Source organism: Vicugna pacos, chromosome X (assembly GCF_048564905.1).
Source record: "Vicugna pacos chromosome X, VicPac4, whole genome shotgun sequence".
NCBI classification, from domain to species: Eukaryota; Metazoa; Chordata; class Mammalia; order Artiodactyla; family Camelidae; genus Vicugna; species Vicugna pacos.
Window position 1 is genome coordinate 75,527,686 of NC_133023.1, and position 144,179 is coordinate 75,671,864.

Here is a 144,179-nt window from a genome sequence, read left to right on the forward strand (position 1 = left end):
GAAAGTCCCTGGGGTGTATACTCTTCCTCTGCTCTGCATCAGAAAGTAATATAGTGTGCTTTGGTATACTTTTCTACATCTTCTATATGCTTAATTGTTGTACACATTCGCTAGCACTACTCCAGACTCTTCCGCAGTGATTACAGCTACTTGGGCTAGGTGTGGACCCCTGATCCAAAGAGAGCTAATCAAAATGATAATGCAGTAACCATACCTGAGAAACCCTGCCTGCCCAGGGATAAACTGAGACAATTTGACTCTTCATTTTCACATATGAAAATTGGGAATTAAGGAAGGAAGCAGGCATAAACTCACAAGCACATAGAGATAGAGCATGAGGTTGAGTAAGAATCATGAGGAGTCATTAGCAAAGAAAAGGTATGAAATATAAACTACAAGCAACAGCTGTGCATTAGAGGAAAAGATGTAGAGAGGTAAGAAGCTATGTGGTTAGAAGAAAAGTAAGGAGATCTATGTTTCTCACAATCAGAAGAGTCAGACAAATCAGATGTCCTTCAGAATAATCAGTAACTACTTCTGGCCATGAGATGCTGATAAATTTCTACCCAGGGAAGATCCACATTTGAAGTAGCAGCTGTAAGTGGATTGTTGACTCCACATCATTAAACGATCTCCTGTCGTTTCAAAAATAATCCTGGCTCTGAGAAAATTAGGGGGTAAGGGTGGGGACATTAATGAGACTGTCTCATTTCTGTGCTTGGAAAGATATACACTCTGGCCTAGGATGAAGAACTAGATTCCTTAAGTTCCTTTATAAGGAACATCAATATTCTCTGTAAAGCTAGTTTACTTGGAGGCTTATGATTGTATTTCTGTTGTCATTTTGGGCATCAGGCTGCCCAACTCTAAGCAGTATGTTTTCACACTATGAATCTGATTGTCCGGCTTGCAGGTCAAATATGGTACTGCACAAATCTCCATAATTCCTCAAATGATGTACATGGTGATCACACACAGGAAGAGGAATTAGGGATTAGTGTTAGAGATGTAAGGAGTGGAATGGAAGGTAGGAAGGGGATAGAATTGCTGATATATACAAGCTGATAGTGCCAAGTTTCTTCATGTTTCCAGGGTCATCTCAGACCACTTTTCCCTTGCTTTCCATGTTCCAATCACACTGGCATTTTTCCATTTTCTGGACTATGCCATGCCCCTTCCTGCCACAGTACGCAAAGCAGTCTTTACTCTTGCCCTTTATTGCGATCCCCCTCTTTCACTCAGTTAAGAGCTATTCATTCTTCAACTCATAATTAAAATTTTACCTGGGGTGAAACCTTCCCTGACAGCCCTTACCACCCTTTTCTAGGTCAGAAACCTTGTTCTGTTCCTCCAGAACATTTACCTCCATTTATAATTATACATTCTATTAACGTGATTAAAAACATTAAATGTCAGTATTTCTATTAGAGCTTAAGCCAGATGAAAGAAGTGTCATCTATGTTTTGCTTCCTCATTTTTTCCCAGCCTTCAAAACATATTTGTGGAACAAAGGTAAGAAAGGAGGGAGGAAAGAAGAAAAGGAAAAGAGGGAGGGAGCTGGAGGAGGAACAGAAAGCTGCAGACACATCATAGACTGTAGCAGCTATAACCACGTCATTATTAAGAAAGGACTGGGAAGCAATCAGAGAAAGGGGGTTCTCCTTCCCCATTTACTTGGGTTATGGAAGCATACTCTGTGTTACCAGAATGCAATAATTAAGGAGCTTCTTGCTTCTGCCCTAACACCTTCAGAAAACAAAAATTCTCATTTATGCAAACTTTCCCTTTATCAGTTAATTTATGATCTTTGATACTGTTTTTGTGGAAGTCACCATTTGCTAGCCATTATACTCTGTTGAGGTGCATTGATAGCAATATGTTCTGTCATGACAGCTGAGTCATTGATATGTGCAGCTGGTACATTTCTACTGCATTGGCCCTAAACCTATACCATTGACTCTTCTTTCAATGCTATTATTGGCTATCAGGTATATGTACACAATATTTGGCGAAACACTAGTTCTAGAAAAACACAGTATGTTTCTTTTAAAGTCATCTTTTTTCTCTTAATATAAACCTATTTAGGGACATTTTATAAAATAATTTTTTTGATAAAAGAGGCTCTCATGGCTTGTTTAGAATCATCATGGACTATTGAGTCTCAATGTTTCCTGCATAATAAAACCACTCTTTTCTCAATTACCTGATCTCCTACGGTCCCATGCTAGAGAGGATGGCTGCAAAACAGTGAAAAGGGTTTTTTCTTTTTTTGTATTATTGAACCAACATATATTACAGAGTGATATTTGGAGTGTAATGAGGCTAATAACACTACTGCTTATATCCATCTAGAGTAACAATATTGACAGTAGTGGCTGAATGGATATTTGGAGTCCAAAGTACGTAAGCCCAAATCTTGGTGCTGTCATTATTAGTTTGATTACCTTGAGGAAGTTTCTTAACTTCTCCGTGCCTTACTTTGCACATCTATAAAATAAGCATCCTAGTAGTGTTAATCTACCAGGTTGATATAGTTAATATCCAATAAGTTAATACATTTGAAAAGCTTAGGACAGTGCATGATGTTGTCGACTGAAATAAATGCTCAGCCTAAAAGTTGAGAGTTATGTTTTATTTGGCGGACATTTCTTAGGACTTGAGCCCCTTTGAGCCCGGGATGACAGCCTCTCAGATCGCGCTGAGGGACTGCTCCAAAGAAGTAGGGCAGGAGCTAGGATATACAGAAGCTTTGCAACAAAGACCAGGTAGTTGGAACATTCAAAGATTACTTGTTAACTAAAGAAAACCAGGCATCTCAAGGAGGGAGCAAACATTTGGGCTCACTGAATTCATTCCTTTGACAAGCACCTAGCCATCTAGGGCCAGTATCCTGTCCTTTCTTATTCTGAGTCCCCTCAGGGTGCACCACTGTGAGTGGCTGCAGAGGCCGGGCTGCAGGCTTGTCTTCACTGCTGGGTGGCAGCAGCCGCTGATGACTCGATGGTTTCAGCATTCTATGTTTGCTGATATGGCTTGCAGTATTTTTCGTTCACAAGGTAAAGCAAGGGACTCAGTAAATAATAGCTATCACCATCATTATTAATTGTACATAGGATGGTGACTAGATCTTAGAAAAACTTGCTTAAAAGTGACTAACATTATGGTGGTTGGTTGAAACATAAAATTTGATCATATTCTTGATGGACTTCTTGATTATCTAGTACAAGTACAAGAGTATTGAGCTTTGATTCAGGAGAACACAGAGGTTGAATGGTAATTAACTGAGCATAATTCACATATCCTCTCTGAATTTAAGTTCTTCCTCTCTCAAATGAAAAACATGGTCTGTCTATCTTCCTTCAAGACTTACTGGGAGAACCAAGTGAAATAATCTTTGAAAACACACTGTGTACTGTAAAGCTCTGTACAAATCTGAGGTGTTATTATCAAAATGACCTTAAATTCAATTGCTCAAAGAAATATTAAGCCATGTCAGGAAATACAACATTTGGATGCCTTTATTGCACCTTCAGTTTGGAGTGTCTTCCTTTCCCCGAAGAGAGTAGAAAAATCACTGAACTGACAGTCAGCTGATCAAGATTCTCTTGGACTACCATCAGTTAGCTTTGTGACTTTGAAAAAGTCACTTCTCATTTCTGTGCTTCAGTTTCCTCATGTAAAATGAACACCTGGAGTTAGTTGATTTCTAAGTTGTCTTCCATTCTGACATCCAAGAACATATATTAATCCTTGGAATTAACTCTGATAGGTTTCTAAAGAAAGAGGAAGGGCACATATCACCTGGGGTGCTTCTAAAGCCGTCAGTGAAAGTATATTTTTACTTAAGTTCTAAAATTCTATCAATATCAATAGCCACAAGGGTCCACCCAGAATCAATTCAGGCAACGTCTTTTGACAGCTGTTGCAGGCTCGGATTATAATCCAAGATTTGACCAGTGCCTAGGTAACAGGGCTGGTCTAATAAGTCTCCAATAAGTTTCACATATTGGAAGGAGACTCATAAACCCATTCTTAGACTTTATTCATGGACTGCTAAAGATGTGTGGTCCCTTTGGTGCTTCCCTCGTGGAATTAAAACCAGGTCTTGTTTAGAACTGCTCAAGCTATATTCATGGGAACTCATTATGTGCTGTTCCCCCCAGAACAGTATTTCTGTCTGAGCCTTCAGGTGGTAAGCAACTTGAATGAGGAAGTAAAATATCACCGGCTGCCCTGCCGAAGCTTTGCTGAACCTTCTACAGTGTATGGGATAAGTCATTTGGGAACTTTAGACTCTCAGTCGTCCTCTTAGAATAGTTGGAGCAATTACTTTAGAGGCAAACATGGACTAATCATTTTGAAATTTCAGTTTAAGTCCAGAGCCTTTTTGAGTTACACAAGCACTAAAATGACCACAAGAGATTCATGTCTCAGGGCTTGGTGACAGCCCACAGCCTAGCACTGCTGGCAAATCTCTCAGCACCACAAACGTGTAAAAGTGTTTTCCTTTACTTCCCCAATTAAAAGCACATCGCCAGAGATCCCAGTAGCTTCTAGAGTGTACATTATACAATCCCCGACACTAAAGAGTGACTCCAAACTTGAAGAGAATATCCTCATTCCTGAATAGTTATTAATAGTAAAGTGACAACCAGACATATTATTTAGCTCTGATAAGGCTCATCACTCATGGTTCTGAGCTTACACGAGATGTATCATTTGATTTATGAACTTATCAGTGAGTCATACATCTAGAAGAGTAACTTCAGTACTCGCTGCTACAGTACTCAATATTGAACCGTTGATGTTAAGGTTAATTACAAGCAATTCAATAATGGAATCCCTTTCTCACTTAGAAAATGTCGTGGTAGGTGCCATTCACATGAGAGATGCGTGCAGGATAAACATGCTGGTAGATTAAGTGTGCATTTCTATTTGTTGTCTGGAAGAGAATCCTTCCTGTCTTAGACACTGGAATGGGAACTGGGGAGTAATCTTAAAATGCTCCCAGTCTTTAAAATGGGTATCTTGAGGCTAGGCTGACCAAGTGAAAAGCAGTGTGGGACCCCCAGATGGGGACGGCCACAAATTCACTTTCAGGTTTTGCAATATTTTCCTAGTTAAACCCAAATAGAGTGGAAACCCACAGGACCTTGCTGTATGAGGGGATCTCTCCAGACTTCTTTCATAAAACCTCCCCTGACAATTCAGGTACACAAGAAAATATGATTTCTATAACTCTGGTTAAAAGTCTCATCTCTGTTACCCAAGAGTTATTTAACTACATTTTATTTTGTTATGTATTTCATGAACTACTTTTTTTTTTCTCCCATTGGAGCCTAAGTGCCTTTTGAGCAGGAGACATACCATATTTTCCTTGCAACTTTGCCCCAGTCGTGCTGAGCACATTTGTTGGCACATTGTAGGTGCTCAATAAATCTCTTCTGGGTGACTACTTTTCTTCATACATATAAACTAGCAGCTATATCTAATTGGATAACCTAGGGAGTTTATCTAATTTTGAAATGCTAATTTCTAGCTAATTCTTATTCAGATTTGGCTTTTCTGGTAGTGTCTACTCAGAAGAGAAAAGAGAAACTGCTCCTTCCTGAGGTCATTCGATTTCACAATTTGCTTCTTATTGAAACAATAAAGTTGAAGCTTTTTTATCTGCCAGGCTTTCTAAATGCTAAAAACTTGCATACAATTCTGTTTAATATGAAACACCCACTCTTCTGGAGAGGAGGTTGTCAATCAAAGATCAAGTTACCAGATCAGTTAGTGCACGGTAAGGCATTCTGTTACTGGCTAGATCTATGTGCCTGAGAGTTAATGGCAAACTGAATGTCATCCAGTTCACAAGCTTCTAATCATGACCGGCTGGTGTTTATAGGTCTTATGCCAATAAAGGCATCCAAAAAAGACAAATGTAACTGGATCAGAGAGCATTTGGCTCCAAATCACTGTCAATTAGAAATAAAATGATGGATTCCAGATCTTTTTTCCTGAATTGGTGTGTATATCAAATTTCCACCCCCCAAATAACCTCTGCGATGCAGCAAAAAGGAGTATCATTTGAAAAACTCATTCAGAATGAGGAGAGGCAACTTTATTTTCTCACTGTTTGCATTTCTAAAAGGTTCCAGATTTTGTATTCTTCCTTTCCAAACCGGAATATTGCCTTCCTAATGGAAACAGATTTGAGTGGAGAAGAGGAAATGTTCCATTTTAACTTGACTTCTAAAGACACAAAAACAGCATGAAGAAAAATGGATGCAGGAGATACGCTGTCTATGAACAACTATGCCAAAGCTAAGTCTCGTGGAATCTCACACGTCCTTCCCTTTATAGCACTGACTGGTTAAAATTTAGTGCTATCTTTAAACCAGATACTCATTGATAAACAGCCCTAGGTGCTGTGGAGAAGCACCAAAGGAATAAAAGACATGGTCTTTATCCTGGCAGAACAAATGATGAGATTTGAGAGAGCCAGGGGAGACATTTAAGGACTACCTAATCAATAAGTGCATATTTACATTGGGCACTTGGAAATGAGTGTAAATGGAGTTCTTAGTGAACAGAAGGGCAATCAATCACAGAAGGCTTCTGAAATATCAGTTGAATTCAGTAACTTCCATCTAAACCTATCACCAGGACCCTGGTCCAGTTGGCCATTGTCTCTCACATGGACTATGAAAGAGATTCCTCACTAGTTTCAATTCCTCTTGTCTTGACTCTTTACTGTCAGCATCACACATGGTAGTCAGACAGGCTTTCCTAAAAGGCTAAGTTTATAAATTTTTCATTTCCTTCCTCCAACCTTTATATAGCTTCTCATGCCTCCCAGGATAAAGTCCAAGCTCCTTATCATTTGTTCAGGACCCTGTGGACCATTATAAAGATTCAGCATTTATTCCTAGAGTACTGGAGAGTCATTGCATGTTTTGAGCAGAGAAACGATATGGTCTGACTTGCTTTTCAAAATATTCAGATTCCTTGATTTCTTGTTATTTTCCTTTTTAAAACTGAGACATGATCATATACATCAAAATTCACACTTTTTAATGCACAGCCCCGAGTTTCACAAATGCATACTTTGTAACTACAATGATAATCAAGATATGGAAGAATTTCATCACTTCCCAAAATTCTCTCCAGCCCCTTTGTAGTAAATACCTACTCCTATGCATAGCAACTGGTAATCACTGATCAGTTTTCTGCCTTGTAGTTTTGCCTTTTCCATGTGTTTTATATATATATATATATGGAATCGTAGCACGTATAGCCTTTTGAACATACTTTCTTTTACTTAGCAAATGCATTCAAGATTCATTCGTGTCATTGCTTGTGTATCAGTAATGCATTCCTGTTTTTTTGCTGAGTAGAATTCCATTGTAGAGATGGACCAATTTATCAGTTCATCTTTTGAAAGACTTTTGGGTTGTTTCCACTTTTTGGCTATTGTGAACAATGAATAATCCTATGAACATTCACATAAAGGTCTTTCTGTGGACATGTTTCCATTATCCTGGATAAATACCTAGAAGTGGGATTGTTGGGTCTTATGGTAAGTGTTTTCCAATGTGGCAAATGTTTTCCTAAGTGACTGTTACAATTTACATTACCTCCAGCAAGGTATTAGAGTTGTTGCTTATCATCTTTGACAAAATTTGTCAGCTTCCTTTTTTCTATTTTCATATGCATATAGTGGCATCTCTTTGTGGATTTGTTTTGCTTTTCCCTAATGAATAATGATACTGAGTACCTTTTCATATGCTTATTTGCCAAATATGTAGCTTTTTTATTCTATTCAGATCTTCAGCCCAATTTGTTTTATTTGGTTATTTTCTTAGTATTGAGTTTTGAGACTCCTTTATATATTCTAGATACAAATCCTTTAACAGTCATGAATTTTGAAGCTATTTTCTTCCACTCTGTATTTTGCCCTTTCATTTCTTAATAGTATCTTTCCATCGTACAGTATATTGGCATATAATCTGCATCCAATAAACTGCACATATTTGAAACATACAGCTTGATAAGTTATATACATGTATGCATAAAACTATTACCACATTTAAGATAGTGAATATATCCATCACCCCAAAGGTTTCTTCATGCCCTTTGTACTGCATCCCCACCATCCCTCCTTGCTCCTTATTCCCAAGCAACCACTGATCTACTTTCTCTCACTCTTGATTCGTTTGTGAGTTTTAGAATGTTATAAAGTGGAATCATACAATATTGATTTTTTTTATTGTGTGTCTACTCTGACTCAGAAAATTATTTTGAGCTTTATCCATTTGATTATGTGTATCAGTAGTTCATTCCTTTTTACTAGCTTTATTTTATTATATGTATATACCACAATTTGTCAAGTCATCTGTCAAGATGTCAGTTCATTCCAATTTAATCTATAGATAATACAATCTCAATCAAAATCACAAGTTATTTTGCACATATCAAAATGATTCTAAAGTTTATAAGGACAGGTTAAAAAAAAAACCCTTAATAGTCAACATGATATTAAAGAACAAAGTTGGAGGACTGACACTACCAGATGTCAAGATTTAATCTAGAGCCATAATAATCAAGACAGTTTGGTATTGACAAAAGAAGAAACAAATAGATAAATGGAACAGAATAGGAAGCCCCAAAATATACCCCCATAAATATAATCAACTGATCTTTAACAAAGTAGAGGAAATACAATAGATCAAAGATAGTCCTTTTAATAAATAGTGCTGTAACCACTGGATAGCCACATGCAAAAAAATAAATCTAGGCACAGATCTTACACTTTTCACAAAAAATGAACTAAAAATGGATCACAAACCTAAGTGCAAAACACAAAAATATAAAACTCGTATAAGTTAACATAGAAAAGAACCTAGATGCTCTTGGGTGTGGCCTTTTTAGATACAACACCAAAGACAGAATCCATGGAAAAGATCATTGACAAGCTAAACTTCATTACGATTAAAAATGTCTCCTCTGTGAAAGACAATGTCAAAAGAATGAGAAGACAAGTCACACACAGGGGGAGATTGTTTGCAAAAGATATATCTAATAAAGGATTGTTATTCAAATATACAAAGAGCTCTTAAAATTCAACAATAAGGGAACAATTTTTAAAATGGGCCAGAACCCTTAACAGACACCTAATCAAAGAAGATACACAGATGGCAAATAAGCATATGAAAAGATGTTCAATATCATATGTCATGAGAAAAATGTTCACATTATCACTAGGCACCTGTTAGAACAGCTAAAATCCAAAACAATAATAACACTAGCTGCTAGTGAGGATTTGGAGCAATAAAAACTCTCCTGCATTGCTGGTGGGAATGAAAAATGATACAGCCATTTTGAAAGGCAGCTTTGTGGTTTCTTACAAAACTAAACATACTCTTACCATACTATCTGGCAATCATGCTCCTTGATACTTACCCAAAGGAGTTAAAGACTTATGTCCACACAAAATCCTGCACAACATGCTTATAGTAGCTTTATTCATAATTGTCAAAACTCAGAGAAACCAAGATATTCTTCAGTATGTGAATGGATAAATGAATGTGCTATATTCAATTACAACAATGGAATATTATTCAACACTATAAAGAAATGAACTATCAAGCCATGAAAAGACATGGAGAAAACTTAAATACATATTACTAAGTGAAAGAAGCCAATCTGAAAAGAGTACATACTGTATGATTCCAAATATGATATTCTGGAAGAAGCAAAACTATGGAGATGGTAAAAATATCAGTGGTTGCCTGGTATGAGGAGTGAGGAGAGAGAATAATGAGCACAGAGGAATTTAGGGCAGCAAAAATACTCTGTATGATAACACTTGATGGGTGCATGTCTTTATACAGTTGTCTGAACCCATAGAATGTACAACATCAAAGGTGAATTATTGAATAAATTATGGACTTCAGGAGCTTCTGATGTGTCTTTGTAGATTCATCAACTGTAAGAAATGTACCGCTCTGGTGGGGAATGTTGATAATGGGGAAGGTTATGCATGTGTGGGGACAGGGAATATATGAGAAATTCCTTGATTTTGCTGTAAATCTAAAACTGCTCTAAAGAAATAAAGTTTAGTAATTAAAAAAGGCATGGACCCAGAGGCTTTTTCGGTTGAAACAAAAATTTGTGTACAATTTCTTTAATTGATAAAAAAATTCAGATTATCCATTTCTTCTTGAGTCAGTGTTGGTAGTTTGTTTATTTTAAGGAATTGGTTTGTTTGTTCTAAGTTATAGAATTAGTGCAATACAATTGTTAATATTCTGTTTATATTTTGCTGTATATCAGTAGGGTCTACAGTGATTTTTCTTCTTCTGTTTATGATACTGGTAATTTGTATCTTTTCCCTTTTTTTTCCTTTGTTAGTATGGTTAGAAGTTTATGAATTGTATTAATCTTTTCAAAGTCATTTAATTGAGTTATTGTTTTTCTGTACTCAATTTTATTGATATCTGTTATTATCTTTATTGTTTCCTTCTTTCTTCTTGCTTTGAATTTATTTTGCTCTTTTCTAGTTTCTTAAAGTGGAAGCTAAATAATTGATTTTAGACCTTTCTTCTTTTCTAATATCAGCATTCAATGTTATAAATTGCTCTCTAAGCGCTTGTTTAGTTTGCATCCCAGAGATTTTGATTTATTGTGTTTTCATTTACATTGAATTAAAAATATTTTCTATTTCCCTTGTGACTCCCTCTTTTACTCAAGAGTTATTTAGAAGTATTTTTTTTAACTTCTAAATACTTGGGTGTATTCCAGAAATTTGCTGTGATTTATATCTAGTTTAATTCTCTTATGGTTAGAGAATATACTATGAATGATTTTACTTCATTTTTATATGTTTTATTTTTATTGAGGTATAATCAACATATAATATTGTGTAAGTTTAAGGTGTACAGTGTGTTGATTTGATAAATTTATATATTGCAGTGATTATCATCATAGTGTTAATTAATTCACTAACATGTCACATAATTATAATTTCTAAATAATACATTTAAATTTTTGTTTTATGAACCAAAATATGGTCTGCCATGACTTATGTTTTATAATTACATGTAAAAATTGTATAATTTGCTATTGTTAGATGAAGTGTTCTATAAATGTCAATTAGGTCAAGTCAACTGATAGTGTTGTTAATGTCATATATCCTCACTGATTTTCTGTCTTCTTGTTTTCATTACTCAGAAATTAGTTTTATTAAAACCTTCAAATACAATTTTTGATCTATTTCATGTTTCAGTGCTAGCACTTTTTTCTTTCATGTACTTTTAAGCTCTGATTTTGCATATATAAGTAATTTGGATTGTTGTATCTTCTTGATGAATTGACTGCTTTTAACTGTGTGTGTGTGTGTGTGTGTGTGTGTAACATCTTTTTTTTAAACCCTGGTAATACTCTTTCCAAAATCTATGTTTTCTGATATCAATATAGGCAATGTAAGTGGGGTTTTTTTGGATTAGAGTTTGCATGGCATATCTTTTTCCATCTATTCACTTTTTACCCTAATTATGACTAGACAGTATATGGTTGAATGTTATTTGTTCAGTCTGATAATTTTTGTATTTACCTGATGTACCTAACTATTAACATTCAATGTAACTGTGGATATGGTTGGTTTAAAATATATCATTTTGCCAGTCATTTCCTTTATATATAAATATATATATACTTGGTTTACCATGTTGTGTTAATTTCTGGTGTACAACATAGTGATTCAGTTTATTTATATATATATATATATATATACACACACACACACACATACACACGCGCGCACACACACACACACATATATATATATATACACTTCTTTTCATATTATTTCTCATTATAGCCTATTACAAGGTATTGAATATAGTTCCCTGTGCTGTACAGTAGGACCTTGTGTATCTATTTTATGTATAGTAGTTAGTGTCTGTAATTCCCGAACACCCACTCTATGTCTCCACCCCTGCTTCCCCCTACCCGCCCGGGTAACTATAAGTTTGTTTTCTATGTCTGTGAGTCTGTTTCTTTTTTTGTACATAAGTTCATTTGTGTCATTTTTTTTTGATCTCATATATAAATGTATATATCACATCTTTTTTATCCGATCATTTATCAGTGGACGTTTAGGTTGCTTTCATGTCTTGGCTATTGTAAATAGTGCTGCTATGAACATTGGAATGCATGTATCTTTTTGAATTAGAGTTTCCTCTGGATATATGCCTAGGAGTGGGATTGCTGGATCATATGGTAAGTCTATTTTCAGTTTTTTAAAGAATCTTCATACTGTTTTCAACAATGGCTGCACCAAACTGCATTCTCACCAAGAGTGGGAGGGTTGCTTTTCCTCCACATCCTCTCCAGCATTTATTGTTTGTGGGCTTTTTAATGATTTTGCCAGTCATTTTCTATTTGTTCTATCTTTTCTGTCTTCCTTCTTTAGATCATAAATTATTATATAATTCTATTTTATCTGTACTTTGATTTATTATTTTTAATTTTGATTAAATGGAAAAATTCAATTATTGTTTATAAATAAAATGTTTATGGCACAAATCTTGATTTAATTGCAGTTTACCTTCAAACAATATTATACCAGTTCATTTATAGTGTCTGAGGTTTGAAATAGTATGTTCTCAATTCCACCTTCCTATCTTTTGTGATATTTTTCTCATACATTTTTCTTTTACATATGCTATAAATATACATTACATTATCCCTATTTTTGTTTAAGGTAATCAATTATTTTTAGTGGGATTAAAAATATCCCTAAAATTTTGTATTTATTCTGATTTTTATCATTTCCAGCAGTCTTGATTTCTTTGGGAGGATCTAAGTTTCTTTCTGATACCATATGCTTTTTGTCTTAAAATAATTTTTTAACACTCCAGGTTGGTTTACAATGAATGATTTTGGCTTTAGATTGCTTATTCATTTTTGAAAAATATTTTACAGGGTACAGAATTATTGATTAATAGTTATTATTTTTTTCCTTTAATACTCTAGTGATTCTAGTTCTTTGACTTTTGTCTTATGTAGTGTATGAAAAGAAGTCTACTATTATTCTTATCTTTGTTCTTCTGTATGTAATGTGATCTCTCTCACTCTTTTGCCCCACAATACCTTCAAGATTTTCTCTTTTTCATTTTTAGCAGCTTAAATACGATGTAACTGGGTGTATAAGTATGAGTGCGTATGTGTGAGAGAGAGAAAGAGAGTGAGAGAGACAGAGACAGAGACAGAGAGAGAGAGAAGTATTTATTATGTTTGCTGTTCTCTGACATTCTTGGATTTGTCATTTAATGTCTTTTCTTATTTTTAGGAAGTTCTCAGCTCTTACCTTTTCAAATATTTCTTCTGTCAAATTCTCTCTCACCTCTTTCTTGAAATTCAACTACACATAATTTAAACTGATGTCCCAATGTTTAAAATCTTAGATAACCTATTTTGTACATTGCAGTTTGAATAATTTCTATTAACCTATTTTTTTATTGAAGTATAGTCAGTTACAATCTGTCAGTTTCTGGTGTACAGCATAATGTCTCAGTCATGTATATATATACATCTATCTTAAAGTTCAGTTTTCTTTCTGCTCTATGAAATCCAGTAATGAGCCCATTAAAAATGTTCATCTCTATAACTGTTTTTCTCAGCACTTTCATTTGAGTGTTTCTTATAGTTTCCATCTCTTTTCTGAAATTATCCATGTATTCATCCATGTATAGCTTTTAACATTAATTATAGTTATTTTAAAATTTCTCTCTGTTAGTACCAACTTCTGAATACCTGTCTCATTGTACTGATTGTTTATTTCTCAACAATTTTTTTTCTTTTACCGTTTGACTCATTTTTGTTGTTGTTGTTAAAGCTAGACATTGTACGTAGAACAGTAGAGACTGAGGTAAATAGTGTTTATGCCTGAGCACACTTCTCTTAAGTCCTTATTGTGGGTAATTGAATCAATCTAGTCAGGAGTTGAGTTGAGTTTCTCTTTTGTTATTTACCTACAGTGCATCACCAGCTTTAAATTCCTCCAGTTTTACTTTGTGCTTAGTATGTGAATTGGGTTGCTGGAAGTTTTTTGTTTTTTGTTTTTTTTTCCTTTACACTTCTATTTCCACCATCGGTTTTAAGTTTTACCTGTGAGCCAGAGCCTTAGAGTGGATCTCTCTCTCTCTCGCTCTCTCTCTCTATTTCTCTCAACTCTTTCCTTTCCCTTCCCTCCTACCTATGACAGCCAAACTCTGCCTTGGATCTTGTATCTTTATACAAGAGGATTTCTGGTTTTTTCCTTGGCAGATATGGATTTCTAATGGTCTAAGCCCAAGATGGTTTCCTGAGACTTTTTGTAAGGGTAGAGGGCTTTGTTTTGTTTTGTTTTCTTTTCTTTTTTTGGTTTTTGGGTTTTTTTTTTCTTTCTTTCTTTCCTTCATCTAGGAATGAAACTTCAGGTGTGCCCTGGGGGATTTTTCTGCTCATCCCTTCAGTGACTTAGTATGTCCTGTAGAAACCTAGAGGAATAGGATCTAGGCAGGGCTTCTTACCTTTCCCAAAGCTGACATTGATCCTTTCACCCAGGCTTTTACCAATAAGGCGAGTTTTCTTTAACATCTCACCCTGGCTTCCATGTTTCTCATGAGAACACAGTAAGGCCCATGGAGACAGCAGGTGAGTACAAAGTCCCTTGTATCTCCAGCTCTCATAGTATCTATTCTGTCACATTAACCAAAACTAAGCCTTTAGCAATTAATTTAAAAATTTACCCCAAATCTTCTTCCTTGTTTTTATGGCAGCTCCACCTTCCTCCCATGTGTTGCTCCTGGTAAACAGATGTGTGAATCCCATATCTCCTTGGAGACATCTTTCTTTCCTTAGGTTTACTTCAGCTCTCTGAGGAATTTTTTTTAAAGTTATGATTTTGTAGGTTTTCCATTTTATTATGTGATTGTTCATTTGGGAATTATTCTATTTTCAGTTTTCTAAAAATATCCAAAACCAGAAGTCTTGACTTCCATTTCTAAAGGATTGTTGTGGTCATTGTGTTAAGACCACACTATAGGACAGCAAAGTGGAAGCAAGGAGTGTAGTTGGAAATTTATTGCAGAAATATAAGCAAAAATTTATGCTGATTTAGATAAAAATTGTTGTGATAGAGGTGATAAAAATAGGTTCTGGATATATTTTGAAGGCAGAGTCAATAGGATTTTCTCATTGATTAGATAAGGGGTGTGAGAAAAAGAGTAGTGGAGAATTTTTTTTAATTTGGTTTTGAGCAAGTAAAAGGATGAAATTGGCATTTATCGAAATAGGTACATCTATGAAAAGAGTTGGTTTGGGGAGAAATCTAGGAAGGCTTTTTTTTAGCAGGCATCTTATATTTGAGGTTCTATTAGGTATTCAAGTGAGGTATATGTGTCTAGGATATTAAAAACTTTGTTCAAAAAAAGCCTGAACTAGATGTATAAATTTGATGGTTATCAGAGTATGGATAGTGTTTAGATTCCTAAGACTGAATGAGATCCTCAAGGGAATATGTGGGCATCAAGAAGATAAGAGGTTCAAGGAGAGTGAGCAGGGCAGGCCAGAAATGTAGAAAGAAAATCATAACAGTGAAAGATTTTGAATTAAAAAAAACATTTCAAAGAAGAGAATGAATTAGCTATATCAAATTCTGCTTATAGGCTGAGTAAGATGAAGACTGAGGATAGACCAAATGTCCTTGATTATTCCAGAGCGGGGGGTGGTATCTTGTTCATAAGTGGAGTATTTCTATTTCGATAAGAATAGAGACACATCATATATTGTGAAAGGAAGTAAAACAGCAAATATGTAATACAGTTGTTGGGAGTAGACAGTGGCAGTGGAACTCATATCGGGTATGTATATGTGTGTGTGTGTGTTATGAACTAGGAAACACAATCATTAGCAGAGCATAAAGATGAGAAATAGGGATTTAAAGGTTTGAGATGAAAGAAGTAAGTGTGAAACAATTATCTAGATGAGTGAGTAGATTAGGAAACCGTGGTCACAGATTCATAAGCATATGAAGCATTTATATGTGTTGTGATGTAGTTAAATGTCCTTGGAGAAAACTTTGACAAGTGCAAATGTGATTTATGGATAAATTACTTTTCCTTTCTCCATGAAATTGCTTACAGATAGCCAATACTGTAGCTCTTTCCATCAATATGGAAGTCTATTTTCTACACTTTGAATCTGTTCTGGCCTTGTGACTTGCTTTCACCAATTCAGTGCAACAGAATTGAGCTTGTGTAGGTTCTCAAGAAGCTTACAGCTTTCACTCTTACTCTCTTGGAATACTGTTGCCATGTGAAAATCACCATCAGCCTCTTTGAGGTTGGTGACCATGTGAAGACAGAGGCACAATCATCCAATAATGTCAGCTGACCAGCCTTTCAAACCATCCCACATGAAGAGTCTGTCTGTTCTATGTGTAAAACAAGTGGAACCCACATGGAGCAGTAATAAGCTTATTCATTTTGATACAGTTCAAATTATCAACCTAGAGAATCATGAACAAATACATTCTTATTGTTTTAGCCACAGATACAACAGAAGTAAAAAGAAACACCCTCACCCAGGCAAACTGTCCTTAGACATTGTAGATCAAGTAGTACCATCCAAGACAGTCTTACAGGATTGAGGAATTTCTTGTACTTGATACCAAGCAATAACTAACTCCTCAGTAAGCTTCCAATAACCTCACTAATCTGGTTTAGGTGCCTCTGATACATGCTCTTGAAACAATCTGTACTCCTACTTTCACATCACTTAATTATAGTAAATGTTTACATCTTTTTGTCCCAAAAGACTGGAAACCTGATGAGGAAACAGTGTGAGCCTACCTTGTTCTTTGATATGTCTGCTACATGAATAGTACCTGGTACACATCATATATATAGTACTTGTTGAAACAATGAAAGTTACTAGACATTTTATCTCTTTATCCTTTTATTGTCTTTTTTCTGGATTATTTCAAAGAAAGATTTTAGAATTTAGGAATTCGTGGCCAACTTATGGTTTTCCTGAGAGTTTTCCAGTTTTATGACTGAAAGTCCCATGTCTCCAGAGCCCATTCAGTCCTGAGCAAACCTAGATGTTTGGTCACACTATTACTAATGGACATTACAAGTATAAGACTACATAAAAAGAATTATTTAAAATATCAATAACCTGTGTTGTGAGAGGAGTTCTCTATCACTAGAAGACTATGAGTGGGGGTTGGTGACTACAGTCCAGTTCAGAGGCTACAGATACTATGATTAGGCATTTGTATATCTATGAATTTACCAGTTTCTCAAAGTGCAGTTCATGGTCCTGGATACTTATCTATAATGCTTAAGTCTGTATCAACCCCAAATGTATTCAATTAATACCTTTAGAGATAGGTCTGTGTTTCTACTTTTTAAAAAGCTTCAAATTTGAAAATCAGAGTTCAACATCAGAATTATGATGTGAGAAAACAACAAACAACACAATTACAACAATGTAATCATATCGTTACTGAATGTTGACTGATTTTCTTGGAGGAGTAAGGGAAGAAAAAAATTGTGTTTTGGCCTACTGATAACAATAAATAGCTTTTTGAATATTTATTAATACTATGTCCCGAGAAAAGTGTTACATTTATAGTCTCACTGAGGATCAGATTTGATTGCATTAAATAATTTTTTTTAAAAAACATTTATAATCTGAGAGTCACCATAAATAGAATGGAGAAAAAGTTGCTATAAGATATATTTGAGAGGTGCTAAAACAATATAAATTCCATACATTTTAAACAGAAAATATAAAAATAAGAAATTAGAAAACAAACAGGGACTACTGTCAAAAAATGTTGGCACAGCTCACTTGGCAGCAAACTACACTAGGTCAGGGCGAGCTGGGATTCAGGAACAAGAATAGTACTACCAGATGTAGGAAATAAATAGCCATGGGAAAAACAAAAAACATAGCATCAAATGGCAGTCTTTTCAATATTTGGGACCATTATTATGTCCTCCCTGTATCTTCTCTTTTCCAGACCCTGGTTGCCCTCTGCAACTTCACGCCTTTCCATTTCTTGTTATGTAAGTGATAAACTGGACTTTTTGACTCACTTTTTACAAAATGAAGGAAGTAATGCTACAAGCACACTTGGTTGATAATTTGGCTTCTGTAATAAAAGCATTTTCCCTTAGAAATTTGAAGATATTACTCCATAGCCTTCTAGAATCTAGCATTCCTGAGGAGAAATATGCAGCCAATCCAATTCATATTACTTTAGAGGTTACATTTTATTTGTTTATTTTAAACTATGGAACCTTTTAGAATTTTATTTTTATTATTAGTGTTAAAAAAACTTCATTAGGAAATTTTTAGTTTAGTTTTTTTTTTTTTCACTTATTCGGAATGACAGGCTGCAGGCTCTTTCAATTCAACAATTTTAGTCCCACTTCAGCTCTAGGATATATTCTTCTATTATTTGTTCTACTATTATCTGTTGATCTTCTAAGACTTTTATCTTCTTATAGTGTATATCTCTGTGTCGTTTGATTTACTTTCTGAGATAATTCCTCATTTTTTTTCCTAGCCCATAGAAGACTGGCACAATGATGCCTAGAGGAGTGAATAGTTCTCAAGTCTGGGTGGTGACATTAGAAATGAAATAGAACTGGTAAATCTGACAGTGACTTTGAGATTTGACTCATACTATAAATCAATATTTTAAAAATTGCAGATGAATGAAAGACTTAAGGCACTTTGACTTAAATGTAAAAATTGGACCGACAAGTAGATAAAATTTAAAAAAAAAGGGAAGTGTTAATGGGTAAATCACCCCCTAACCTATATAAATATATTCTTATATTTTCCACAAAGCATAAAAACAAAGGAAGAAGACCAATATACTTGATTAAATATATATTAAAATAATGTCTAATTATGCAACAACAAAAAATGTGCTTTAATATAAAGCAAACTATAAAGTAAGAGACATACTTGCAAATTTTATGGCACATGATGGGTTTATATCTTTAATACAAACAGAGCTCATAGAAATCAGTAATAAAAATACAAATAAGGCCCCAAAGGCTAAAGAATGGGAACAGACAATTTTTTAAAGGAAATACAGCAGCTGATAAAGCATGGAACAAGGATATTGTCATGTTCATTTCTATGTCCCCAGAAACAAGAGCAAGGCTGCTGTGTAGAAGGCACTCAATTAACATTTGTTGAACAAATAGATAGAAAAAGTAACCTCACTCTTAATCATATAAATGCAAATGAAAATAAGTTTTTTTCTTTGCCTTTCAAATCAGCAAAGTGTTTTTAAATGGTATTATCTAGTGTTGGCAAGGTTACAGAAAAATAACTACTCACATACCCTGCTAATGGTAATGTAAAAATTACCAGCAATTTTCTGGAAAGGAATGAGGAAAGCCTTAAATGATCTTTTAACCCAGAAATTCAATTAAGCAAATAATCAGAGATTTTCCAAAAGATTTATGTAAAGTATGTTCAGTGCAACATATTTTATAATAAAACAATGTATAAATTACTTAAAAGACCTAGTATAAGGATTTGATTAAATGAATTATGTCAATCCAAAGGCTGGAATATATTTAGGAACTAAGGCTTATGCTATTTTATATATATATATATAAGACTCTGTAGGACTGCTAAGGTTATAAGTGAAGAAGTGGTGTGAAAAGTAACAAACACTTTTCTAAACTTTATTGCCTTTAAGAAAATGGTGTGTCCTGTTTACTGGAGGACTTTTGTTTTGCTGAACACCTTGATGGGAATGATCACGAACATGAGGGTAGTAGGTGAGACAGAACTGAATTATCCTTCAAAGCACATAGATGCAGCAGGTGAAATTATATTGAGAAAACCCTGAAGTGGCTAGTAAGGAACTACAGAAAAAAATATGTATACTTTTTTTGTGCTTGAACAAGAAAGGACTTTAAGAACAGAAATGTCTAAAATAAACTTTAAATTATTTGCTCTATGAGTATGTTCATCGGTGGAGGGGTGTGGGAAGGCAACTGGATATAGGAATGTGATATAAACTCCCTATTCTGGCTCCTCTATAAAATCTTCAATAAAGTCGACATTTCTTAATTAGACTTTTATGCAAAGGAATTCAAATGGTGAAAAGTAAGACTGACTGGGATTTCAAAATTGTAGAATAGATAAACAAGATTACACTGTATAGCACAGGGAAATATACACAAAATGTTATGATAAATCACAGAGAAAAAAAATGTAACAATGAGTGTGTATATGTCCATGAATGACTGAAAAATTGTGCTGAACACTGGAATTTGACACAACATTGTAAAATGATTATAAATCAATAAAAAATGTTAAAAAAGAAAAGAAAAGTAAGACTGTACCTTATGTAAATGATAAAAGGACACCTGTCTATTGAGAATAAGAAATTATTTAAAAAACACAATACAATCCTCATGTTTTAAGAATAACATGTGTGAATTTTATATGTGTGTTAATGTGAGGTGTGTATGTGAAGAGAAAGAGAGATTTAGATTATAAATACATACACAAAAAATGCTTGAAGTGATTATCATTGATTGGTAGGTTCTTTTGATATTAATTTTTTCTTTATTCATAGTCTGACATTTTCACAATAAAATATTTTGCTTTTTAAATCAGAAAAATGGCTGGAGGCATTATGTTAATGTTATCATAAAATGCTTTGCTGATCTCCTTTTCCTTTACATAAATCCGTCCAAAATGCATATTTAGAACAGTTTAAAGAGCCATGGAATTAAAGGTTCATGAACTTCATCATGACTTATATTTTGAACATTCTTCTCCTTTTAAGGTATGACAGTGCTTAAATCATCCAAACTAAAAAAAAAAAGTGTTCTTTTTAAAGAATTATTGACAAGAAATGCATCTTAATTTCCCTGGCATAGTGGCTATGGTTAGATTCCAAATGAATGAGTGCACTAAAACAGATAATTGCCTTCATCTGGGGCAAATGAACTGCTTCCGGTCTCTTAAGCCTGACCAAACGAAAATAAACATTAAGATAGCAGAACCTCTAAAGTAATGCTTCTCAAACTGTTTGTGATTAAGAACAGGATTGTTTTGTTTTGTTTTGTTTGCAATCTCTTGTGCATAAATACATTTGTAAAATATAACAAAATGAATTATTAAAATATTGACTTCTTGATCCTTTGACATAACCCTAGAAATATAAAGGAAAAAATTGAAAAAAAATTCAGAATTTAGGCCCAAATATCTTATTATTAGGTTGAACAGATACAAAACAATTCTGTCAAATGGCTATAATTTCTAAATACTCTCAGCTTCTATAGTTTTCTCTTCATGGACTGGTAGTGGTTTGTGGATTAGCACGTGTTGAGAAGCACACTTTGAATAGCTCTAAAATACAGAGAACAAAGAATACTTAAGGGTAGGTGGAGAATCTCTTCTCCTGTTACATTCACCTTACCTGGCCTATAATTTTAACACATAGAATTGTGGTCTTTAATTTTAAATGGATATGAAAGAATCCGGGAACTGTGAGAAGTATGAGAAAAACTAATGGGTGGAAAAACAGTTTTCATAAATGTATGTTATAACAATAGGATTGTTAAACATGAGGGAAAAAAGAACATACTTTCTTCAGAAATATAACGATTCATTTGCGTTAGTTCCTTTTTTCCTTTTTTTGGGGGGGGGTAAAAATAAAACACAGATGTAAGAAACTACACAAAATAAATTAATAGCTTACTTTATTGTGAGGCAAACCCCCTCATAACCATCAACCAGGTCAAGAAATAAAACTCTGTCGGCTACCCCAGAAGCCTCTCTTATATAGCCTATCCAAATAATAGCCTCCTCCCTCTTTCCAAAAGTTACCACTGTCTTGACTTTGTAGAAATATCTGGCTCACATTTCTTCATGATTATACCACTCAATTCCCCCTCCATCTTTTTCTTTTCCTGACAGTTTATCTGCTGAAAGACTCAGGCCATTTAACGTGGATTTTGTTAACTTTAGACTCATGAAACAGTTCAAATTGTTCCTCTGATCTTTGTGTTTTCCGCAAATTGACAGCTAGATCCAGAGGCTTCATCAGATTCAGTTTTGATCCCTTTGTCAAAATTATAAGTGATAAAGTGAGATTTTTAATCATGAAGTATATAATGTCTGATTTCATTCTTTAATTGGGATTGTAAAATTGTGATAATATATCAGATTGCTTTATTTAGTAACTGGAATAGTTTTACGCAGAGATATTTTCCCTCATATAATATTGGTTATCCAATAGTATAGATCATATATAAATGGAAGTAAAAGTGATTAATTTTTTTATTTAGCCAGTTTTCAAGATAATTACCTATCCTCATCAGGTAAGAATTTAGCTTTTTTTTCCCCCTTGAGTTTGTAATTCATACTTTGAATTTCTTAAGTTCCAATTCAGAATTTTTTACTTAATTATTTCATATTAAATCTCTAGCTCCTTTTATCCAAACCAAGAATCTTGGTTCTCAAAGGCACAAGGAGTGATATAAATGTAAGAAGACATAATTGCTCATTTGTTTATCCCACAACACTCATGAAACAGTCTCAGAATAACAATACCATTGCTACTACTACCAATTATGATTACTGAAAAGTAACGGGAAAATGGCTTGCATATGCTCTCTGTAATCTCTTTTTTAAGACTGTACTATTTCTACATTGTCACATCATATAACCATGCTGTATTATAATTCCTCTTTTTAATTCTCATTTCATCTAAATTTTGCATAGAGCTATATATTTAGTTCTCACTACCAGTCTTTCTGCTACTCTTTGATCATTTTGTGTGTCTGAAACTATTCCTCTCATAGATCATTTAAGAAGGACCCTTGGGAAAAAATATTTGCTAAGTTCTCCCTTATTGATAATTTAGGAGTTTGTGGGATTCAGGAAGATCCAAACACTATGTTACCATCAGTGCCACCATTTTCCCAGAATCTGTCTTGTCTTTTTTTTTTTTTTTTTAAGAACATTGAACACTTTTTATTCTCCACAAAGGGCTGAGTGGAAATTTTCTTAAATTAAGGATGAAGTCATTTCATGCTGACTGTCTTGAAAACTGTGAAGAGATAATAGAATAAATATTCTTCTGCCTTGGCATGTCATCTATATGAAGGCTACAGGAATGTACTGGATGATCTGTCCAGATTTTCTAACTCTAGAATTTTAGGACATGGAATTAAGCTTTCCATAAAAGAGTAATTTTAATTTATATTGGAGCATCTCTTAGGTTGTTTGGCGTGTTGGTTAGAATCAAGCCAGAAGTTGTGATTTTTGCTCTGTCCCCCAGGGATTACTAACTCGTCAAATTTTTGCATCCTGCAAAGACTTCCACTATTTCTTCTAAAACAAGCCACCAAGCCAATCTTTTCTCAGTATTATAGCATGGACTCAGGTGAGCTACCACTACAGCCCAGGCCCCAGCCCAAACCGAGTGCCCACATCAGTACTTCTTGTACCAGCACTGGCCCCTCTGGATGGGGAGACCACATACTTAAAGGGAGCAGAACCAGCTTAGATTTGAACTTCAGGGCTTCTGCTCTAGCAACTTGAGAGCTGCCCCTGCTCCCAATAGGGCAATGATAGCCACAGAGCAGAGGGGAAGTCCTGGCTCACACCTGGCCCCTGTCCTACCCCTCCACTCCTAGCCCCACTTTCTACCAAGGTGATAGCTGCCAGCACACGTTGAGGAAAGATGTGATGTGCATCCACATCAAATCCAGCTCTCCAACTAAACCAAATAGGTGCACACGGATTGTAGAGGGATATTTCCACATGAGGATACAACTTCAAGACCTCAATAGGTAACTTTTTCGTCTAATTTAAGAGTGACATAGAAAGTTAAGCAAAATGAAAAGACAGAGGAATTTATCTCAATTGAAAGAGCATGTAAAAACCCCTAAAAAATGATTAGTGAAACAGAAATAAATAATTTACCACATAAAGAGTTCAAAGTAATGCTAATAAGAATGCTAACTAAATTAGGGAAAAGAATAGATGAACATAGTAATAATTTTAACAAGGAGCTAGAAAACATAAAAAAAGAACCAGTCACAATAGAAAAATGTAATAAATAAAGTAAAAAACACACTAGAAGGTATGAAGAGAAGACTAGGTGACAAAGAAGAATGTAAAGCTGACCTGAATATATAGATATATATATTCTGATATATAGAATAATGGAAATTACCCAATCAGAAAAGGAAAAAGAAAATATATATATATATATAAAAGTTTAATTGACTTTTTGAGACAACAGTAAAGCTACCAACGCCCACATGTCCCAGAAGGAGAAAGAGAGAAAAGAAAGTCAAAAATGTATTTGCTGAAATTACTCACAATCTGTGTGCACCCATTTGGTTTAGTTGGAGAGCTGGATTTGATGTGGAAACCTGAAGACGGAAAGCAAAGTTCAGCTACAGGAAGCACAGAGGGCCTCAAACAAGATGAACCCAAACATCCATTCCAAGACATACCATAATTAAAATGGCAAAATTTAAAGATAAAGCGGGTATGCTAAAGACGGCAAAAGAAAAACTGTCATATACGAGGGAACCCCCATAAGGTTATCAGCTGATTTTTCGGCAGAAACTTTGTAGGCCAGAACAGAGTGGTATGATATATTCAAAGTGTTGAAAGGGAAAATCCTCTAATCTAGGATACCCTAACCAGCAAGATTATCACTTAGAACTGAAGGAGAGAGAAATAACTTCTCATACAAGAGAAAACTAAAAGAGTACATCAATATTAAAACTACCGTAAAAGCAATGTTAGATGGTCTTCTCTAAGTGGAAAATAAAAGGACATAAAAAGAAGTAAGAATTTATAGGAAAGGAAAAATCCCACTAGTAGAGGCAAATATATAGTAAAAGCTGAAGATCAACCACTTAAATAAACTAGTATGAAGATTAAAAGACAAAAAACTATAACTAAATAATCAATAAGGGGAAAATCATAAATATGTAAAATACGACATCAAAAATACAAAATGTGGGGGAGGGGAGTAAAAACTATACATATTTTAGAATGTGTTTGATGTATATTATGGAATAAAAGCCATAAAAAAATGAAATTCTGCCATTTGCAACATGGTATGTGGACCTAGAGAATATTATGCTTAGTGAAATATGTCAGACTGTACACATACAAATGCTGTATGTTATCACTTATATGTGGAATAAATATAATAAAACAGAAACAGACTCTCAGACATAAAGAACAAACTCGGTTACCAGTGGCACAGGGTCGGCGGGGGCATAGGGCAATATAGGGTTTTGGAATTAAGAGATATAAACTACTATGTATAAAATAGATAAGCAACAAAGATACATTGTACAGTACAGGGAAATCTATCCATTATTTTGCAATAACTTTAAATGGAGTATAATCTCTAAAATATTAAATCACTCTGCTGTACTCCTGAAACTAATATAATCTTGTAAATCAACTACACTTCAATTAAAAAATAAATCCAATGATGAATATAACACCTCTGCAAGAATTCAGCTCTTCTTTTGTAAAGAGACATTTCCCTGGTTATAACTATTTCTTTCTATGCTACTTACGACACTTTTTCTGTTACAATGTAGTCTGAAAATTAGAGTTTTATTTATTTATATTTGTATATTTTTAAAGATACTTCAAGGCTTAATGGTGCCATGTTGTATATTTTATTTGACACATTCTGCATAAATTAGGCTAAATCTAGAATATTGTGCTTTATTGCAGATGCCACTATTTAAAAGGTTCATTAACAAACTGGCACTTTTCCAAAGAAATCTAACTAAAACGGCTAAGGGTCTGATAGCCAGTTTACATGAGGGTAGTTTATATGGGAATTTTTCAGCCTAAAGAAGAGCATCTTTAAAGAGAGAGGATTTAAAACTTACTAAAAATATTTAAGGGATAAGAAAAGGGATTACTTACTCTGAGTCCAGAAGGAAGAAGTAGATTCAAAGAGTGAAAACATTAGGGAAACAGATTTTTAGATCAACATTAGAGAAAACAGCAAGAAAAATTTACCAAATTAAATGGGCTTTTTCAAAAAGTGATGAGTTTCCTGACATTGGAAGTAATTTATTGGAGGCTGGCTGAGAATGTTTGCTTGCATCTGTGAAAGATTTTATGGAACACTTGGAAAGGGAGGAAAGGCAGTTACAGCCCTGCTTTGAAAGGAAGATTGAATGTTGTATATATGGTTTCAGACACACATTTTGAATCCAAAGTAAAACATGTTAAACTGGACCGCGGATAACTTCTAGTGAAATTCTGTTTGGCTTTGATTCTCCGTGTCATATGAAAAAAATTTAAGATATAATATTCCCAGCCTATCATTTCATTCCAAAACTTTGGTCCATGTTATACGCAAGGCCAAATCTCAATGCAGTGTCATTTTACTAAACCTTAGGACACCTATGTTTTTACATCTTTATTTAACCAATTTCTTCCATTTTTAAGACATAATTATAATGATTAAATTTTTATAAGATTTAAGTTTCTTAAACAACCATTTTTCCAAAACAATGTGTAAGGTAGCAATAAAATAAGTTCAACAATTGGAAGTTATTTAAACTACCCACAATGAGATACACTGTCAGATTTTTATGGTGATGCAGTAGTCTGTACTGCAGCGGTGGTTACATGAATCTGCTCATACCCATTTTCTGATTTCACAAGACATAACTATTGGGGAAAACTGGGTGAGGGATACATAGGACCACTTTGTACTATCTTTGCAACTTTCTGTAAATCTGTAATTTTTTCCAAATATAAAGTTTAAAAAGAAATAGTAATAAAATATGTTCCCAGGTACTCACCATCCAACTATATTTCCCTCTAAGTATTAAGTCAGCAATTCTCGAGGGTCAGGATACCTTTACATTCATAAAATTATTGAGGACCCCAAAGACCTTTTGTTTACCTTAGCTATTTATATCTCTTGATGTTTAGTATACTAGAACTTAAACCTGAGAATGTTTTAAAATATTTATTAATTTTTAATGTAATTATAACAATAAATCTATTATATATTAAGTTAAATAACATTTTGTAACTATATTTTACAAAACAAAAATGTAATAAACTGAATCGTCGACAATGCCAACCAGATTCTAACGCTGTAGCCCGCCAGTGCCTCCCTGGGGATTTCGGGTGAGGGAGTGGGGAAGATCTGAGTTTTGTCTATCCTTGAAATTGAATTGTCAGCTCGGCATTTGGGAATTACAAACGGGAAATTTAAAAAAAAATTTTTTTCTAAATGAACTTTTGTAGTTACTGTATATGTACCAAGAAAGCTAATAACGTAGAATTGTTTTTCAGTTTTGAATATCTCTTTAATACCTGGCTTACTAAAGATAGCAGGATAGACAGTATGATCTGATTCTACCTTGAATCCACTGCATTGTGTTATGGTGTTTGAAGGCTATGACGAAAATCTGCTTACACAGATACATAGCTGGGAAAGGGAATATTAATAGACTTTTTAGAGTGTAGTTCTTCTGGAATGCTAAACCAAAACTCCACAAGTGAAAATTTCCTAAAGGTTAATCACGATGTGGAATCAGAAGCCATCACTGAACTTCCCATATTCTGTTTTATTAAAATCTATTAGTCAGTGTTGTAGTTTAGTGACTTATCCATGCTAGTATTTGCCGTATTATGCATTGGTCATGTGTTTAGTGACTTTTAATGTTAAGTCTATGTTCTTTGCAACTTTATCTGTTCTAAATAATTAAAGCCTTTATTTAAGGCACTTTCCTACAAAGAAAGTTAACATTTGCTTCTGTGTGTTACAACTTCGAAACTAAAATTTCAATGTCTTTGTTTTTGTGGGAAAGGAATATGTTGGTTTAAGAAATCTAGTCTCAAATCAGCCTGATTGGAGCAGATTGGTTTCCTAGGGCTGCCATAATATATTGCTTTACACTGGGTAGCTTAAAACAACAGAAATTTCTTGTCTCATAGTTCTGGAGGTTAGAAGTCTGAAATAGAGGTGTCACCAGGGTCATGCTCTCTCAGAAAGCTCTAGGGGAAGATTCTTCCGTGGCTCTTCTTAGGCTTTGATAGTTTCCAGTAATCCTCAGTGTTCCTTGGTTTGCAGACACATCACTCCAATCTCTGCTTCCATTGTCACCTGGAGTTCTCCCTTTGTGTCTTTTGTCTTCTTTTATAAGGACACTAGTCATATTGGATTTAGGACCCACACTAATCCTATATGACCTCATCTTAACTAGTTGCATCTGCAATGGACCTGTTTCCAAATAAGTTCACATTCTGATGTTTGGAAAGGAAATTATTTTGGGGGGAGGTGGGAGGACCTTCCAATTGAGTCCATTTGTCAAAAAAACCTTTCATTTTCTTTTTCTTAATTATCCATTTATTTATGTATTTCTGTCTTTACATAGAACTGAGGCAGAGAAAGGCATATGCCTGTATAAATTATGTTTCTAATTCATTTACTGGTGGTATAAACTCACTGTGGGTATCCCACATGCCTTCCAAATCCTGGAGTTCCTCAAGGTTCTGTCTGGAGTCCTCTTCTATATGGGTCTACATTCCCATTCAAAGTAGTCTTATATACTCTTATGGTTTCAAAAAGCACTTATATACTAGTAATTCCCACATCATATCTCCAACCTAAATCTCTTTTCTGAGCTATGAATTTATTTAGCCAACTACTTGACTTTTACACATAGATATCTCTTGGTTAATTCATTTCTTTTTTTATTTCAGTCCATTCCCTCACTCACCATTTGGCCCCTCCCAACTACTATCCGTTTTCTATCACTAAAATATTACCTTTTTTAGAACTGCATATAAATGAAATAAAATATCACGGAGTGTTTTGTGTCTGGCTTCTTTCAGTTAGCCTAATGCTTTTGAGATTCATCCACATAATTGTATGTGTCAGTAGTTTGTCCCCTTTGATTGCAGAGTAGCATCCCACATGTTTACTACACTTTGTTTAACCACTCACCAATTGATGAGCATTGTGGTTGTTTCCATTGTTTGGCTGTTATGAGTAAAGCCAATAGAATTTCTAAGCATATTTGTGTACAGATCTTTATCGTATGTTCTCACCACTCTTGGGTAAACAACTAGGATTAGAACTGCTATGTTATATGGTAAGTTATGGTTAACTTTTAAAGAAACTGCCAAACTTTTTTCTAAAGTAACTTTAATGTTTTGCCTTCTTTCCAGAAATGTATTAGAGTTCCTTTTGATCCAAATACTTGATATTGTTAGTATTTTTACATTTAGGCATCCTACTGAATATATAGTATACCATATTATGGTTTTAGTTTAATTTCACCAATGGACAGTAATTTTAAACATCTTTTCACTTGCTTACTTGTTATCTATGTATCTCTGGTGAAACATCTATTCATATATTATGTCAATTATTCTAAAATTGAATTGTTTGTTTTCTTATTATTGAGCTTTAAGTTTATCTATTTATCTATTTCCAAGTACAAATCCTTTGTCTGATATACTTTTTCAGAATCTTTTCAGTCTGTGGCTTGTCTTGGCATTTTCTTAGCAGTCCCTTGGAAAACAAAAGCTTTTAATTTTGATGAAGCCTAATTTATAATTTTTTTCATGATTTGTAATTTTTGTGTCAATTTAAAAACTTCTTCTTGACCCAAAGTTACTCGGAACTTATCCATGCTTTCCTCTAGATGTCTTGTAGTTTTAGCTTTTGCACTTACGTCTACGATTCGTTTTGAGTTACTTTTTGTATATGTTGTAAAGGTCAAATTTTTTTTGAATATGGACATATAAATTCTGGAAAATATAATCATTTCATACTGGCTTTCCTTGAAGTCTTTGTCAAACATCAATGGGCAATATATGTGTGAGCTATTTGTGGACTCTCTATTCTATTATCTTTATTATATGTCCATCCCAGGGCTGGTTTCCAAGGCTTCTATGAAGCTGGACTTGGGGAGGGATGGAAAGAGGATAAGTTAAAATGCTACAAATCTCACTGTTTGTACCAGGGTTAAGCCAGTTTTCTTGAGTAAATATTCCATGGATTGTTTTGAGTTTTTGGTTAATATCCAGAGTTCTAAAAACGAAAAGTTGACTCTGATCAATTTTACCTGTGTCTCATTGTTTTTTTGAAGATTTTCAGAAGTCCTTAATTTGCTTTTCCCTCTACTGTTCACTGGAGACTTTTCTATCCTTCCCTCTCCATTCTCATTTCTACTTATCTAATCTATCACCAAATTCTGATGACTATATGTCCATAGTGTTTCCTAAATTACTTTAGTTTTCTCTGCTTCTTCTGTCAAAACTCTAATCCAAGTCATTAGAATCTCTGGCCTGGAAGACTGCAATGGACTCCTATTATTCCCCCCAATAATTCCATCCTACCACTTTTAATTCCAAATCTCTGCTTAATACCTGTTCATTGCTTTCCATTGCATCTAGGAATAAAATATAAAATCCTTGATATGACCTATAAGATCCTTCAGGATCTGGCTCCTATCTACTTCTCTGACCTTATCCAAAACTCTGTTCATCTTTATTCTCTGTTCTCCAGTCATATTAAGAATCTTTCGATTTCCAGAATATGCCGGATGCTTTTCCACTTTTGTACCTTCATGTACACCAAATGTCTACAGCACACTTTCCCTCATTCTTTGGCTGGTTAAATCACACTTATTTTTACTAATGTCAGCTTACATATCACATCTTCATAAGAGACCTCATATGAGCTCTCAAACAAAATGAGGCATTCATTATTATTCTTTCTCTTTTCCATAATTAATCTTCAGGTTAAAGAACTAGCTCAGTATCTTTTCTAGACATTCATCTAAACTGGCCACAAAGAATGCATTTTGCACTTACCTATTTCCAAGGTAAGGTACTCCCTTGTAACACAGCTACATAGGTTGCACTTTAATAATGGTACAGATCAGTCTTGAGAATTAAAAAAAAAAACATGTAGCATAATGTACTATTACTTCCAATAATTTATTGGCATTTTTATTCCTGGGCTTTAAGTCTAATACATAAAGACAAAGGAGGGAAAGGAAGAGCTTGGATAGGCTGGATAGTATTCTTAAGTGTTTATGTTTTATTGTTTTCTTTTCTTTTTTTTTCATGAGGGACCTGATCTTGAAAACTCACAACACCCTGCATGTATATTACTCCAAGAACCCTTTCAACTTAGCTGTCCTAGTCCACTCAGTATTACTTTACTATTAATGGCCATATTTCATAAATGTATGATTAAATCTCAGATTGAAAAATGTTAGACAGTTAGGATTATTTCATGTTCTTCAGATAACAATTACTTTTTACAAGATGTTTCATATCAGATTACTAACCTCTAAAACATGAAAAACAGTAGGAAGAACATATAACTTAAATGTTGAATAAGAAAACAATTTTCCATACATTGAGGTTTGCTGAAAGATATGTTACAAGTAGTGGTTTGTGGTTACGGCATTCTTTAAAGCACCCATATTTAAACTTCCCTTGGTCAGAAATCTGAGAAGCCTTCATATTTGAGTGGCATCAATGACTTATGTTAAATTTCTTTCTTTCTTTCTTTCTTTCTTTCTTTCTTTCTTTCTTTCTTTCTTTCTTTCTTTCTTTCTTTCTTTCTTTCTTTCTTCCTTTCTTTCTCTCTTTCTTTCTTTCTCTCTTTCTTTCTTTCTCTCTTTCTTTCTTTCCCTCTTTCTTTCTTTCTTTCTTTCCCTCTTTCTTTCTTTCCTTTCTTTTTCCTTCCTTCCTTCCTATCTATATAGATTGAAAGGTCTATAATATTTGAATTACTCTGCAAAGATTCAAAAAGGAAGCAATGTATCTGATCTCTGATCTTCCAGAATCTAAGTCTTCAGAGAAAAAGGAACTCTACAAACATGGAGAATAAATAGGCTTAGATGGCAGAATCTCAGAGAGATCAGGATATCAAAGTGTAGTTCCCTTTCATCAGTTTGTAAGTTAACAGGAACCCAGCACTAAATGGCGTGAAATTTCGAAAAGAAACATACACCTCTTTGTGTTTAACAAAACTTCCAGATAACAACTAAGCACACCATTGTAGCTAATTAAATTAAAAGTAGTATAGAATGCTTTATAGTGCTAAATTCTTCCCCTAAGCACCACTTGTGATTATTAGAGAACTAATTTTGGCTCATTGTTTCAAATGGCATCACTTAAATCAGTTTTTGTCATAGTTGAAAATCTTAAACAATTTAAAGATACACTATAAAAATTGTATTAATATCATTTATTTCAGCTTTGCAGAGTAGAATGATGTATTCCAAGGAGCATGGAAGAAAAAATTCACAGTATCACAAACATGCCCTAGCTCTTCCAACATGGACTTTACATGCAAAGCAGGAACAGGAAGAGAGTCACTGCCATTCAAACAATAATCATTTTCAATACTGATCTGAATAGTTCTCTTATAAGTGATGTGGAGGACTGTCATATCACAACCAAAAAAGGTTCAGACATGTGTATGCCTTTCAAAAGCCCTGTGAAAAATGGGGTGTAATCAGGGGTCTTCTTTCATTACTAGATTCCATGCCTTTCATATATTGCTGCATAAACCCAAGAAAAACTTCCCTCAGGTTTGTATTGGTCCAAGAATGACCATCATTAATGCGGAATGCAAATCATTCCCTAATTATATACCACAAAAATTGAGTGAGAATCTGCTAGATGAGAAAGCTACTCCAAGGATACTCGTGGGATACATTGGGCCACTAGGGAAGCATTTAGAACAACGTAGGATCAAGTTAATAAAAAGCAATGTGTGAAAAAAATATGTCAATGGCTAGCATCTGGCTTCTAAATTTGTTAATCCTCCTTATGTACTTATGAAGAAATGAGTAGAAAAGTGTTTCCCTTCTTTGTGAACTGAAAGGTGGATGTGCAGAGACAATAGAAGACTGTCTCCCCATGACTTAGTGACAAACAAAGGGGTAGATTCATGCCATTTATTTCTCAATCTGAATCTCCATGGCTAAACTGAGTAACTTTGGAATAATTAAGGAATCTGAAAGCAATGGATTTACTTGAGTGACAATATTCACGTTAAAAGCATTTTGGCTGCAATTTACAGCCTCTACTTGGGCTATGAAATTAAAAGGTACAAGAGGTGAAAAGGATCACAACCTGAATCCTGCTGATCACAATGACATTGGCTTATATTATTTCTTTTTCTTTCTCTCTGGTGTGCATACCTGGGTGAACCCCTGCAAGAGCTCGGCTAATGTACAATAGAGTCTACATGAAGAGCAATATGAGCCATAAGGATCAAAGCACACCTGTACTGCATTTACTCCATTGAATGTAACACGATGCATAGACTATTATGGAGGAATTTCTATGTTCACAGCACAGTGCTAGATATTGAGGTAGGTACAAAGATCACTGAAACATCGTTCTTGCTCCTACAGGAGTACTGACTTCTGAGTAAGTTAAAGGTTTGGGATCCTCTTAGAATGGTATTTTCCTGACATCTATCCCACTCTGGCTCTTGTTTTCAAGCAGAAATATTTACTTAATGATTTCAGTCAGCCATTAGTCATCCATTCATTCACTCTAAGTCACTTCTGTGGCACCCACCATGTTCCAGGGTGTAGGCAACATGCTGGGAATAAAGAGCATAGGCAGTGTTCTAAAGGTGCTCAGAGTCTATTAGAGAAAGACAGATAATGTAAAAAGTAACCTTAGCACAGTGTATTAATTTTTAGAACACTATATGTATAAATATTTGCATGTATGTTTGATCAGAGAACATGCTATCCATGGTATTTTGACATATTTCATAAATAAATTGGATAATTCAATGTGTGTGTTATTTTGTTGTTTTCTTCTGATAAGATTGAATTCTGAAGGAAAAAAATAGTTTTAAAAATATATTTTGATACTTTATTTAGAATAAGTCCAGATAAAATTCTCATGATTGGCTCTCTAAGGGCCACATCTGATTTCTTTTCTAAACAGCCTTATCTTTAATAATATTTTTATCTATTCTGACTTAAACAATTAAGGGGAAAGTCATTTGTCCAAAAATATAGTTGATACACATCTGGCCTATTGATAGTCATATTTATTCAGTAAAACCTACTTCTAAGTGTTTATAATATCCACAGAAGAACTTTGCCATAGATATGTCATTTTGCCAATCAATTAAATTAATTTGGAAAGGAACAAATAATAGTTGAATAGATTTGGTACATTATAGTGTTCTTTAAAAACAATTTTTACACTTTTGAAATATTTCAAAAACATGTAAGTATGGAATAATTTATTGAATAAGATGAAGTAAATGGGATAAATCATCAAAAATTTTATTTTTTCTCATACTATTCTCTTTCAGACCCGTTCAATAAGACCTCTATCCTTGAATAATTTCTTCAGATGATCTCCTAGCTTACATGGTGAATTTCGTGTTTTAGCACAGTCCTACTCATGTATATTGAGAAGTCTGTCTTAATCTGAGTAAAAACTTTAAAACTCACAATAAATTTAAACTGTACTCCTAACACAGAGAGATCTTGTCCTGAATGAGGTTCAAAAACTTAAAGTGAAAAAAGTCAATGACCTGTATGTAATCTTCCTGCTACACCTCTTCCACAACTTTATCTGATACTTCTGTTTCCTCAAGATTCATGGTGGAGAGGAAGGGGAAGTGGAAAAATTTTTGAAAAGTGTTGCACTAAATGTAATTGATATGCTTTATTGCAGACATACTTCACTTCATATTTCACTTCACCTTATTGTGTTTCACATAGATTTTTTTTTTTTTAACAAACTGAAAGTTTGTGGCCACCCTGCATCGGGCAAATCTATCACGACAGTTTTCCAACAGTATATGCTCACATTGTGTCTCTGTGTCCCATTTTGGAGATTCTCACAATATTTTAATGTTTTTCATTATGATTATATTTATTGTGGTGATCTGTAATCAGGATCTTTGATGTTATTATTGTAATTGTTTTGAGCCACCACAAAGCATGCCCATATAAGAGGGTTAACTTAATCGATAAATGTGTGTGTGCCAACTGTTCCACCCACTAGCCGTTCACCATCTCTCTCCCTCTCTGCGGGCCTTCCTATTCCCTGGGACACAACAATATTAAATATTAGGCCATTTAATAACCCTAAAATGGCCTGTAAGTGTTCGAACAAAAGGAAGAATCACATGTCTCTCCCTCTAAATCGAAAGCTGGCAATGATTAAGCATAGTGAGAAAGGCAGGTTGAAAGCCGAGATAGGCCAAAAGCCAGGCCTCTTGTGCCAAATAGATACTCCAGAGATGAAAGCAAAGGAAAAGTTTGTGAAGAAAAGTGAAAGTGCTGCTCCAGTGAACAGACATATGTTAAGAAAGCAAAGAAGCCTTATTGCTGATACAGAGAAAGTTTCCATGGTCTGGATAGAAGATCCAACCAGCCACAAAATTCCCTTGATTTCACTGGAAAAAGCCTGTGGGGACTTCCCACTGCACTATTATTTGAAAAGACAATTCCCTCTTTGTTTACAGCTCCTAACTACCCTTTAGATCCCAGTTCTGTCAGTAAATTCAGATCAGATCTGTCTGTTGGGTTCAAGATATTGAATCTAGTTCCCTGTGCTAAACAATAGGACCTTGTTGTTTAAGTTTAGATGACTCTGACCAAGATGAAGAAATACATTCTGTATGACAGTAAACTTATGAAGTTTGTTTTTTTGTTTTTAATACTTTTCCATCAGACATACATAATGTTCATAAATGGATTCCTATCAACCAGGCACTTGGTTTTTCAAGATATCTTTTTGGCCTCATTATTTTTTATCAGTCATGAAAAGAAGATATAACATAATTTTTCAGTCTACTGAAGGCACAAAGCTTGGAGGAACAATAAATATACTGGCAATCAAAAGTAGCATTGCAAAATGATTGCAAATGATTATAATCTAAAAACATTATGTTGTATATGGTTTTGGATTTTACTGTTTAATTTGAGATAGCTAACAGATAGTTATACATTCAGATTACATTATTGGGCAGGTATTTATTGTATGGATACACACAAAAAGTAGGGGGACACTTGACATCAATGTTTATTCATTTTTTCAACACCAAAAACAAATCTCTGCAGTCACACAGGCTTCATAAAGATAGGAATGCTATTCAAGCTGCAGTCGTAGTCTCCTTGTCTGAAGACAGATCTGTAAGCCAGTAGTAGCCACTAGAGTCATTCATTTAGATATGAATCACTAGAGATGAGAAATGAGAACCCATTGCTTTCTATATTAGCGAATCATCATACTTAATGATTCAGCTTATGTCTGTCTGACTTGACTTCATCTTCCAACACAGGTTAGCTTTTGTCTTAAACCCATAATTTCTGTTTTACCATAGTACTTGTGATCTCATGGACTTTTTTTTTATGGTTGGTAACAAAAAGACAGAATAAAGATCATAGGTAAGATCATCAGAGATGCTATTTTAACTTACCATCAGAGATGATATTTTAACTTAATATGGGAAATAAATCTGTTGTGTTACACAAATATGAAAGTGACTGCCTCACAAAATAGTGACTTCCCTATGACTGAGAGTGTTCAAATAAAAGTTGGATGACTGACCAAATTTAAGGATGTTGTAAAAATTACATAATCATCAAATGGACTGTTAAGACTAGATGACTTTCAAATAGATCCTAACCATATGATAATGTGACTGATTAAAATGTCAGTAAAATTCTGTGAAACTTCAGAATAAAGATTGAAAACTGTGGCAACAGTTTGGTCATGGGAAAGGTAGAATTTAAAACTGTCCTTGAGAGGGGTAAAATTTTAGAGAAATGGATAGTATTGTAGAAGGTCATTTCATTAGAGTACGATAATCTGACCACAGGGAGCTCATCAGTTTATGCCACAGTCTTTGTTGATGTAAAGATATGCAAAGATATATACATTTTAAAAATATTTTTATTGAAGTATAGTCACTGTACAATGTTGTGTCAATTTCTAGTGTATAGCACAGTACTTCAGTCATATAGGAACATATATATTCATTTTCATATTCTTTTTCACTATAAGTTACTACAAGATATTGAACATAGTTCCCTGTGCTATACAGTATAAACTTCTGTTTATCTGTTTTATATATATTAGTTAGTATCTGCAAATCTCGAACTCCCAGTTTATCCCTTCCCACACTCTTACCCCTCTGGTAACCGTAAGTTTGTTTTCTATGTCTCTGAGTCTGTTTCTGTTTTTTTTTTAACATTTTTTTTTGAGTTATAGTCATTTTACAATGTTGTGTCAATTTCCATTGTAGAGCACAATTTTCAATTATACATGAACATACATATATTCATTGTCACATTTTTTTTCACTGTGAGCTCCCACAAGATCTTGTATATATTTCCCTGTGCTATACAGTATAATATTGTTTATCTATTCTGCATATGCCTGTCAGTATCTACAAATTTTGAACTCCTAGTCTGTCCCTTCTCATCCCCCTCCCCCTTGGCAACCACAAGTTTGTATTCTATGTCTATGAGTCTTTCTGTTTTTTATTTATGCTCATTTTTTTTTTAGATTCCACATATGAGCGATCTCATTGTTTCTGTTTTGTAAATAAGTTTGTCTTCTTTTTTTTTTTTAGATTCCATATGTAAGTGATATCATATGGTATTTTTCTTTCTCTTTCTGGCTTACTTCATTTAGAATGACGATCTCCAGGTCCATCCATGTTGCTGCAAATGGCATTAGTTTATTCTTTTTATGGCTGAGTAGTATTCCATTGTGTAAATATACCATATCTTCTTTACCCAGTCATCTATCAATGGACATTTAGGTTGTTTCCATGTCTTGGCTGTTGCAAATAGTGCTGCTATGAACATTAGGGTGCATGTATCTTTTTGAATTAAGGTTCCCTCTGGATATGTGAAAATCTAGGAGTGGGATTGTTGGATCATATGGTAAACGTACTTTTAGTCTTTTGTAAAAATCTCCATATTGTGTTCCATAATGGCTGCAACAAAGTACATTCCCCCCAGCAGTGTAGGAGGGTTCCCTTTTCTCCACAGCCTCTCCAGCATTTATTGTTTCTGAACTTTTGAATGATGACCATTTCGACTGATGTGGGGTGATACCTCATTGTAGTTTTGATTTGCATTTCTCTGATAATTAGCAATATTGAGCATTTTTTCATGTGCCTATTGACCATTTGTATGTTTTCATTGCAGAATTGCTTGTTTAGGTCTTCTGCCCATTTTTAGATTTGTTTGTTTGAGTTTTTTTCTTATTAAGTTTTATGAGCTGTTTATATATTCTGGAAATTAAGCCCTTGTCAGTCTCATCTTTTGCAAATATTTTTTTCCATTCTGTTGCTTGTCTTTTTGTTTTGCTTATGGTTTCCTTTGCTGTGCAAAAGCTTATAAGTTTAATTAAGTCCCATTTGTTTATTTTTGCTTTTATTTCTATTGCTTCAGTAGACTGCCCTAGGTGAACATTACTCAGATTTATGTTGGATAATGTTTTGCCTATATTTTCTTCTAAGAGGTTTATAATGTCTTGTCTTATGTTTAAGTCTTTAAGCCATTTTGAGTTTTTGTGTGTGTGTGTGTGTGTGTGTGTGTGTTTGTGTGTGTTTGGTGTGAGGGAGTGTTTTAATTTCATTGATTTCCATGCAACTGTCCAGTTTTACCAACACCATTTACTGAAGAGGCTGTCTTTTCTCCATTGTATATTCTTGCTTCATTTGTCAAAGATTAATTGACCAAAAGTTTGTGGGTTTATTTCTGGGCTCTCTGTTCTGTTCCATTGAGTTGTATGTCTGTTTTTACACCAATACCATGCTGTTTTAATTACTGTAGCTCTGTAGTATTGTCTGAAGTCTGGGAGGGTTATTCTTCCAACTTCATTCTTTTTTTTCAGTATTGTTCTGGCAATTCTGGATATTTTGTGATTCCATATAAATTTTAGGATTATTTGTTCTAGTTCTGTGAACAAATGTCCTGGATAATTTGATAGGAGTTACATTAAATGTGTAGATGGCTTTGGCTAGTATGACCATTTAAACAATATTAATTTTTCCAATCCCAGAACATGGATTCTCTTTCTGTTTCTCTATGTCATCTTTAATTTCCTTAGTCAATGTTTTGTAGTTTTCTGCATATAAGTCTTTCACTTCCTTGATCAGATTTATTCCTAAGTATTTTATTTTGGGGATGCAATTTTAAAAGGGATTGTTTCTTTACTTTCCTTTTCTGATATTTCATTGTTATTGTAAAGAAATGCCACTGATTGCTGTGTGTTAATATTGTATCCTGTTCCCTTGCCAAATTCCTTTATCAGCTCTAGTAGTTTTTGTGTGAAGTCTTTAAGGTTTTCTCTATATAGTATCATATCATCTGCATATATGACAATTTTACCTCTTCTCTTCCAATTTGAATCCCTTTTATTTCTTTTTCTTGTCTAATTGCTATGGCTAAGACTTCCAAGACTATATTGAATAGAAGTGGTGAGAGTGGGCATCCTTGTCTTGTTCAAGATTTTAGCAGAAAGGCTTTCAACTTTTCACTGTTTGGTATTATGCTGGCTGTAAGTTTGTCATGAATAGCTTTCAATATGTTGAGATATGTTCCCTCTATACCCAATTTCGTAACAGTTTTTATCATAAATGGGTGTTGAATTTTATTGAATGCTTTTTCTGCATCTATTGATATGATCATATGATTTTTGTCCTTTCTCTTTCTGATGTGGTGTTTCACATTGATTGATTTTTGTATGTTGAACCATCCTTGTGTCCCTGGGATGAACCCAACTCGATAATGGTGTATGATCTTTTTAGATATGTACTTTTTGAGAGTTAAGAATTCCTTAACTGAAATTCTAGAAGTTTAAATTTTTAGTCCTGTAAGTGTAGTTCTCCACAGAAAGATTTTATCCTGAAAAATGGCATGACAGGGGGAGTATTTTAGGAATGGTCATTAATGGGGTATGGATTGGATGGGAGGGGAAGAAAGAAAGATATGGACTATAGGTAGGAAGACTTGTTATGGAACATTAGAAGATCCTGTCTGATAAAGAACCCAAATCAGTGCTGTTAGAGTAGGAATGCAATGAAAGGAATAGGTATGAGAAGGAAAATTAAGCATCAGTATTTAGAAACTGACTGCCTGTGAAAATGGACCAGGATAATACATTTAAAATCCAGGTTTATCATTGGCTTCTGGGTAACAACAGAGGAAATAGGTCTTTGGAAAGAAACCACCTCTGCATTAAATGTTAGTACAGGGAGAGAGGGAGGATAAAGCCAAGAGTTGAAATAATTCCATCCTATTCCATCCTGTCACCTTCCTTAAAGTCATTGAGCATGAGAGTTCAAATAAATAAAAACAGGCCACAAAAGTAATTCCGAGGAGCCAATGACTGTAACTAAAACCTTTGAGTTCCATAAAAGCAAGAAACAGAGTCTATTCTTTATCTCTCATAATAATATCTACCTGTTCTACATGTTGTTCCACTTAATTATATTTTGATGGGTAGGCCTCTAGTCCCACTTCTCTGACTAGATTGCCTAGGACTGGAGGTACAAGAATTTAATAGATCATAACTCAAGCTCTTAAGTCAGACTGACTGAATTTGAATCTAGGCTCTGATACTTACTATTTGCATGACCTTGGAAAAAGTACTTTTCTAATGTCTCAGGTTTTTTATCTTTAAAATCAAGATAACAATTAGTTCTATTTCATAGAGTTTCTTGAAAGTAAAAGGAGATAGTTCATGTAATAAGCTTAACACAGGCCCTGGCACACAATTGGTGTTAGTACTTTCATATTTCTTTTGATTTCCCATGATAGCTAGCATAGTATTAAATGCATACTAGAGGCTGTATAAAACCCTTTTGAATTGAATTATTATTTGTACTGATTTATTAACAAAATTAAATTTCCTTAGAAATTATTATTAATTTATATAGGAAGATATACCTCTTTTTCTCTATTATCTATTATTACATTGATGTTTCCTCTACACAGGAATCAACATGTGGATATTGTGACATATCCAGACAAATGATAAAATTGTTTCATTTTATCCAGGTCTTTGACACCAAGTGAGCACATTCATAATCTCTTGGGACAAGAGTCATGTTTTATTTCCATTGTAAAAATCATGTAACACAGAAGAATGCATATTCAAACAAGCTTTGACTATAAACTGGAATTGAATATATGTTCAGTTTAGTTCAGATGCAGGAGAAATAACAGGAAAAATATCTATCTTGAAGATTATAAATTTTCTTTATTTAAAAAGTGCATCTTTGTAACAACTTTTTTTCTTGTGAGGTCTTGATGAAAAAAGTAAATAATAAATGCTATGCTGCAATAATCTCCATACATGTAATATAAATTAATAAGAAAAATATCATGTAAAATAATCTCATAAATAAAACCTACAAAACTGAGAAATGTTGACTTTACTATTTGGAAAAGTAAAGCCATCATTGTAAATCATTGCACATATAATACTGCTACAAAAATTGCAAATAGTTGCCTCAGATTTTCACTCATGATAGTGGTATTTTATCATTACCCCATTTCAATTCCATATCATATTATAATTTTGGGAATGGGTCCAGCAGAAAGAATTTGAAATGACTTTAAAGTCATTCTACTCAAAAGACTGAAAAGTCTTTTGACTTTAGAATCCTTCTAAAAGTCCACTTCAAACATTATCCAGCAGTCTTTAATAAACACTTTGAGATTCAAATACGCTCTCCCCCAGCCACAGGAAAACAAACAAACAGGCTTCTTTTGTTTCCACTGTCTACTTTTGCCAAAAGTATTTGAAAATTCTGTTGACCCTATTGGGGAACTTGGCTTTCCAAAGAATCTCTAAGCCCCAAATTTCACCTAGCTCAGACTTTCAGTTCAGTGCACATTTTTCTTGATGGCCATGCATTGATTTAGACTTACAAGAAATCAATTACAGAATCAAAGAAAGGTTCTTCCATGTGCTTATAGAAAAGTTGACTAATGAGTCACCCTGTTAGTAATCAAAGTACTCTTGGTAGTTTATTTCATTCTTTAAGCATCTTCCAATATTTCTGTTTCAGAAAAAGGCTTTCTTTCACTCCTGATTGCTTTCTTCTATTTCTGCTTTGTCTTTTTTTCTGTTTTTCAAACTTCTTGTTTTTATGGTTCCTTTTCTAGATTTTTTTCTTCATGAATTGATTTTTTTTCACATTTCCACCCACTCTTGTAGTAAAATCACTCTATGTAACATTATCTGTTACATTTTTCTGTATAGTTAAAATAGAATTCTCATTCTTTTTTAACCTAAAAATAATATACATATAGAATATACAATGGTTAAACATATATATGATGATTAAATATATGATATATAATAGTTTTATATCTATACACACAAAATGATTATATATGAGATATATGCTAATCATCATATATCATTTAGAATGTTTATATCATTATTTCATATAATTTTATAGTTTAATTCATTTTAATACTCTTTGGACAATTCATAAAGCTCAAGTTTAAGAACTCTAAATATGACTACTGCAGTCAAGATGATCACAACCAGAGAAACAAAACCAGGTAAGGTGCAACTACTACAGAATATTGCTTTAGCAAGATTTACTTCTATGTAAGTAAACTATGCATGCCACTTTTGCTTATATGATTATTTTTAGAGGTAGTAAATTTGTCTGAAGATATCTAATGAAAAGAGTCAATTGTCAAATAGAGACTGAAGAGCTAACCTTTGGATTTTCCTTAAGTTTTGTCATTTATTTTATAACTTGAATAAATACTCTACCCACCAGTATTTAGTTGCCTTTTTGATATTTCCATGTGAAATTCTCAAAGCATTATCAAACCTAAAATTTCTAAAGTAGGGGAAGTGGCCAATATGATGGAGTAGGAAGACCCTGAGTTCATCTCCTCCCATGCGCATGCCAAAATTACAACTATTTAGAGAGAAACTACTGATGAGAAAGACCAGGAGATTAGCAGAAAACATCTTGTACAACTAAAGATGTAAGTAAGGAACCACAATGAAATAATTAGCAAGGGCAGAGATGTGGTATAGTTCAGAACCATAACCCCGGTTTGATGCCTCCAAAACAGGAGAATAATTAAAATTGCAGAGGTTCTCTCCAAGAAGTGAGGCATCTGAGCCCCACATCAGGCTGTCCAGCCTGAGGGTTCTGCACCAGGAAGACAATGTCCCAGAACATTTGGCTTTAAATGCCAGTGGGGTTTACTTTTAGGAGAGACAGAAGGCTGTTAGAAATAGAGGCTTCATTCTTAAAGGGCATACACAAAATCTTACATGCTCTGAGGCCCAGAGCAGAAGAAATAATTTGAAAGAAGCTTAGGTTAGATCCAACTGCTGATCTTGGAGAGTCTCCTCAGAGGCAGCAGGTAATTGGAGCTCACCCTGGGTATATAAACACTAATGGCAGCCATTTTGGGGAGCTCATTTTACCACAAATACATGGGGGCTGGCAATGCAATTTTGGAATCCTCCCTCTAGTACCAGGACCCAACCCCTCATTGGTACTGGGACACTTCAGGCTAAGCAGCTAGCCAGGGAAGGCAACAGCCCCATCCAACAGTGGACCAGCTGCCTTAATAACCCTTGTCCAACCAGCCACCCCACGACATAGTCCTGTCCACCAGGAGGCCCAGAACCTGGACCTGCCCACCAATGTATAGGCATTCGCCCTGGGACCTCCTGAGCCCCATAGCCAGAGTAGGGGAGCTGGCCCTGTCCATAAGCTGGCCAACACTAACTCCAGGATCCCCATAGCCCTGCAGCCAGGAACCCTGCAGTGAGCAGATACCAAGACACCCTGTGCCAGAGCACCCACAATAGTCAGTCCACTACATCAAAAGCGCCCATGAAGCACATATAAGAGGCATCACTAGAGCATATAGCTCTAGTGGCCAGAGGGGATTATTCTGCTGGGACACACAGGAAGCCTACAAATGGCCACTTCTTAAGATTGGGAAATGTAACCAAATACATAAAAATAAAAACAACATATTAGGAAAAATGAGGCAATGGAGGGATATGTTCCAAATGAAAGTAAAAGATAAAACTCTAGAAGAAATAAATGAAGTGAGGGTAAGAAATCTACTTGATAAAGAGTTCAAGGTAATGATCATAAAGGCAGTCAAAGAACTTGGGAAAGAATGGATGAACAGAGTAAGAAAATAGAAGTTTTTAACTAAGAGTTAGAAAATATAAAGTAGAACATAACAGAGATGAAGTATACAGTAACTGAAGTGAAAAATACACTAGAAGGAAACAACAGTAGACTAAATGATACAGAGGATCAAATCAGTGAGTTGGAAGGCAGTAGTAGAAACCACTGAGGTTAAAGAGAAAAAAGGAAAAAGAATTTTAAAAATAAGGACAGTTTAAGAGACATCTGGGGCAACATCAAGCATACTAACATTCTCATTATGAGGGTTCCAAAAGGTGAAGAGAAAGAGAAAAGGATAAAGAACTTTTTGAAGACATAATAGCTGAAAACTTCCCTAACTTGGGAAAGGAAATAGACATCTAAGTCCGGGAAGCCCAGAGAGTCTCAAACAGGATCAACCCAAAGAGGATCACACCAAGACACACTGATTAAAACAGCAAAATTGAAAAATAAAGAGAGAATATTAAAAGCACCAAGGGAAAAGCAACAAGTTACATACAAGGGAACTTCCATATGGCTATGAGCAGACTTTTCAGCAGATGCTCTGCAGGCCATAAGGGAACGGTACAATATATTTAAAGCGATGAAAGGAGAAAGTCTACAACCAAGAGTACTCTACCTGGCAAATATTTTATTCAGATTTGATGGAGAAATCAAAAGTTTTAAAGACAAGCAAAAGCTGAAAGTGTTCAGCACCACCATACCCACTTTACAAAAATTGTTAAAGGGATTTCTCTAAGTGAAAAAAAAAAAAAGGCCATGACTAGAAACATGAAAATTACAAAAACTCATTGGTAAAGGCAAAAATATAGTAAAAGTATTAAATCAATCACATACAAAGCTAGTAGGAAGATTAAAAGACAAAAGTAGTGAAATCATCTATATCCACAATAAGCAGTTAAAGGATACACACAACAAATACATGTAAAACATGACATCAAAAACAGTTATCATGGAGGGAAGGGAGTAAAAATGCAGGATTGTTAAAATGCACTTGAAATTAAGAGATTAGCAATTTAAAATAATCACATGCATATCCAGATTGCTATCTATAAATCTCTTGGTAATCACAAAACAAGTATCTATGAGACACACAGACAAAAAAGAGAAAATAATCAAAACAATTCTAAAGACAGTCATCAAATCACAAAAGAGAGCAAAAGGGGAATAAATGAAAAAAGCTACAAAAATAACCTAAAACAATTTAAAAGTTGTAATAAATATATATCTATCAATATTTACTTTAAATGTAAATGGACTTAATGCTCCAGTTAAAAGACACGATGTGGCTGAATGGATATAAAAACAAGATCCATATGGCCTACAAGAGGCTTCAGATTTAAAGACACACAGAGACTGAACGTGAGGAGATGGGAAAAGATACCCCATGCAAATGGAAATGAAAAGAAAGTTGGGGTAACAATACTTACATCAGATGAAATAGACTTTAAACAAAGATTGTAACAAGAGGCAGAGAAGGACATTACATTATGTAGTGATCAAGGGATCAAGCCTAGAAGATATAACAATTGTAATATGTGTACACCCAACATAGGAGCACATAAGTACAAGAAGCAAGTATTAAAACACATAAAAGTAGAAATTAACAGTAATACAATAATAGTAGGGGCCTTCACCACCTCACTTACATCAATGGACAGATCATCCAGACAGAAAATCAATAAGGAAACATTGGTCTTAACTAACACATAGACCAAATGGATTTAATAGATGTACATGGAAAATTCCATCCAAAAGCAGCAGAATACATTCTTTTCAGGTACAAATAGAACATTTTCCAGAATAGATCACATGCTATGCCCCAAACAAGTATCAATAAATTTAAGAAAACTGAAATTATATCAAGTATTTTTCTGACCATAGTACAGTGAGAACATAAATCAACTATAAGAAAAAAAAACTACAAAAATGACAAATACGTGGAGGCTAAACAATAAGCTATTAAATTATCAATGGATCACTGAAGAAATCAAAGAAGAATTTTGAAAATATAGAGACAAATGAAAGTGGAAACACCACATTCCAAAATCAATGAGACAAAGCAAAAGCAGTTCTAACAGGAAAATTTATAGCAATACAAGAAAACCTCAGGGAACAAGAAAAATCTAAAATAGCCTAACAAGTTAAAAAGCACAATTTTTTGAGAAGGCCATTTTCTTCTTATAATGCAGCATTGTTATTTTTATCATAAATGGGTTGGCTGATATATGTGTAGATCTATAGATTCCATATTCTAGCCCTTTAGTCTATTTGTACATAATAATACCAATACAATGTACTCTTAATTCTATAATTTTCAATATATAAATTGATATATAACAATCTTTACCTTCCAATTTTGTTTTTCTTAATCCACGTTTCCTTGACTAGTCTTGGCTTTTTGCATTTCCTTCTAAAAAGGTTGCAGTTTTCCACAATAAAACATGATGGCATACCTTTTAAAATTTCACTATTAGGTAGGATGTTTACTGTTAGGTTTTGCAGATAATCTTTATCAGACTAAAGATGCTTTCTTTCTTTCTCAGTGCATTTTTGTCTTATCATAAATGTGTTATTTAAATTATTTCTCTGCATTAACCAAAATAAACATACAATTTTCTACTTAAAATATGATGAATTATATTGATTGACGTTCAATCACTTTTGCATTATTTGCATTAAACTCATCTGGTCACGTAGTATCATGTCACATGATTCGATTTGCTAATGTATTGTTTTAAATATTTGCTCTCATATTCATGGAAGAGAAACTTTTTAGAATTTCCTTTCTTCTCAGATTTTGGGCTCCAAGACATACTCCCTCTTAAATGAAAAGCGATGTATTCTCTTTTTTTCCTTTATTTGGAAAAGTTTGTGAAAGATTGGTATAACTTTTTGACTAAAGGTGTGCAAAAACTCCCTATTTATGCCATGCTAGCCTGCTGTATTTTGTATTTGTTTGCTTTGTTTGGAAGGAAAATATTTTATTAGCAGAGTCAGTTCTTCTAATAGATGTAGGTCGAAGTACTCAGATTTTCTATTTGTAATAGTTTAGTAAATTGTTTTTAAAGGACTTTGTGTTATCTAATTTTTCAAAATTATTGGTGTAAATTTTTTCACAATATTGTTTTGTCCTTTTCATATTTGTGGGATCTATAGAAATGTGCCATTTTTCATTTATGAAACCAGTAATTTTTGTTTCTTCCCTTCATTTCTTGACTTATCTTGCCAGAGGTCCATCAATGTTATAAATGACGTAAGGTATTCATGCTGTATAAGAAAAAGATAAGAAACACTGCATAATAAATATTTTTATCTCACTCATGAGTTTGTAGGTTGACTCTATTTCATTCTGTGGGTCAACTGGGCTTAGTCCAGTCTGCAAGTTAGAATTGCTTTTGTGCCATGTTTCTTTTCATTTTCCTTAAACTAGAAAGCACTCTGGGCATTTTCTCCTGTATCAGATTCCAAGAGTGCAAGTGGGAGAGCAGAACATTGCTATTTATTTTTAAGACTTAGATTTGGAACAGACACAATGCTGTTTCTACCCACATTCTCTTGGCCAAAGCAAGTAACAAAGCCAGGCACATTCATGTGGTAGGGAAGTAATGTTTGCCCACAGGGGGAGACATTATGAAATCACAGAGCAATAGATATAAATGCATAATTCTATTATGTGAGAGAAAGAAAAGTTGGCAGCAACAATCTAATTTATCACATTATTCTTGTCAAAGAATTAAATTTTGGCTTTGATTGTCTTCTCTGTTGAACATTTATTTTATGGATTTGTGCTCTTATTTTTATTAATGCCTTCCTTTTACTTTTTTATGGGATTGATTTGTTGGTGTTTTTCTGATTCCCATGGTGTAGTTTAGATTATTCCATTCTTCAGTTCTTTATTTAAAATATGTGCATGGAAGAACATAAATTTCCCTCCAAATAATTGTTTATCTGTATTCCATAACTTCTGATACACTATATCATTAGATTATTCAGTTTAAAATATTTTAAAATTTCCCTTGATGTTCTTAATTGGCCTTTATTTGTTTAACCATTTGGGGAAAGCATATAGTTCAATGTCCAAGCATTTGATGATTTCCTAATTTCGCTTTTCATTATCAATGTCCAGCCTAATGCTACTGGGTCATAGAACACATTTTGAATAATTTTAATTATAAGATATGCTTTAAGATCTAGTACGTAGTAATTTTTAAAATATTCCATGTGGACATGAAAATATGTGTATTCTGAACTTCTTAGGTCCTGTGTTCTGTGTATTTCTTTTTTCCAAGTTTGTTAATGTTCTTGCTCATTTCTCATTCCATAATGTTTTATTATTTGCTAATTTTATAAGCAACTGAGAGAGATGTGTTAAAGTCTCCTAATATCATTGTAAATGTGTCCATTTCTCTTTTATGTCTATAATTTTCATTTTTCCTTATCTATTTTGAGCTGTTACTGAATGAAGTAAGTTTTAGAATTGAATTATTTTTCTTTTGAACTACTCACTTTATGATTATGAAATGTCACTCAGTATCTCCAGTAATGCTTGTCTGTAAACATATATTGTGTTATACCGAATAACCATTCTTCTTTTATTAGTGTCCTTTTCCATCCATTTTTACATTTCTGTATCCCTTTATTAAACGTATGTATATTTTCGGCAGCATAGGTTTGTTTAAACTTTAAAAAAATACTTTTAAAGCTGATGATTTTAGTTTTTACTTATTTAGTCTATATAAATAGATTAAATATAAATTTAAGGCAATTACGAATATATTTGGATTTATATCTACTATCATACCATTTATTTTCTATTTACCATATTTGCTGTGGCTTACCAGTCTACTTTCTCTTGCCTTTTTTTGACTTCTTTGTATTAATCAAAGTTTTACATTTTTCCTTTTTCTTTCTGTTAACTTTATACCTATTTAAGTGGTTACTGTTATTTTTAGTGGTTGTCCTAGAGATTACAACATGTACTGTGTACTTATTAGAGTCTATTACAAAGTATTACTTCACTATTTTCTGATAATGTTAGAATTTTAGAACTTTATCTCCTTTTACCATATTCCTGCCTTTTGAATTATTTGCATATATTTTAATTCTATATTTATTTAACAGCTTTAACTATAATGTACATAACATCCAATTCACAGATTTAAAGTGTACCAGTATATTCACAAAGTTGTGCAAAAACATAAACCAAATTTAGAACATTGTAATTTCCCCTCCTCAAATAAACCCAAGACCCAGAGCAGTCACACCTGATTACCTCCGACTCCACTGCCAGATCTAGGCAACCACTAATTTACTTTCTTCCTATACAAATTTTCCTCTTAAAACCATTTCATGTGAATGATACCATGTAATATTTGATCTTTAATGATTGGTTTTATTTCTGATCTCTCAACTCTGCTCTGTTGTTCTCTATTTCTATTCTTACGCCAATACTATGTATGCTCTCTTGATTATTGTAGCTTTGTAGTAAGTTTTGAAATGTGTACTATCTGAGTCCTACTTTTTTTTTTTATCTTTTTCAGGATTGTCTTGGGTATTCTGAGTCACTTATATTTCCATATAAATTTAGGATCAGCTTGTCTACTTCTGCAAAAAGCCAGCCCAGATTTTGATAAGGATTATGGTGAATCTGTAAATAAATCTGGATAATATTGCCATTTTAACAATATTAAGCCTTTACATCCATAAACACAGGATGTCTTTCCACTTAAGTCTTCTATACTTTCTTTCAATGATGTTTTATAATTTTCAATGTATAAGCCTATACTTCTTTTGTTAAATTTCTTCCTATTGATTTTATTTTAAGGCTATTGCAAATGGAGTGTTTTTTACATTTCCTTTTTGAATTTTTCATTGATAGTATACAGAACTATAATTGATTTTTATATATTGATCTTATATCCTGCAACCCTGAAGAATGTGTTTAATAGTTTTAAAAGATTTATTATGGATCCCTGTATTCCTAAAATTTCAAATGTCACCTTGACATCTTTAAGCTTCAGAACCCCAAAGGTATAACCACAAGTTTTCCTGCTCTCACTAGATATGTTCCACACCCAGTAAGAAATGTTCCCCACTTGGATAGTTCTCCTAGCAACTGGACCAGCTCCACCCTACCCAGTCATCAACCTAATGTGTTTCATTTACATCCCTGCAAGATAATAAAAATATTCAAAAAAGCCAATCACTTGCTCCATTGGAAACCAAGAACACCTCACCCTCTGGTTACTTTTAAAGCTTGACTTATACAGCTCCTGCTAGTTTACTCTGCACCTAAGTACAACATCTGCGAGGTCCTTTATGGAATATAGTGTCCACCTCACTTCAGTTGTGAATGTATTAGACTAATGAACTGCTACCAATCTTATCTGTACAGTGTTGGATGTCATGTGTTTAGCCATTTTATACTATTTAGAGCAGGGGATCCTTCCTTCACCAATAGACTGACTAGAAGGTGGTCATAACAATTTTAAAAAAAATTTATATACAAGATAATGTGAACTGAAGTTTACTTCTTCTATTCATATATGGATGACTTTTATTTGATTTTCTTGCCTAATTGCTCTGGCTGGAACCTCTGGTACAAAGTGGAATAGAAGCAATGCAAGTTAACATCTTTGTCTTGTATTTAATCTTGAAGAAAATAATTCAGACTTTTACTATTAAATATAAAGTTAGTTATGGGTTTTTGTAGATACCTTTTATCAGGCTGAGAAAGTTCCCTTGTACTCTTAATTTGTTAACTATTTTTATCATGGAAGCGTGCTGGATTTTCTCAACTTTTTTTTCCATTTATTTACACAATTGTATTTTTTTTCCTTTTTAGCTATTAATATGATGTATACCATTGATTGATTTTACCTATGACACAAATCTTGTGTTCTGGCACAAATCCTACTTGGTGATGGTATATGACCCTTTTTATATGTTGCTGAATTTGGGAGGGCAATATTTTGTTTAAGATTTTTGTGTCTATATTTATAATAAATATTGCTGCAAATTTTTATTTTCTTGTCACATCTTAGTCTGATATCAGAGTATTTGTCTCACAGAATGATTTGTGAATAATTCCTTGCTCTGCAGTTTTTGGAAGTGTTTGTGAGTAATTGGTGTTAATTCTTACTGAAATATTTCTGTAACATTTACCAGTACAGCCATCTGAGCCTGGCCTTTTTTGTAAATTTTAAAATTACTAATTAAATTTTTATTTGTTAACAATATATTTATATTTTATATTTTTTCTTGAATCAGTTTCTATAATTTGTATATACTAGCAATTTTTCCATTATATCTAAGTCATTCACATATGGTTGTTCCTGGTATTATTTTATAATCATTTTATTTCTGTAAAATCAATAGTGATCTTTATCTTCTTTTATTCCTGATTTTAGGAAATTGATTTTTTTCTTGGTCAGTTTAGCTAAATATTTGTCAATTTTGTTGATCTTTTCAAAGAACCATCTTTTGACTTCAGTGATTTTCTGTATCATTTTTTCTATTCTCTATTTCATTTATTTCAACTTATATTATTATTTCTTTCTGCTTGCTTTAGTTTTAGTTTACTCTTCTTATTCTAGTCTCTTATGGTGGAAGATTATGTTATTGACTTGAGAGAGATTCTTTTTTATTTCTCATTGAAGTACAGTTGATTTACAATGTTGTGTTAGTTTCAGGTGTAAAGCAAAGTGATTCATATATATATATATATATATATATATATATATATATATATATATACACTTTATCAGGTTCTTTTCCATTATAGGTTATTACAAAATACTGAATATAATTCCCCATACTATACAGTAGGTCTTTGTTGTTTATCTATTTTATATATAGTAGTATGTATATGTTAATCTCAAACTCCTAATTTGTCCCTCCTACCTCTTCCCCCTTTGGTAAGCATAGTTTGTTTTCTATGTCTGTGAGTCTTATTTTGGTTTGTAAATAAGTTCATTTGTATCATTTTTTAGATTCCACGTGTAAGTGATGTCATATAATATTTGTCTTTCTCTGTCTGACTTCACTTAAAATGATGATCTCCAGGTCCATCCATGTTGCTGCAAATGGCATTATATCATTCTTTTTTATGGCTGAGTAGTATTCCATTGTATCTATTTAACACATTTTCTTTATCCATACATCTGTCAATGGACATTTAGGGAGAGATATTATTTTGAAAAAATATTTTGTAATCTCAGCCTTTGAATCTATACATTTTCTTTTAAGTACTGCTTCAGCTTCACCCATGTTTTGGTGTTTTTATTTTCATTCAGCTCAGTGATTTTTTTCTACTTTCCTTTGTGTTTTCCTCTTTGATTCATTGGTTACTTAGGAGAGTGCTATGTAATTTTGACATTTTTGTAAATATTTCATATTTATTTTTGTTATTGATCTTTAATTTTGTTACATTGTGGTCAAAGAACATACTTTGTATGATTCAAACCTTTAAAAATTTTAAGGCTTGTTTTATGGTCTACCTTGGAGAGTACTCTGCATGCTCTTGAGAAAAATATATATTCTGCCATTGTTGGATGAAGTTTTCTATAGATGTTTGTTAGGTTTGGTAATCTAATAGGTTAATGCTGTTGTTAATGTTTATTTCCCTTGTTGATCTTCTGCCTAGGTCTTCTATCCATTACTTAAAGTGAGGTATCAACATCTAAAACTATTATTATTGAATTGTTTATTTCTTCTGTCAACTTTGTCACTTATTACTTCATGTATTTTGAGGATTAGGTGCACACATATTTCTAATTGTTATGCCTTCTTGGCAGATTGATGCTCTTATCTATATAAAATATTATTTTTTGTCTCCAGTAAAAATTTTGTCTTAAAGCCTATTTCATTTATATTAATAGAGACACTTCAGTCTTTTTACAGTTGCTGTTGCATCAGTATGTATTTTTCGTCTTTCTACTTTCAATCTATCTGTATCTTTGAATCTAAAGTGTATCTCCTATGCCAGCATATAGTTGAATCTTATTTTTTTAGTCCAGTCAGATCTCTGCATTTTGATTAGATTGTTTAAAACATTTACATTTAATGATATCATTGATATATTTGGATAAACATATACCAATGTATTTTTTCTTTACTATGTTTCTCATTTTTCTCTCTTTTCCTCATTTACTACCTTAATTTGCATTAAGTAGATATGCTCTATTATGATACATTAATTTGTTTAATTACTTATAAATTATAATTGTCTTTTTAAGTGGGTGCTTTGGGATTTACAAGATAACATCTTAGCTTATCAAAATATTTTTCCAATTCATACTAACCTATTCCAGGGAGCTATAGTGTTTTACTCCTACTCTATTCCCTCCCTAACTCTTATTATATGCTATTATTATTACACATAATATGTCTATATATTTTATGAACCCAACAATACATTTTTATAATTAGCATTTTATGTATTTTATTTTTTAAATAACCTGAGAAAGAAAGGCAGGGAAGTACATATTTATAGTTATTTTAACCCTCTTATTTACCATTTCTCTTTGATATATTATCTAGTGAAATTATATTACTGCAGTACAACTTTGTTCCTAGCCCACTTTTTGTGCTCTTATATTTAAATGCATTACATTTATAATGTTTATAAAGCTGGCAATGTATACAGTTATATACATACAAAATGTTCTCTGAAATCATTTAAAATCAGTTAAAAGAAGAAAGATGAAAACATGCAATGATGCTTTCTTTTATAATTACATACATTAATAGGTGTACAAGTAATCTTTATTTTTTTTTATATAGACTTGAAATGCTTTCTGATGTTACTTGATTCACTGAAGAACTTCTTTTAGTGTTTCCTGTAATGCAGGTCTGCTTGCAACATATTTTCAGTTTTTGTTTATCTGGGAATTTCTTTATTTCACCTTCATATTTGAAAATTAGTTTTGGTGGATATATGATACTTAATTGACATGTTTTTTTTTCTTGCCACTTTGAACATGTCATTCCACTGACTTTTGAACTTCATCATTTGTGATGATAAGTCAGCTATAAATTTTATTAGAGTTCCCATGTTCTTGATGAATTGTTTTTCTCTTGTTGCTTTCAAGAATTTCTATTTGTCTTTGTCTTTCAATGTTTAACTTTGTTGTGTATAGTTGTGAATCTCTGTGTTTATCTTACTTGAACTTTGTTGGGTTTCTTGGATGTATAGATTCATGTTTTTCATTAAATATGGGAAGTTTTAAGTCATTATTCTTTCAAATATATATTCTGGTTATTTTTTTTCTGACCTCCTTATCAAACTTCAGATCCATCTGCAATATTGGTATCATACTCACATGTTAACTATATCTAATTGGTTGCTCTATTATTTTTGTCCTCTTAAATTTATGTCCTGGGCATAAATTGTTCTGCAATCTGATTCAACTGAAGTTGGGCACTTTGACAGGGACAGGGTGCTGTTACTCTTTAAGACATGCTCTAACCTTACCCTATATAGAAACTCTGAGCTGTTCAGCTGGAGCTGGAGGAAGTAGAATGGGGAAGTCACTCTTCATGGTGGACCCACCCAGGTCTTCTCTAAATAGCAGGATCTATATGTGTGTGTATTGCAGGGAGGGGTGAACTGGTGCTGCCACTGCCCTGTATGGAACTTCTGTAGCTTCAATTCAGGGAGAATGAGATCTGACAATGCTCACCATCTTCTGAGTCTACCAGAAATATGTCTTCCATCTCAGGACTCTGGGAATGTTAGAGCTGACTTTAGCTGGTAAATACATTGGAACAGCAACATATAGCTATACAGGAAAAGAGGGACTGCAGTCTTCACCAGATACCCCACCTGTATCCTCATTACATAGTAGAGTTGGAAATGAGAGAAAAACTACCACCTGGCAGCTACTACATGTTTAATATAGCCATCTGCAGCACAAAGCCATAGAAAATGAGATATTCTGATGTTCATCAGCTAACAATCAGTAACTCTGAATGACTTTCTGGGTTCTTAGCGTGGCTTATCCAGCATATTTTGTTCTGGAGGTGTAGATGATAAGAGCTGTGGGAGCTACTTCAAGTGAAATGAGATATCTTTGTAAACATGCTTTTTCTCTAGTGAAAAGGAATCATATAAGGATTAATTTGGGGACTTCACATAAATGTTCTCTAATCTGTAAATGAGTGTGTGTGTGTGTGTGTGTGTGTGTGTTTTAAACTCCCTTAGTTAAATGATAATTTTAAATATCCTTACTTTCATTCATCCTTGCTACTTACAATTCTCATTGCCACAAATGACTAGATGTTAACAATATGGTTGTAATTATTCATCAAAAGTAAGTGTTTCAACATGAATATGTGTAGGGCATTATACTTTTCAGAACACCAGGGCAAGGTAATTTAGTCAATAATTGCTTCAATGCATTCAATACTGCTTTAGTGGACTGAAAATGCCAAAGTATGTCCCCTCAGTACTTTCTGTACATTCAAGGAACAGTATACCCACAGGAACCCCTGGATAAGACTTGAATAAGGATCTGTCAGAAATTTACAATTTTTTAAGTTTAGAGAAAATTAATTCTAAATATTTTCCCTATTTCAACCCAAGTCTCAATGATGTCAGCATTTACTTCATATTTTAAACAACACATATGTCTAGAGTTGGTTGTATTATTGTGAATTATACATTTCCCATTAGAAATGTTTATAAATCTCACTTTATGTTAAAAATACATTTCTAGATTTGATATATATTTTTTCTCTCTCCACCTTTAAAAACCTAATGGGGATTGAGGAAGTCTTTTAATTTCTAAAATTAAAACTCTGCTTCAATGTATATAGTTAAGGACAATAAGTATGATCTTATGAAGAGAATATAGATTTCCTTTTCATTGCTAAAGGCCATATATATGTTTAAAAATATGTTTGTTTCTTCTTTTATCTACTAAGTAATGTGGCCAGCTCAACTGGCTTTAGTAAGATAAAAATGACAGAAGAGAGAAGAATAAGCTAAACCATTCATTTGTACAATTGGAAGATGCTTTAGTCATAAAAAAAGGAACCAAGAAGAGATTCTCAAATTCAGAAGGCCATGGAAGTTTTCAACAATGAATTAAAAATAACAAACTGGGACTCCGAGTTATTCTTTATCTTAAGGTTCTGATGAAAGTTTGTGTTAAGCAGATTAAGTGAAGACCAAGCAAAAGTTTTAAGTAATTAATTTTCAGTGTCTAATCATTTCCCACATGTTAATTTTCTAGGTCAAAATGTTCCAACAGACCCAGTTCTGGGCATGATCGAGTAGGCCATGCCTCCCAGGCACTCACTCTTACAGTTAAAAAAAAAATCCCCCAGATATAACATAATAAATAAGCATAAGAAAACTCTAGCAGGTAGAAAGAAGAAGTTGGACTACCTAAGGAGGTCAGCACTTGAGGAACAACATGGCTTCTTGAAGTTTGCTTATTTGCTCCCACATATCTAGAAAAGATTGCTGCAAAAGCCTCTGACTCAAAGCACTAACAGGTAACACAAAAGAAGCTTCAAGAAAAGCTTATCCTTCCTAGCATAGGGACCTGGAAAATAATAGCTTAATAACAGAAAACCATTTTGACAATACCTATCACACTCCAATCAAACGCCAGCAAAAACACTCTTCCCTCTCCATGATTTCAGTGGGGCTGAATGGGGAGCTGATATGTAATCACACTACACAGAAGCATGTAGTGGTAGTCCAATTCACCTGCCTAGTAGTGGTGGTGGGTCCAAACAAGGAGCTAATTTATTCATTGCTTGACAGAAGCAAGTGTTGTTCTGATTTCTCCATTGGGTTGTGTTGGCAAGGCAGAGGATGGAACTAATCTTTCATTCACTTCTCATTGAAAGTAGGAGCTCTTTGATTCCATTTCTAGGGTAGTACAAGTGAAGCTGAGTAGGAGCTGATCTTTCATGTCTTGTCCAGTGGAAGCAAGCGGTGCTAGATTTTTCTTTCAGAGTAGGGACAAATAGAAGCCAGCATGAATCTGAGCATCCACTCTCATTTATCAGCAAAGAGAGCTACCAAGGCAGCGTGAGGCAGAACTAGTATCCAATCTGCTTCATCCTCACTCCAGCATCAGTGGGTCTCATTGAGGACCTGTGCCACCTGGCATAACTATGAGACTGAATAAGGTGGTGTGAATTGGAGCTAGTTAGCACTGCACTTTCTTCCTGATATCAACAGGGTGTGGGAGGAGCTAAACATCCACAACCTTCTAGGAACAGGACACTAAAAGAGAAGGTATGAAGCAGGGCTCATTGGAACTCTATCTCGCATCAGTGTCAGCAGAGCCCAGTGGAGAGCTGAGCCTCTACCACCATTAGCATCAGTAACACAAAACAAAGTGATGCAAGATCAGCATAGTGAGCAGTCTGCTTCTTCACCTCCCCTCAGTCAGTAGGGTCCAGTAGGGAGCTGAGCCTCTACCCCAACCTGGCGCCAGTGAGGTGGTGGAAGGTGGGGCTAGTTGACATCCACTTCCTCCTTGCCTCCACTAGTCTCACCAGGGTCACGTGAGGAGCTATTTTCATCCTCACCTTCTAGCAACAAAGCAATGGGTTAATCCTTCCACTACCCAACTCCCTAGTGTCAGCAGGGCCAAGCAATGAGCTGATCTACCACCGTCTCACTCAGAAACAACAAGGTGTGCAGTGATGACCATCTTGCACTTAGAAAATATCAGGAGTCCTGAAGGGAGAAACTTAACTTCCATCCCTGTGTCCTCATCAATCTGCAATGAAGCATTGTGAAACAACACTCAATGTTCCTGGTATGAGTCAGCAGGGCCCAGAAAGAAGTTGAATACACACATACACAACTGTCCCTTGTAATGCACCTCAATGGGAGATTAAATAGGACCAGTGTCTCATAATATAATATACAAAAATATCTAATATACAATCATAATCATTTGTTAATACCAAGAACCACAGGAATCATAATATGAATGAGAAAAGACAAATGAACAGATGCCAGCACAAAGGTGAATCAGAATTTGAAATTATCTGAAAAGAATTTTAAAAGCATTCACCATGAAAATTCTTCAGCAAATAACTTGTGAATTCTCTTGAAACAAATGAAAAAATTAGAAAATATCAGCAAATAAATGTTATAAAAATGATCCACTTTTAGTTCCAGAATAAGATAGAGTAGACTACTTTATCCCTCTTTTCTTCTAAACACAAGTAAATATCTTGAAAATAATTCATCAATCAATTTTAAAACAACAATGAAAGGTTTGAAGAAGGTTGACAGGCTAGGGTCCTCAGGAGTTAGATAACAACACTTCAGTGAATTCCTTGTGTTTTACTTTTTTTAAAACCTCTCATATATGCTGTACTAGACAATATAAAGTCCTGCAGATGGCAACCACAAATGCATAGATAGACAAACAAATAACAAAAAAAGGGAAAAGATCTTTTTGGGCAAGTCACTGGGAAAGGGAAAGCCCAGTGGGGACTTGGGAGGCAGATCCATACCAAATGGCAACAGTGGTTAATCTGCATACAGCAATATCACTAGCAAAACATAGCAGAGCTATCCATTTTCCACCTCACAATGGTCAGCAGAGGTAGCACAGTCTGCCATGAGAGCATCAAGAGCAGGGTCTACAAGGACAGACCAATCACTGCCTCACATCAGTCAGCAAAAGTAAGCCTCTGCCTGCATCAACATTCCCAGCAAAGCCTAGGTGGATCAACCCATTTCCTGCCTCAAAACTGCTGGTAGTGATGAGTATGATTTGCATACAGCAGTGGCAATAGTAGAACCAAGGAGGGGCCAGTTTACCCCTTCTCCACTCCCATTGGTAGCCACAGAAGTATTTGAAGAAATAATGGCTGAAAAACATACTAAATTTCGGGAAAGAGCCAGTCTGTTCACAGCATCATTACCAGTAGAGCCTGTGGGCCAAACCATTCTCTGTCCCACAATCACTGAGAGCAGCAAGCTTGACCTACCCACAGTTGGAATATATGCAAAGCTCAGGAGGGCTGCCAGAATATATATGCTAAACCTAGAAAGACTGACTGGTAAAACAGATAATTTAAATAGGATGAAAAGTCTCCTAACATGATATCCAAAATTGTATCTGGATACAACAAAAAATCACTAGTCAGATAAGAACAATGACAATCACAATGTAAATGAGAAAATACAATTAACAGAAAACAATAAGATATACCAAACATTGAAATTATCTGACTGTGACTTAGAGCAGCCATCATAAAATTATGTCAACAATTAATTATAAATTACCTTGAAGTGAATAAAAACAGAAAACTTCAGGAAAAAATATGCTATACAAAGAGCCTAATAGGAATTAAGAATTAAAAATAAAATAATCGAAATAAAATGTTATCAGTAAGTTCTCTGTAGTAAGGATGACAGAACATAGAATCAGTTAACCCGATGACAGATAAACAGAATTTCCATGATATGAGCAACAAAGAGAAAGTAGACTAAAAATAAAAACGAACAGAGACTTAGGAACCTGTGAGGTAATAACCCAAGATATAATGTTCATATCATTTGAGCTCTGGAAGTAGAAAAGAGAGTGATTGTGACTAAAGAAGTATTTAAAGAAAATAGTGGCTGAAAACTTCCCAAATTTGATGAAAAGCATACATCTATAGATTCAAAGAACCAACTAAACATCAAACCGGATAAACCCAAATAAATCCATGCCAAGACATGTCATAATTAAAGTTCTGAAGACTAAATACAAAGAAAACACACCTCAAAAGTAACCAGAGGAAAATGACACATTACCAATAGGGGACACCAATTCAAATGACAGTGGGTTTCTCATCTGAAATCATGGAGACTAGAAAGAAGTGGCACAACATTTTCTCAAATACTGAAAGGAAAGAAGAGTTAACTGAGAATTCTATAATCAATGAAACTATTCCACAAGAATAAAGGGAACAAAGAGGTATTCTTAAATAAAAATATTAAGATAAGTGTCCCTAGCAAATCTGACTTTGGCTAATGGCTAAAGAGAGCTCTTCAAACAAAGAGATGATAAGAAGTATTGGACTTTCAGGAAAGAAAGGAGAACAACAGAATGGTTACCCATAATGTAGAGGTAAACATAATAGATATTCCTTCTTCGAATGAATTCCTTAAATCATATATGATTGTTGAAGCAAAAGTTATAACATGCATTGTGGCGTTCATTGTATGTAGACAAAATACCACAGACAACTATATTTAATAACTGGGGATGGTAAAGGGACTCAAATGGAAGCAGAGTTCCAATACTTCACTTAAAGTGGTAAAACATTATCAGCAGTCTGTGATAAATTACATATACATATTGGAATATGTACAGAAACCACAAGAAAACTATACAAAATGATATGCTCAAAACAAATATAATAAAACAAAATCCTAAAAAAAAAAAATCAAGTAATCTACAAGAAGTCAAGGGAAGAGAAAAAGAGAATAGAGAAACATGTAGAACACAAATAATAAAGTGGCAGAGAAGTACTAACATATAAATAATTACTGTAAGTGACAATGGTCAAAATACACCAAGTAAGAGATTCGCCAAGTGAATTAAAAAATGACTCTGCTATAAGCCGTATACATGAAATACACTGCAAACACAACAACATACATATGTTAAAGCAAAAAGATGTAAAAAGATATGTCATGCTAACATTACCCAAAAAAGCAAGAATGGCTTCTTTATTAACATCAGATAAAGTAGATTTCATTACAAAGAAAATTTCTAGTGACAAAGAGGTATATAGTATAATTCTAAAGGTTCAACTCAACAAGAAGACATAACAATCCTAAATGTGTATGCGCCAAACAAGAGGGCTTCAAAATACATGAAACAAAACCTGATAAAGCTAAAAGAAGAAATAGCTAAATTCATAAGTATAGTCTGAGATTTCAACTCCCCATTACTAGCAATTTATAGTACTACTAGACAGAAAATTGGCAAAGATATTGAACTCAACAGTACATCAGTAAATAGGATTTAATTATCAGCTATAGAACCCTTCACTCAATAACTGAAGAATACATATTCTTTCCAAGTGAATCCAACAATGTACAAAAAGAATTATGCAATATGGCCAAGTGAAATTTGTTCCAAGTATGTGACACTGGTTCAGTATTCAAAATCAATCAGTGTAATCTACCATATCAACAGGCTAAAGAAGAAATATTACATAACCATACCAACTTATGCAGAAATGGCTTTCGATGAAATCTAAAATCTATTGATGAAAACAAAAAGTCTCAGAAAACAAGGAATAGACAGAAACTTGCTCAAGTTGATAAACAGCATCTACAAAAAACCTACAGCTAACATCATAGGTAATGATAAAAGACTGAATGTATTCACCATAAGATCAGGATCAACAGAAGTTTGTTTGAGCTCACCATTTCTATTCAATATTCGATTTGAGGTTCTAGCCAGGGCAATTAGGCAAGAAAACAAAAGTTAAACATATATAGAAGGAAAAAATAAATCTGTCCTTATTTGTAGATGACATGATTTTCTATGTAGAAAATCCCAAGAAGTCTATAAAAATAACTCCTAGAACTAATAAATTCAGCAATTTCATAGAATTCATGATCAAAACAAAAATCTATCAGATTTCTATACACTTATAATTACTACAAAAATTAAAATTTAAAAAACAATACTAATTATATTTGTTCCAAACAAATTGAAATAAAAACTTAACTAAATAAGTCCAGGATCTGTATGCTGATAATCAGAAAATTTAGATGAAAGAAATCAAAGAAGTTCTGATTAAATGGAGACACATAGAGTGCTCATGAATTAGAAGGCTCAAAATGGTAAAAATGTCATATGTCCCCAAATTGATACACAGGTTTAATTAACTCAAATCAAATATTAGAAATGTTACATAGCATTAAAACAAGCCCATTCTAAAAGTTTATAGAAAGACACAAGACCTAGAATAGTTAAAATAAAATATTGAAATAAGAAAGTTAAATGGGAGGATTTACTCTACCTGATATTAAGGCTGCCTATGTAGCTAGAGTAATGAAGACAGCGTGATATTGGTGGATGGATAGGCAAATAGACCTATAAAACAGAAAAGATAACCCAGAAATATAAAATCCATTCAAATTTGCCTGACTGATTTTTGAGAAAGGTACAAAGGCAATTCAATGGAGAAATTATATCTTTTTCGACAACTGGTGCCAGAGCAATTGGACATCTATAGGCTAAATAAATAAATAAATAGATAGATAGATAATGTGTATGTGCTCCCACGCATGCACACACAGAAACAAACACACACCAACAATTGTAAAAATCCAAATCAAAACAGAAACAAAAGAAAATAGAAAGGCACTTCTATCCAAACTTCACTCCTTATACAAAATTTAGCTTGAATTTGATGATGAACTTGACATGATCCATAGAAGGGAAAAATTGACAAATTGGACCTCATCAAAAATTTTAAAGGTTGTTCTGCAAAAGACTCCGGTAAGAGAATACAAAGAAAACCTACAGAGTGGGAGCAAGTGTTTGCAAACTACATATCCAGCAACAGGCTAGTATTTTGAAAAGAAGTCTCAAAACTCAATAGTAAAAACCCAAACAATACAATTAGAAATGGACAAAGGACATGAACAGACATTTCATCAAAGAGGATATAAAAATGACAACTTAGCACATGAAAAGGTATTCAATTTTATCAGCCACTAGAGAAATGCAAATTAAAATTATAGTTAATTATCATTATAGACCTATCAGAATGAGTAAAATAAAAATATAGTGACACCACCAAATTCTGGGAAGGATGCAGTAAAATAAAATGATCCATACATTGCTGGTGGGAATGTAAAATGGTACATCCACTATGAAAAACAGTTTGCTAATTTGTTAAATTAAACATGCAACTAATATAAGACCCAACATTGCACTCTTACAAAATTAGCACAGAGAAATGATAATTTATGTCTATACAAAAGTGTTTATGGGAATGTTAATTGTAGCTTTATTAATAATAATCCAAAAATAAGGGACAACCCAAATATCTTTCAATGTGTGAATGATTTTAAAAAACTGTGGTGCATCCATACCATGATACAAATACAGTTGACCCTTGAACGATTCGGAGGGGGTAGGGGTGCCGACTGTCCATGCAGTCAAAAATCAGTTATAACTTATAGTTAGCCCTCCCTATACGAGGGTCCTCTGTATCCTGGTTCCTCAATTTCCGTAGTTCAGCATTAGCAGATTCAACCAATGCCAGTTGTGTAGCACTGTATTTAGTGGGAAAAAAGAAAAAACTCCTGCTGTTTAAGGGTCCACTATAATACCCAATAATAAAAATGAGTGAATTAGTGATGCACAAGGCAACTGAATGAATCTCTGGGGAATTATGCTGAGTGAAAAAAGCCAATCGCATAGGTCACATATTTTATAATTTTCTTGAAATGACAAAGTTATGGAAATGGAGAACGGATTAGTGGTTGCCAGAAGTTAGGAATGAAAGTTAGGGGTAATAGTAATGCATGTGGCTAAAAAAGGGTGAGGGATCCTTGTGCTGATGGACATTTTCTGTGCTAATATCAATATCCTGATTTTGATATTGGACTACAGTTTTGCAAGTTGCTACCATTGTGGAAAGGGCATAGGGATGGATCTTTGTGTTATTTCATATAATTACACATGAATTTAAAATTATCTAAAAATAAAAATGTTTAATTTTAAAAAGTTCTCCACGTACTAGTAATACAATTGTATTATCCTAAAGTGTATACTTCCCAAAGTAGAAAAATGCATAGGTTTTATTCACTGAAGTAGCTGCCTTTTGGTGTTCAAGGTTGGGCTGGAATTTTACCCCATGTGATAATGTTCCCTTCTGTGTACTGTTTTGCCTAACTAGCATGCAGCTAATTAAGTTTGTAAGCACAAATACATCTCAGTTTCCTGAGGTCTTTATATTTCTTCCAGCTACATGCTCGGAATTTTATGTTGTTTTAGGATTATTCTTAATGTGTATATTCCTCTGCAGTTGTTACATCGTGCACTATTTTATTATTATTATTTAGCTTAAACTTTGTGCTTAGCAAATAGCAATTTTAGTAACATGAACCATGATAAAGAAACCATCAAGAACTTATGAGCTAGCAATTATTTTGCATAATACAAAGAGAACAGGCCAGATCACTCATGTATTATCTGTTTTGTGCTGCTGCAAGCAAACCTAGTTTGTACAACTTCCACCTGCTACAATATTGTTATGCTATAGCTTTACTGTTTCTCTGAATTTTTTTAACATTTTGCATAATTATCACCAAGTATCCTGTATCCCATCTCTTTGCTCTTTCTTGCATGCAGAACATGTTTCCTGCAATCTGTTCTCTTTTCCCTGAGTGTCTTTCTTAAAGAAATCAGTTTACATTGACACTGAGTAGACAGTAGAAGAGTCCTGCTGGGTGCCCTCACCATAACCTGATTTCCTTCCTATTTGTTCCATGGGAAATGGTTACCTGCAGTGTTTAAACACACTTTTAGACTGCTGATTCAGAACTAAACAACTTAAAAAGCATATAGAAATGGGATTTGCAGGATCATTTAGAACATTAGAGCTTTTGCTCAAAGCATTTTTGAACAGAAGTAGTTATTTTTATGTAGTGACAGTAAAGTTTGGGATGCAGAAATTCAATTCTGTTGCGTCCTAGTCATGATATACCATGCATGACTCCTAGGTAATATACCCCATCATGTTGGTGTGTGTAATTATTTTTAAATGTTCTTATTCACATAAAATGCTTCTCACAGTTCCTTAAAAACTTAATAGATTTTATTTCCAAAGGCATTTCTAACTAATTCTACAGATGCATACTTCAGTGGGCTCTGAAGAGCTCTTGAGATTGTTAAGCTTGGAGTCATTTGGAGACATGGTTGTGATTCAAGCCAAAAGTTCTCATTATCAGATAGCTCTTTGGTGACTTCTGTGAAAAGAGATGCCAGGGTCTTAGTCATGTTCCTGAAGTAGAGGTAATCACTACAGGGAAATCACAAAAGGGTAATTGGTCCCACTTAGTGCCAAACTCAAACAAAAGTTCAAGAACTGAATGAATTATAAACACAATACAATCCGGCAGTGAGGTGAGCTCACATAGCTGTTCCCCATTCAAGATCTGCTAGTTAAAAAGTAAGCTTTCAGAGGAGGTTGTCAGTGTAGCAATTCTCAGCATTACCAAGGCCATTCATTAAAAAAAAAGTCTTTGAACAAGAAATATGTCACAGATTTCTAGGCTATATAACCAGCACAAAGATCCTGGAGTTCTAGTGGAACTGGAATATTACTGGAATATTAAATTTTCAATTAATTAGAAAAGACTATGTGATGTGCCCATGCCAGGTCAAAATGGTCTGCAGTGGTAACTTTTTTTTTCATGGGATTGTGATTATGGACTGAACATTTGTTCTTTGATAGGTTTCAAGAATTTTTATTACAATGTCTAATAGAGATAGAATTCCATTAGCTTATTTGATATACTGATACTACTTGATCTTAATACTTTGGTTTTATAGTAAATTTTGATCATCAATAGGGCAAAACCCTTACCTTATATATTTTCTTTATAAGAACTCTTGTTATTTTTGGCCCTCAGCACTTCCTTGTACATTAGACTCATTTTGTCAATTGCACAAACTATACCCTTGGGATTTTATTGTAATGCATTCAATCTATAGATCAATTTGAGTAGAACTGATATTTTTCCAATATTGTCCTCCTATTAATGAACAGAGTGTATCTATACATTTATTTTAGATCTTTTTAAAGTTTGATAGTTTTCTACAAAAATGTCTTACATTTTTTAATATTTGTTCCTAAATACCTACACATTTTTGTTGTTACTGAATGTGGTAACTTTAAAATGAAATAGTCCAATAATTGCTGATATAAAGAAATAAAATGGGCATTGATATATTGACCTTATATGCCACAAACATGCTATATTCTTTTATAAATTATAATAATTACTCTGTAGACTGCCTTGGGCTTGTATATGTACACAATCATATCATCTTTGAATATCGAGTATATTTTTCATCACTATTTGAATTTTTTATTGTGGTAAAATATGCATAACATAAAATTTATCATTTGTAAGTTTACAATTTTGTAGAATTAAGTACATTCACATTGTCATGCAACCATCATCACTATTTATTACCAGAATTTTTTCATCATCCCCAGCTGAAAATCTATCCCTGTTAATCTATCCCTGAAAATCTATCTGTTAAAAAATAAATTTCCATTCCCTTCTCCTCCTAGGCCCTGGTAACCACTATTCCACTTTCCGTCTATATTAATTTGACTATTTTAAGTGCCTCATATGAGTAGAATCGTATGACATTTGCCTTTTATGTCTGACTTATTTCACTTATCATAATGTCTTCAATGTCTTCAATATGACCATATATATTGTACCATGTATCAGAATTTCATTCCTTTTAAAGTTGAATATTATTCCATTTTATGTGTCTAATATTCAATTGTGTGTATGTATGTATATAAAACATTGCATTTATCTATTAATCTGTTGATGGATATTTGGGTTGTTCCCACCTTTTTGCTACAGAAATAATTCTGTTATGAATATTGGTGTGCAGATATCTTTTTGAGTTCTTGCTTATAATTCTTTTGTGCATATACTTAGAAAAGGAATTGCTAGATCATATAGAAACTTTATATTTAACTTTTTGAGGAAATGCTATATTGCTTTCTACAGTGGCTTCATCATTCTACATTTCTAATAACAACACATAAGGGTTCTAGTTGCTCTAAATTCTTGTTACTGAATAAATGAATGCTTGTTATTTTCTGTTTTTTTCTTAATTGAAGTACAGTCCATTATAATATATCACCTTCTGGTGTACAACACAATGTCCCAGTCATGCATATACATAGTATATTCATTTTCATATCACCTCACATGAGTCAGAATGGCCATCATTAAAAATTTCACAAATGATAAATGCTGGAGAGGGTGTGGAAAAAAGGGAAACTTCCTACACTATTGGTAGGAATGAAGTTTGGTGAAGCCATTATGGAAAACAGTATGGAGATTCCTCAAAATAGACTTACCATATGATCCAACAATCCTACTCTTGGGCATATATCCAGAGGAAACTCTAATTCAAAAAGATATATATACCCCAATGTTCATAGCGGCCCTATATACAATAGCCGGGATGTGGAAACAACCTAAATGTCCATCAACAGATGACTGGATAAAGAAGTTGTGATGTATTTATACAATGGAATACCACTCAGCCATAAAAAAGAAGGAAATAATATTTTATTTAATAGCCATTATAATGAGTGTGAAGTGGTATCTCATTAGGTGTTTGATATACACTTTTCTAACAATAAGTGATGTTGAAGATCATTTCATGTGCTGATTGGCTACTAGTATATCTTCTTTGGATAAATGTATACCAATTTTAAAATTGGGTTTCTTTTGTTGTTGTTCTTGTTATTGAGTTGTGTGAGCTTTTTATATGTTCTGGTCTGCTTAATGGTATCCCATAAGTCTCTTAAACTTTGCTTACTTTTCTTCTTATTCTTCTTCTTTTTTTTTTTGGTTTCTCAGGCTCAATAATTTCAAATAATCCATCTTCAAGTTTGCTGATTCTTTCTTCTGCCTGTTTGAGTCTGCTGTTGAACCTCTAGTGAATTTTTAATTCGATTATGTAATTTTTTAGTTCCATAATTTCTCTTCAGTTCCTTTTTATAATTTCTATATCTTTTTAAATATTTTCATTTTGCTCATAAATCATTTTCCTGATTTCCTTTCATTCTTTGTATTTTTCTTTAGCTCTTTGAACATATTTAAGACAGTTGTTTTAGAGCTTCTACCTATTAAATTTGATCCCTGTGCTTCTTTAGGGAAGATGTATGCCAATATATTTTCTTCCTTTGAATGGGCTATATTTCCTATTTCTTTGTATGCCTTTTGTTTTTTTATTGTTGTTGAAAATTGGGCATTAAAAATACAGCTGCTTCTCTCAGTCTTTGTGGACTGGCTCTGTGCTGAGACAGTTCTTCACTAATTAGCTTAATGTGGTCTGATTCCTTGCAGTCAGACAGAAGAGGAATTGTATAAATCCTCTGAGGACTTTTCTGAGCGTGCATTTTGTTTGGGTTTGTGTGTGATTTTTTCCCCCCTCAGGATCACATGGTTTCTTTTAAATGTTTAATTTCCCAAATAGTCTTCCTCTGGCTTTTACTGAGTTCCTTGGTTGGTCTGTTGTATGTTTCCATCTGCAATCTTTTGCCCCAAGCATCTGTGGGTCTTATTTTACCTGTAGATTTCCTGAGACTTGCCTGCTGCATCTCTCCACCTGATACCTGAGTTAGATGAAACACGGATAATGCCTTCATGTATTCCTCACACTGTTTAGAATATTGAATATAAGATCTATTCTACTCCCCTCATTTTGAAGGAGTAAACTGGGAACTGAGTTACTGCCTCCACCTGAAAAAAACTTTACCATGCTAAGGAGAGTTTGGGGCATGGGTGAGTAAAAATGCCATTAAATTTCCTGCCATTACTAATGTGGGTTTTTCTTAATTGGGCGGTTTCTTGGTGTTGTAGACTTTTGACTATCAAAGTTCCTATAAGGTTATTTTATCCAGTTTGATTATTTTTTGATGTTTTCATTGTGGAACAAGGTCCTTGAGCTTCCTAGTCCACCATTTTTTTTTACATCATTCTTATTTCTTATCTTTGACTTTTGAAGGCCCTAGAGACACTATAATGCAAGCCTTAAATTTACATGAGGGCTATTTTGTCTTTGAGAGTCCTCAGAACATGTTTTCTTTTTTCTTCAAAAAGCCAAGTTCAAGGTAAGTAGGTGTTTTAACTGTTTATTTCAGTGAGGAAAGATATTTCTCTTATAATTAAGCTGAGGGTGTGGCTCTTTAGATATACCTTCTTTATATGAGACCCTCAGTTCAGCTTCCTTCCTTGCTTGGGTCCTGCGCTCTGTCTCTTCTTTGCTTCTGATACATTAAAACCAAAACTTGATAGATGACATAAGAATGTTGCGTGGCTTCAGTGTAGTTTTGGTGATTCATGCTTTCTCAGTATTTTTACCCTCTAATGATGCCCTTTAGTTTCCTGACATTTGTATAATACATTTAACTTTTTAAAAATAATTTTTACCCAACATTTCTGGTTATTTTTAAAAGGACATATTTTCCAAAACATGTAGTCCACCATATTGCTACATACATAAATCTTTCATCACTCACTTTTATCAGTTGTTCTTTATGGGCCATAAAATATAACTGTGATCTTCTGCACTTCTTATCTAGACAATGTATGAATTTACATATTATCAAAGGATCAGTCTTTGATTGAACATTTCACATTTTGATTACCAAGATATAGCTTCTAAAAATCCTAATTTGTGAATATTTTGTAATTATAGGCAGCATGCAGAAAAAGTTAAAACAGAAAATATTTAACATGTTGATTTAAAACTTAGTACATGTTACATCACTGATCTGATTATCAAATATCTGCTCTGGGACTTGTAGTCATTGTTCATTTGGGCTTTCCAAATTTGCCTTCCTTTGGAAACTTTATTTCTGGAGAGAAAAAGGAGAATTCTGGAGCTATAGAGTTGGGTATCAATACATAGACATTTGATATACAATTTCAGGTAGAAAGGAACAGATAGGAAGAGGAAAACCTGTAAGAAAAAAAGATGCTAAGTGCTGGGCAGATAAGAGGACAAAAGTCCTGAAGATGAATAGGAAATAATAAGTAAAGTGGAGAGAGTGAAGGGTCAAACAGAATAGAAAGAAGGTAATAACACTGGGTAAAATTGATGAAGGACTAAAGGTTTGTCTTCAAATTCCTCTTTATCCTCACAGGCCTCCAATGAAGGTTAAGAAAATCATGTCTCAAAGCCGATGGTATGTTCTGTTGCCATAATTCACAGCCTGTTTCACTAATTTTATCTATTGATCTCTATCTGTCTGTCTGTCTGTATGTCTGTCTATCTATCTACCTACCTTCCTACCTATCTATCTATCTTGCTGAGAAGTGGCTCTGCTTCTCCCAAACAGTAAAATTCAGGATCTTTATAATATAGATTTTATTATTAGAAACTATTTTTGTTTCCAATTTACACTTATGTTCCCAGTAGATAAGCTTCCTAGAATTCTGACCCGAGGATAAGTATAGACCTGCCAATTTTCAAAATGGGGAACATGCACCAGATTTGTTACTAAACTCTTCCATTATCACTGATAGGCTTACTGCTCTTTAAATTTCCATCTCTTTACCCTGACAGTTATTGCTTTCTAAGTTAAACCTCTAGTTTTGGTGCATTAACCAAACCCTCACCTCGGCTAAACTGTTCTCCTTGGATTGCAAGCTATTCATGACTTTCTTGATCCTCTTTTCATGGCCTTCTCAAACTAGACTTCCTAGTTGAGAACAAGAACATGAGGCTATCTCTTTATCCTTACCCCTAGGCCAACAACTCTACTGTGTTAGTATCAACAAATTGCCTGGTCTATCTCCTTAATTCTCTCCTGTAAGAATCAAGTTATCATTGGACCTGGGATTTTTTTCTATTATATCACCTTTCTAGAAAAGAAAATGAAGATAGTAGTAGTTGGTTGTGGAATTTGTGAGATATCTTAAAAATAAAAACTCAATTTATGAATTTCATAAGCCCATATGTGATAGTTTTCTGATGGGTGTAGAGGGTCTACCATTAGTACTCTATCTACTAATTTTTGTCTGTGGTTTAACCTGAGTTGTGAAATGCAAGAGCAGTAGAAGAATGAAGATAAAACTGAGTTACACAAAAAGATACTGTTTTTGATACATTTTCTTATTCCATTAACAACTTGTCAGTTTTTTAATGTTAATTAACCTTATTAATGACTATTTTGTCTTTTCATAGTTTTTCCATATAGCACAACTTAGGGCATTTTGAATCTTCCACGTGTACCTGATCTTCTTTTCTGTAGTTACTAAAGCACTGACCATGGTTAAATTTAAAAGAAGTTGCAATTTGATGAACAGCTTTTAAAGATAAACACATTTATGGAATGAAATAGAATTTTTTGAAAAAAACCAACTTCATTTTCAAAAGCTTTTAAAAGATGAATGATTCACACCCCAAACCAATAGGTTCATGAAAGAGCGAGGCTTGGAAGATAACAAAGTACAAATGGTTTTTGTGCCAACACCAGTTTTAGAATTTCAGTTCAAGCTAATAGTCCAAAATTTCAAACCCTGTTATCACCCTCTTATTGTTTCAACTTTTCACTTGGTACTCTGTTATTATGCTTCTGACTTAAAAAACATAGTTCTGACAGTTTACTACTTTTACCAAATGTATGATTTGAGATATGAAAATTCAAATTATGTAGCTTGATTATTTAATTTTTTCGGCCCTGAGTAATACTTGGAAAAAGATATAGGTAATAATAACTTTATTTATTTTTCTGATACTAACTTTAAATTCATCAGGCATTTGTAACTTGCAAATAAATAATCGACCTCTGTCAACAATGTGCATTAGGCACAGTTTCAAATACAATACTCCAGAAAAATTGATAAAGAGAATATTCTGTGATTCCATGTGATAGTTGACCAAATCATATTGGCCAAATCAAATCAAGCTGTCGATCAGTTTTTTGTGGTGGAAGAGAGAAAGTATTCTAACCATATGATCATTAGGTGCTTAAGTCATCTTTGGGTATATATTTTTAAACACTTCAGCTTGAAAAATCTTACTTTGAAGTAGAGATCTATTTTTTGCCCAATATCATTTTGCTAAAACAAGCACTTAGTATTTCCTTTGAGAAATATCTTCTTTGTTCTCAATCCATATGGTCTGCATAAGATTGAGACCACCCCAAACCTCCAAGGTTGTACCCTGATTAGCCTAAACCGTTTCTCAGCTCTCAGTGATTCTTTTAAGCATAGGTATTTGTCCTACTAAAGAAAATAATATGCAGTTAAACCTTTGCTGGATTTCTGGGAAAGAGGCTGTTATTCTTTTTGGCTCAGATAGAAACCTGAGATGATGTATGCACTGCAGGGTCACTATCTCACTACCTTCTGACTTCATAGAGCTTGAGTATGAAGCCAACCCAGCTGAAGGAAGAATCATAACATATAGATGAACTGAGTTTTGATAACACCCTAAATATAGCTGTTCTTGAAGGCAGCTCTACTTTGGACTTTTCAGTTGTTAAGCAACCCAGATATTCCTTTCCATCTCTCTCTCTCTCTCCTTCTTTTTCCTTAACGCACTATGTGTTGAGATTTCTGTTACTTAAAACTAAAATATTTCTAACAAAAACCTTACTGATCCTAAAGGATCAAATATAAATGAACAGTTAAAATGAGGGTAAATAGGCAAAGTTTCCAAAACTTGGAACATTTCACCATCTTTTTCAGGTCCTCTTAAAGTCTAAGACTTCAATAAATGTTATTTTGTAGTAAAGATGAGCACAGGGGTTAAGATTTCTACATCTTAATACACCAATATTACATGGAAACTTTGAAAGTAGTATTTATTTGGTAAACAAATAAAGTTTCACTGACTAACTTAGCTATATTAGTGTTTATTGCATTAAATTTTAATAATTTAAGATGATACTTCATTAATGTGAATTCCATATTTTGCCCCAATACTTGTTTTAATAATAGCAATATTAATAACAATAGCAGCTACTATGTATCATATGTTTGTTATGTGCCAAGCATTATGCTAAGTGAAAGATACAAAATTGACTCTTCTAATTGAGAACATGTATCTATAAACTGAGCATTGTAATATCCATTTTACAGATGTGAAAATTGAAGCTCAGAATGTTTACATAACTTGCTTCAGATAACATAGCTGGTAACTAGCAGAGAAGGATTTAAACTTTTCTGTCTGACTCCATGCCTACGATTTTAACCAATATTCCATTGAACTCCAAAGTTCATACTGTTCAAAACTATCTTTAAACCAAATGGCCAAAACAAAACAAACAAATAAAACACTATGGATCCAAGAAGAAGAGAGGAAAAATAAGTAATAATGATGAACCAGAATATCAAGGGAAAATAGTGAATGATAAAATTTTTTCAATAACAAAAAAATCTGTTAAAAATAGGCACAGGAGCTAAATAAATATTTTTTCAGGAAAGACATCCAAATGGTCAATAGGTACATGAAAAGATGCTCAACATCACTAATCATGGAAATGTAGATCAAAACTACAGTGAGCTATCACCTCATACTTGTTAGAATTATCATCAAAACAAAGGATAACAAGTATTGATGAGGATGTGGAGAAAAAGGAACCCTTGTACACTGTTGGTTGGAATGTAAATTGGCTTATCTACTATGGAAAACAATATGAAGGTTCCTCAAAAAATTAAAAATAGAACTACTATATGATCCAGCAATTCTACTTCTCAGTATATACCCAAGGAAAATGAAAACAGGATATCAGAGAGATGTCTGCATTCCCATATTTACTGCAGTATTATTCATTATAGGCAAGATATGGAATCAACCTAAGTGCCATCAACAAATGAATGGATAAAGAAGATGTGGTACGTATATACAATGGCATATTATTTAGCCCTCTGAAAGAAGGAAATCCTGCCATTTGCATCAACATGGATGGACCTTGAAGACATTATGCTAAGTGAGATAATTCAGACAGACAAAGACAAATACTATATGATATCACTTATATCTGAAATCTAAAAAGCCAAATTCACAAAAACAGTATAAAATGATGGGCTAGAGGGTGAGGGAATGGGAAACATGTTGTTTAAGGGTACAAACTTACAATGACTAGTAAATAAGTTCTAGAGAACTAATGCACAGTATAGTGAATATAGGCAACAATACTGTATTATAATTATCAAAATTGCAAAGAGATGAGATCTTAAATATTACAACCACAAAAAAAGAATAATAATTATGTAATGTGATAAAGGTGCTAGCTATCACTACAATGGCAATCAAATTACAATTTTTAAATGTATCAAATCAAAATGTTGTATACCTTATATTCAGTTATATATCAAATATGTTCCAATTTTTTAAATAATGAGTATATAATAAGAGACATAAAATATGTAAGTAAGACTTGGTGTTCTAAATTTTAGAATACAAAATATCACATAGAAAATGTCTATGATTACATACAAGTGCATAAAATACCCCAAATTCAGGATTAGATGTTAAAATAAAATTTAAAGTAAAATAGTCAAGACTCTCATAAAGCATGACAGATTTTACTGAAGAGTTACCTAGGGAGATAACACATTTTGGCGACATATGTTAGGCTGTGTACAAAGGACCAACATTTACAATAAAATACAACTCTCTTAAAAATAAGCTATGCCAGATTTTCCCATGAGACTTCTAAAGATTCTGTTACTGATTTTTCATACTGGTTGACAAAATTTTTAAATTAAAAAATCAAGACTTTTAAAATGTGATTTTCAATTGGGTCATTACAAATTTGCATGACAGCAAAGACAGGATTTACAGTTTCAATGATTTTCACACACTGATTAAAGTCATAGTAATGTCAGATAGAACATGTTGACTACAAAATAATTAATTTCTACAATATGATTTTTCTTGAAAATAAAGGTAGAATAATTTAGATGCAGCTAGTTTGCTGCTTCAAAATCTGGGTCTATAACTTCTTGTGAGTTTTTCTCTATGTTCACCAATTTCTCTTAATCTAACTTCTGGGACACTTCCCGAAGTGATCTAGTCTAAGAATATAATTAGAATGGGCTGATAAATCTGAAAAAAAAATGGAGCTCACATATCAGACTTCAGTAGAGGAACTCTATATAAAAGATTCCCAACAGTAATTCAGATTTGACCATTTTCATAGAATTTGGTGAACTTAGCTTGCATTTGCCTGAATTTGCTCTATTGACCAAGAAGTAAACTGAATCAGAATGGGCGATATGTACTTGAAGGTACAAGGAAAGAATATAGCTCCAATTTCTTATTAAGTTAAACTTGAAATTAAAGATCACCGATTCGTAGACAACGCTCAATTTCCCTTATGCCATGAGACCTGAGTTAGAACATAATATCTGGCATCTTGAATGGATTTAACAAAGGCAATTGTAACCCAAATTCAATTGCAAACCAAGGCCTATTCAAATCAATTTCACCACGATAATCATTCAGAGAAAGATTGAGATCTTTAAATGGCCATAATATACGGAAGATTGAGTGATTATTCATTAATAGTGAGGTCATAATGATATTTCAAAAGAATGTTGAAATGTAACTTGAAGAGTTCACCATTCTTTGGAAATCCTCGAGGAGTTGGACTCTCTAAATGACATTAATAAGTAGACAGAGAAGCAAGATATTTCTAGGTGAGTGTGGAATCATGGCAGCCAAAAGAAGAAAATATTTTGAGAAGATAGGTTAAGTTGAGGACTGATAATTGTTCTTTGGTTTAGAGGATATGGATATTGTTGACCTCAGTAAGAATGGTTTTGCAAAGTGATCAGGGTGTGTGAAAGCCAGGTTAGAAAATGATGATATAAAAGTGGAGAAATGGAAATGGCTTTGAACTCTGTCTCTACCACTGATATTTAGACATTTGATCACTTAGCTGCCATTTTCTTATCTCTCCCATGAGGATAGGAATTCATATTCACTACACCTATAGGGAATAATAAAGAGCACATTTAGCACTTTGATTTCACATGCTTAGAAATCAACTTTGAGATTTAGAAATGTACACTTCACCCAAGATGTACCTGCTTTATTTAACAAGTGTGATTTTACCAGGTTTGTCCTGCATTGTCAAGGATGGGGATTAACATGCATTCCTACCTCACCAGTCACCCAGTAAGTCTTATTCTTGAAGGTATTCTGAGGATACTTATAAAATGACATAATGAATTCTTGATACAGTGTCTATAGCATCCCTGAATCTAAGGATCTCTCAGAGAGAAGAGAGTGATAGGTTTTTTGGTTTTTTGGTTTTGTCTGGTTTTATTTTTACAATAATACATCTTCTAAAAAATATTTAAATGTCATGGTGAGACACTTGCTGATGCAATCAATATGGTACATAGAAAATAAATATTTCCTCTGAATTCAAAATTAGTGAAGCAGCAGATTCCTGGACAAGCTGTAATTTCCCCCTTTAAAGCTTAGGAAAGCTGCCATATGAAATATTACTTTTAAGTTTGGTCCAGGATACACTACAGGCTAAATCAGTGTCTTAAAAGCAGTGAGGTTTTGAGCAAGTCTCAAGATAGGCCTGAGGACAGGTAATGTAAGGTGCACGATACAAAGGTGTTTTACAATATGATAGATAAGGACCCTAAAGGGGGAAAAGGTGCAGATCAAGCAAGTCCTGAAGTTGTACACCTTACACTACCACGGAGTTGCAATATCATCAAAATCAGGAGGTGGTTATGGTGTTCTGAGGACCTCTGTTAACACCTGCAAGGCAAAGTCAGGGCCAATCCGGTACAGTTCTCAGCAAGCTGCTACTGTGAAATAAATGCATAGTGGTAATATCTGTACACAAATGGAGAAAAGCCATTTGTTAGAAAGAACAGGTTTTTTTATAGGTATGTTGTTTAATTTGTGTTTTTTTGTATGTGTGCGTGTTTATCCTTAGACATACCAAAATCATTATAATAAAAGTGATTATTCTATTTGAAAAACAAAACAAAGACAAAAAAAGCAAATATACAAATCAATTGGATGGACAGCTAGTAAAAGTAAAACAAGTAGCCTTTAGTGACTTTTTTGACCATATAGAATATATTGTTATTGTAGAACATAGGAATGTTGCTGGCAAAGAAGAGTTATAAAAGATTTGATTGACATCTTCAAAGTTACAAAGAGGGTAATAAAATCTTGTCAGGCTCTCCTTTTAGTTTTGTGCAGTAACATGAAAATCAAAGTGTCATTTGAAATTAATGGCTGACAAATTTGGATATAATAAAAAAAATTACTATCGCTGTGGTCAATGTGAAGCAGGCTGCAGGACTGATGAAGGTCACAGAGGCCAATTCTATAGTCAGTTCCGAGAAAGGCTTGGTAATTTTATGGCCACTAATAATGTTTGTGGATTTCACGCAAGCTAAGCTGATGAAGAAGGTAGTCAAAGCCATGCTGCAGTGTTTAAAATAGCTGCCCCCCTTATGTTAAAGGAATCATTTCATTTTCACCTTGCACCATTAACTCAGATAAAAAGATTATTTTTTGTATCTAAGAGATTCTAACCTAGGTACTATGGTGCCTACAGTCACCATATGACTTCATTAGTGGCATTAATAGAGATTCTTCACACTTGTATAGTAATTAACAGTTTTCAAAATACTTTATATCCAATTATCCACTTACTTTTTATGATATTTCAAAATAATGATAATCCCATGGGATATTATTTTTCTTACTTTTTTGTTTATTTTTTAACATGAGTATAATCCATGCCAGACATTTCCTAAAACTCAACTAAAGTCCTTCACTATTGATAGCTGTAAAACCAGAGCACAGGGTTAAGGAGGCCAAGTAATCTCCCTGATCTTGACCTCAGTGATCTCAGTTTTCTCACCGTAAAATGGAGACGATGTCCGTAAGGTACATCCAGCTTTAATATTACAGAAAGCTATGAGTCTAGGTTACTTTTAAGGCCTTCTTTATTTTAACATTAAATCCTTCCAGCCCAAAAGCTTAGTAACCTTCTGCCATCCTTGTGATGCTGAGGAAAACGTGCATGCACTGTTAGAAGTTGATGTGCCCATTTTCCCACTAATGTGTTTTACCCATTAGGAGGCAGATTGTCAATCTGATGAAGATTCAAATCTGTTTTCTTTTCTTCTTCTTTTTTTACTGGATGCTATTCTCTGTTAAAATAAAATCTCATATGGTAAGCTGATATATTAATGCCATGTTTAAATTTCACAGTAACATGAACTTAAGTGTGTAAGTGTGCAACTTAGATATTTTCAAAAATTAAAATGGATTTCTACTGGAGCCTCCATTTTGTTTGAGGCAGAAACAGTTATCAATTTACTTTCAGACAAACTCAGTCACTTTTATTATTTTTCTCAGTCATCTTAATTTAAATGTGATCAAATTCATGATAACCCTGTTGCCCCTTCTCCCTGTGGTATATTCTAAGTTTACAAGTTAGCTCATACAAATGCCGCATCGACCTTACTCTTGATCTTGATTTGTCTTGTTTTTCTGAAATGCAACTACTTATAATACTGGGTTACATTTCTTGGCTTGCTAGCATCATTTTGATGTAATGGTGTCCTTATCTGACTCCCTACTGGATTATTCACTCTTGGTCTCTGCTGTAACATTCTCTCATACCATCCAAAGAGCCCCTGTATGTCAGCTGGCTTTCTCGCTTCCTCAGCTAATTACTGCACCTGACTCCCAGGGACCATGGGAAATTTGCATATTTAGCCACTCCAGAGCTTCGAAATCCAAGGAACTCTCTCTGGTACTCCAATTGTTCAACATGTCATACTATCAATTCTTATAACATGATGTCTTCGAAGGAGTGATTTTCCATGAACCTTGCATGAGCCTTTCATGAGCCTCTGTTTCACCAGAGATAGAGGTTCAAATATTTTCTCATGGGGAAATCCAAACTTAAAGGATTCCCTACTTCACCAAATCTTAGACAGGGTTCCCATGTTATTTCCAACTTTAAATTCTCTCCAAATTCTTATTGCCTTTTCTATAGCCCAGAGAGTTCTTTTTTCCTCCTTCTAGGACAGGAGAGATGGCTAGCCAAGTACTCTTGCAAATACAAGGTTTATGCTAGGACCTAGGACCTTGGAAGTTCAATGTCAGGTATTATTTTTTTTCTTTGCATTTCAGCTGTGGCCTCACTTTTCTGGACAATGGAGGCCAAATTGAGTTTAAACAGGGATGAGGGTGAGGCAGCTCTCAGAGAGAAACAGGAAGGGAGCCAAGTTAAAACAAATAAAGAGAGATAAGTACAGAAAGATAAAGTAAGATATATTCAGATCCACCGATTGTCTCTTGTTCCCTTTTTCTCACAGCAACCACTAAAATTTCCCAGAAACCCTAGGAATCCTTGGAGCACAGTTTGAAAACTACCGAGATATATTCAGAAGTTGGGTTTAGTACTGGCTGTACCATTAACTAGCTGTATGACTTTGAAAAGGGCAATTAATCTCCCCTGTGATCTGCTTACCACATTTTTTAAATATCAAGGAAACTTTTTTTTAAAAAGGTGTAATTAGACCTCCTATGCCTAATTCACAGGCTAGTGCAAGAGAAACAGCAGTAGTAGATGTAAGGTGCTACTATAGTCAAACACTATAGTCAAGAGAAATATATATGTATGCATATACACATGCACACAATAGACATATACTCACAGAAAAAGAGAGGAGAAATCTCTCTCTGTCTCTCTGTCTCTCTCTCTCTCTATATATATATATATAGATGCTTTATGTGTATATATATATATATATAGAGAGAGATGTATATATATATATATATATATATATATATATATATATATATACACATAAAGCATCAGAGACAGGGAAAGAGACAGAGAGAGTAGTTTTTGTTTGTTTGTTTCACTCTGACTAGTACTTTCAAGACCTGAGCACTTTGCTAATGAATATTTTCCCTCTCAAGAGCTATCTTAGAATGAAATTTTGATGTGCTTTTGGAAAGCTTAAAGCATTCATTGCCACAGCTTGCTCTGTATGGTCTTCACAATCATACCTATGTGTCCAACCCCAATAAAACCTCAAATTCAAAACCTTTTCCTCTTCCCCTTCTCCAGCAAAAGTCACCATTCAATCAGGATCTTAACCTCTGCTGCTCCATTCCTAATAATGTCTGTTATCTTAGTAAGGATCATCTAGAGGCGATGATCCAACTTAGATTAGTAACTATACTCATGTAAATTGAACTCTAATTGTGGGTATTAACTATTGTGTAAAGGTATTTGAAAAAGTTAATGGTGGCAGTAGGGGTAGGAGAAGCAGGGTAGATAGGCAGGGAAAATGTCATAAATCACACCAAATTTTCAGTATGTCACAAATCACACTAAATTTTATTAAATTGAACTTAGCCTTTAAATACTAAAAAATATTTTGAGCTAGAAAGCAAATACTATTAGTTATCTTGAATATTCATTAAGGGTTAATATATGGTTCATAAATCAGTGTGTGTGTATGTGTGTGTGTGTAAAGAAATAAATTGCTCACACATATTGGCATGGGGGGAGATAAATATGATGTTTTTTTCCCCATCAAAATTTAATTTTCTCAATTCAGACTGATTTTACAAACGTTTAATAGAACAGGGGAAATGAGTGATAGAACGTGCAAGACATGAAGTGAAGGAGAGTAGTTTGAGCTACAAAGTGCAAAGCATTTTGAAACATGCCATTGTTTTGCTATTTGAATCATTTCTTGCTTCTGTTGTTTCAAGTCCCATGCACAGATTAAGAATGTCCCCAGCCTACAACTTCCTATTGCTTTATTTTTAGACAGATTGAAGCATTATTGAACAGAGATATAGGCCTTTGAACATATTTCTTGGCTGGCTCCATATTCAATTAGCTTTGCTATGCCTTTCAAAAACAGGATTAGAGTTAAGATTCATATAAAATGTCTTTTGTGATAGAGAGTTAAAAAAAATCTAGTCAAAATCTTGCCACATTCTTCCCCACCAAAGAAATCTCATCCCTCATACAAAAATCTGCATATCAGGATTCCGGGTGGGTGGGGAATAAGTAAAAATAATGGCAATTGGGGAAAAAAAAAAACCTTCTCATCTGCAGCAGCAGCTGGAGATGGGTATTAGTACTAAGTACCATTTAGATGCTTTAAAGCTGATGAAAATGAATGAAACTAAACAGCTTACTGGGATGAGGAGATTGGTTGAGCTCTTCATTCAAAAGAAACATTTCAATAAATTGCTGAATATATTTCAAAGTTGCTGTCACCATTTTGTGTTCTCCAAATGTCAGTTATTTGAGGTAGATATCAGAAGTGGTAGCTTCCAAAACCTTTTTTTTTTTTTCCAGAAAAGACTTCAGTTACCAGTAATGAAGACCTGAGTTCCTCTGCATGGAACTTGTCAATAGAATTCAGAATAAGGATCACATTCTCTGAAGTGGTAGCTATGAGTACTTAAGTTCACAACTATTGAGTTTATTTGGTGAAGCAAAAGTCTGTTAAATTGCTGACATCATTGTTCTACACTGACTGATAATGTCATTAAAAAAAAAACTGAAGCACAAATAATTGTGATCTCCCTCCTCCCTCCATGGGGATGTACATTACAGGAAAATGGAGAGAGAATATTGCCCTTATCTAATAAAATGTTCATATACCCAATATTTGGCATACTGCTTTCATATACAAAGGAATGATAGGACTTAATTTAACTAAAGCAATATGATTCAATATGATTCATCAAGAACATGTCCAAATTCTGTTTCTGTAGCATAATGTGAAGTAACTGAAGAGTAAAAGTATCTGACCCTTGATTAAATAGTCATATAAGACTTCAGCCACATTCCTTCTAGCTTAACTCTGTGTGAACAGATTCTCAGCATGCTTAAATTTAGCATGAAACAAGTCACTGGGACAGCTGAGTGGGAATTACTAAATGGAGATAACAGTCTTTTGCTTTTTCAAGGTCACTAAATCAAATCTCAGCCAGGGAAGCAGGGACTGTGGGTCATTACCATTTGGGGGCTACTTAGGAGCCAAAGTGAAATGAGTCAGTGGTCTGTCTTCTACTCCTAGTGAACTTTGTCTAATCTCCCCAAATCACCAACATAATTAGTATTAATTCGAGGTCTGGCTGCTGGTCTGAGGAAAGTGGTCAATGCCATTTTTACAGGAGAGGCCAATCCATTAAAAGTCAAATTCTAGTTGTTAATTGCAGAAATGACTTCCATCAGGACCAAGTTGTGACACTTTTTCTTTAATAAGCAAAGGTCCTCAATCCTCAGTACCTTCAAATACCTATCAAAAACAAAAACTGATTTTTACATTTCATCTTTTAATACATGTTTACTACAAAGATTTCTCTTTCTAGTTTCTTTCTTTAAAATTCTAATTAAATACCCCACTAATATATGAAGATTCAAAGCAATCCAGCCTGTCAAAGAGTTAAGTTATGGCACGCTATCCAAATTAGCAATTAACATTATTTTAGTTTTGTAAGCCTTACATTTTAGCTTTAATTATAATAACTTCTGTAGAAACTGTCATAATTTAAAGAAAATCAAACATTACTTGACTACAACTTGAATATAAAAATTCTTTTGTGAGATATCTTCATAAAAACTTTTAAGGTGCTACCCTACACCAAAAGAGCTAGTTGAAATGTTAAAGAATGGACTAAGGCAGTCAGCTGTTATTTGGATTAACAATGCAAACAGCTAGTTTGACATTTTCATAACACTTATGAGTTTTCGTATAGCGTCAGGGATTAGAAACAGGCAGACTAGTCAGCAAAAGTAGTATGTGCACATGCATGTGTCTGTTCACGTGTATGCGTATGTGTATATGACAGAAGAGAGAGAAAGAGAGCAGGTGCAGGAATAGAGGGAGTTGAACAATGTAGTATTTTTTAAATAAATGTTTTAGTGTTTTAGTTTGGAAATTTTTAAATGTATAGAAAAATTGCAAAGAATTTTATAGATTCTGTATCTTTACTCTATGTCCCCATTTTAGAAAATGCTACATACACAATTTGTCAAAACTAAGAAATTAACATTGGTCCATTACAATTACCCAAAATCCATGCTTTATTCAGTTTCCTTTGTTACTACCTAATGTATTTCTTATTCTAAAATATTATTCAGGATACCACATTTTACTGGATCATTATGTCTCCTTAATCTCCTTTGATCTGTGACAGTTTCTTCAGTCTTTCCTTATTTATCATGACCCTGATGGTTTTGAGGAGTACTGATATTTTGTAGAATATCCCTTAATTTGGATTTGTCTGATTTATTTTTTAAGATTAGGCTGGTGTTAATGGGTTTTGGGGAAGAGTACCATGGAGGTGAAATGTCCTCATCCTGTCATATTTAGGAGTAACCAGACAAATTATCCATGTGAATTATCATTGGTGATGTTAACTTTGAGCACTTGGTTACATCATATTTCTCCACTGTAGTTACTAATTTTGCCTTTTCCATATTCTACTCTGGAAATGAGTCACTAATTTCAGTCCACCTCAGTGATGATGGTGGCTGGGGAGAAGGTTTAAGCTCCACCTTCTTGATGAATGGACTATCTAGATTCCAAATCTATATTATTTGGAATTCTCCTGTAGGGAAGATTTGTCTCTTCTTCCCTGTTTATTTATTCAATAATTCATTTATATCAGTTCAGACTCCTCTATATTTATTTATGCGTTGGTTTATAATCCAATACTACTTTATTTTGTTGCTCAAATTGTTCCAGTTTTAACCAATGGGAGCTATTTCAGGTTGGTTCCTGTGTCCTTTTGACATGCTCCTATGCTTTTGGATTTTGAAGACTTCCTTATTTTTGAGCGCTGTTAAGATTCTTCAGGTTCACCAATATATTCCTTCATCCAGCTCTAGAATCAGCCATTTATTCAAGGATCCCTGGTTCCATTTTTTAGAGCATGTTATTTAGAAGAACTGGGCACTTGGGTTCACTGCTGTTAGCAACATACTGTTTTAAAATTTTTTATATTTGAAGACTATTGTATGTGGTATGAGCCCTTTGAATCCCATACTCCCCACCCTTCTTTGCTGGATTTTTACCAGACCACTTCATGCATTTTTTAAAAATTAGGCTTTCATTCCTACAAAGAGATTTTAGTGATACATAAAATCTATGAGGGCATATATGCAGTTGCCTTTTATTACTTCATTTATTATCTGAGAGGTATATCTATTATTATCTATATTATCTATGAGAAAAATAAAACCCATTATGTTATTAGCACATTCATTAACAGACGCAAGTGAAAATGAATTGTGATACATTCATTTATATATTACCTATAATGTACTTTAAACATGTCAGTGTTAAACAGTGTTATATATATAGTGTGTGTGTGATTTAGCTTATATTTACATTTTTGTTGGGTGTTTTCAGTATACCAAATCAATTACAGAACAATCATTAATTAGGATAAAGGATATTAGGAATAATCATGTTTTCTTCCAAAGTTTATTGAGATATAATTGAAAAATAAAGTTGTATATATTTAAGGTGTATAATATAATTTTTAGTATACATATACATTGTGAAAAGATTACCACATCAAGCTAATCAACATATCCATTGTTTCACATTGTTATCATTTTATTTTTGTGGTGAGTACACTTGAATCTAAATTCTTAACAAATTTCAAGTATACATTATTATTAACTATAATCACCATTATGTACATTAAGTCTCCAGAACTTATTCATCTTATGATTGAAAGTTTGTACCCCTTGACAGCATCTCATAATTTCCCCCACCCCTGAGCATCTGGGAGCCACCATTCTACTCTCTGTTACTATGATTTTAACTTTTATAGATTTCATAGATAAGTAAGATCATGCAGTATTTGTCTTTCTGTGTCTGGCTTATTTCACTTAGGAGAATGTCCTCCAGGTTTATCCATTATGTCACAAATGGCAGGATTTCCTATTTTCTTTTTTATAAGACTGAGAGTATTTCATTACATATATATATACATATATATCATACTCCCTAATCCACTCATCTGTCGACAGCACTTAGGTTGTTTCCATAATATGACTACTGTAAGTAATAAAGCAAAAAAAATGGGATTTTGAATTTTTAAATTTCAAGTTCCAATTATTCATTGCTTGAATATAGGAAAATAAATTGACTTGTATTTTGCCCTTGCATCCTACAACCTTGATATACCTCTTTTTAGTTCCTGAAGTTTCTTTTTACATAGATAGACAAGTTAAATGTGTCACTTGTAAATAGTTTTATCTCCTCCTTTCCAATCTATATGTATTATTATCTTATTGTGCTACCTAAGACTTCCAGTAAAATGTTGAGTTAGAAAATAGTGAGAGAAGACATCCTTCCCTTTCCCAGTCTCAGGGGCAATCCAGTCCATCACCATTAAACACGATATGAGCTGTTGGTTCTTTAGAGTTGTCCTTTATCAAATTGAAGAAGTTTCTTCTTCTGTCCTGTTTGCTGAAAGTTTTTACTCTGAATAGGTGTTGGATTTTGTCAAACGCTTTCTCTGCATCTGTTGATAGGACCACATGGCTTTTCTTCTTCAGTCAATTGATTATCGAATGTTGAACCAGTCTAGCATATCTGGGATAAATCCCTCTTGGTCTTTTTATGCATTGCTTGATTCAATTTGTTAATGATTTGTTGAGGATTTTTGCCTCTATGTTTATGAGTGATACTGGTCTGTAATTTTCCTTGCTTGTAATGTTTTTTTTCTGGTTTTGGTAATGCTGAATAGTGTAATGCTGGCCTCAAGGTATGACTTAGGATGTACACACTCTGGTTCTATCTCTGGAAGTAATTGTAGAGAAATGGAATTGCTTCTTCCTTAAAAGTTTAGTAATTTCAAGAGTGAGATAATCTGACCCTAGCATTTTCTTTTTTTGGAATGTTATTAGTCATTGATTAAATTCCTTTAACAGATACAGAACCATGCAGAATATATATTTCTTCTGTAGATTTGGGTAGTTTGTGTCTTCAAAGGAATTGGTCTATTTCATGCAAGGAATCAAATTTGTGAACATGGGGTTGTTCATAGTATTTCTTTATTACACTCTTTATGTTCTTGGGGTGAGTAGTTATGTCTTCTCTTTCATACCTTATATTGATTATTTTTATTATCTCTATTTTTCTCAGCATGATTAGAGGATTATTAATTACATTGCTCTTACCAAAGAACAAACTTTTGGTTTCACTGATTTTCTATATTTTTCCTGCTTTCAATTTTACTGATTTAAGTACAAATTTATGTTATTTCTTTTCTTCTCATTGTCCAGGTTCAAATTACTTTTTTCACTAATTTCTTAATGTTGAAGGATATATTACTGATTTTATATTTCTCTTATTTTCTACTATGTGCATATAATACTACACATTTCTATGAAAACATTGTTTTCCTGCATCCCACAAATTTTGATATATATTTTAGTTTCATTCTCATTTATTTCAAAATATTTTTAAATTTCTCTTTCTCTGACCTGCGGGCTATTTAGGAGTGTACTGTAATTTTCAAACATTTAGGGACTTTATGCTATCTTTATGCTATTAATTTCTAGTTTATATTGTGATCTTAAAAATACTCTTTGTGATTTACATTTAAAAATATTTGTTACAGTGTGTCTTATGAACCAGAATGGAATCTATTCTGGTGAATGTTCCATGAGTGGTCAAGAAGAATGTGTATTCTGCTGTTGTTGGGTAGAGTATAATACAAATATCAAGTAGATCAAGTTGATTGATAGTGTTGTTAAGGTCATCAAACGTATCACAGATTTTCTGCTGGCCTGCTGTATCAATTACTTAAAGAGAGATATCAAAGTCACCAAGTGTAATAGTGGATTTGTCTTTATCTTCTTTCAGATTTATCATTTTTGCCTCATGTATTTTGATATTCTGTTGTTTGGTGCATACATGTTCAGAATTCTATGGAGAATTGACCCCTTGTCCTTCTTCATCACTGATAATATTCCTTGTTGGAAAGTCTAGATGTTTTCTGAAATTAATATAGCTACTCCAGTTTTTTTAAAATAGTAGTAACATGACATTATATTCTCCATCACTATACTTCTAGGTTATCTGTGATTTTACACTTAATGAGACTTTTCAGTAGAAGACATATAATTGGATTTGTTTTTGTATACACACTGACAATCTGCTTCGCTTCATATATTTAGATTATTCACTTTCAAAGTGACTATAGATATGGTTGGATTAATATATACCATGTTGGTAACTGTTTCCTATGCATTATATTTGTTCTTTGTTTCTTTTTCTGCCTACTTTGATTGTAACTGAGCATTTAATATTATTTCATCGCTTCTCTTCATGTTTCAATTATACTTCTTTTTAAAGTTTTTGTATTGATTGTTCTAGAGTTTACAATAAACATATTAATAGATTTTATTTTATAGCAGTTTTAGGTTCACAAGAAAATTTAGCAGAAGATACAAAGATATCCATATACTTCCTGTCCCCCACATATGCATAGCCTCCCCCATTATCAACATTCTTTACCAAGTGGTACATTTGTTACAGTTGATGAACCTGCATTGACAAAACATTTTCACCCACGTGCTTAGTTTACATTAGTGCTCATTTCTGGTGTTGCACATTCTATGGGTTTTGGCAAATGTATAATGACATATCCCCTGTTACAGTATCATGTATCATTCAGAGTAGTTTCACTACCCTAAAAGTTCTGTGCTCCACCTACTCATCCCTCGCTTCCCCTAACCCCTGTCAACCACTGATCTCCTTACTGTCTCCATAGTTTTGCCTTTGTAAAAATGTCATATAGTTAGAATCATACAGTATGTAGCCTTTCAGACTGAATTCTTTCACATAGTAACATGCACAGAAGTTTCTGCTGTATATGTGTGTGTTTTTAATGACTTGATAGTTCATTTCTGTTTGGTACTGAATAAAATTCCATTGTGCATATGTACTATAGTTTATTTAGCCATTCATCTACTGAGAAACATCTTGGTTGTTTCTAAGACTTTGGCAATTATAAATAAAGCTGCTATACACATCCATGTGCAGTTTATTAGGTGGAAATAAGTTTTGAACTCCTTTGGGCAAATACCAAGGAGTGTTGTTGCTGAATCATATGTGTCAATCTGTTGGGATGCTATAACAGAGTACTATAGATGGAGTTGCTTATAAACAACAGAAATTTATTTCTTACAATTCTATTATGACAAACAGTTATGTCTTCTTTACCACTTTATCATTTTATAAGGCTCCACTTTATGACCCTGGTAACTTCTTTCTCTGAAGTTTCTGCTCTATTTGAAATTATTACACCTACTCTGACGTTCTTTTGATCAGCATTACCATGATACATTTTCACTATCTATTTATTTTTAATCTATATGTGCTGTATTTCTTTTAAACAAGAGGCATTGCATCTTGCTTTATGATCCACTCTGATAATCTCTTTTAATTGGTATATTTAGATCATTGTTGTTTAAAGTAAATACTGCTGTAGCTAGACTTGTATCTACCATATTTGTTACTCTTTTCTATTTGTTGCATTTTTTCTTTGTTCTAATTTTGCTTTTCTTTTTCTGCCTCTTGTATTTGTAATTAGGCATATCATTTCATATTCTCTCCTTTCTTAGCATATCAGTTTTAGTTTTTTGTTTTCTTTTTACCTCTCTTATTGGTTGCCCTAGAGTTCGCAATGTATATTTACAACTAAGCCAAATACAATTTGAAATAGCACTATACTGCTTCACAGGTAGTACAGGTAACTTACAATAACAAAAATAAATGCTGACTACTCTCTCCCTTCCCTTGTGCCATTGTCATCATTCATCTCATTTATATATAAAAATCTATAAGTATTTTTATATATATATATATATATATTATATATACACACATTAAAAATGCTTTGCTGATATTACTAAATTGATTGTAAAAGCTGTTATCAACTAGGTCAATTAAGAACAAAAAAATAAAACTTTTTATTTTACCCTCACATATTCCTTCTATGATGCTATTGCTTTTTTTCTGTAGATTCAAGTTTCTTTTTTTCTTTATTGAAGTATAAACTTACAATATTATATTAGTTTCAGATGTACCACATAGTGATTCGGTATTTTTAAACATTACAAAATGATCTCCATGATAAGTCTAGTTACCATCTGCCACTATACAAAGTTATTATTATATATTTCTTATGTTGTACATTACATCATTGTTACTTATTTATTTTATAACTGGATGTTTGTACCTCTTAATACACTTCACCTATTTCACCCAAACCCCCACTACCCTTTCCTCAGTCAACAACCACTATGTCCTCTGTACCTATGAGGTAGTCTCTGTTTTGTTGTTTCTTCATTTGCTTGCCATTTAGATTGTACACATAAATGAAATCATATGTCATTTGTCTTTCTCTGTCTGATTTATTTCACTTACAATAATACCCTCAAGGTCCATTCATGTTTTCACAAATGGCAAGATATCATTATGTTTTACTGCTGAGATGTGGCATATATATATATATATATATACACAGATATATATATATATATATCTCCATTCATCTATCAACAGACACTTAGGATACTTCCACATCTTGGCTATTATAAGTAATGCTTCAACGAACAATGGGACACATATCTCTTTTTCAATTTAGTGTTTTCATTTTCTTTGGAAAAATACTCAGAAGTGGAATTGCTGGGTCATGTTAGTTCTACTTTTAATTTTCTGATTCTCCCATACTGGCTGTATCAATTTACATTCTCACCAATAAAGCATCAAGGTTCTCTTTTCTCCACATACTCATCAGCACTTATTATGTCTTGTCATTTTTATAATAGCCATTCTGGTAAGTGTGAGATCATAACTCATTATGATTTTGATTTGCATTTTTCTAATGATTAGTGGTGTTGAGCATCTTTTTATATGCCTGTGGGCCATCTGTACGTCATCCTTGAAAAATGTCTATTCAGGTCTTCTGTCCATTTTTTATTTGTGTTGCTTGGGGTTTTCTTTATGTTGAGTTGTGTGAGCTGTTTATATATTTGGACATTAACTCCTTATTGGTCATGTTATTTTCATATGTTTTCTCCCATTCAGTAGGTTCTTTTTCATTTTCTTGATGGTTTCCTTTGATGTGATAAAGCTTTTAAGTTTAACTAGGTCCCATTTGTTTATTTTTTTCTTTTGTTTCCTTTGCCTTAGGAGGCAGATCCAAAAAAACATTGCTACAAGTTATATCAAAGAGAGTTATGCCTATGTTTTCATCAACAATTTTATGGTTTCTGGTCCTACACTTAGATCTTTAAACCATTTTGAAGTTATTTTTATATGGTATGAGAAAATGTTCCAATTTATTGTTTTATGTGTAACTGTCAAGTTTTCCCAGCACCATTTATTGAAGTGTATTTTCCCCATTGTGTATACTTGCCTTCTGTGTCATGGATTAATTGAACATAAATGCATTGATTTGTGTGTCTATTTTGTACAACCACCATACTGTTTTGATTACTGTAGCTTTGGAGTATAGTCTGAAGTCAGGGAGTGTGATGCCTCCAGCTCTGTTCTCCTTCCTCAAGATTGTTCAGATTATTTAGGCTCTTTTGTGTTTCCACACAAATTTTATAATTATTTGTTCTACTTATGTAAAAAATATCATTGGTATGTTGATAGGGATTGTTTGAATTTGAATTGCCTTGGGTAGTATGGTCATTTTGACAATATTACTGCTTCCAATCCATTAACATATTATATCTTTCCACTTGTTTGTGTTGTCTTCAATTTCAGTCATCAGTGTCTTATAGTTTTCTGAGTATAGATCTTTCACTTCCTTAGATAGATTTATTCCTTGACATATTATTCTTTTTGATGTGATTATAAATGGACTTGTTTCCTAAATTCCTCTTTATGATAGTTCATTGTTAGTGTACAGAAGTGAAATTGATTTTTGTATATTAATTTTGTATCCTGAAACATTAATGAATTCACTGGTGAGCTCTAGTAGTTTTTGGTTGGCATATTTAGACTTTTCTATGTATATTTAGATGACTGTTATTTCTTTTTCCTCTCCAATTACTGTGGCTAGGTCTCCCAATAGTACATTGAATAAAAATGGTGAAAGTGGGCATCCTTGTCTTGTTCCTGATCTTAGAGGAAATATTTTTAGCTTTTCACCATTGAGTATGATGTTAGCTATGGGCTTATATGTGGTCTTTATTATGATGACATATGTTCCCTCTATACCTGCTTTTTGGAGAGTTTGTATGATAAATGGATATTGAATATGTCAAAAGATTTTGCTACATTTACTGAGATGATCATATGATTTTTATTCTTTAATTTGTTAATGTGATGTATCACATTGATTGATTTGTGGATATTGAGCCATTCCTACACCCTTCAGTTAAATCCCACTTGATCATGGCTTATGATTATTTTATTGTATTGTTAGATTTGGTTTGCTAATATTTTGTTGAGGATTTCTGCATCTATGTTCATCAGTGATATTGGCTTGCAATTTTTTAGTGTGATATTTTTGTCTGTTTTTAGTATCAGGATGATGCTAGTCTTGTAGAATGAGTTTGAAAGTGTTCCTTCCTATGCAATTTTTTGTAATAATTTGAGAAGGAAAGTTGTTAACTCTCCTCTAAATATTTGGTAGAATTTGCCTGTGAAGTCATCTGGTCCTGGACTTTGGTTTCTTGGAAGTATTTTTTTTGAATGATTCAAATTTATTACCAGCAATTGATCTGTTCATATTTTCTATTTCTTACTGGGTCAGTCTTGGAAGATTGTACATTTCTAGGAATTTGTCCATTTCTTCTTGGTTGTCCATTTCTTTCCCATACAGTTGTTTGTAGTAATATCTTATGATTATTTGTATTTCTATGTTGTCAGTTGTAACTTCTCCTTTTCCATTTCTGATTTTATTGATGTGGACTCTCTCTTTTTTTATTGATGAGTCTGGCTAATTGTTTATCATTTTTGTTTATCTTTTCAAAACACAAGCTCTTAGTTTCATTGAGCCTTTATATTGTATTCTTAGTCTCTATTTCATTTATTTCTGCTCTGACTTTTGTTTTCCTTCTACTGACTTTGGGTTTTGTTTGTTCTTCTATTGCTGCTTCATTAAGCTATAAGGTTAAGTTGTTTATTTGATATCTTTCTTAGTTCCAGAGGTAGGATCATATTATTATAAACTTTGCTCTTAAAACTATTTTGCTGCATCCCATAAATTTTGGATCACTGTGTTTTCATTTTAATTTGTCTCCAGATTTTTTTATTTCTTCTTTGATTTTTCCATTGATTCATTGATTGTTTAGTAGCATGTTGTTTAGCATCCACATTTGTGTTTTTTTTACAGTTTTTTTTCTTTTAGTTGATTTCTAGTCTCATAGTGTTTTCAGAAATTATTTGGAATTCGCAGATATTAACTACTATATATAAAATAGATAAACAACAAGGTCTTACTGTATAGCACAAGGAACTACATTCAGTATACCAAAATAGCCTATAATGAAAACTAATATGAAAAGAATATATATGTATACATATATATATGCTGTATCACTATGTATCATATATATGTATGCATAGAATCACTATGCTGTACACCAGAAATTAACACTGTAAACTGACTATACTTCAATGAAAAAAAAAATGATGTTTGATATGATTTCAGTTTTCTTAAACTTACTGATTCTTGTGTTGGGCCTAGCATGTAATCTATTCTGGAGAATATTCCATGTGTACTTAAAAACAATGTGCATTCTACTGCTTTTGGATGGAATTATATATATATAAAAGTCCATCTGATCTAATGTGTCATATAAGGGTAGTGTTTCTTTATTGAAATCCTGTCTCAATGATGTGTTCCTTGATGTAAGTGGGGTGGGAAAGTCCTCTACTATTACTGTGTTACTGTCAATTTCTACCTTTATGTCTTTTAATACTTGCTTTATATATTTAAGTACTCCTATGTTGGTTGCATATATATTTACAATTGTTCTTCTAGACTTGATCCCTTGGTCACTATGTAATATAATATCCTTCTCTGCCTCTTGTTACAATCTTTGTTTTAAAGTGTATTTCATCTGATGTAAGTATTGCTACCCTGGCTTTCTTTTCTTTCCATTAGCTTGGAATACCTCTTCCATCTCCTCACTTTCAGTCTGTATGTGTCTTTAGATGTGAAGTGAGTCTCTTATAGGCAGTGTATATATGGATCTTATTTTGTATCTATTCTGCCACTTTATGTCCTTTAAATGGACCATTTAGTCCATTTATACTTAAAGTAATTATTGATAGGTATGTGCTCATTATAATCTTTTATTGTTCTCCAGTTGTTTTTGCAGTTATTTTGTTTCTTCTTCTTTTGTTCTCTTCTCTTCTGATTTGATCTTTAGCATTATGTTCAGATTCCTTTCTCTTTTTTGTGTCTGTATCTATTATAGATTTTTGGTTTGTGGTCTTCATGAGGTTTATATACAGCAATCTATATATAGCAATCTCTCTCTCTCTATATATATATATACATGGTTAAAGTTAAGTTACTGATCTCTTAACTTCAAATGCATTTTAACAACCTTGGATTTTTACTCTGCTCCCCTCATGATTACTGTTTTGGTTGTTGTTGTTTTGTATTGTTTTGTTTCAAAAATCACATTAATTTTATTTTCTTGTTATAAAAGTAAAAAATGCACATCTTATAAAATATGAAAATTCTTGAAAATGTCAAGAACTATATACCCATAATCTCTCTACCCAAGTATAAGTGTTAGTGGCTAATGCTTTTTGTTTTTTTCTTTTTTTTTTTTGACCTCTTTATTGTTGTAGGATATGGCAATTAATTTTTTTATTGAGATTCCAATTAGCTTTCTGCTCTTACAATGTTTTACCTAAATCTTCCCTCATTTTAAACATTTTTTATTGAGTTATAGTTATTCTACAATGTTGTGTCAAATTCCAGTGTAGAGCACAATTTTTCAATTATGCATGAACAAACATATATTCATTGTCACATTTTTTTTTGCTGTGAGCTACCACAAGATCTTGTATATATTTCCCTATGCTATACCATATAATCTTGTTTATCTATTCTACATATGCCTGTCAATATCTACAAATTTTGAACTCCCAGTCTGTCCCTTCCCATCACCCTCCCCCTTGGCAACCACAGGTTTGTATCCTATGTCTATGAGTCTGTTTCTGTTTTGTATTTATGTTATTTTATTTTTATTTTTTTAGATTCCACAGATGAGCGATCTCATATGGTATTTTTCTTTCTCTTTCTGGCTTACTTCACTTAGAATGACATTCTCCAGGAGCATCCATGTTGCTGCAAATGGCGTTATGTTGTCATTTTTATGGCTGAATAGTATTCCATTGTATAAATGTACCACCACTTCTTTATCCAGTCATCCGTTGATGGACATTTAGGCTGTTTCCATGTCTTGGCTATTGTAAATAGTGCTGCTATGAACAATGGGGTGCAGGTGTCATTTTGAAGTAGAGTTCCTTCTGGATATATGCCCAGGAGTGGGATTCCTGGGTTATATGATAAGTCTATTCCTAGTCTTTTGAGGAATCTCCATACTGTTATCCACAGTGGCTGCACCAAACTGCATTCCCACCAGCAGTGAAGGAGGGTTCCCTTTTCTCCACAGCCTCTCTAGCATTTGTCATTTGTGGACTTTTGAATGATGGCCATTCTGACTGGTGTGAGGTGATACCTCATTGTAGTTTTGATTTGCATTTCTCTGATAATTAGTGATATTGAGCATTTTTTCATGTGCCTATTGATCATTTATATTTCTTCCTTGGAGAATTGCTTGTTTAAGTCTTCTGCCCATTTTTGATTTGGGTTGTTTGTTTTTTTCTTATTAAGTCATATGAGTCACTTATATATTCTGAAGATCAAACCTTTGTCAGTTTCATTTGCAAAAATTTTCTCCCGTTCTGTAGGTTGTCGTTTTATTTATGGTTTCCTTTGTTGTGCAGAAGCCTGTAAGTTTCATTAGGTCCCATTTGTTTATTCTTGCTTTTATTTCTATTGCTTGGGTAGACCGTGTTTACTGTTTTTGATGTCATATTTTACATACATTTGTTTTGTGCATTTCTTAACTGATTATCATGCATATAGATGATTTTACTATATTTGTCTTTTAACCTTCCTACTAGCTTTGTACATCGGTTGATTTACTACATTAACTGTACATTTGCCTTTACTGATGAGCTTTTTCCTTTTGTAATTTTCATGTTTCTTATTGTGACCTTTTATTTTCTGCTTAGAAAAATTCCTTTATCATTTCTTGAAAAACTGGTATGTTGGTGGTGAACTCTTTCAGCTTCTGCTAGTCTGTAAAACTTTCAATCTCTCCATCAAATCTGAATGAGAGCCTTGAGGTTAGAATATTTTCATTGTAAGTCATTCCCTTTCATCACTTTAAATATATCTTGCTATTTCTTCCTGACCTGCATAGTTTCTGTTGAAAAATTAGCTGATATTTTCCCTGTATATAACTTGTTGTTTTTAGTATTCTTTCTTTATCTTGAATTTTTGCCATTTTAATTACAATGTGTATTGGTATGGTCCTCTTTGGTTTGATCTAGTTTGGAACTCTCTGTGCTTCCTGAACCTTAATGGCTGTTTCTATTCCAAGGTTAGGGAATTTTTCATATATTATGTCTTCAAATACATACTCTGCCACTTTCTTTTTCTATTCTTCTTCTGGGACCCCTATAATGGGAATGCTATTACTCTTGATGTTGTCCTAGAGGTCTCTTAAACTGTCCTCATTTCTTTTTATTCTATAGTCTTTTGTTGTTGTTGTTCACCTTCAGTGATTTCCATTTCTGCCTTCCTCCTTATTTATCCATTCCTCTGTATGTTTAATCTATGTTGATTCTTTTTTGTGTATTTTTCATTTCAGTTATTGTATTTTCATCTCTGTTTGGTTCTCCTCTGTCTTTTTAACTCTTTCTTAAAAACTCCAAACTTCTCACTTTGTTCATCTATTCTTCTCCTGAGTTCTTTGTTCATTATTATGCACCCTATCAGTAGATTGCCTATCTCCACTTCATTTAGTTCTTCTGGTGTTTTATCTTGTTCCTTTGTCTGGTACATGTTCCTATATTGCCTCATTTGGTCCAATTTGCTGTTTTTATTTCTATGTACCTAGTAGGTTGGTTACCTTTCTGGACTTTGGAAATGTGGCTTTTTGTAGGAGATGTTCTGTGTCCCAACAGCACATTCCCCTTTGTTTATCAGAATTTTATTCTCTAGGTGTACTACCCATGTGGGCTGTGTGGGTCCTTCTGTTGCAGATGGTTGACTACTATCGGTGCTCTGGTAGGTGTGGCTAGCCTCTAATCCACTTGTTTCCAGGACCCACTTTGTGTGAAGGCTGATGGCCACTGGTTGGTGGGACCAGTCATGAGGTGACTGGCTGTGGAATCTTGGCAGGTTCTGGGCTAGTGTTAACTCATTGGTGGGCAGAACCTGATTCTGGTGAGTGTGTGGTTTCAGGGCTGGGGTTCCCAGATATATTGGGCAGGATCAGTGTCCAGGAGACCCTGGGGATGGAGCCCACACACTGGTAGGTGAAGCAAGATCCTGGGCCTAGTGCCAGACCACTGGAAGCAGAACCTTATCCAGAGGCCTCTAAGTGCAGGAGCCAGGGGTCCCTGGGCTGGTGTCGAACTACTGGTGGGTGGGTCTGGTTCTTGATGCAGCTGGCTCTAGTGTCTAGAGGGTCCTGAAACTTGTGTCAGCCTGCTAGTGAGTGGGGCAAGATCCTGGGGTAGCTAGCTGAGGGGCTCAAGGTGTCTCAGAGTTGGTGCTGGCCTGAGTGGGATGGGTCCTGCCACTGTGGGGCTGCTGCTTTCTTGAGGCTGGTGTCCACCTAAAGTGGGCATGACCATGGACCATGGTATTCTGGGGCTGATACCTGCCCACTGGTGGGAGAAGCTGTGCCCCAGGATTTCTGACTGCAGAGTCCTAAGGGTCCTAGGGCTAATGACTGCTCCCCGGTTTGTGGGGCTTTGTCCTGGGCTGTTTGGCAAACACAGCCATATCCAGGGTGGCTGTGGGCTCAGGGGCTCTTAAGGCAGCCTGTCTGCTGGTAGGGGGGCTGTGTCCCTGCCCTACTAGTTACTTGGCCTGAGGCTTTCCAGTTCTGGTGCCTACAGGCTGGTGGGTGAGGGCAGGACTGGGTCCTGAGGCTAACAAGCTAGAGGTAGGATTCAAAAATGTCTTTTGTGAGCACTTGTGTCCATATGGTAGAATGAACTTCCAAAAATGACTGCTGGCAGCGTCTGTGTCCCCAGGGTGAACTCCAGTTGCCTCCTACCTCACCAAGAGACTTGAAGATCAGTAGGTGGTTAGACTCAGGATCCCTTCAAATTTCTGCTTCTGCCCTGGGTCCCTGAGCATGTAAGATTTTGTATGCACCCTTTAAGGGTGGTAATTTTGGGTGTGCCCATGAGAGGAGGTGAGCCCAGGGTCTTCCTACTCCATCATCTTTGTCTAATCACTCTCTTCTGCATTATTAATTCAAATATTTCTTTTGCTCAATCTTCCCTTGTTTCTTGTATCCCAGTTATATATATTTAATACTCTAATTATAGCTTTTGCAATTGTCTCAAAACCCTTGGATTCCTGTTCTGCTTTTTTCACTTTTTTCTTTGCATTTCAGTTTAGGATGTATTTTCAAACTCATCAATACTTTCTTCAACTGTGTTGATTCTTCTAATAAGCCATATAAAGCATTTTTCATTTCTGTTACAGTGTTTTTTTAAATTATTATTTCTATCATTTACTTTTGATTATTTCTAGAGTTTACCAACCTCTGCCTGCATTACCTATCCATTTCAGCTTCTTGTTGACTTTTTCCATTTGAGCCTTTAACATATTAATCACAGTTATTTTAAATTTCCTTTCTGATAATTCCATCATCTATGTGATACTTGGGTGTTATGCTAATGATTATTTTCTTCACAGTATATTTTTCTTACCTTTTGTCATGCCTTGCAATTTTTTATTGAAAGCTGGACATGATATCACAGATACAAAGTTGAATAGGTTTTTAGTATAAAAAGATATGTTAATCCACTAGGAAGTGAACTGTGTTTAACATTTGTTGTAGCCATAATGTGTTAGAGACTTCAAATTCCTCTAATGTCCTTGGCTTTTGTCTCTTTTTCCCTTTGGGATTCCCTCAGTATTTCTTCTCAAACAAACACTCTCTTTTACAGCTCTTTCAGTTTAATCCCTTGCAATTATACTGGAGTACTGTTAATGTGATGATAAGATGTAGGGTAGAGAAGCATTCTATAACCTTGTGATTAAATCTCAGCTTTTAAAGAACCTGTGTATTGGGACTGTAAATTTCACAAGTGTTTCTCTAGTGAGTATTGCTTTTTTCCCTTGGCCTGTATATTTGTCCATTGAAATAACATTTCTTTTATTTTTTGAAGTATAGTTGATTTACTGTATTATAATAGTTTCAGGTGTAAAGAATAGTGATTGAGTATTTTTGCAGGTCATACCCCATTATAAGTTATTACAAGATAATAGCTATAATTCCCTATGCTATACAGTATACCCTTGTTGCTTATCTGTTTTGTACACAGTAGTTTGTATCTGCTAATCCCATACCCTTAATTTGTCCCTCTGTCCTTCCGTCTCCCCTGTGGTAACCACAAGTTTATTTTCTATATCTATGAGTCTATTTCTGTTTTGCATATGCATTCATTTGTATTACTTTTTACATTCCACATGTAAGTGATATCATACAATATTTGTCTTTCTCTATCTGACTTATTTCAGTAAGCATAATACTTTCTAGGTCCATCCATGTTGCTAGAAATCACAGAATTTTATTCATTTTTATGCCTGGGTAATATTGCATTATATATGTATATATAAATATATATCACATCTTTATCCATTTGTTTGATTCATCTGTTGATGGGCACTTAGGATGCTTCCATGTCTTCTTGACTATTATAAATAATGCTGCTATGAATATTGGGGGCATGTTTCTTTTTAAATAAGTTCTAGGTTTTTTTCCATGTATATACCCAATAGTGGAATTTCTGGATCATATTGTATTTCTGGTTTTAGTATTTTGAGGAACCCTCCATACTGCTTTCCATAGTAGCTGCTCTAATTTTCATTCCCACCAACAGTGTGTAAGGGTTCCCTTTTCTCCACATCCTTTGCAACATTTTTTATTTGTAGGCTGCTTGATGATAGGTATTCTGACAGGTATGAGGTGATATCCTATTGTAGTTTTGACTTGCATTCCTCTGATAATTATCCATGTTGAGCGTCTTTTCAGGTGCCTATTAGCCATCCATATGTCTTCTTTGGAGAAATGTCTATACAGTTTTTCTGCCCATTTTTTGATTGGGTTGTTTGTATTTTAGTTATTGAGTGGTATGAGTTATTTATATATTTTGGATATTAACCCTTTGTTGGTCACATCATTTACAAATGTTTTCTCTTTTTCTGTAGGTTGTCTTTTCATTTTGTTGATGGTTTCTTTTGCTGTGCAAAAGCTTTTAAGTTTAATAGGTATAATCTGTTTAGTTTTGCTTTTATGTATTTTGCCTTAAGAAACAGATACAAAACAATACTGCTACCATTTATGTTGAAAAGTGCTCTGCCTATGCTTTTCTAGGAGTTTTGTGGTTTCAGGTCTGCATTTAGGTCTTTAAACCACTTTGAATTTATTTTTATATATGGTGTGAGGGAATGTTCTCATCTCATTTTTTTACATGTACCTGTCCAGTTTTCCCAGCACCACTTGCTGTAGACTATCTTTTCTCCATTGTATATTCTTGCCTTCTTTGCTGTAGATTAATTGACCAAGGTACATGGGTATATTTCTGGGCTCATTATTTGGCTCCAATGATCTATGTATCTATTTTTTTTTGACCAGGGCCATGCTGTTTTGATTATTGTAGTTTTGTAGTATAGTCTGAAGCCTCAGCAGATTATACCTCCAGTTTTGTGGTTTTTTCCCCTCAAGATTCTTTAACAATTCCAGGTCTTTTGTTGTTCCATATGAATTTTAGGATTATTTGTTCTAGTCCTCTGAAAAATAACATGGCTATTTTAATAGGGGTTGCTTTGAGTATTTGGTCATTTTAATAATATTAATTCTTCCAATCCAAAAGCACAGGATATCTTTCCATTTATTTGTATCATCTTCAACTTCTTTCATCAGTGTTTTATAGTTTTTAGAGTATAGTTTTTCCACCTCTTTGTTTAAGTTTATTCCTAGTTATTTCATTCTTTTTGTTGCAATTTTAAACAAGATTTTTTTTTCACTTTCTCTTTCTGATAGTTCAGTGTTAGTGTGTAGAAACAGAACAGATGTCTGTATATTAATCTTTTATCTTGCAACCTTGCCAAATTCATTTATTAGTTATAATAGTTTTGGAGTGGAGACTTTAAGGTTTCCTATATAAAATATCATCTTCAAATAGTGACAATTTTATGATTATCTTTCCAATTTGGATTTTTTTTTATTTTTCCTCTCTGATTACTGTGACTAGAACCTCCAATCCTATGTTAAATTGAAGTGGCAGGAGTGGGCATACTTGCCTTGTTCCTGAATTTAGTGAGATGGCTTTCAGCTTTTCACCATTGTGTAGGATGCTGGCTATGGATTTGTCATAAATGACCTTTATTATGCTGAGATATCCTTCATCTGTAACCACTTTGATTATAGAGTTTCTATCATGAATAGATGTTGAATTTTGTCAAATGCTTTTTCTTCATCCATTGAGATTATTATATGATTTTTATTCTTTTTTAATGTGGTGAATCACATTGATTTCTGAATGCTGAACCATTTTTGTGATGCTGGAATAAATCTAACTTGATCATGGTATATTATCCTTTTTATATATTGTTAGATTCAGTTTGCTAATGAGTATTTTTGCATCTATATTCATCAAATGATATTGGTCTGTAGTTTCTTCTATTGTAGTGTTTTTGTCTGGTTTTGGCATAAGGGTAATGGTGGCCTAGTAGAATGGTTTTGGGAGTGTTCCCTTTTCTTCAATTTTTTGGAATAGTTTGAGATGGATGAATATTAGTTCTTCTTTATATGTTTGGTGGAATTCCCCTGTGAAGTTGTTCAGTCCTGGACTTTTGTTTGCTGGGAATTATGTTGTTGTTGCTACAATTTCAATTTTGCTTTAGTGATTGTTTCTTCTTGACTCAGTTTTGCATGATTGTATGTTTCTAGAATTTGTCTATTTATTCTAGGTTGGCATATAACTTTTCATAGTATTCTTTTATGATTTTTGTATTTCAGTGGTATCAGTTGTTATTTCTCATCTTTCATTTCTTTGTTTTTTGGTGAGGGGAGTTGTTTGTTTATTTGGGTCCTTTCTCTTTTCTTCTTTGTGAGCCTGGTTAAAGATGCATCAATTTTATTTCTTTTTATTAAAAAAAAAAGCTCTTGATTTCATTGATCTTTGCTATTTTTTAATCTTTGTTTCCTCTCTGATCTTTATCACTTCCTTCCGTCTGCTGACTTTGGGCGTTGTTCTTTTTCTAATTCTTTTAAGTGGTAGATTAGGTTGTTTGAGATTTTTCTTGTTTATTGAGGCAAGCCTGTGTTATTATAAACTTTGCTCTTAGAATGCATTGGCTGTATCCTATAGACTTTGGAATGTTGTGTTTCCATTTTCATTTGTTTCAAGTTATTTCTGACCTCCTCTTTGACTTCATCATTGACCCATTGTTTTTTTAGTAGTGTTTTGTTTAGTCTCCACATGTTTGTTCCTTTCCCTATTTTTTTCCTGTAGTTGATTTCTAGTTTCATACATTTGTGCTTGATAAAAATGCTTTATATAATGTCTATCCTCTTAAATTTCTTGGGGCTTGTTTTGTGGTCTAGTGTATGATCTATCCCAGAGAACTTTCCATGTGCTCTTAAAGAGAATGTGTATTCTGCTGTTTTGGATTAATAGCCTTTAGATATATATAATCCAACTGGTCTATTGTGTTATTTAAAACCACTGTTGTTTTATTGATTTCCTGTCTTGATAATCTATCCATTGATGTCATTACAGTGTTAAAGTCCTCTACTATTATTGTATTATTGTCAATTTCTCCTTGTCTGTCTATTACTAATTGCTTTATGTATTTCGGTGCTCCTGTATTAGGTGCATATGTGTTAATGAGTGTAATATTTTCTTTCTGTATTGATCTTTTTATCATTATATAATGCCCTTCTTTGTCTTTTGTTTAAAAGTCTGTCTTGTCTGATATGTGTATTGTTACTCCCACTTTCTTATCTTTTCCATTTGCATGAAACATCTTTTTCTTTGCCCTTACTTTCAGTCTGTGTGTGTCTTTAACCTTGAAGTGAGTTTCTTATAAGCAGCACATTGAAGAGTCTTGATTTCTTATTCAATCAGCCATCCTATGTATTTTTATCAGTGTTTATTACCTCGATATTTAAAGTAATTGTTGATAAGTATGTACTTATTGCCCTTTCTACTTTGTTTTCCAGCTGTTTTTGTAGTTCTTTTCTGTTTATTTCTATTTTTTTTTGTTTTTGCTGTCATTTTCATTAGTAGTATGCTAGGGTTCCTTTCTTCTGGTTTTTTGTATATCTGTTGTAAGTTTTTTATTTGTGGTTACCCTGGGATTCATATATGTTGACCCATAATTACATCTACTTGTTAAACTGGTAGTCACTTAAATTCAAGCACATTTTAAAAGATCTATATTTTTTACTCCTCTACCCAACATTTTTGTTTGATGTCATATTTTACATTTCTGTGCTTATCCCTTAACTGTTTTTTGTACTTACAATTGCTTTTATAATTTTTGTTCTTTTAATCTACATACTGGTTTATTTAAGTAATCTTCAATCCTTACTATATATCTGCCTTTTCTAGTGGAATTTTCCCTTTCTTATAGATCCTTACTTCTTTAACATTTAGAGAAAACCCTTCAACATTTCTTTTAGGATACTTTCAGTATTTATGAATTCTTTCAGTTTTTGCTTGTCTAAGAAGTTCTCTCTCCTTCTATTCTAAATTGTAATCTTTTTGTTTAGATTATTTTAGATTGCAATTTTTTTTCCTTTAAGCACTTTGAATATATCATGCCACTCCCTTCTGGCCTGAAAATCTTCTGTAGGGAAATCAGCTGATAGTCTTACGGGGATTCACTTTCATATGACTCTTTTTTTTTTCTCTTGATGCTTTTGTAGTCCTTTCTTTGCCTTTAACTTTTTCCATTTTAATTATAATGTGTCTTGGTTTTGTTCAGTTTGGGCTCATCTTGTTTGGCATCTTCTGTGCTTCCTGCACCAGGATATCTGTTTCTTTCTTCAGGTATGAGACAATTTCAGCCATAATTTCTTCAAATACATTTTTGATCCCCTTCTCTCTCTCTTCTCCTTCTAGAACCCTTATAATGCAAATGTTTATGCTTAATGTTATCTCATTGATTGTTTCCATTTTTTCATTTGTCTTTATTTCTGCTGTTCTGATTGGGCAATTTCATTATTCTAGCTTCCTGATAACTTCTAGATAATATCATTCTGTATCACTGGATCTGATATTTGTTTCTTCTAGAGTATTTTTTATTTCAGATATTGAATTACTATTTTTGATTGAGTCTTTCTATACTTTCTAGTTCCTTGTTAAAATTATTGGTATTTACAACAATTATTTCCCCTAATTCATTTGGCATTTTTATTACCAATTTTTTAAATTTTTATCTAGTAAATCATTTATTTATGTTTATTTATTTTTTCAGGGTTATATTCTTGGTCTTTCAATAGAAGGTAGTTCCTCTGCCTATTAATTTTGCTTAACTTTCTCTGACTCTATGAATTTAGGTAAAATAGTTATGTATTTTGATCTTGAAGGGGTATTCTCATGTAGGAGCATCCCTACACAGACTATGTGTACCCAATGTTATTGGCGGGAAGGCAGGGTTTGATATAGTCACTAGTCACATCTTTCCTCAGAATATTTTGACTGCTATCACCTTGGTGGGGGATGGAGCTGCATATAGATGAGCTAGAGTCTGCATGGTATGTGAGGCAGAAGTTCCTCTCTGCTCAAAAGCTATCATCACCTGTCAGGGATGAAATCTAATCCTAAATTGCTGTATCATAACCCCTGATGTTTGGGCTCAAGCTGTCTCTGTTCTGTGTGTGTGTGTGTGTGTGTGTTTTCTTCTCCCTGCACCAGGACTTTTCCCCAAAAGAGGTGAGTGCTTAGTCAAGTGGGGCCCATGCATTTACAGAGGTCCAGTGCTCGGCCTGTGTAGGCATTTGCAGCTCTACTGGGATGCATCTCTTCCCTGTTTATGGCCGCCTCAAATCCAGGGCTGCACTGTGGCATGGAGTGAATGGGGCCGAAGAATTTGCTTGGATTGGACTGGAGCACACAGCAAGGTGGTCATGAGAAACCTAGAAGTCATGCTGCTGTCTGATGTCTGTGCTGCTTCTGTGGTGCCATTTAAGTAAGTGCCAACAACAGGCACCGCTGCCCCACCCGGGCTCAGCCCTGGGCCTGGGTCACCTTTCCATCCCAAGGTCAAGTATTTTCTCAGTGACTGGCCACTCTAGATCCAGTGCTGCACTGTGGTGTGGACTGAGTTGGGTGGAGAATTCACTCAGCTTGGGCTGAGGAATGCAGTAAAGTGGTTATTTAGCCCATTTTAAAAGTCTCTTTATTTTGACCATTTTATTTTTTATATATATATATATATATATATATATATATATATGTGTGTGTATATATATATATATATATAAAATAAAACACATATATATATATGTATGTATTACTAAAGTATAATCAGTTTATAATGTTGTGTTAATTTCTGGAATTTATTCATTTTTATTATTTTTCTAACTAAATATTTTTCAAGGAGGGAGGCAATTAGGTTTACTTATTTATTTACTTTCTAAGTGGAGGCACTGGGGATTGAACCCAGGACCTTGTGCATGTTAGGCTTGCACTCCACAACTGAGCTATACCTTCCTCTTGGCCATTTGATTTTTAATTTCAAATAAATTTTTCTTTTTCCCTCATCTCTCCTTTTTTGGAGTATCAGTCTTTGTTTTTTATCTTCTTGAATCTCCTAGATTTCAGTATACACACTTACTTGCTTTTTGCCTTTTTATTTCTAAAATCAATGTGCACCTCTTTATGGACTGGATTTTGTCCCCAGAAAATTCATAACTGAAGTCTTAATTCTCAACGTTACTGTATTTTGAGATAAGGACTACAGAAGGTAATTCATGTTAAATAAGGTCGTAAGTGTGGGGCCCTGATACAATAGAATTAATGTCCTAATAAGAAGAGACACCAGAGAGCTCACCCTTCTTGTCTTTCCTTCACATGAGGACATAGCAAGAAAGTGGCTGTCTGCAAGACAGGAAGACAATCCTCACCAAAACTCAACCATGCTGGAGCCTTGGTCTCAGACTTCCAAACTCCAGAACAATGAGAAAACAAATTTTTGTTGTTTTAATCACCCAGTTTATGGTAATTTGATATAGCAGCCTGTGCTGACTAATACATACTTTTAACCAAATTGTACATATTTTTCTTTAAAAACTGATTCGGGGATACATCTTAAATTCTTTTCAGAATCAAGAAAATGTATTATTTATACTTTTGAAGTTATTTATTGTTCCTTGCTTCTTTTTCTCTTTATTTTTCCAGGAGCAATTTTTCTGCTTGTAATATTGAACCTCCCATTCAATGCTATTGGTTTTAATCAAAACCCTGGTGACTTTTTTTCACATATATAAATGAAGGTCTATATTATTCAATATAAGTTGCTATGGTCAGTCATGATGGTCAACTTCTTTATAGACCTTCATAAAAAGGCTTTGCAGTAACAAATCTATGAAGGACAGAAATTGCTGAAAATTTCCTTTCTCTTTAGACTGTGTAAGCAGAGGAGAGCCAGAACAGCTGAGGATACTTAGTGGAAAGAAGGCATTCATCCTTTTTGCTATACAGAAACCTTTAAATTATTGTAGTCACCTCACTCTTCCTCAACCACTTGTTAAATTCTTGCTGTTGCTGAAATATCTTTTGAATCTATCATTAATGTCTGCTCCTTCTGCTACTATGTGCATTCTACTTCATCTTTCCCCTTGAATACTACAATTTGGGTCGTATCACTCACTCATTTGAATCTTTTCAATGGCTTCCTGTTGCTCTTAAGAAAAAAAAACTTAACAACATACAAAGTCCTGTGCGATCTAACTCCAACTAGGCTTAATTTCTCTACATTCTCTTTTGCTCTCCTTGCTGCAGCCAAACTACCTTACTTTCTATCTTTTGTACTAGCCAAGCTTTCTCCCATCACTTGACCTTTCAACATGCTGCCTACTTTACCATCCACATTCTTTCATCTTTATCTTTACTTATCTTTATGACCTCAGCTCAAATATCACTTCCTCATAAAAGACTTTTCTTAACTTCCTAAGGAAGCAAATTTTTTTCCTAGCTCTCTCTTGAACCAACCACCTTTGAGTCATAGACATATATATGATTTTTTTTAACCAATATGTGTATTCCCCCAACAAACAGTACATTTCATAAGAACAGATAATGTGTCTTGTTTCAATCAGCATATTACTCCTGGCATCTAGCAAAAAGTCTGCTCATAGTAGGAACTCAATATTTTATAATGTATTTTATAAAATAATATACAAATGGAGAAATGAATTGAATACTGTATCATATTTTGTACCTATAATAATTGCCATTTTTGTTTGGGTTTTTCTTGTTTGTTTGTTTCTACTTATCCATTAGTGATACCCAAAGTACCGTGGATTTTGCTTTGCTTCTTTCTCTGGTCTGATCTTTGCAGGTTCACTTATTTCCTCTGATTTGGAAGACTGAGTTTTACTTTTTCAGCAGCCCACTTTAAAAACCTGCTTGGATTGCAGATTTTTTTTCATCACCATACCTAAACGTGATTTCGAGTTAGCAAATATCCTCTATTTATAGAATGACTAGGGACAACAATTGATCTTTGTGAGTCATACTAACTGGCTAGTGTACAGGCAAGAACCAAACTGAAGAATAAGAATATTGAATGGCAGATATAAAAAGACTGGATATGCAATTCTCTAGCATGAATCATGCTAATTATATGTACTCATGAATGGGGCAGGATTGTTGGGGAATTAGCAAAAGCAAAGGCAGCATGAGGGCACTGGAAAACATAGAAATAAAGAAAAGAGAGGGGCTCCAGAATGCATGAAAAATACACAAGGGTGCCAAGGCAAAATCTGTCAATTGCACAATTTACCCAAGGGCTAGATTAGGAATAGAGATATTATATTAACTCATTCTTGAAGTGCAGTGCCTCAAAAATATAATCTAATCATTACTAAGTTTAACACTTAATATTAAAGAATTAAAAACCATCATGTTTCTATTAACAATAGTAGACTTGACCCAATTGTATAATCAAGAACTTTACTAGGTTACTAAAAGTACAACATGTATGAGTATGATACTAAGATCCAAGGAATTAGTCACAAGCCAAGTGACTCAAATCTCTCTATATAGTCTCAGTTAGGAAAATAGTATTTAATGTTACCTGCCATACCTGACATGTACATTTTATTTTGAATTTTATACTCTGTAGTAATAGGTACTTTTGACACTCTTGCTGCCCAAATTATTTTTAACAGCTCAACTGCTAAAGTTATGTTATAGCCTAGAGGTCCTTAATTTCAACATGATCATTCTCCCCTTAAGTCTTCCTTTTTTTTTTTTTAACAAGTTTAATGAAACACATTTTTAATTAGCAACACACTAATGAATAAATATAAACAGATATATGCTCCAATATACTACCTTAGTGAAGGAACCTATAAGCTTAAATATAAAAATTTAAACCTTCATATGAAAGTCAAATATTATGAATAAATAGATATCAAACACTCACTGTAAACAACATTATCAAAATTAATGCCAAACAGAGTTATTTCTTAAAAAGTGATTTCAGAGGCTCACAATTTAGGAGCTGATTTTCTAATCAACTTTAATTATTCCTTTAGATAGAAGAAAGTGATTTTCTTAAACTTGTGAGCATAGTAGCAAAAAAAAGTACTGTGTAAAGTGACATTAGCCAAGAACTACCATCCCTCAATACACGAAGTATATTTCAGCAATAACACAAGGTAAACTCATATCATGTTTGGTTAATAAAAAGTGCACAAAATTTCAAGTTAGAATAATTGTGTTAAATTTGTGATTCCATGACTAATTAGCTGTGTGATTTGGAGATATGAACTTTCTCTTAACCTTACTTTTCCTCTCTTTAAGATGAAGAAAATGAAACTTTTCTCTATAGGTTTTTGAGCGGGATAATTGAATTCAAGAATAAATGATTACTGTTTGAAACTATAAAGTATTATACTGATAAGCTGTTGTTTTATTTTATTTTCTGGTTTTGGGGAGATTTTTCCATTCTTATTCCCCCAAATATTTACACTTACAACATAGATTTCAAGTATGGAAATTGGTCCCAAGAGTCTAAGACATTATATATTCTTGCGGTTGCTCTTCAAAATAGTGGGTCTAACCATTTTTTCTTATATTATTTTTAGCTTTTTATATTGAAATAATTTTAGACTTATAAAGAAGTACCAAAGATAATACAAAGAGTTTTTGTATACCCTTCATCCAAATTCCCCTCACATTAGCATCTTACATATCTATAGTACAATTATCAAAACTAAGAAATGTGAACAATACTATTAAATAAATGGCATATTTTATTTAGATTTCACTATTTTTTCCACTAATTTTTTTCTGTTACAAAATGCAATCCAGGATCTCACACTGCATTTCATGGTCATGTCCACTTAATTTCCTCCAATCTATGATAGTTTTCCAATTTTCTGTTTTCTTTCATGATCTTGACATTTTGAAGAGTGTCAGTGCCACTCAATAATTTTTATTGTAAGGTTTCAAAACATCAGAATTCATTGGTTCCCAATTTCAATCAGATGTGCCTAAGCTTTTCTCTATGTTGACATGTCTCTTCCTGTTTCTAAGGTACTAACTATGAATAAGCCTCAAATATTTGTTCTTTCTGGATGTCACCACTTATCTAGCCAGCAGCAGTATCAAAAACAAAACAATAATCTCTTCCTTCCCATATGTGTCCTTTTTTCCAAATCTATATATTTTTCAAAATTAAAAAAAAAAAAACCCAAACCAGTGTTTATATTGTGTATACCGAAAGACACTATATTTTCAATTTTATCTAAATATGATCTTTTCTGAAGAAGGAATACAAATACAAGTAAGGTTATAGAGGTCAAGAATTCTAGCTTACTATTGGCTATTTGTAATGCCACAATAGTTTAGTGCTATCTAAAAAACAAACAAAAACCCATTTTCATCTCCTCACATTGCTTACAAGAGTGTGCTCCCTGGATTCTGGATTTTGGTAGTAAGCCTGAAAAAAAGGAGGGATGCTTTAAAATCAGATAATTACAAGTTGTGCAGTCTTGGGCAACTAATTTATTCTTAGCCTCAGTTATCATAATACTTCCAGTACTTCCAAATTAACATGAGATGTAGCAATAAGTAAAATACTGTGCTTAAAATAAAACGGAATCAAGCTTTTCTCTGCTTCGAAAGGAGCATTAAGTGAATTCCCGAGTTACACATATAAGTTCTCAACTCAAGGTGTGGTGTTCTGAAACTGAGTCATACAGGTTCATGAGCTATGATTGTTAAATTTTTAGGAATTTGCGAGCTGGTTTTTCAATCACTAATAGCTTGAACATGTCTCCACAGTGGAAGCACTTACACTGGAAAATACTACAAATTAGAGCTCTTTTCTCCCCAAATAGAGGGCCAGTTTACCAGCACGCCACTGTATATGCCTGTGTAACTCAATCATATGGAACCCATAAAGCCTGGTATGGATTAAGCTTTTGAGCTGTCCATCTAACAGTTTAATAGTAATCAGAAAAAAAAAATGGAACAGTTGGGTGACAAGTAAAAACAATGATGGTTCATAAGTCCATCTCATTCACACGGTAAAAGCAATATGTGCAGATATATGGCAAGATTATGCAGTCTGACTTTTCGACTCTCTGATGTTAACTAAGCAATTTCGGGGAAAACTGCATTTATAACTAATAAAAGAAGCACTAAAAATGTATGAAGCTATCTTCTTTATGTAAATCCATGAAAAACATAAAATGTACAGAATAGGGTATGATTAGAAGTGTAGAAAAGTGCAAAATGTTAGTTGCCCTAATTTTTCTGTAAGATAAATTTTAATTTTGTCAGCTTTGATTTTAACAGATTTTAAAATTCAATTTCAGCAAAATGATACTGAAATTATATTTTTAAATAAAATCTTGTTTGTTCCTACAATATAAATTTAGTACCACGCTCATTATGGAAAATTCAGAATATACAGAAAAGTAGAAAGAAAATAAATCACCCAACCTTCACCCATAAAGATAACCACTGTTAGTGTTTCAGTTTGTTTCCTTCAAAAGTTTGCTTTATTTTTCCTTTCATTTTGAACTTATATTTCTCCTTCTGCTATTTGCATTAAATATGCTTATGATTATATGATACATAGCATATACACATATGCATTCATGTACAGATTATTTTGAAATGCACTCATATTACAAAAGCAGTAGATTCTTAATGTTGAAAACACAAAAAAGAAAAGTACATTTAAAAATTAGGACAAATACAACCTAAATTATGTTAATTACATTAAAATAATTTTAGGAAAATGCACCAAAGTGTTAACAGTGTTTGTTTCTGGGTGGTGGTTATTTTTAGTCTTTTAAAAATGCATAGCATAAAATTCATTAGCATAATTGAGACTAAATTGTATATACAGACATTTAAGCATAGTAAACATGAATATTCACAGGTATTTGCAGAAGAATGGTAAGAGGAGGCATGTTATAGATAATACTGACCAACTGCAAATTATTCTTATTGCCAAATTTTAAAGTCATTTAATATGAATTTCTACAATGCAGAGAATCACTTCTTAAGTATTTTGACACTGGAATGTTTACTATATTCCTATGCAATTTTACTTTTGTGGAGTATTTAAAAACAAATTCCTTGTTTACAAATTATCCTAACAGAATGCAAGTGTAGTGATCACTGTTAATAAATATTAGAGTATAATACTATGTACTTGCTGTTTTCAATGGTCAAAGAGATTCTGAGTGCTTTGTGGGTGAATATTTTAGTTTAAGCAACTCACTTTCCAAGAAGATTCAAAAATCAATTCAGGTCACAAATGAATCCTGAAAATCCCAAATGCCATGCTTGGTTTAAGGCAAAGGCTACTCAACTCTCTTGGCAGAGTTGTGGCCAACTAAACACATCATGCTGCATATCCTATGTTCCTTGGTCACCTTCTGTAGTGGGCAGAATTCTATGATGGCCCCCAAAGATCCCTGTCACCAGGTATACACACACCTTCTCAGTGAAACACCAATCTATGTACTGTTGTAAAGAGATTTTGCATACATAATTAAGATCCACATCAATTGACTTTAAGATAGGGAAATTATCCAGGTGGGTCTAAACCTAATTGCATTAAAGCCATTAAAAACAAAGAATATTCTCCAGCTGATGACAGAAGAGGGTGCACTCTGGTTTGCTGGGAATAAAGCAAACATCAGCGTGGTCATCTGCCTATGGGGGCCACATGACAAGGTACTCTGGGAGTCTTCTAGGAACTTAGAGTTGTTCTTGCTGACAACTAGAAGAAAAACAATAGCCTCAGTTCTACAATCACAAGGCACTGAATTCTGCCAACCAATGACCTTGGGATAGAGCTCTGAGCCAAGATGAGATCTGCAGCCCCAGATGATACCTTGATTTCATGCTGGTGAGACCCTGAACAGACTATTCACCCATGTCTTGCCCAGACTCCTTACTTGTAGAAACTATGAGATAAAAACATAACTCGTATGGTTCTAAGCTGCTAAATTTGTGGTATTTTGTTACATAGCAATGGGAAACATACATAATTTAAGATGTAAGACATTCCAGTTACTTATCTTCTCCCATATCATTTTCTCTAAGATGCTCTGATTCCATTTTTTGATCAAAATTTACAATCCTCTCTTCTCTTTCTGACGTTTACACCATGTTCTCTGGAAACCAGATCTATGGTTGACATACATCTTTATGTTTTAAATATCTTCACTGAAATGTTTTTGCTGTCTTTGCCTTAACTTAAACAGGCTCTTATCCATGGGCACGTTTTCCCTATAACTTTATCAAGAGGAGGGTACTTATTCCTCCATACACTGTGAACCTTAAGGTTAAGAGTTGAGAATAATAGCAATGATAGAGAATTTTACTGAATGTTTATTATGTGCTAATTACTGTTCTAAGGACTTTGTGCTAGCAAATGTTATCTACTTAATACCAAATATCAATTCTTTCAGTGTTCCAAATTAATAGAACCTCAGTATTGTTAGGAAAACAAAGTTCTTAACTGAAAACTGTATTTCCCAGCCTCCCTTGCAGATGAGTGGCCATGTGACAAAATTCTGGTCAATGAGATATAAAAGAAAATTGGGTTGGACCTCCTTGGAAAACTCCTTAGAAACTAAGAGGATCCCTGTCAATTTTTTGTTTTCTGCATGCCTTTCTCCTTTCTTCCTGGCTGAAACTTAGTTGCATTGCCTTTTTGACAGAAGTTTTGGAGGAAAGGAACCATCTTAAAACCACAGAAACTAGCTTCACTTCCAAAGACGAGTAGACCCCAAAAGCAGGTGGAGATGGAAAACACTGATGGCAGCCTGGAATTACCACACCAGCCATGAATTACATACCAACAGGTATCTATTCATGTCAGAAAAGGAAACAGATGGAAAAAATACTGTTTGGCTATTTCTTTAAATCAGGTTTTCTGTTACTTCTAGCTGAATTTGTTCCTAACTAATACAGCATACTTTACGTTAAGTAATTAAATAAACAAACACAACAATACTGTAAGTTGAGTAAAATTACTCTTCCCATTTTAGAAACACACAGAGTATATGTAAATTCTCCAGTGTTACACAGCCATGTAAGGAGCCATCATTTGAACCTAGGCAATTTGGTTTCAGATTCCACACTCTTAACACCAATATCATACTGTCTTCCACAATAACACTTCCAAATCAGTATCTTTCCACCATCATGGAAATGCATGCTCTTTTGAGGCTTATGCAGTAAAGTTATATTGACCTACAAATAGCCACATTACTGACAATACTCAGCTCCTAAGAGCTTACCCAAATTTATTGAAGCCTTTGACATATGTTTTAAAATCTTTGTCTCCAACCCAGGTCTTACCATATACTGCATGACTTCTTTGAAATCTTTATCTTCAAAGAACTTCACTACCCTATTTTAGCCAACCATTCACCAAATCTAGTAGCTTCTACAATGGCATTGCCTCTGAAATCCTAAACTCAGATATTCCATTGTATGACTACAGTGCTTTCATGTATTCCCTCATTCAGTCACTCCCAATGTATCTGTTCCTCTAACTCAGGTCACTCAAATCTACAATACTTCCATCTGTCAACCCATTCATCCTCTTGTAATTTATTTTCATATTCCATCTAGATTTTTCTACTTACCTTTAAATCACTCCTGTGCCAATATATTCAACTTCATTGCTTATATCCCTTTGTCCTGGTATAATTCATCTCCTTCGATCTTCTCACTGTCTACATATAGGCTGCTGATCAGGAACAGAGAAAAGTACAAACTATTAAGGAGAACCAATATAAATCCATAGTGTACATTTATCTTAGAATTTTCCTTCTCTGTAATGTATCTTTCAAACTCTTTTCATTTTTCTCAAAATTCCAACTTTTTCATTACCTTACCACTTTTACCAGATGCATTTCTTTCTACATCATAGAGAAAATTGAATACACCAAACAAGAATTTCCTAAATTTTCTTCTACAAGAGCTATTTATGTATGCCATTCTGAAATAGTTTATGTACAATTTCAGCCATTTGCCAAGCTACAGGATTTTAATTGGACCCTTAAAAATCTTCTCCACTTACTTTCCCTTAAATATTCCTGTTCTCTAAGGTAGTGAAATTTTAGTTCAGTTCCCAGTGTCTTTTTTTGAAATTTACTAAAATTTTGTTATATTAAGGAAATACACTTCTTTGTTTATAGTATATGTTTGAGGTCGTTGCCTTACTTTAGTGTAAATTATTTTTTCTTGTTTATTGTTGGTTTCCTTTGTTTATTTCTGCAGAATTTATAATTTAGAGGTGGAGAGCATGCTTCTACATTATCTTTACTATCTTTAAATTTCTCAGGTCTTTTAAATTTTTTAATCAGGAGGGATTTCTTTCATTATTACAGTTGTGATCAAGCATTTTCATTTTCCTTGTAATAGATCTCATAATTTTCCTTTCATATTTACATACCACTAGCATCACATTTATCTCTTTGTTATTAAGGATTAAATTCTCAATATCATTAATTTAATTTCCACATACTTAATTATAACTTTCATAGCCTCCAGCACGGCTCTCATTGCTCATTTATTTTCCGTAGTTTTTCTGTCGTCCATCCTCTTCTCATCTTAATCAGTTGTCTATTCATTTCAGACTGTTCTCTTTTTCTAACTTTTTACTCCATCTCAGAGGCCCTGAATGTGTTTTATTTTGACAGAGATAGTAACAATGTCCTACATTTTCTAGTTGTTTTAAGAACTTATTTACCATACTCATTTTTCAGCCTCGAAATCTTTGGGATAGTGAAGAATTTCTTCACAGTCTCCATGTTGTTTTTGTCATTGTTGTTATGCTGCTTTCTTTTCTACTATTTCTCAAACAAAGCTACTATTATGTAGTCCCAGTGCCAGGCATCACATGGCTGTACTTTCATTCCACTTAACACTGAGAAAATTCCTCTCTTAAACCTACATTTGGAAATAAATTATGTTTAGCTCCTGGTACAATTTCAGTCTTTCGCTTAAGATTCATATAATGTATTAGGGGAAAAAAAGATATTTTTTCCTATCCCTATAGACTGAGTCTCTGGTAATCTAAAATAAAATGGCTATAGTGCAAAGCACGATCACTAATTCACAGCTTTCATCAGGCTTTTCTTGTTGTTGTGTCCTTCCTACTCCTACCTCCAACACTATTTTTTTGGGAAGAAACATCTGAGATTCTAAGATTCAAGGTTTCAGAATTTACTCTTCCCCTACTAACTGCTCAGTTTTGTTTTGTTTTTTTTAAGTTTCAGTTTGTGAATACAGGTACACAGAAAACATAACAGCAAACAGAAATGTAGCTTCTTCAAAGACAGTGTGTATTAAAGCAGTGGCATGCGATAGATACAGACTTTATGTAGCTAACAGAATGATCTTTCTGAAACATTGTTTTCATCGTGTTGTGCCCTATTCAAATACTTACACAAGATAAAATCTAATTCCCTTAGCTTGACATTCAAAGGTCACCTGAATAAGAAAAGTCTATTTCCTTCTCAGCACCTTTACTCATACTGCTCTCCTCTTTCTTTCCTCTCTCTCTAACTCTTAATTTTTAAGTCAAATTACAAACCTATCATTGTTGGCAGGACTCTATCTTTTTAAAAATGAGTAACACTTAGTTTCCACATTCTATGATTGTAGAAAGTAAGCTCCATGAAAGCAGGGACGGTGCTTAACTTTTCTTTCCTTTTTATTCCATCTTATTTTACAGAGCCTACAAACAGCTGTGTCTTATGCTCTTTTTTTAATCTCAAAAGCATGATATGAGTCATATACAGTTATCAGCAAATAATTGTTTAATATATAGATATTTATTGACTAAATGAATGCCTCTGTTATCATCTCTGAAACTTTTCATATTACATTCTTACATTCTCATGAAAATGAACTTATAGCCTCTATTCATTTTTTTTTACTTTCTATAAAGATAGATCATCATCACATTTCAAGTGGCAATTTCTTTCTATAATTAACAAAGTGTTACAAGAAAGATACATTTATAATTCTATGTGCCTGTTGGAATTCATAAGTAATTCTCTTGTATTGAAAAGTGGAAAGGAAAGTAAGTAAATGTTTTAATTTTTATAAGGAAAAGGTGTAAGGTGTATTATGCACTTTAGAATATCTGAAAATTGCTCAGGGATGAGGTTTTGATTTTGTAATGTTTATACTTTTGATTTTAAATAGTTTTAGGGAACACTGTAACATATTCTATAAACTGGCGAGCTCCCTAAACATGGATTTTAATCTGATCTCTGTTACTAACAGAATATGTGACCACAGGTGAGTCAGGGAACTTCCACAAGCTCAGATTCATCATTTATAAAGTGCATATTCCCACCAATCTCAGAGGGTTTACGAGGATCAAATGAAATAATAAATGTCAAATAACTTTGTAAAACTATTAAACATTATTTAAATATAAGAGATCATTATCATTACAAATAAATGGTTAAAAGAAAAAATCTCAGTAAAATAAAATGAGAATCTCTGCAAAGATGTGATGCCAGCTGTCATGTAATACCTTTTAGAAACCCTTAGTGGCAAGAAATGGCAAGCTAATTAATATGCCAGATAAAATATAGGGTGTCCAGCTAAATTTGAATTTTGGATTACAAAAAAATGTATTTTTTGTTAAAGTGAATTATATACATGGACTCTTGCTCCCAAAACATATTAAAGAATATGCTAAATATTTGTCATTTAGCAATGTGATTACTAAGAAATAATAACAAACGTTATTTTTTTCAAACACTTATTACTGACATTTAAGAAGACGAATGTAGGGAAGTTTAACATAGAGTAAAATTGGGGGAAAATGATACATTTTATAGTACAGCAGATGTTAGCATTCCATTATTTTGTTTTAATTTGTGTGGATTCATAGAATATCAAACATATCTATCTTCAAGTAAAATAACATAATCACCTCCTAAAGTTTAATATAAGTGATTTTTGGCTCATGTAGTATTTTACATTATTCAATAGGGCAAATAATGTCAGTAGAATGTGAAGATCTGTGGTGGTTTTACATTTTGGAACTAATAATGGTGCTGAGAGTAAATGGGTTATTCCAAAGGAACTAATATAATCCAAATAATCTTATTGAAGGAAACAGAGGAAATGATTGACAAATGAATAAAACAGACTAAAGTCAAACATAAAGGCACAGCAATGGATTTAATTAATCAACTATAAACATTGTTTTAGGGGAAAAAAATGACATGAAAAACTGTTGGACAATACCGGGAAAATTATTTGTGTATATGAAGGCATTAAGTGATTTTTTTCACCTTTTATCAGCACTATCTCCTTAACTCATAAATTTCATTTTTAAATCCCTTTTGTCAAGTTAGCCTGTGTCCTGTCAAACATGATATGCTTTTTTTTTTCATATGCACACTACCTTGACAAGATTTCAATTTCCATTTCAAGGCACAGATTTAGGAAAAAAAAAATCTTGGTCTTTGATACAATTTACAAACTTGACTCTGAACTTAAAATTTACATCACTCTTCAAAAGTCAAAACTTGAATGAAGAAATAAATGAAAATAGTCACCTAACATTCCAAGGTCTTAAATCTTCTGTCTAGAATTTGTGAATCATAAAGGCTAATATTTCCATGTTTTTACAGATTGCACCATTTATTTTCTACATTGTTTCAAAAAGCCTTGGCAGGCTCTCCACTATGTCTCATATATACATATAATCCAGGAAGACAGTGCAACTCTGATTTAACCATGTCAAGTTTATATACCTCTGCTTCTATGTCCTGCAGGAGAGGATTTCTAAACATCCCTATATATATTACTAATTCTGGAAATGATGGTTTCTTCTGCCAGTTTTTGGTTCTACTCTTACTACCTATCTGTCCTTTGCTAAATTACTTAATATATCTGAGTCTTCATTTCCTCATAAGTCAAATAGGTCCCTGTGGAGAATCAGCGTCTCCATGTCTCAATATTCCCTCAGGAGAAAGATGATTGGCTCTGGACTAAGCAATGTAGTACTAGTTTCTTCAGCATAGTTCCAGGTCAGTATGTCTAGAAAGCTATCAATCATTTGGAATATTTGACTCAAATATCTCAGTCTTACTGACTTCTTAAATCCATGCCCAGTGCACACAGCTTCCTTAGATCGTCTTTGGTCTTATTGGTAGAAGTTTTCTTCTAAATAAATTAAAATAGGACACTGTTTTAATGTTTGAAGCATCAAACTAAAATCAACATATTAATATTTCATCGAACCCACTATCACATATACAATATATGTGAAATTGCATATGTATATGTATATCGCATATACATTTATACTATATATATATATAAAATGTCCATACAATTGCAATAATTTCTTTTACTTAAAGAACTGAAAATGTGATAGTATATTGAGAAAGATGATGAATATTTCCCTAAGAAATATTGATTGCATTAAGAATCTAATATATATATATATAATACATATATATATTAGATACATATATGTATATATTAGATTCTTAATAATATATATATGCTATTATGGATGCATTCACTTATACATGAATGAGAGCTGAATTTCTTCATACAGAGGCCACTTGCATTTCTTCAGATTTTAGTAGCTGAAAAACAAATTCAGCATCTCAAGCCAAGATCTCTTTCCAAAGACCAAATGTTCCATATTTTGAATTACCTTTTATATTTTTGTTAAATCGGTGATTTGAGATGAAGATAAACCTCAAACTAAGTTTATTACTTAGCTCATTATATTCTAGCCTATTAAAATTAAATCTATAAGTGCACACAGTAAGGCACATACTTTCTTTGTGCAGGTGACAGATGACCTACATTGCAATTAAAAACTGTTAACATGTCACCTACCCAGCCCTGTGCCACTCATGTGTGACACTGACAGATGAGGAGGGTGAGCAGCCCCCCTCTGGCCTTACATTACTCACACATGGCATCAACAGACACAGAGCGCAAGGCAAGCAGCCCTGTGCCTCAAGCCCCATGTCAGTTGCATGACACCAACAGATATGGAGAGCGAGCAGTTTCACTGCCCTGAACTGCTCACATGACCCCACCAGAGACAATGGGTGCATACAGCACACAAGAGGGAGTCCCCTTGAGTGCCGGGCTCAGGGCAACAGGGAAGAATGTGTTTCTGGAACCCATGGGACTGAAATAAGTGGAGGGAGATTTGAGAGGCAACCGAAAACTAAGGCAAAGTTAAATAATAAGCTTTATCTCCCATACAGGGCTGCTCCTTTAAGACACAGAGAGATAGCTGTTTTGCATAATACACAGAAACAAACACAGAGAGTTAAGCAAACTGAGGAACAAAGGAACATATTCCAAATGAAAGAACTATATAAAGAGGGGAAAAGCTCAATTAAATGGAGATAAGTAATGTACATGATAAAGAGATCAAAGTAATGGTCATAAAGAGGCTCATTGATCTTGGAAGAACAATGTATGAACACAGTGAAAATTTCAACAATGAGATGGAAAATATAAGAAAGTTCCAAACAGAACACAAAGAGATGTAGAATATAATAACTGAATTGAAAAATACATTAGAAGAAATCAACAGCAGACTAAATGTTACAGAAAAAACAGATAAGTGATCTGAAAGATAGGATATTGTAAATCACTCAAACAGGACAGCAAAAAGAAAAAAAGAATTTTAAAAAATGAGGATAGTTTAATGGACCTGTAGGACAACATCAAGCATACTAACATTTGCATTATTAGACTCCCAGAAGGAGAAGAGGGAGAGAAAAGGGCAGAAAACTTACTTGAAAAGCTAATGGCTAAAAGCCTCCCAAACCTGGGGAAAGAAACAGATGTCTAGGTTCAGGAAACAAAGTGAGTCCCAAACAAGATGAACCTAAAGAAACACAGCAAGACACATTTTAATTAAGATATCAAAACTTAAAAATAAAAGGAGACTCTTATAAGCAGCAAGAGAAAACCAACTAATTACCTAGTTACCTACAAGGGAACCCTCATAATTCTATCAGCTGTTTTTTCAGCAGAATCTTTGCAGGCCAGAAAGGAGTGGAATGATATATTCAAAGTGCTGAAAGGGAAAAAAAAAAAACCCAGCTAAGAATACTCTACTTGGCAAAGTTATAATTCAGAATTGAATGAGACATCAACAGCTAAAGGAGTCTTTACAATAAATGTTAAAGAATTTGTAGGCTGAAAAGAAAAGGTTAAAAGTAGAAATAAGAACATATATGAAAGAAAAACAATCACAATAATAGCACATATATAGTAAAGGCAGTAGATCAACCACTTATAAATCTAGTATGAAGGTTAACAGACAAAAGTAGTAAAATTAACTGTAACTACAATTAGTTAAGAGATACATAAATAATAAACATATAAAATATGATGTCAAAAATATAAAAGGTGGAGAAAGGGAGTGAAAAATGTAGAGTTTTTAGAATGCATTTAAGTTTCTACAAACTTAAAATGGACTGCTATATAGACTATTATATGTGAACCCCATGATAACACATGGTAAAAACCTACAGTAGCTACATGAAAGATAAAGAGAAAGAATCTAAATATAACATTAAAAAATTCAAACATCAAGGGAAAAGAGCAAAAGAAGAAAAAGGAACAGAGCAGAGCTACAAAAACATCCAGAAAACAATGAACAAAATGGCAATAAGTACAAACCTATCAATAATTACTTTAAATGTAAATAGACTAAATTCTCCAATCCAAAGACATAGAGTGGCTGAATTAATTTACAAAACAAGATACATTAATATGCTGCCTACATGAGACTCACTTCAGATCTAAACATATACACAGGCCAGAAGTAAAAAGATGGAAAAAAGATATTACATGCAAATGGAAACAAAAAGAAAGCTGAGGTGGCAATACTCATATCAGACAAAACAGATTTTAAAACAAAAACTGTAAAAAAGACAAAGAAGGGCATTGCATAATGATAAAAGGGTCAATTCAACAAGAGGATATAACATTGGTAAATATTTATGCATCCAGCATAACAGCACCTGAATATACAAAGCAAACACTAACAGACATACAGAGACATACTCAGTAATAAAAACTAGTAGGGAACTCAATATTCCACTTATATCAATGGATAGATCATCCAGATAGAAAATCAATAAGGATACAGTGGCCTTAAATGACACATTAGATCAGATGATCTTAATAGATGTATATAGAACAATCCCTACAAAACTAGAAGAATACACATTCTTTTCAAATGCACATGGAATATTCTACAGAATAGACTGCATGTTAGGACACATAAAAAATTCTCAGTAAACTTAAAAAGATTAAATTCATATTAAACATCTTTTCCATGACCATGATATGACTATCATTTTCATTTTGCAAGGTTTCAAGTGCCATCAAAGTAGTCATCCTTTTCTGCAAATACTGTAATTATCATTTACTCCATATGATTGGCACTGTATTAGTTAATTTTCTAACAGTTCACCCTCCACATGTATCTTATTCCAATTAACAGTAAGTGAAAGCTTAAGTAGATATGATGCTCCTGCATATGAGAGGATGCTGTCTCATTTACCACCACCAATGGGAATTTTACTTTATTCAGAAGAGTGGAAAAAAGAAATCCAAAATCTTATCCTAAAGGTCTGTCTTTAGAAAACACATCCCCACTGTATTACTTAATCATCCTCAAGGACTCTGGAGCTCATCATGGGAGGGAAGAAGGAGAGGAAAGATTTTGTCTGTCTCCTTTCCTTTTCCTGTTTCCCATTGGCTAAAATTTATCCCACATGGAGTTAGTTTACCTGTAGTTCCAAATGGCATCATACACCACCACCAGTGCTTACTCAGGAGGCCAAATCTCAGTAAAATCAGGATGTGTAGTGATCAGCCTGACCATATAACAGCAGTTGAAAGAAAGTCCTTCTGGCAAATGACTTAACAGCCCCAGGTTGCCAAATCATGTAGGTCTAAATAAAATTGACTAGCCACTGTATCACTGCATCAGCTGGCTGAGGTTGCAGGAGATTAATACAATGAAAGTGATGAATTTCATTCAACTCAATGTAATCCAACACATATTCAGCAAATAAGCAAACAAACAAAAAAAATGTATATAAGTAGAAGTTAGAAAGAAAATCCTGAGAAAACAAGCTAAAAATATATAAATTATTGCACAATTTATTGAAATCCCTGAGATGACGGATTACAGAGAAGAGTTCAACAGTGCCACAACAGTAAAAACAAATAATTTTGTTGCAATAAAAGGTATGCCTTTGTTCTTGCTTTTTCTGCAATCCAAGACAAATATATCTCTTGGGGAGGAATGGAATTCTTTTAGGCAAAGAAAACAAACACTACACACCCATAAATAGTACTGTTTATAACTATTCAAATCTCTCTATCTAAAAAAAAGCATAATTTCATACAAGAATGCAATTTTCAGATGCAATTTGATAAGTATGCAAAGCACATGATTTCTGATAAGATTTATACATGAGGAAATACAAACAAATCATAGTAAGGGAAATGAACAGCGGTCTTGCCAGTCCTACTGATGCAAATTAAAATAAAGGTACCATAACAAATTTGTTCTAAAAAAGGTTAATCAACATATATAAATAAAAATCGATAGTGTTAAGGCTATAGGAAAACAAATAGTGTTATATTGAGGTTTACACTACAAATTAGATTAACTTTCTAGATAGAAATATATTAAATTGTACCAAAAACCATCAAACCATTTCTATAATATGATGGAGCCATTAAAATAAGCACTGCCAAAATGATACAATGGCTCAAACTTAATAAAAGTAAAATGGTTAGCAGCCCTCCTGAAAATTGTCATTCTGGATGCAGACTCTTTCAGTCTTTATCCTCCACCATCTTCAACCCATGGCTTCTAAGTCACCATGCTCATTTGCATTCAAGCAACAGAAGGGGAAAGAGCACTAGGGATCATATGTAGGAGGTTTTAAATGACCTAGAAGTGAAATTCTGGTATCTGCAATTCTTAATCCTGTTATCTGCAATTCAACCACATGACCAAACTTGACTGGGAAGGATGCTGAGGAATATACTCTAGCTTGTGTACTTAGAAAGACAAAATTAAAAGTGGATTTGGTGAACAACTAGCCAGTCTCTGCCACACACTGATTTTTTATATTTTCCCACCACAATCTATGCCAAGAAAATAATCCAGAAAGGTATAAAAAGTATTGTTACAAATGTGTACATGGCAATGCTATTTAATAATAGAAAGTGCCAGAGTTTACTCTTCCCTCACTATCATATAAATTCCATGACAGCAGGATTTTCGTAGGCCTGGTTTACTGTAATACTCTGCATCTGTACCAATGCCTAGAATCTAGTATGTTTTCAATGGAAATTTTCATCATAGTATGTAGCTCATTAGTTCTTAAAACTAAGGTTTGAATACGGAAAGAACTAGTAAATTGATAGTAGACATCACATAGTGAAAAACCGAAACAAAACAAAAATTAAAACTAAACAACACAAAAGCCAAGTTGGATTAATTCAATGTTATACTTTTAAACTAAATCCCATTGAACCTACACTAGTGTGTGAATGGCGCACAGAGCTTGGTAGGGGAGATTGTAGTTGCATTCAAATTAAACATTGAGACCAAGCAAGTACAAGATAATCTTCAAAATAAATTGATTGATTATAAGCAAATATTTATAAACTTCTAATGGTGTTATAGAATATATTAAAGAAACAGCTCTTGCCAAGAAGGAGTCTGTCATGCAAATGATTCAAAGAAATTTAACATCTGGGTAACAAAATCTACTTGATATATATTTTAGCCAACCTGTTAGATCTGGAAATTATTGCTGCAATATATGGGATTATTAATGAGACCCTCCCTTATACACTTGCTTCTAGGTATCACAAGAAATTAAGGAGAAAGAAATGTCATTCCTTGGGCTATTCAAATGTACGAGTAGGGCTGATTCATCTTAATATACGTCATTTTGTAGAATAGTGTAAAGTTCACACATGGCCCTATAACCTAGGCTGTCTCTTCAAAGTAGCTAGAATGTGATTGGATTATAAAAGTATCTTTTCTTCATCATTGGTTTTGATAAGGCTAAATCTATTGCCGTCATATTCTTTCCCAGAGGCCTAATTTGAAATCCTATACTTTGTTAACCAAGTTACTTTCATTTTTACATACAAGGAGATTTTAAGTGCAATTTGTTTATTTATAATATTGTAAAAGAGATATTCAATATTAAAACCTACATACTTAACCTAGAATAGATAGATAAAAATAGAAAGATACATAAATGTACAAATTGAGAGAGAAAGAGAGTGAGAACGAGAGAGATCATATTATTCAACAAAATTGGAAGTAGGAATTGGTGATTAATATTAAAGTTTCTTAAAATGTGAAAATGAACACACAGAAAGTAATACATCTATACCATAAACATATTAATGTACATCCCTTCACCAATCTTTTATTTAGAGACAAGGCTGGAAGTCTTTTTTTTTCTCCTAATGGAATAAAAAATAAATATGATTTTGAATCAATATGAGTGTGGAATTTTTTATTGTTTTTTGAAACTTTTTTAAACCAAGTTTTGGTGATCCTTATCTTTGATCATTCTAAAAGATGCAAATTTTTTCATAGTTACAACTCATACTTCATACTCATATTTTATTGGTCTCTATAATATTAATTTAAAGCAGGTAATTAAAATAAATAGAAATAGTTAAGTAATTTTGCGGAAAATGCCACCTCACTCTTGTAAAAGATGCAATGTTGGAAACATGCATAAATAGGGGATTTATTGTCCTCTGTGAACAAGTGAATATGCTTTACAGAATGGATTGCAAGTGCTGACTAATCTAACAAAGAGGTTAAGGGTAGTTAGCTGAAATGGTCTTTTATATATGATTCCTATAGAAAATGAAGATAGAAGAAAATGTTAAAACCAGCCATAATTTTTAACTGTTTACATTTTACTGAATTTCATTGTAGTCCTTTTCCTGCCCTTATATAGTTTTATTTATTTTGGTTTACAATTTGGACTATGACTGGTAACTACTTAAATTTATTAAACAAAATTTTCTAGGTAAATACAAAATATTTCATGTATTTTTAAAAATTCTAGCAACAACATTGTGTTAGTAATATTACTATCCTCATTTTAAAGTTGAAGAAACTAATGCATGGACAGGTTAAATTACTTAGCTAGGGTCACAGTCTGTAAAGGAGTGAACACCAGAATTGCTCCCAGAAAGTGCTAAATTTTAGCTTTCTTGTTTTCACAGAAAAATATATCATGAACATTCTCTTTTTGCTAAATACATTTCTACTCTGTATTCATCATATAGAATTTAATTTAGATCCCATTTCCCATTGGTAGATAATTAAATTATTTGTAATTTTCACTAATATAAAAATATCACAGGGCTTTATGGCAAAGTTGATAAAGTGCAAAGATGAAATTACATATGAAAAAAGAAAATCAAAAATTCATGATTAGGCTTGGAAAGAAAAAAATTATTTTTCTGGGCCAGTAACAAAACAAAAATATTGAGTGTTAAGTGGGGCTGAAGCCGAAGACTTGATTGGCTCCAAGTCTGCATGTACCAATGGCAGCTGAGTGTTCAGTTCCTGTAAGTTATGAAGGCTAAAAGTGCTCCATTCAAGACTTAGTAAGTACCTACGCCAAGTTCATGGCTTGAAGTGATGGGTTATAATGGAGCTCTCTTGCTTTTAAAAGTAAGTTGAAAAATGTTGGCAACTGCTACCTGAAAAGTATACATAATAAATGTATACATCGACTAAGTATGTTTTTTCCCATGATGCTGGGAAAGTGCAACAATGCTGAATGTAATAATGTAGTAAACAACATTAACAAATGAAATGAGAAAATTATATATTTATATCAAGAAATTTTAAAAAGCATTTTATAAAATTCAACACACCTTCCTGCTGAAAACTTTTATTAAGCCATAACAAGAAAGGAACTTAACCTGGTAAATGGGATATGTTAATGTCCATCATGAATAATATCTATAACATACAAGGAAACATATTGTTATGCTGAATTGTGTCCCCTCAAAAGTCACATGTTGAAATCCCAACCTCCAATATCTCAGAATGTGACCTGATTTGGAAATAAGATCATTGCAAGTTTAATTAGGTAAGATGAGGTCATTAGGGTGGGCCTAAATCCAATATGTCTGGTGTCCTTGTAAAAAGAGGAAATTTAGAGATTTCCAGTCAAGATGACAGAATGGCAGGACCACGAACTTGCCTCTCCTCAAGACTACAGTGAAACCACAACTGACTGCTAAACAACCATCAGGAAAAAGACTGGAACCTAGCAAAAAAGATCTTCTTCAACTGGAAACATAAGGAGGGAACCACAGCAGGATGGTAGGAGGGGCTGTGATTGTGATATAATCAGACCCCATACTCTTCGGTTGGGCGACCCACAAGCTGCAGAATAGTTAAGTCACAGAGGCCCTCCCACAGGAGTGAGAGCTCTAAGCCCCACGTCAGTCTCCCCAGCCTGGGGTTCCAGCATTGGGAGGAGGAGGAGACCCCAGGACATCTGGTTTTGAAGACCAGTGGGTCTTAGCTCCAGGAGCCCCACGGGACTGGGAGAAACAGAGACTTCATTCACTTGGGAAGCATACACAGAGTCTTGTATGTGCCAGGTCCAAGGGCAAAGGCAGTGATTTCATAGGAACCTGGATCAGACCTACCTGCTGGTTTGGAAAGTCTCCTGGGGACGTAAGGGGACAGCTGTGGCTCACCCAGGGGACATAAAAGCTGGTGGCAGACATTCTAGGAGTGTTAATCTGCATGAGCTTTCCTGGAGGCTGAAACCTGGATTGGATCATTAGCACCAAGACCTAGCCCCACCTAACAGCCTAAAAGGAAGCCTCAGGCCAAACAATATACTGAGTGGGAACACAGCCCCACCCATCAGCAGACTTCCTAAGCCACAAGTGTCTCTTGACAGGGTCTTACTCCCCAGAGGTCCAGGACCAAGCTTCACCCAACTGTGAGCAGGCACCAGCTCCTCCTGCCAGGAACCCTGCATAAGCCTCTAGTTCAGCCTCATCCAACAGGAGCAGATACCAGAAATAAGAAAACAACAATCCCAAAGCCTGTGGAAGGAATCCACAAACACAGGCTAGATTCTACACTGGGACCAGCTGGACCCTGGCACTTGGGTGACTGCTGGGACACATAAGACATCTCCCAGAGAGGGCCACCTCTCCAAGGTCAAGAAACATAACTAACCTACCTAAAAATACAAATAGAAAGATAGACAATATGAGGCAGCAGAGGAATATCTCCCAGGCCAAGGCACAAGATAAAATCCCAGCAGAAGAAATAAGTGATGAAGAGATAGGCAATTTATCTGAGAAAGAGTTTAAAGTAATGATGGCCAAGATGTTCAGAAAACTCAAGAGGAGTATAAATGCACAGAGAGAAGTTTTTAGCAAAAGGTTGGAAAATATAAAGAATACCTAAGTAGAGGTGAAGAATAAAATCACTGAAATGAATAACACACTAGAAGGAACCAAGAATAGACTAAATGAGGCAGAAGAACGGATCAATGAGCTAGAAGACAGAGTAGTGGAAATCACTACTGCAGAACAGAAAAAAAGAAAAAGAACAAAAAGAAATGAGGATAGCTTAAGAGAACTCTGGGACAATATGAAGCACACTAATATTCGCATTATAGGGGTCCCAGAAAGAGAAGAGAGAGAGAAAGGACCTGAGAAAATTTTTGGAGAGATAATCACTGAAAACTTCCCCAACTTGGGAAAGGAAACAGTCACCCAAGTCCAGGAAGCACAGAGTTCCACACAGGATCAACCCAAAGAAGAACACACCAAGGCACATAGAAACCAAACTGACAAAAATCAAGGATATTAATTATTTTATTTAATTTAAATATGTTATTAATTAAATATTATGAAAATTAGCAAGAGAAAAGCAACAAGTAACATACAAAGGAACTCCCATAAGGTTATCAGCTGATTTTTTAGCAGAAACTCTACAGGCCAGAAGGGAGTGGCATGATATATTTAAAGTAATGAAAAGGGAAAAACTTACAACCAAGGATACTTCATCCAGCAAGGCTGTCATTCAGATTTGATGGGGGAAATCAAAAGTTTCACAGATAAACAAAAGCTAAAAGTATTCAGCACCACCAAACCAGCATTACAACAAATGTTAAAGGAACTTCTCTAGTCATCAAACCATAAGAAAAGAGAACGAAAAGAAGAGGACAAAAAAATACCTACAAAAGATTGCTTTGGCAGTTCGGGGTCTTTTATGGCTCCATATAAATTTTGAAATTGTTTGTTCTAGTTCTATAAAGAATGTTGTGAGTATGTTGACAAGGGCTGCATTGGATCAGATTGCTTTGGGTAGTATGGCCATTTTGATAATGTTGATTCTTCCAATCCAGGAGCCCAAGATATATTTCTATTTCCTTGTATCATCTTCAATTTACTCTATCAATGTTTTACAGTTTTCAGAGTATAGGTAACCTCCTTGGTTAAATTTATTTGTAGGTATTTTGTTGTTTTTGATGCAGTGTAAATGTTTATGCCAGTTATAAAATTATGGTTTTTGAGGTGTAAAAGAAAAAGTGAATGAAGGGCCACAAATGGCAAAATATCCTTCTTTCTTATGGATGGGTTGTATTCCATTACATATATACGCTGCATCTTCTTTATCCATTCATCTATTGATGTGCACTTAGGGTGCTTCCATATCTTGGCAATTATAAATAATGTTGCTGTTAATAGTAGGGTGTATGTATCTTTTTGAATTAATTCTTATTTTGTGGTTGGCTTTTTAAAAAATAAAAGGGGAAATTTGGACACAATGACACACAAAGAGGGAAGATGACACAAACAGAAACAGGGAGAAGATGACCATCTACAAGCCAAGGCAAGAGGCCCAGAACAGATCCTTCCCTCATAGCCCTCGGAAGGAATTAAACTTGCCAATGCCTCAGTCTCCAAAAGTATGAGACAATACATTTCTGTTGTTTAGCCATCCAGTTAGTGTTATTTTGTTGCACGCATCCCTAGAAAACTACTACACGTGCATAAAAATATTTATTGCTTTGCTGTTTATAAGAGCAAAAATTTAGCATCTATAAAGTCTATTAAAATAATTTAAAATTAATTGTAGTATATTCATACTTTGGAATACTACACAGCAGGTAAAGTAAATGACCTAGAGCTGCATATTTGAAAATGGATATATTTTTAAAACACAGTACTGAGTAAAAAGTAAAGAACACATTAATTATTAGATCGACATCATTTATATAAAGCAAGGAAACATTCAAAACATAACACAAACAAATGAAAACAAATAGGAATGATAAACAACAAATTCCAGATAGTGGCTTTTCTCTAAAGAGAGAAGAAGGGGAATCATATCATAAAGGACAAATACAGAATGAGAATTACCTTAATTTTTATTATATTAAAATGTGGAACTGCTAATACTTATTAAACTAATTTTTTATTTTACATCTGCTCATTTATTTTTTCTCTATACTTTAAACCATGAACAGTATATCATACAAAATTTTTCTCATATTAATCCTTAGAATTCATTTCTAGAAATAAAATAGCTGTGTTGAAGCTTATTTAAGATTATTTTTAGGGCTTTGGTATACATTTTCACATTGCTCTCCTTAAATCTATACCAATTTATACTTCCAATAGCAGTATATAGGAATGAAGGTTTCATATGCTTTTAACCATAATAGTATTATCATTATTTTTAGATTTCAGAATTTGATGAAAATGGGAAAATTTTTTTTAATTTATATTTTACATTACTTTGATTACTAATAAGATTCAATATGTGCTTTAAGAGAGGCCACGTATATTTTTTGTGAGTTGCCAGTATGTATCATTTGCTCATCACTTAATCAACTTTATTGACATTTGATTTAAGTTCAAGAAATTGTCACATTTCAGCTTACAGTTCAATGAGTTTTGACAAATGTATTCACCCATGTAACCATCACCAAAGTCAAAATATAGAACGTGTCTATTGTCCAGTAAGTTCCTTCATTCCCCTTTGCATTTATTTCCCCACCCTCACTCCAGGCAATTATTGATCTTATTTCTATTGCAATTGTTTAATTTTTCCTCTACTTGAACTTTCTGTAATGGAAACATACCATACATGCTCTCTTGCATCTGGCTTTTTTTTTCCTCTCAGTCTAATGTACCAATTTTTAAAATGTATGTGTTTATTTTTGTATTGATTTGTAAATGTTCTTCACAGTCTAAAGTAGTAAGCTTTTGCATATTTTATATGTTACAAAATTTCTACAAATTTTCTCTTGCCTTTTTACATTTATTCAAGATTATTTTATGTATGTAGATCTCTGTACTATAGACTTAATATTTTCTTTTAAAGATTCTTTTTGTAGGATGTGCATATATATCCTTCAAACCCTGAATTTAAGCAATATTGATATAATATTTTTCTAGTAAAATGACCCTAAATAATGAACATATGTAATGACTTCATTTGTTGAACAATCCATCCTTTACTAAGGTATGTGTGTGTGTCTGGGAGGGGGGGATTGCTTGCAAGTGTGTGGGCACCTGGATGTACAAATGGACCTACAGTACTCTGCCCTCATCTGTGAGGAATACATCCCAAGACTCCTAGTGGATGCTTGAAACTGTAGATAGTACCAAGCCCTATATACCCTATTTTTTCCTATACATACATACTGATGATAAGGTTTAATATATAAATTGGGCACAGTAAGAGAATGTCTGAATTGCCAGCATCACTACTCTTGCACTTTGGGATCATTATTAATTAAAATAAAGGCTACTTGAATACAAGCACTATGACACCATGGCAGTTGATCTGATAACGAAGAAGGCTACTAAATGTAGAAGGGGCAGTTAGCATATATAGGGTGGGTATGCTGGACAAAGGGATGATCCACATTTCAGGTCGGACAAAGTGGTACGTAGGGAGATTTCATCATGCTATTCAGAACAGCCATGCAATTTAAAATTTATGAATTGTTTATTTCTGGAATTCCCATTTGATATTTTTGGACCACAGTTGACCGTGGGTAACTGAAACTGCAGACAGCAAAACCTCAGATAAGGGAGGACAACCATACTCCTCTTTTCCAAAGTGAGATTTTAGATCATTTATGCAGGATTTGCAGTGGAGGTGTCTGAAAACCAACTGTGTTGCCTTTAGCTTTTCACTTAATTGTATAAAGGGTTATGTCATTGTTTAAAGTATTAAGTCAGTAAAGCTAGAAAAGCTGGAAATCAGAGGACTTCAGAATTCCATCAGTGTACAAAGGAGTTGGTAGGAAGAATGACTCTGGTGCACAGTGTCCTACTGTATATGAATGATGCTTCCTGTAATTTTTTGAAGAGTTGGCCCTGGGTAAGGGATACTTTTTTCTCACCTTAAGGTAAGTGAGACAGTTTTTAACTATACCACTCAGAATGTTTTATAAGCATCCTCCATCTCTTAGGGAAGCACAGTGAACTGATGCCTGATTCATACTGGCGAAATCTAAAGAGTGAAAAATTGGCTGAAAAGCCTGTGGCAGCAGAATAGAGGTTTGTAAATTGAGAAGTAATAATACTCCCACAAATGACAAATCAAAAGTTAGTGAACAAGACAGGAAATATATATGAAAAGACCCCACTAACAAGGTGCCCAGATGCCATTTCAATATAGTACCATTCATAAAGACATATCCTGCACCTTCATCTCTGCTGCTAGAAGACTTATTTAAACATTAGAGATGTCAGAAATCACAGCTAGTAAACTGTGAGAGAAGCATTAGGAACTCAAAACATGGGAATAAGGAAGAACCAATTGTGTCTCTGTATTAGTAAGATTAAGCCAAATTGTATTTAAAAATCCCCAAATCTCAGTGGATTGACACAAAGTTCATTTCTCACTCACATTGTCTGATGCAGATGTTGCTAATTTGGATGTTCTGGTCAGCTCTCCTCCAGGCAAGGATCATAGGAATCTGGAGACCTTCTACCTTTTCACTCTGCCATCTCAAAGTCCTTTGCTTCCAGGCTTAGAAATGGCATATATCGCTTTTACCCACATTTCATTGGCCAGCACTCAGATGATTCTACCTGGATGAAAGGGGGCATGGGATTGAGAAATGCAACTTACTGAGTGCAAAGGAGTAAGTTGAAATGGTGTGTGAGCATATGGCATCAGCACTACAGGAACCCCATTTCCTGCTGCAGCTACTAGATGAGTGAGGGGAGAAATTTCAGCTTCAAAGGAAGTTTGGAATTTAGGTAATTATACTGGATTGGACATATAAATTAACTGAGAATTTTGATGAGAGCAACTAAGATAAGAAGGCTTATCCTTGGAGAGTGATGGCAAAAAGTTTGGCCTGGCCTGAGATTTCAAGTAGAGGACAGGAGAAGACTCAGCTCCATAAAATATATATGAAGGAACGGTGGTGATGAAATAACAACCTAGATTTCTTTTATAACCATTGAATCCTGCTCTTTCAAATACTATGTGTGTGTATATGTGTGCATGCACGTGTGTGAGTGTGTGTGTAGTACTCACCCTATAGCAATATCACACTGTTTTAATTACTATAACTTGTTACTACATTTTAATAGGGAACAGTGAACATTCTCCATCATAAATATATTTTTATAAAATGTTCATAACTACTCCCATCTAGTTATTCTTCTAAGAGAAATTTAGAATCACTTTTTTTCCAATTTGAAAATAAATCCTATTGAATGTTTCATTAAAATCATACTTATTGTATTAAATTAGAAATAACTGGCATTTTTATAATTCTACTTTATAATATATATGTATTTTTATTTATTCAAGCCCTTTTGTTGTTCAGTTACTATTTTATTCATTTAATACTGAACATTTTCAATTAAATAAATTCTTAGTTTATTTTGTAATTTTTGTTGTTACAAAGGAAGATGGTTTTAGTTGTTCTCTGAAATACAGGAACACTATTTTTGTGTATTCATTGTGCAAATCACAATTTAATTGTGCTCTCATTAGTTTTCAAGTTTTTATTTGATTCCCTGGATGTTTTAGTCATATTCTAAATAATCAATGTTTTGTTAATTTTTATTTTTATCATAGTTCTTTAGAAGAGTGCTATTTGAACTTACAGTTTTGGAATTTATTTGTTTGTTTACTTAAATTTACATTATTAAATTCTGGTTTTATTGCACTGTGGTCAAAGAATGTGGCCTCAAAAATATCTGCTTCCAAAATTGATGTATTCCTAACATGAAACTTAAACATAATCAATGTTTGTAATATTTCATTAAAAACTTTAAAAAAGTAACTATCAAAGATGGTGATTGGAATAGAAACATAGATTTTTAGATCTTCCTAAATTCCAACATAAAAAACAAACAGAAACAAATATCAATGCCAAATATCCATGGGCAATATTACAACTAAACTATACAACGTGTTCCTCTCCAGCCCTGAAGTAGAGGTGAGTGAGAAGAAACCTACCAACAATCATGACATCTGAATATTATCAGCATCTGTGTGGGAAGAAGCAGAAGGAAATAAAAGGGCTTCCAACAAACTTGAGGATAAGAGGATTCAAACACAGCCTATAGGTATTCACTGAAAAGTGCAGTCAGCCATTTTGAAAATAGAAATTTAAATTGCCAGGTGTTTGCTCACTCCAATAAGGATTAAGTGCAAGTATCCCAGTGTAAACTCTGAGAGGCTACAGCAATCTAATCCCATGTGTTCTCAAAAAGATATGATACTGCTCTGCCACATCTCCCTTCCATGGCAGGGCTATCAAGTAGGGGAGAATTGCTGGAAAAAAATGAAAATTCAGCCAGAAAATGATAACTGGTATGATGTTTTCTTTATCTTTATCCATATGTTATTATTTTATTGGAAATTTAAAGTCCATCTTTCAAGGACTGCTATCCATTGTTATTAAAACATTTCAACTTAATCATTTGAAGCACAGTGGAAATAGAATTTAAGGTCATGAAGTGCTAAAAAGTAGAAGTCCTTGGACAACTGTTTTAATTAATAAATAATCAACACTTTCATAAATGGCCAGTTGTTCCTTGAATGATGATTATGGCTTATTTTTAATGGAGTAAATATTATATACATTCATACATCATCTGAAAATGTTTTTTATTATAAATTTGAAAACAAGTAGTTATTTCTAGATCTATGAAAAGTTGAAATTCCAAACTAGCTCAGTACAAATTGTCACAATTAGAGGGATTTGAGTAAATGTGTTTATTCTGAAATATCAGCCCTTGAAAGAAAACAAATTTAGAACATTTGCTTATAAATTACAAAGAATTAATGTTATATAAGTGAGTTAGGTTAAATAAACCATATGAAATTGGTGATTTGACAACAAAAATTTTATCTTGTTGAACCCAAATAAAATAGAATAAAATGTGAATTATGTTGAAGAAAGGCGAATATTCCTAACTTATTCAGAAATTACGAATGGTAGATAGGAAGTTTGCAGAATCACCATATTACACATAGCATATTATCACATATGCCCTTTTAAAACAAATTAACATTTTAAAGCATAAGCAAAGAGTCTTCTTGGGGAAATTAGGAGAATAGAGAAAGCTTCTTTCTCCAGTTAATAACTGATAGAATTAGTTGTATATGGGATTTTCATTTTGTGTAATCTGTATCTTAAATAAAAGAGATATTTAGAAGTTAACTTGAATTCTAAAAAATTGATGGGTTAAACTGCCTAAAATTTCAAAACAACAAATTTGACAAATCTCTAAAATTGGACACCCAGAACTGTACATTAATATTGCCCTATCCCACTTTTCTGGGTAATTATATATAGGTGTTAGAAGAAACCATTCATGTCCAATTACAACTGAATATTTTCAGAAAGTAAAATATGAAATATATTTTAGTTTATATAATTTTGAAATCATTTTCTTTAAGGCACATTTTTATCTCTGAAAATTCCTTGCAGTCTGGCCAAAGAGAGTTAACAACATGAAGGAGGAGAACACTGGACTGTCATCATTAAAAAAAAAAAGTCTATCTTTTTTTAAAACAGTGAAATCACTCCAAAGTTACACCAAGCTGTGGACTTAATGGTAGAAAACTGTCTTACTCTTATTCCGGGGAATGTTACCATGCAATTTGAAAAGATTTTGAAGTCTATAATTTGCTATTGCCATTCATGATTCTTTTTAAAAGTCTAGAAGATGATTTCAGAAAGGAAACAAGGCTCTCAAATTCTTAAACCACTCAACTGATACACACCTTCGAATGTATATCCTCTCAGCAATACTGAAAACTTGTCTTCAGATCCCAAGAAAGAGCCAGGTAATTGGTAGGTGTAGTACTTAACTATCACTCCAGCTGCCTAAAACTGGGCTATCTTAAAAGAAAAATAAAGCACTTATATATAAATGTCAAGTTGTTTTTCCCTCCTATCTTATTAAAGCCAATCAGCCCAGACATCAGGCTAATAGCCCAACTTGGCAGAATCTAAAGATTAAGAAAGTCAGGGTTTTGTTTTGTTTTGTTTTGTTTTGAAAATTCTCAAAGAGAGGGAAATTCTCAATGACAGTCAAGGACAATGAGGAAAACTTTTTTGTCACTGAAATGCAGAATTCTAAAGTAGGAACTTTTCCTTTCCATAGTCATTTCTCAAGGACAAAAAAAAAAAGCACTAATGAACACCAGCAGAATTTGTTTTCACATGTAGCAATTTCACATAAATTGAATTATACAATTATCCATTAAAAACAAGTCAGAGGTAACTAAATAGCTGAATTCTAATAAAATTTTCATAAACTTACAGTTATCATTTATAATTAGTGTTCATAACTGCATCTATACTCATATATTGAATAAATGGAACCCCAAACATTTTCAAGAGTCTAACTTTTGAGAATTGTCATAGAAAATTTAAAACTCAACATTTATTTCCACAAAATAAAAATACAGATTGAATCAACTTGGCCAACAAAGCAAATAACAACTCTTCTTTCTACCTCCACAAAGAAGTCATTGAAATGACAACCGTGCCAATGATGAGGTCACAGTGACAGTTACAAAACTCAGAGTAAGACCCCATATAAATAGAACCATCAAGTAAGACATTTGACATTAGATAAGAACTTGATATAACACAAAGCATTCTTAAATAGAATATAAACTGAGTATGTTTTAAATGATTAAACACAAAAATGTTTAGAAATCACAAGTAAAGAAAGAGTAAGAAGAAAAAAGTAGAAGAGCAAAAAAATCACAAAAGCAAAAAAGATTTTTTTTTTTCAAATAGCCAAGTCATAAAAGTATGAGGAATCCAGAGAGGGGCCCAATAGTAAATTTATTCAAATTATTTATCTTTGCCATTCAAAATGACTATTGTTCTTGTTTTCTAATGACGATTGCTCATAGCAGTTTATAGTAATAAGCTTCAAATGTTAGTGTCCATAAGAATTATCTGAGGTAGTAAGGCCTTACCCTCAGAGAGTCTGATCAGTAGGTCTGGTTTGAGGCTGTAAAATATATATTTTTAGCCAATATCACAAATATTCTAGTGGGGCAGTATATAGTCCTTGACACTGTCACAAATAAGACAGATTAGAGAGGTCTGAGAGGAGCAGAAAATTGTGCCTTCCTTGTAATTCCTAGAATCCACAATAATTAGCTGTGAAATTGCTCTCAGGAAACAAAAAAGGAAGACTTACTAAAGGTATTAATAACAGATAGCTGAAATGCCAGCTATAGAAAACCTTTCAAATTCTAAATCGTATTGGCAATTCTTAAATAGATTCAAAAAAATTGTAAGTAGTTTCTTAGAAAAACAGATTGGGGATTAGAAAACAGAAAACGTGAAGAGTGGTAAAGAGAAAAGAGGTTTATGAAGCCAGGAACAGTTCTACCAATAGAATAGATGCCAATCTGAATTTAAAAAAAATTCTAATAATTAAGGAACAGAGCCACTGTAATATTTCTTCAAGAAAAAAAAATGTAAAAATTTTATGGTCTTAGTAGGCTGCATTTATATCTAGGTCCCAAATAAAAATCTAGTTGCAGAATTCTCTAGATCCAATAGATATCTCTTCAGAGAGTTCCAAAGTGAGAAATTCCTTCTCAAAAGTATCTGGTTACCAATTGAGTAGTAAGTGGTATGTTGGGAAATTTTAACCACTTGCCAGACATTCAAAGTGGTCAGTTATCAATGACAATCCTTAGAATGAGCAGTGGAATTAACTTAAAGTAATATTATTGAGAGAGTGAATCTTTTAAACAATAGTAGATACTAATTACTCTTATTTTTCTTTGTCCTCAAATGTGAAAATATAAAAATATTTTAAATTAAATATGATAAACTAATTGCATTTTGTGAGATGTGAGAGATTAAATAGGGTAATATTACTAGGCTATATGACACAGACGAGAAAAAAGTTGTTTGATAAACAGCATACAGTACCTTCACTTTGGACCAAGATGAAATAATAGGAAGCAGACTTGCCCGCCAGCCTGAAATAACTAAAAAGTGGACAAAATATAAAATGATGTTTTTCAAGACATTGGATATCAGTTATCAAAGGGCAGTGATCTCTGAGAAATGAGAAATAAAGTGAGCCTTATAGTCACCCCAGTTTACAGCTAGATTCTAGGCCATGGCTCAAAAAAGGGGGTATCCAGGCAGAATGCAGTGGACTCCCTAAGTTAAGGAGACAGAACTGATTTTCTGGGGAGACCAAGGCATCTAGAGCTTTTGAGGCCAAGTACCAGAGAGGACACAGGCACAGGGAGAGAACCCCAAAGAACTACAGAGAATTCCCTCTCAAGACTTCATCTGATTATTTACCAAAGCATGCATGTATGGAAACTATTCAAGGCTGGGAGTGGGAACTGAGAAGTAATAACTGTCTGATGCTCACACAGGGGCAAGAATAGTGCCTGCTCCCACCACAGTCTGGACAACCTCATGATTCATATAACATTGGATGGAGTATCAGAAGCATCTTGCAACTTTACTGCATTTTAGAACAATACTGAAAGATATTTATAGACATATAAACATATTTACCATCTAACAAAGTAAGAACTCACAATGTCTGGAATCCACTAAAAATTATCAGACTTGCATGACATAGAAGGTATACAAATGTCCTATAAATACATGAAAAGATACTCAACATTTTCTGCCATTAGAGAAATGCAAATAAAAGTCACAATGAGAGCCTACTTTTCACATATCAGAATGGCTAAAAGTAAAGAGCTTGACCATACTAAATATTAGTGAGGATATAAAAAATCTGGAAATCCTGTTCATTGTTTGTGGGAATTAAAATGGCACAGAAATTTTGGAAAACACTTTGTAAATTTCTTTAAAAGTTAAACATGAACTTACCATAAAATTCATCCATTACACACCTAGGTATTTAGCCAAGCAAAATGAAAGCATATGTCCATATGAAGACTTGGACACAAATGTTCTAGCAGCTTTATTTATAATAGTCCAAAACTGTAACCCACGCCAATATCCATCAACAGGTGAATTGTTAAGCAAATTGTGATACAATGGAACATGAAAAAAAGTTAAACAAAAACATAACATTACCATATAATCCAATGATTCCACTACAAACTGTATACCCAACAGAGTTGAAAACAGGTACACAAATACTTGTACACGAATATTCATAGTAGCACTTTGCATAAAAGCATAATAGTGGAAATAATCTATCCATCAATGAATGAATGGGCAATTATAGTATATACATGCAATGGAATAGTATTTAGTCATAAAGAGCAATGAATTACTGACACATGTTACAATGTGGATGAACTTTAAAAACATGCTAATTGAAAGAAGCCAGACACAAAAGAATACACATTGTATGGTTCCATTTATATGGAAATATCCAGATTAGATAAATTTATAGAGACAAGACAGATAGGTAGTTGCCAGAGGCTGGGGGAGAGGAGAATGGGGAATAACTGCTTAATGGGTTATGGGGTTTTCTTTTGGGGTGATGAAAGTGATTTGGAATTAAAGTGCTTGCATAACATTATGAGTGTGCTAAATGCCACTAAATTGTTCACTTTAAAATGGTTTATTTTATGTTGTATGAACTTTGCCTCAATAAAAAATAAGAGAGACAGTTATCCATATCTAGTCATTTATGATGGAATATCTCTGGGATAATATATAAAGGACTAGAATCAGCATTTGCCTCTCAGTATCAAATGGCTGAGGGTCAGAGGAGGAAAAGGGTTATATGCTTGAATTCTTCACCATATGCATCTGTTATCTTTATTAAAAACATTAAAGTAATTTTTTTAACATTTTTTATTGATTTTTAATCATTTTACAATGTTGTGTCAAATTCCAGTGTAGAGCACAATTTTTCAGTTATACATGAACATACAGATATTCATTGTCACATTTTTTTCTCAGCGAGCTACCATAAGACCTTGTGTATATTTCCCTCTGCTATACAGGATAATCTTGTTTATCTATTCTACAATTTTGAAATCCCATCTATCCCTTCCCACCCTCTGCCCGCTTGGCAACCACAAGTTTGTATTCTATGTCTATGAGTCTGTTCCTGTTTTGTATTTATGCTTTTTTTTTTGAAAAACATTAAAGTAATTTTTTAATAAGTAAAGATTTGAGTACTCTAAAAGTCATAGCAGCAACATTTGCTGATAAACTTAGTCTTGGCCTCAAGGAAAGGGGAGTAAGAGAAAGCAAAAGACCATTTCTAGCAATAGTGAGAAGGTGGAGGGAAGGATATGGTTAAACAGACAAAGGAAGTTTAGGGAATGAGAATAGAACGGAAATATGTTCGTTGGCTACCATGAAGTGTAGGAATGGGAGAAAAGTTAAGATCACTTCACCCTACATCTTTTGCTGCAGCAGGGCCACGACCCAATTACGCAAAACAAAATACAAACAAAAACAATAACAGTACCTCCCTCACAGAGCAAATGGAGTATAAAAGATTAATTTTAGCAAATATTTTTGTGCAACTACTAGAAACAAGACAATATGGACCATTAAATAAAACGATCAGCAGTATCACGCTGAAGTAATAATTTATATCGGTGGTGTTGGCTGGAATCAGGAGATAGTGTTGTATTTCAAAATCATCGCTCTTTAAATTCATCTTATAGGCTAATCTTGCAGTTTCACAGGGGTGCAGTGACATCTAGTATTGCAAAGTGATCTGGTGCCAAAAAGAGTGTTTATGCTAAAATTTGCCATCCAAATAGTATTGATAGTGCACCGTGGAAATGCATCTCTTAAGGGAACATCAGTGGGACTGGCTCCTTTTGTAAGGCAAACATTCTTTTATAATGGGTCCCCTGCCTCATGTACCTAATTAGAGTGTAGCGCTTCTGTTCAAAGGGAGTTCACTAATTCTCCATGATTAAAAACTTTTTTTAACTATGTGCATATTTCTACTGTGCAGTATCAGCAGAAGCTTACCCTGTTTCCAAAAATAACCATCCTACACCTATAAACTTGAAAAACTGCAGCACACACCCAGAGTAATGATAAATTGTTCAACCACACGGTTTGGTAAGAAAAGGCTGTGTTGGACTCGAGCAAATTAAACCACCTTAAATTAAATGGAGGAAAACCTACCAATGAAGGAGATTGTGAGAGGGCAAGAGATTTCAGAACTAGATGAAGAAAAAACAAAAACCAATCGGATTTCTTTTCAAAATCATTCATTTTCAGCTTGGATAACATCCATTTAAAGATTTTTTCCCCTACAAATTAATAGTATAAAAGTCCTATGCTGTGATAACTCTTAATTCAGAGTTATTTTGTGTTTGCTAAATGGAATGTGACAGGGATCTGAAACAGTGCTATATTATAGAAAATAATTAGTTGAGAACTAACTTGATAATTTTACCACTGAGAAGAGTGAACTGAAATCAACCTTCACTTTAATTATATGCAAGAAAGAAGTATAATTACCTGCATTGATAGTAATCAGGAAAAATGAACATACATTTCTCTGTTATCTGATAGACAGCAAGCTAGCTTGTTTAATCTGTTCACTTCTCATACAGTAAAGATAACAAATTACTGTAATGCCATCAAAATCTCACCCTACAGTTAAATGTTAGGAAAGATAAACATTTTTTCTAATGTAATAGTGTATTTTTTCTCTGTTGGTATTCAGTCTAACCAGGCAAATTTGCAGATTTTCCTTTTGAGAATTCTCCCCAGGATATTAAGATAACAGCATCACGGCAAAGTAACAAATTCCTGGAGACTTCAAGCTAGGAACAAAAGCATTAGAGCTATTATAGTAATACTATGTTTTTTCCAACGTGATTTAAATGCATTCACTTTTTAATGCTGAAGGAATAGGACTTCTCTGGATTTTAGATATCCATATCATAAACATTCGGATTGTACCTAAACATTCAATGTCAATATTGCATTCACAGAAATTTGGGTCGGCCCAATCAGCTGCAGCCTGCATACACAGCGGCAGAGTTGGCAGGCCCCCAGGGCTCTCAGCTGCTCCTATCACAGGCTGGTCTGTTGAGCTGGTCTGTTGAGCTCCAAGTTAAAGCCAAGCTGCTGAGCCCCTGATACTTCAAGCTGAAAAAAATCCTACACTGCTTTGCGAAGCAACTGGAAATTTGGATATTCAAGTGAGGTAGGGAAAATGTATGCAAGTGAAACTGCAGGAGACCTTTCTGAGAGCTGAATGTTTCCATCGTCAAGCCACTGGTGCAAATTTCATCACGTTTATCTAAAGTGCTAGGGCGGGTTGCCATATTCAATAAGTTCACATTTCATCTGCAAGCCTGTTCTTTAACTCAGGGCAGCCAAGAGCATGATGGTCTAGTTGGGCAGTAAAGATGCCAAGGAACAGGCTTCTTTGCTTCCTACCACAGCAACACTTTTTGGATGTACTAAAATCATACTGTTTTCATTTAATATTTTTCATCCATGTCCCTAAATCCCCCTAGATTATGAGAGGTGACAAATCCATAGTTTCAGAAGAGCTAGTCTGAGGTGATGTGCTGCCTTGTATTATGTCATTCTTCATAATTCGTCCTAATTTGCCTTGTATAACAAGTACTATACAAAATACAGCTGTACCACATGATTAAAATACCTGAGACTTAAAGTCACTGACAGAAATAGGTTGGCACTTAAGACTCCATCCAGTTTTCATAGCAATTAAGTGAATTGACAGCTGGATTAATCCACTTCCCAATTAGGACCAAAAGGATTGTCAAGGGGGGAAAATAGAAACTCTCCAAATCTTCTGGGGGTAAGGAAAGAGCTTTCCATTCTTGATACAATCTCCTATCTGTGGCATTTAAAACGAAGTGTGCGAAGAGGGAAAAAAAAGAGACGATTAGAACAATGAATGGTATGAGAAAACAAAAGGAAGCAGAACGGTAATGCAGGTGGCTAGAATCAGTAAAAACCACAGTGGATAATATTCTCTCACTGAATGTGTTATAACCACATACAACCTTAGAAGAGATGATAGGGAAGATTACTGCTTTAATCATGGAAATGTGGAATTTCTTAATGACTCCTTGGAGGAAGGGGAAGTATTTATTGTCACACCAGGCAAATTTAAACAAAAAGGGAAGCTAGAAAGAAAAACTCAGGAATCTAAAATTATGCACCATTTTCCCCTCTGGGTGGTAGAAAAAAAAATCCCATAGATAGTAATAGGGACTAAAATCACAGAAGTTCAGGAAACTAGGAACTTGTCAAAGTAGCAGATGAATATTCAGAAAGGCCATTCAGTCAGCTAGAATTTTTCTAGATTCAGGCTGGAAGCAAAGACATTTAACGATGAAGCAGGCAGAGGTGAAATCAACTCTCCAGATATGCACAAAAGATCATTTATTTCCCACAGTACCAGGCAGAATGAGTGGTTCGAGAAAGAAACAGTTGGCTGGAGAGGAATCTGAGTATGGAGAGTATATAGAGTGACTCTACTTTTTATTTTATGACTTTTATTCTGATCCAGAGAAATGTGTTAGAGCAGCAGCTGGTGGTCTTGGGAAAAATAGGAAGGAGGAACAAAAGTAAATGTTAACACACAACTCTTTCATTGGCAGGTCATACTGAGATATTGCAAGTGCAAAGACCATGAAACAAATTAGTGTGTCTAAGGTTCAAGTTCATATGCCTTCCTATGTAGCCCTTCCTCTATAACTCATTCTCTGCTGCTTACACTTTTCCCTTCTTAATTCTGAGGCTTGTTCCCCAATGTATAATATTAATCACTATCTCATATTAAATTGATACTCTACCAATAGAGATAGATGAATGGGCTAATGAATTATTTGGAGAAAAGCCAAATAAAACAGCATAATAAAATAAGCAGGCTTAGAATATCATATGTAAACCAGATAGAGAATAAAGCCAAATATGCCTGCTGTATTCTAGACAGGAATCCATGTTTCAAATGAAATGTGACAGTTTGCATATAGGATGGTATCAAAAAGGACTCCAAACCTAAACACAAAAAATATTAAAGTAGTGAATTGCATTCACTCCTGCAAAATCAGGGTGTCAAAAACATAATTAATTATGAGAAAATGTGAAATTAATAGTAACATTGATTTTACATATGAAGATTCAAGAGAGCCTTTTTTTGCACCTGGATTTGCGCCAACAGCAAGGTGAAAAAAATTGTCTCTGTCACAGGAATGTGATAAGGAAAAATAAAAATGATTGTGCTTTATATAAAAGCCTATACATTATACATAAAACTATTACTGATAATGAAAGTTCATTAATAATATTAATAGGTTACTTACACTACAGATTGCTTTTAACAAATATAATTAGAGAAGGGAAAGAGTTGTTTCTGTGTCTTATAAACTTTCCTTTTTTTACATTTTATTTTAAAATAGAAAATAGTTCTTTATTAAGGGAGCTATAGTTTAGGGTTAGTTGTGTCTCCTATGTGTGAATTTTGTTTTAGCTTTATTGAGATATAATTGAAATAATA